This window comes from Echeneis naucrates, chromosome 22, assembly GCF_900963305.1.
Source record: "Echeneis naucrates chromosome 22, fEcheNa1.1, whole genome shotgun sequence".
Taxonomy (NCBI): Eukaryota; Metazoa; Chordata; class Actinopteri; order Carangiformes; family Echeneidae; genus Echeneis; species Echeneis naucrates.
In genome coordinates, this window is record NC_042532.1 from 15,068,726 (window position 1) to 15,212,904 (window position 144,179).

Genomic DNA, 144,179 nt, shown 5'->3' on the forward strand with positions numbered 1-144,179 from the left:
CTAAGTGATCTAATGTGGGGACACTTTCATTTTGAAATCGTTCCGAAACAGTCTCTTCTTGTATCACCATGTGAAAGTAATTATATAAACAAAACAGCTGGTATGAATGATTTGTGTGCTTGTGAATTTTATCAGATCGACCAAACTTAGAGCAGGCGAAATGACCGTGAAACACAAAGTAAGCTGTACTGAGTTATTAACTTGGTCCAGGCCTGTAATTATCCCTGGCTCAGGTATAATGGAGGCCAGCTGAGTTTTAGCAACCAAAACTACAAAATATAAAAACCCTGCAGTGTTTCGGTGACTGGAAACCTCGCCGTGTGGAGACGACAACAGAGCAGAATTAATAACTTTTATTTGGCAGTAACTGGTCAGACGGTGTGTGTATTTTCGACGCAAACGCAGCAGTTTTCCAGATACCTCCGCTCCGACTCCCGACAGCCACATTCCTGCTCTCGTCCCTCTCGACAGCAAACAGGAAACACGCAGCCTACGAAAAAAAATGATCGACAGTCAAGCCGGCCAATGACGCCGAGCCGAGCCGGGAGCTCGGCCAATCGCCGCAGAGAAGAAGGGCGGGACTTCCTGTAATGTGATGCAAACTGGACGGTGGAGCGTGTTGGTCCCGCCTTTTTGTGTTTCCCGCACCGTCAATCAAAATAGAAAAAAAAATCGACCCGAATTCACCGATCAACACTAGCCCGCCTTTGATAAAACAATCATGTTCGGAGTTTAGTTGATCAGATAATCTTCCCGCTTACTACCATTCACGCTATGACTGGTACGTAAACACTTAGCGCATCGAAGCGTGCAACTAATCGGTGAGTTTGTGCAGAAAACAGCGGAACAAGCTGCGTCTTTTTTTATCTTTTGCTCTGTTGCTAACTGGCTAGATATGGTTAGCTAACCGAGCTAGCGGGCTAGCCACGGAGTTGACAAAGTAAACAGTCAATCTGGGCCGAAACCCCCCCAGACTCTCCGCTGTAAAGTTGAATTTCGCAGTCAGCTCCTTTTGGACTGGAGAGGGGGGATGCTTTGCGGGCTTTTCTGTCAGGAAGGAGTTGAAGATTACAGAGTTTTGCTGAGTTTCCCCCTCTCTCCCTGCTAGCGCCAGAGCAGCCTCTGAAACAAGGAGAAATGGCGTCCGCGGACGTGGACAGCAGTCAAAGCGAGTTTCTGCAACCCGGCGGCGCAGCGGAAACACAGGTATCCGACATTTTCTAGCCCGTCTTTCTCGCATCGCTTTCGATTGCTGGTTGTGTTTTTGAGAGCATGAAGTTCACACGTTTTAAAATTTTGATGGCATGGGGTGAAAGCCGTACACTTCCTGTGTTCCCCTCAATAACGGCCACCCACTTTACCCCTGTAAAACCCGCCCATAGTGGGTAGGACACTGAAGTCAGTCACTTGGGTCGGCTCGCTGGAAGATAGCCGGTGTACCTTTCTGGTGTGAGGATGCAGTTGTGTGCTAAATGTGCCGGGGAGAGCGTCTCACATCAAAACAGTAGCGTTCAGTTGTGTTGTAATAGCCACCCATCCCCCACACCTTGCTGTCTCTCGACCATTTCTGAGCCTGTTATCTTCAGCCTGCGTGCTGCTGCTTCGTCCAGCTCTCCTGTTTTATCGCCCTCAGCTCGGTCTCTGCACCCACAGCTGATTTTATTTATTTATTTATTTTTTGCAGGGCTGCATCCTCTGCCCTGTGATCTAATCTGCAGCCCAGATGAATCATTGTGTTCCTGTAGTGTAATCTGTCTTCGTTAATCAGTGTTAATTTTACACCCAGACAACAGACATGTCAGCCATTCAGCTGACGGGTTCAGACCGATGGGAGGTGTTGACTCCGGTCTCAACTGGGAAAGAGGACCAGGGAGTTGTTCACATTCCAAACTCTGGCATCGTCACGCCCAACGGGCAGTATGTGCTTCCTATTGGGAGTCTTCCCAGCCAGCCCATTTACGTTACGGCATCTGGGAATGAGGCTACAGCCAATGGAGTGTCAGGCATTCAGTATCAGGTAAAAGCGGGAAGGAACACCATTAAAATATGGTTCCGTTCATTGCAGAGCTTGCTAAAACTGTCGCTTCCTTGTCCAGGTCATCCCCCAAATCCAAAACGCAGATGGGACGCTTGCCGGATTCCCAACACAGGGATTGGATGATGGCACAGGGCAGATCCAGCTTCTCCAAGATGGCAGTCAGGGCAGCATTGGGCTCAGTTGTGCCACAACTGCAAGCACAGACCTCCTGACGCAGGCGGGGCAAGTACAGTCAATTCAAGGCGTCCCGTATACCAGCACAGTGCCCGTGGGGCTCCCCGGCAACATAACGTTCGTCCCAATAAACAGTGTAGATCTGGAGTCACTAGGGCTCACTGGGGCACAGACGGTCCCCATCGCCACCGGGGTAACACCTGAGGGCCAGCTTATTATGAGCAGCCAAGCGCTGGAGAGTCAGACTCAGGATGCCGGCGGCAAGCAATCGCTGGTGACGGTCAGCGACGCCAACCAAGAACTCTACGTGCCAACCACCACCACCACTTCCTCCTCCAACTCTTCCCAACTCCCCGAGACGATCGATGGCACTGGAGTTCTGACTCAGGCGACTGCTGTGTCTGCAGGCGTGTCCGACCCCTCTTCAGAGAACTTCAACTCCCACAACCACCTGCAGCAGATCCAGGTGAGTGCTGGCATCTAATGCTTTAAAATGTGTTATTAGTGTCAAGCCTGCATGCTCAAAGGGCAGAAGCAGGTAGACCTCATAAAATGATAAACATGTTCTTCTGTGTCTGGTCTGTCATGGAGAATTGTTTGTGTTTTCCTTTCATTTCTTCTCCTGGATACTTTGGCAATTTCAGGCTCATTAAATCCATCAAACTAACTTGCAGGACAAATCTGTCTTTGGTCCACATTAAGGTCATAACTAGTAACGATAAGGCTGCATGGTTCACCTCAATTTCACCTTTTTATTGCTGTCAGAAATGTGTCGGCAGCACCAAGTGTTGAAAACTTGAAGTGGTAGGAGCTGGTATAAAATATTTGGGTAGATTGGTAGTCTTGTTCTTTTGACAATTAGTTCCCACTTAAAAGTGTTTTTTTGAGGCAGCTTGAATTCAGAAAGATTCTAAGTCAGATAAAGGAAATGGAAAGTGTGAAGTACCTTCAGTAATGGAAGCCATCTTTTAATGTCGCAATAGAGTGCATCATTTCCACCTTATGCCTTTTTACTGTCTTCTTTACGCTTTGGGAATTACGTAAGTGGCCTGTTGATGCTTTCACTGTTTCTCGCAATCTTGAATTTTTAAAAAATTTTACCAACCCTTCCCGGCTCATTTCCTCAGAATAGGGACATTCCATTTTCTGAGAAATTGTTATATGCTACAATAGTAAGTGCAAACTGCAATAATTGTGCATATGCATGCACAGATCAAGATAAAATGCTTCTTTGGCTGAATAACTGCTGTGTTTGTGCAACCAACTCTCAAGGTTGTGGATCTTCAAAGTTTTAACAAGAGATAAGTTCTGATGCTGCGGTAGCTGAATTCACTGTGCTGTGAAATAAGAACCTCTTCAATATAAAAATGACATGAAAGCTACTTTGTCAGCTTTTGTGTGTAATCTATTTTTGCTGTCTCCCTTAACATGCAGGTGTCATCCTCTAATGCCACTACTATCTCCCAGCCAATCCTACAACTGTCCGGGGACAGTCAGGCCCAGGTGGCTCAGGTGGCTCCGGGCCAGGACCTAACCGCAACAGGTCAGACTCTACAAAGTGTGCAGCTGGTCAATCCTGGGACTTTCCTCATCCAGGCCCAAACTGTCACAGCTACGGGACAGATCCAGTGGCAGACCTTCCAGGTAAGCTATAAGACGTGTGTAGGGTGTCCGTTCATATGAAATGTTCCTCTTATGTTGTGTTCTCATGCTGGTAATTATGGGATGTGTATTGTTAGGTACAGGGTGTCCAGTCACTCCAGGGGCTCCAGTTGCCCCAGGGCCAGGGTCAGGCACAGCAGCTGACCTTAGCGCCAGTCCAGACCCTCCCTCTGGGCCAGGCAGGGCAGGTCAGCCTGCCCAACCTCCAGACTGTCACAGTCAACTCTGTAACACAAAGTGGAGTTCAGTACACACAAGGAGAGGATGCAAACAGTCCAGCTGGTAGGGGATGATCCAACGCACTCAACTTCCACACAGCATCATTTATTGCTATCTTAAAATGCCTGTCATGAATCACTGAAACACATCGTAGATCTGCACGGCCTCCCTTTTTCAGGCATCCAGATAAAAGAGGAGCCGGACTCTGAGGAGTGGCAACTAAGCGGAGACTCCACGCTGAACCCCAGCGACCTGAACAACCTGCGCGTTCAGATGGGAGACGAGGACATGGAGACACCGAGCGGGGAGGGAAAGAGGCTCCGCAGGGTAGCCTGCACCTGCCCCAACTGCAAAGAGTCTGGAGGAAGGTGAGAAACAGATATATGGGAGGCGTGGGTGTGATACAAATGAACTCTGATATTATACAATAGTTAAAATTAAATTACATTCAATAAGAAATGATTTTACCTCCACGTTATACGAGCCTTTTCTGCTATAGCTAGTTTTTATGTAAATATTAAATCTGTTTTTATGATGGTAACACCCAGATATTGTCACTGCAATGACTAAACACTTAATTTCTCCAAAACCTTAAATGAGCTTTTCTTTAATCCTTCCCTTCTCATTTCAGGGCTTGAGCTAAATTTGTGTATTTTTAGTTGTTAAACTAGTTGTTCTGGAGGCAAAAAAAAAATCACATTTCCATGCAAATACAGATTTGCATGGAAACAAAATATGCAAATACCGATGTAAATGTTCCGGTTCACTGTTTGCATTCCTTTGTCTCCTTGAATAGCATTTTCTGGCTTTGCATTCACTTTTCAGTTTTATTTTTCCACATGTGCCAACTTAACCCGTCATCCAGAATATTTGTATCTCCCCTTCACTCCATGTCCTTCCGTTATGTCACAGAGGTTCGGGCATGGGGAAGAAGAAGCAGCACATCTGCCACATCGCCGGCTGCGGGAAAGTTTATGGGAAGACGTCCCATCTCCGAGCTCACCTGCGCTGGCACAGCGGGGAGAGACCCTTCGTCTGCAACTGGATGTTCTGCGGGAAGAGATTCACCAGGAGCGACGAGCTGCAGAGACACAGGAGGACACACACAGGCGAGTTCCTCTTTCAAAAAGACTTTTTATTTTTAGTGCTGGTGGCTTTTATTTCCATCCTTCAACTCAGATGAGTGATGCAACGTTTGTTCATATTATATAATAATAATAGCATTAATATTGATGACTTGTTTTTTGCTTTCGGTCATTGTTCCTCTCGTTTGTTAAAACAGAACAGACAAAAATATTTTCTTGTTCCTGCTAAATGTGTCTGAACCAGTTGAGTTGTTTTTGATGACAGCATTCTGTAAAAAAAACAACAGAGAAGATCTTAAAAGTGGAAAAATAAAAACATGAAGCTGAGGCATTTTGAATTATGCACAGCCAAGTCTGTCAGTTTCACAGAGACAGTAACCTCTCTAACCTCCAGGATTTAAACAGGCGAGGGAGAAAATGAGATGAGTCGAATACATTGAATAGTTTTAATAATATTATGTCTTCAATTCTGACTTCAATCAAAGAATTTATTTTTGGTTAACAGCTCTGATAGAGATTTTTATTCACTGATTGTTTTAATAATCAAACCAGTGTTCTTACTACAACACGTCATGTTAGTGAATTATTGTAGACATTAGCTGTGGATGAGTAACCAGGGAAAACATGGAAGACTCTGTTCTTGTTGTAACATTTCTATCAGTCACTGTCTTCAAGCTCTCAGTTCAGAGTTCAATTTAGAGAAGAAGAAAAATGTTGGCCTGGTTGAGTCTTTTGTCATATTTTGTACATACATTAGCTCCAATGGAAACTTCTCACTGTGTGTCAGTGGATTATCCCGAGTGATCAGTTTCTACAAAAAAGGCCACTTTGAAATGTTTTGGAGTGAATGGACACTAAAACTACTGGCATGATTGGACTCCAGTGTAAACATAAAAAACCTGTTTTGGGTATAACAGACAACAATTTTGCTCTTTTTTTTCCCCACGAGACGCCCGACACGCTTCAGATCCATTCACTTTACTTAGTTAGTTCTGACTAACACATATGTCATATTTTAGACTTACAGGGCATTTTTTAAAAAAGCACTCAAGTCGGGTTCATCTAAAAAGCTTTAAGAGCGTTAATAATTTTTTCCTGCCTGCTGCAGACAGTTACAGTAGCGACATTGTTTTGCAGGTCGGTAAGAATATTTTGGGGATATTACGCACCCTGGTTTTCGGCAACTGTTGTTTTTGTGGTGAATGAATCACTGCGATGTGAAATGCCAGCAATTTCATTTCGTTAAAAATAATATGGGCAGTTTTTTGTTCTGCCGTTGTAGCCTGTGTCGGTGTTCCGCAGCGTCTGATGTTTGTATGTTTTGCTGCTCGTGCAGGAGAGAAGAAGTTTGTGTGCACAGAGTGTTCGAAGAGGTTTATGCGAAGCGACCACCTGGCCAAGCACATAAAGACTCACCAGAATAAAAAAGGCGGCGTTCCTTCGTCCACATCTCCGCCCACCACGGATGCCGTTATCGCTACCGATGGAACCACACTCATCCTCCAGACCACCACTACCCACGACCTCGTAGCCAATCAGGAGATCCCTTTGCAGCTGGTCACTGTGGCGCCTGGTGAGGTCATGGAATGAGGGAGTAAACGGGGGAGGTGGCTTTTGGAGAACTGGCCTATCACAGGGACCTCTGGGGCTCTTCTCTTCCCCTCTTACCTTTTTTTGTTTATTTTATTTAGTTTTTGTTTTTTTGTTTTGTTTTTGTTTTGGTTTTTTTTTTTTTTTTTTTTTTTTTTTTTACATATGAATATATACGTAAATGTATATGACAAATATATATATTTTAAGTAAGAGTTATCATGACTTTATGTTTGTTTTTTGCAGTCTTTTTGTAGGCGGGCAAAAAAAAACATTTAAATGTGGTTGCTATGTACACAAACATTCACACAAATACACACACTTAAAAAAAAAAACATCCCTTAACACGCAAAGAAAACACAACATGAATACTCAAAACAATGAAATGCCTTATTTTGTATCATACTCTTGTATAAAATGCTGGAGGTGCATGTGTTTTTTAAGCTTTGCAGATAATGTCAACTGTAACAAATGTTTGTAAAATGGCGACGATAATGACGAGGTGAGGAAGACGGAGTAGTGAACCTCTCTGGGATTGTTGAGTTTTATTCTCCGGAGAGTTCGGAGCAGCTCTGTGCTTGAAGCAGCACAGCGTCCACGCTGACTCGCTGCACTGCCGTCACCAACTCATGGTCGGATTTTAAAGGACATTTTGGCAAAATGTGGGAACGAGAGTCAGATGAGAAGACCAGTAACAGTCACAGCAGTTGGTTAGCTTATTTTAGCATAAAGATTTGAAATTGGCTGAATGAGGAAACATGATCTGGCTCTTGATGGATGAAAATTTCATCAGTTCTTGTTTGTTTTGATCTGTACACAAACCACATCAAGCTAATTTTAAGTGATATTTCCCAGTTGGGCAGGATGTTACTGCTTCAGTTGTGAAATACAGGTGCATAAACGTCTGGCACTAAATGGTTTTTGTACAAATGAAGCAAATGAAATGTGGATATTTGCTTCCTTTGGACGAAGCTGTTTTACCTGATTTCTCATCTCACTCTCAGCTAGGTGGCAAATAAGATGTTTTCCTGAAATGTCACGCTCGGCCTTTGCAGCAGCTGTCACCCAATCACTGACAGTCAGGAGGGCGGTGACGGTTTCAAACAGAGCAGGAGGTTCAGCTGGCAGGTCGACGAGGATGTCAGTGCCACTGTTTACTGATCTGAAGTTGTTTTCCTGCCTTGAGAAGGGGGAAATAGATGCAAGCCGCTCTGAAAAAAGGCAACTTCTTCCAGCATCCGGTCAGTCTGAACAGAATGTGTCATCTGTCCTCACGAGCACACCGTCCGTTGTGCTTGTTCATGTCTTTTTTTTCTTTTCATATTTTTGTTGTAAATTTGCATTATATTTCAGCTTGTTTTTTTTTTTTTTTTTTTTTTTTACCCCATCTGGGTGTTGTGTAACTGAAAACCACATGATGGTGATAATAGATTTTAAAATGTAGAGTGGTTACCTCTGAATTCCTGCAGGGCATTTTGCTGTTATTGTGAGCTGCACACGGCTGCAGGAGGAAAGCATGCACCAGTGTTGCCATGTGAAGAAAACCGACACACGGATGCAACCAATTGTCGAGCCCCTGGGGGCGTTTTAGTCATCGCACATTCCAGTTGGACACCAGATGATGTGGGATTAGTTTTGCAATAACTTCTATGTTGGTAATTCAGGCCAGATGTCACTCAAGTCAAAAGGAAAACAATCATGCCATTGTTGTTTTTTGTTTGTTTTTAACTTTAATTAATGTAATCCCTTCCTTTGTTTGTCTGTTATGTTCCTAGCATTCATTTACATGTATATTATCTTATTTTCACACTGTTTATAGGAGCCATTAGTTAACTGAATTTGTTGTATCAAAACCTTATTTTAAGTGATTTTTTAAAAGTTGGTGTACAAACTGAATGTTACCTTTTTGTAAAACATTTTTTCAAATGGATCACAATAAAAGTTTGAGCCGTAAAGTGGCCGGTTTTGTGTGTTGAAGATGTTGTACAGGGATTTTACACAGAAGAATATTAATCCACCGCCTTCGGAGATTAGCCATTATGTGAGCCTGTCCGTCATATCTCTGTCTCTGCTGTGACCATGTCTGTTTTTTTTTTTTTTTTCCTTCTTCAGCAATTCCCCATCAGCCATCGTGTTATTCCCCGCCCTCGCCCAAAGCACCGGCTGGGATTGGCTCCAGCTCTCCCCATGACCTCGACACAGATTAGCGGTCAGAGAGGAGTGAGTATTAAATGTTACACGTTAATATGCTAACGTCTATCCATGATGTGTTTACTGAACCTTCACTGTTTCTGGTTAATGTCAGTAAATCTCAGGTTGTTCAATCACACGTTCAGAACGTTATTTAACATAATCACTTACTTTTGGCCAACATGTTCACCCATTATCATTCTTCGCTAAATGTTTCATCATTTTTAGCTATTTCAACCTTAAATGTATTAAAGTATTCATCTATCCATCATACTTTCCTTTAACCAGCTTAATATTGTCTCCTGGACTTAATAAGAGTGAATGGTTTCTGTTGTTTTATTACATCTGATGCAGCCACATACTGGCTTCTGGCTTTTTATTTTTATGATATTTAATCTATAATTGTTTCTTTTACTTCACCCTCCACTACAAGTTCAAACAGACCTGAAAATACACTGGACCACTTCTTAATTGGGGATTTTTATTTAACAAAAATATCTGACAGCCAACAGGATGATAGTGACAAATCCATGAATGTTTCCAGAAAACAGAGTCAAAACTTTAATGTCATGGCTGCGCTCCTTCACAGAACCATAAATGGACCAGATAACAACCGCCCTCGTATTCCTGATTCGTACTTTGTGCTTCCAGCTGCCACACAAGCTCCAGACATCTTTCCCTGAGAGTCACAGAGACTCAAGAAACTGCAGTCAATGAAGCCTGCTGACTTTCTTCTTGATTTTCATGCCAAATCCCAGATGATTACTGCAAACATTGTTACCTCTCATTTTAGAAATCCCCAGTTTAGACTGGCTCCAAACATCCTTTATAGCCTGAGGTGATTTGTAAAAGAAATATGACAAGTGGATCCACCATTGTCCAAAATAATGAATGTGTTGCTGCAAAATGAATTTTCCACACTTGGGTTTGTTTGTTCCACATTTGTGGCTGGGCACAAATATAATGTTTAACAAAATTCGGCTGCTCAAACTCAAATTCCCAAGTAATTTGTACCAAAAACAAAGAAGTCATTAATGTTTTAGGGTTTTTTTTATGTATTGAATAACAGCAAGCCATATTGATTATCTTGTTTTGCATTAATTTGTCACATTGTGTAAAAAACAAAACAAAAAAAAAACTCTTATGAACTGACAAACATCTGGCCCACATCGTGTCTAATTTTACAATTACCTATTTTCCAGACATTCATATGAGCACTGTGAAGTAGAAGTACAAACCTTTCTAGCTGTACTATTTATTAAAAAAAGTTTAATCTGGTGAGTGAGCAGAAATCCTTCCCACTGCCAGATGTTTCAGATGTTTAGTTTTTAGAAACCAGCAGTGAGATTTTCCTGTTCAGACTCTCTTTGTGCTTCAACCACAGCCAGAACCGAAAACCCATTCAGTGCAAACATATAGACCGACAAAGGAGAATTTATAAAAAAAAAATGAAATAAAAAAATCAATTTTGAGTCACTTCACAAAATACATTCTCACAGTCACCGCTTGCACACACATAGAGAAAAGCCTTTTAAACCTGACCACTAAAATTCCCCCTCTGATATAAAAAGAACAAAACAGGACGTTATTTTAACTGTCTAAGCTCCATCTATGGTCAGTCAGCAGTCCCGAGGCTTCTCTTCATGAAGCAGACTCTTTAAACAGAGTCCGGTTCACTGCAGGATCCTCACAACTCTGTGTGAACATCTGACAGAAGGATGAAGAAGATAAAAATTTAAAGACTGGATTTCTTTGCTCGGCACACAAACCTGTATGTTGTGTCTGCGGGTGTTCATACCTGTGCCCTGCTGCTTCGCTCTGTGGTTCGCTCCCTCCTGGACTCTGGTCTGCAGACGTTTGATCTCTTGGTCGTAGTCGCTCCACTCAGCCACAATCCTCACCGCCGCCTGCAGCTTGGGCTCCTTGGTCATCGGGTTGTTACACTGAAATGAGTCAGAATGATGGAACGGTGTCAGGAACAGAAGAACCGACAGACAATAATAAAAAAAAAAAACCCGGGAGTTGTCTCCTTGTGTGAATGCAGCATTCATACCAACATTTAACAGTATTTGGTCTTTTGTCAGACAAACGCTCCATAAAATCATTTCCTGATCTGGCCTCTAGTGGGAGTTAAGAGGCATCACACTTACTCCTCTCTGCACGTGGATGTCTTTTTTTTTTTTTATCCTGATGCTGTCTCACGCACGCACACACGCACACACACACACACACGCACACACGTGTTACCAGGTCTATTGTCTTGGCGCTCTTCTTGGAGCTGTCGTCGCACCAGGTCTCACACCACAGCCACTCCTGAGGCAGAGACTTGATGGGCACCTGGTGGATCATGTTGTTGGGCAGATCCTGAAACACCAACAGAGAGAGACCCGTTAGAGATGACAAACATTGTTCCAGACGCAGAAGAATTCTGAATAACAGCGGGGCACGTTATGCTAAAGGTCTGGATTTGTTTATGTAACTTTTGGTTAAGTAGGTTAAACATTAATGTAACGTGAGCAGCAGAAGTATCTGCTTAACTAACACTTCCTGCTCTGCACGAAAGACATCTGCTGCCTTTGTGTTCATTGTTAGTCGTGTGGTTATCCACTTAGTTGATGCCACAATATTTGTGGTTGTAACAACCATGAGAGAAAACAATAATAATGAATGCAGAAGGACAAATGTGGACGGTGAGTGAACAGACAGTCACAGACCTGGTCCAAGTTGGACAGGCTGTTTGGGTCTTGGCTGAGCCCCTGGTACTGTCCTCTGAGACGATCTCCTGCTGCTATTTTCCTGAATTTCTTCAGGTCAACCACATACAGGGCGCTGCAGAGGATAAATGAACACATGAAAAATGGCTGTGTGTCTGAAGATGAGAGCTTTAAAGAGCTGTGGATACGGCCTGAGGTTACAACCTCTAACACTAACCTGATGTGATATTTGCGCCCAGCGAGGTGACTCGCCCAGTAGCCAGACTTCCAGAAGCGGTAGCCGTCCATTTCCCTCCGGCTCTCACAAAAAGGGGTGTAACCGTACGGAGCGCCCTCCAGGTCAAAGTCACGCAACTCCTTCAAGTCTGTCCGCACAATCTGAGCAGAGGAGGTTTAAATATCAGCAAAACCATCAAACTGCATGAAGAGAAAGAGTAAAAATTCACATTTTGGACTAAAATTCTGGCTCTTCTGCTCAAAAAAAACATACATACACACAATTTCTAAACCTTTCAAGGAATAACATTTAACACTTATTCATCAGAAGCTTTAACGCCAATATGTATCAATTTGCTCATGTAGTTTCTTTTAAACCATCACGTTAGGATATGAACAGTCATAGGTGGTGTAAGTTAACCTGGTCAGCGTCCACAAACAGGATCTTGTCGACAGCGAGAGGAAACAGCACGTCCAGGAAGAGGATCTTGTAGCCCCAGATGATCCTCTGCTTCTCCGTCTGTTGGTGTAACCAGCGAGGCCACTTATACTGAACCAGCTCATACTGGAACCTGTATTCTTTGGCCATGTGGGGGATGAACTCCTGCAAGACAGCCACACACAAAAACGACACAGCTGTTAGCGAATGCACGACTGATGCTCCAATACAGTTTCATACAATTAGCCTGTAGACATTTTCAAGATTACATCAACACTCAGACGACAGGAGGCGGCGGCCAAACCAAACTCTTTCCATTTTAATGGCTGCCTGCCCAACGACTGAGTGAAACTGCAACAACACTAACACCCGAGTTCTAGCAAATAACATGAGCCAAGAGGTCAAACTATAAAAGGCAAACTGTTCAGCTCAGATATATTTAAACAGTCCCACCGCTTTAAAGCAGCGTCTTATTTATTTAGCACTGATACTTCTGTAATGTTCAACTCTATCTTGGTTTATTTCTGGAGTTTAAGTTGTAGAACAGGTTTCACGTATTATTTTAGCTGCTTAGTTTTGCACTCTGTCACGACTCTGAGCTGCATTAACGTTTTATTGAGGTTATTATTGTCACCGGTATGCGGTACTTTATCCGTGTGTTATTGCTGAATGTTTCTCTGCACGGCTGATGGGCACAAGCAGTGGTTATTAACAGAATTGCTCATTTGTGGCTCATATTTCTTTGTATGGCGACGTGTAATGAATAGTTGATGTTATCATTGTGTTTTCGCTCCACTGTTTTGCTTCCTGCTTCTTTGTGATTTGTGTTTTATCTGCACAATGTGGAATTTGTTGCCATTGTAGTCATTTTTGGCATGTTGTAGTCCTCTGTTTGCAGGCTGGCTGACACTGGCTCATGTACAGAAATGCTGATTGATGTCTGCTCAAAAGGCATGAATTTCTGTAGCCTGTAATCTAAATATTCAAAGCAGCCCTTCAAACAGAAAAACCTGCGGCCTGGAGCCTGGAGGTAACAGGCTGAGAGGAAATCTGTGTTTTAATGTCGAATCACTCATCAATGTGTATATATGAATACCTAAAGGCTAATGTGACTTAGCAGCTAAAACAAGAGGAGAAAGTAAAGAAAAACATCAGCGATGACGACGAATGGCGCTCTGAGCCAAGAAAAAGCCCTGAAAGTCTGTTCATTTATCAGGAGATTTTCTTCTCGCAGAACAAATCTCATCCCCTCTGCATCTTACACCTTGATTTTCACAACTGCAGTTTGAAGAGAGAAAGCTTAATCCATTAGTCAAAAAGTGAGCTGGCATCGTACTGTCGATGCAGAGATTTTCTCGAACACCTGTGGAGAAAAAAATTGAAAAATCCTACCTTGAACGTGGGAGACAGGTAGTTCTTGAGGAACCAGAACTTGACGGGAGTTTTGGTATTCTTCAGAACTGACAGCATCATAATTCTGAGAAGAAGAAGAAAGAGCAGTGAAAGGACTGATGGTAACAGGGATGTGACACACACAACTACTAAAAAATCTATGACACATACATACATACAAAATAAGGACGCCAGTTTGTGAACATTTTGGCTGATATTACAAATAACGGTCCCCTTTTCTTTGTCTGGTCACGTCTCTGGCACTAACCTGAGGAACCTTTCATACAGATGCCCCGAGGCCACAGAGAAAATGTTGATCACGTTGTCTTTGTCCTGCTTTGCCTCCTCCACCTTTCCTCCACCAGTGAACCCTCTGAAAGGCAAAAGACCAAAAACAACATCTTCATTGGACATTATATTCATTCAATAGTGATGCAAACTGTGATTATTTTTCAATTTAATAATTATAATTTACAATTCTGTTCATTACTGATTAGTCAATCACTGCGTTGATTAATTGTCCGTCTGAAGATAGTGTAAATACTTTTGTCTAAGCAAGGCTTTAAAAATTAATAATACTCAATGTACACTGTAAATTTAAATATTTCACGTAGATTCAATATTTTATGATACCAGAGAATTTCTTCCTGAAATTTTTATGAAAATAGACCAAAATTACTGACGATTAAATTTCTGTCAATTAACTAAATTCATTCCAGTGCTGCTAGTTTGGACCAAAGTTGTACCTGGTTAGAGATTTCCAGAAGCCGGTGTCATTTTCCTCGGTCCCATCACTTAGCAGTTCCTCGTTGAACTTGTCTGGTTTTTTCTGGACCTGATCATGACAATCATGAGGGAAATTATTATTTAGCCAAAGATTTCTATTTCAAGATTCTTTCAAAACTTTATATGAAAAAAGCTAATTTGGCTGTGATTTTACAAAGCATAATATATACGTAAATAAAATAAACACACAGACGGAAGCCATCTAAGGCAGACTGTAAGCCTTACTGTTTCTGTAGAAGGATGATGCATTAAAACCCATATGTGCTGGATTTAAAAACTTTGGCAACTTGATTTGAAAATAACAGTAGGGTAGTCAGCAATGTTTGATGATATAATCATAAAAATATTCCCCATATACCCAAAAAATATAAAGCCACACGACCTGAAACATTCTACTCCAGGAAAATAAACTCTGCTGAAGAAAGTCTGTATCCTGAATATATGACATTGGAGCTACACATCTATATTTGGACTTTTTCATTTATTTTTCCCGCTTTATATATATATATGTGTGTGTGTGTATAAAGGACACACCACCAATTGGAATTTCTTCTACTTATTAAAATGTATGAGCTGAGAAATTGATACTTCAAATGTTGCCACTCATTGACTGTCCTGGATTTGGTTTTATTCAGTTGGGGACAAAAAAATAAATCAGCTAAACGTGTTGAAGGACACATTCCTATCACTGTTCCAGGCTGTTGTGGCAGACAGTCATCACTTTACCATAGTTGAACTGACCTTGACTTTAATGATCCTGCTCTTAAAGTTGTTCAGCACAACTACGACATCGTCTGAGTCTGCGGGAGAGTCTGTGCCATCGTGGCTGCAGGAGTGAGATTTAAAGGATAAGAAAAATACGAAAAGAAAGTTTACAACTAATGTTCAAATCAATGAGCAGGAGCACAGGCTAGCCTTAAAAACAAATACAATATTTTTAAGTCTCTGTGACACAATATTACTAATTCTCCAAGTTTTCACCTGTAAATCTTGTAAATTTCATCTGAACGTCCTTTCCTCAGCTTCAGGATCCAGGCACCTGGGTTGGCCTTGAGCTGAAAGTAACCCTACAGCATAAAGCAGAACACAGGACATTTACAGGGATTAGGGCTTTATGAATAAAGTACACATCCAAACAAAAAGTGAAAAACACACCATCTGCCACACAAGAAAGCACTAAAGAGGATTAACAAACTTCATCAGTTGGCTACATTGTTTGTGGTCCAGTAACTTTCTCCTCCGAGAAGAGAGGCTCAAAGTTTGAACCTATATCTTACCAGGTTTGCCATGACGATGGTGTCCACGATCACCGGCTCAGATGCAGTTCCCAAAGTGAATTGGAGTCCACGAGGTGGTTGACCTGAGCTGACGTCAAAACAGTGGCCCTCTAACAACAGATGCTCCAGTTCATACTCTGCTGCTACAATATTATCCACCTGCAATCACCAAGAGTTAAGACTTAAGGAGTGAAGAATGAAGTTTATAGTGGAATTTGTCCACCCAATTTCAATCCCAAGAGGCTTTACAGGCACTCATTAGCACAGGCTCCTGCATAAACCCAAAGCTGTCAAGGCCAAGGGGAAAAAAGACTCCAAAATCCACATTAAAAAGAAGAAAACGATGCATCCCGTCTCTGGGGACAACTGTGGGTACAACAGGATGCAAGTAAAGGACAATTAGTCAGAAAGAGGAAATCTAACTAAGGGGAAGTTGTGCATTGAAGCGGTGTTTCGACTAGGGCTAAGTTCATTGCTGAAAATGGCTAAAAGCAAAGGAAAAAAATAAAAATGAGAAAAAACTTTAAATATTCTACCACTGCAGATTCTCATTAAATGCAGACATTCAAGAGTTTCGATACCTCCTCCAGGTAGATGTTGTCCAGGTCGTAACGAGTGTGCACAGATTCAACCATCCAGCTCTCAGGAGTGTTGAGGTTCAAGGTGAAAAGTGGGGTTTGAGGCATGTCCAGAAACTTGGCCATGGGACCAGGAGAGAAGCTGCTGTCAGTCTGAAACGTCACCTCTGGCTCCAACACATAACGGTAAAAACTGGAAGGAAACATGGGGAGATCTTCAAACCTTTTACTATATTAGCTGTGTGATAGAAGTGAAAACTTTGGAAAGGGACTAGAGTCAAAGTTCACCAAGATTATTTGTGAATTTCAAAGGATATTTACACTTGTTCTTAGAAGTTATGGCAAATTATATTTTCTGGGTTTGTTTTATTTTATTTATTTATTTATTTTTTTAAAGAACAACCCAAACTAATGAGACTTAAGGTCCAAATGGACTAAACTCTTATTCAAGTTCTAATAAGACACTGAAAAAGATCAAAGCAATGTGACAACAAAGTTATACAGAATATTTTAAAGACGTGGTCCTCATTTAAAATAAAAAAAAAAAAAAAAAAAAGCAGAATTTGCTTAATGACAAACTTTAAATGAGCATGGAAACCGAAGTACTGGACATAATGGTGAGTGGGCATGCTAGTGTAACAAGGCTGTAAGGTTTGAGTATTCACTCAGAAACAGTTGGAGTTCTCACCTCTTCAGAGGCATTTCCGACAGTTTGGATTGGCAGTTCATGAAAACCCGCAAGTTGACGTTTACCAGCTGCTTCAGAACCTGCAGGTGTTGAGAGGAAGGAAGGAAAATAAGATGGATTAAGGAAATATTATGTGGACAAAGCAAGAGGGATGTCAAATAAATCAGCTGGCCTAAGAACACAGAAAGAAATGGTACGATCCAAACCACATTGTCCCTACCAGTAGGAGAGGAGCGAGTTTTTGTGCATCCCTCGTGACTGGATCCACCACAGCAACAACATCAAAATACACGTCTCCCTCTTTTGGACGGATCTTCACAGCACTGCCGAAAGTTAGCAAATCAAGGATTAAGTCCAATAAGCACTGTTCTTGTGTTGTTATTGCAGTCTGCAGAGGACACACTTAAAACCAATTTATTTTGCTATTCTCAGAATTTTTCTAACAAACGTCCTTTATACATCTCTGAGGTTTTTCAAAATATTGTTCAAAGTATTTGTATTTAAGAATGCTGCAAAACCACCCTGGAGGAAAACAAACCCTTTTTCAGCATTCATTGCTGAGACTTTCTCAGGAAATTAAGCGGCTGTGTGTCAAAAAGGTGTGCCAACTTTCCAACGTACCTGAAGCGGTCATCAGCAAAGTCATATTCTACGCGGGTTTCTCCTTTGTGCTGAGAGGAAAGCAGAGCATCCACCTTCATCACAAGGTCGCTGGCCCTGATAGAAACCCTTTGTTACCTCACAACTCCAACACACAGTCGAAAAACATAACTTTGTCAAAAGTATGATAGAATTTAAACTTTAAAGAAAATACCTGTCCTCCTCTATTCCAAACTGCTGGATTTTGCTTTTGATTCGCTCTCCAGATGTTTTTAGGATGATGCTCTCCAAAAGGAGGAAGTCATCCTGGTTAAACACTTCATCCTCTTCCAGTGGACCTATGATCTGTAAATAAACAGAAAGTACTGATTGAAAAGCTACTGTAATTTTTTACCCATGAATACAAACTATATTTGTTCAGCATATTTCTCAGTGCAGGTTTATGTTCTGTCAACAAACAATAACAAAAAAGATCGTGACTCACTCTTCCGTTGCTGATAACTGCTCTCTGTCCTTTTTTCAGTTTGAGCACGTCTCGGCAGTAGGAAGTGTGGGAGAGCAGGAAATCAAATTTGAGACCATCATATGCATCCTTGAACAATGATACATCCATTCCCTGAGGGAAAAACAGATTTAGGCAGTTGGTAGAAGCGAAAATTAAGAGTTAAAATAAAGAGCCACAGGGCTTAGCATGTGTAGAGTTTGAGCAAAAGCAACAGAAGGAAGCGTGATAATTTTAAGTCATGCTCTTGCACAGAAAAGCAAAGTCCATCTCCCCTCACCCCAACAGCGAACTCCCCAATGTCAACTCCTTTCTGCAGGGCTGTGGCAGTCTCCTCTTTAGCCATTTTAGTGATGAAGTTCTTGGCATTGTTGGCAGATTGCGTCTGCATGGCAGCCCAGATTGCTCGCGCCACGCGGCTGGTCCCAGCAGACGGATTCGTCGATGGGTTGCTGATCATTCCGAGTCGCACATTGTTGCTAGTTTTCTATTGTGAATAAATTGGCAAATTCTTAATCTAATGACATATTAGCCTTTTAATTTTAGATATCAGTAATTACTTCTGAACACCTAAACTCTGACAGTCTTATATCACAAAGTTTGAGAGATGGCAGGGCTTTGGTATATTAATACTAATAAGATATTAAACCTGTGATCTTAAATTAGCACAAAGACCGACAAAAAGGAAAACAGTTTATGTCCACTAAAACCTTTAAAGCTGTTATGTGTTTGGCCATTTATTTAGTGAGCTTTATGGGTAACTTTAAGCAGATAAACCATGCAGTCTGTTCCATGCTGCTTTCATTATTTATGCTAAATTAATCTAGCAGGCTGCTGTCTGATGCTTAATATTGAGTAGTATCAATCATTTTATCCAACTCTTGGTGAGACTGCGAATGTTGGACTGCTTGCCTGCCTTTAATGAGTTCTTAGTATTTAAACAAACTTTGATCAGAATCGTACCATGTGTCTGATAGCATCATAAAGCAGCTGTCGTCCTGATGGCTTGTCAAAGTCTCCAACTACCCAGAAGGTCACGGGGCGTATGTAGCCATCATCTGACAAACATAGAAGAAGAAAGGTGGGCAGGAAAAGTTACTGATATGATAACACACAAGTAAAGTTATGAGGGCGAAGATGAACCTGACTTGCTTTATTAATGCAGACAGAAATCTGTAGGAGTGCTGGTCTATAAGAGAACTATAAGCACACCAATAAAAAAGTAACAATGTTCTTGTTATTCTCTTCTCCAAATATTACTTCATTATAAAAACTTTTGTCATTAAGCATTAAATCAAATTTTCAGCATCTCGTTCTGCATGCAGCTGAAGAGGATGAATTATCATGCTCCATCAAAAAGATGGAAGAAATAATGGAAATTGAAAAGGAGTTATGGGAACAATTCTTCTGCTGCTTGTACTTAAATGGCCTAATACACAATCATCACAAGTAATTTAGTCACTTATGCCCTCTGAGAAATGCAACACAAATGGAGTGGTGGCAGTGGCAGCATATTCACAAGTACGTCTGAACACTGCCAGCATTTTTGTTCAGAGAAGACAGAGAAAAGAGCAATGGAGAAGGAGAGGGAAATAACGTGCATGAGTAAGAGTGATTACCATGCCTGTTGGTGGTGGTCATTCCTGATACAGGGAAATGTTTAAAAAACATGAATAAGAGGAGGAAGAGGAGAGGACAATGAAGAATAAATGAAGAGAGTTTAGACTTGAAGATTAAACAGCAAACATCCTCTTCCATTCAGTGTTTGTGTGACCAGCTATACCTTTCTTGGTCATGTAGCTCATACTGTTGGCCACTGCAGTGTTTTTCTCTTTGGTGTCCAGAGTGGAGAAGCGAGCATAATCATCTACAAAGAAGTTATCTGTAAAGAGAGAAAAAGGTCACATGAATGTTGACCAGGTGTGTAGCTGATGTCATGGCTGATGTTGGTTTATGACACTAAAATAAATTTTTTGTCTTTATTTCCAGAACTTGCAATTAGGGTGTTGGGGGGAAATTAAAGTTGCAGGTAAAAACAAAAGATAATGAAAAATAGCAGACTTTGAAACGGTTTTTCTGTTCACTTTTGAAATTATCTTAAACTTCAGGGTTGTCAGCTTCTGGTCTACTTTCAAATATTTAGGAATCCAGGCAACTTCAATAAAACTTTATCCTGCATTGCACCACCATTTGAAAAACTTTTTTTTCTTTTTAGTTTTTCAGGACAAACCTCAGTGCTAAATGTCTAAAGATTTTTTTTCTTTCTCACTGGTATTAGACAGGTCCAGGTATTTCCTGCTGGTGGAGAGTACTCTCGGGTTGATGCGAGGTACAACGTTGGGCTGGTTCATGATGAAGTCCACAACGTCATGATCGGTAGCCAGTTCACCCTGCAAACGATTTGGGGCACAGTTTTAGGTTTAAATTATTCTTCGCCATTACTGTAGACCTCACAAAGATACAGAAGCTGCTTGTCTGCCATCCTTTAATCCACACAGTTAAGAAAGCACTCTCCAGGTTTAATAGATTTTCTGCTGCAGTCACTGATGCTTGGGTATTGACTGAAAAGTTTTCCTCTGATAAGTTTGGATTAAACATTAAAAAAGAAAAACAAGACTGATGACTGAAAGCATGTTCGGCACTAACACTGGTATAGCACCAAAATTAAACACTGCCCACTGTGCTTAAACGCCTATGAAAACCTTTGAAAGAACCAATCCAAAAGAGCTGGCTTCTCTGAGAGATGGAACAACATTAAAACAAGAGAGAATGACAGATGGCACACTCACATAGATCCTGTTTAAAAGAAACTTTATTTTATTTATCACAACAGTCCTTGACAACCCTAGAGTGCTTTTTCTCTTCTCGTTGCAATTTTTTGTTTTCTTTAAATTAGGCTTCATTTTGTAGTAGACTGAACAAATTGCAAAACAAAACGAGGCAAATTAATAATCTGACTGGTATTCTCTGGATCTCCAGAATTTATCCAGAATAAAATTAGATTCAAATCAGTGAATACATTAGCTGGTCTCCTAATTCTTTTTTGCTCAAAATAGTTTGATGGAAGTGGGAAGATTTTTAGTAGAGAACCAAATGCATCATTATGTTTATGCAAAGTACATTTTCTTTAAATAGGCAATTGTGTCTGTACAGACACTGATGCAGTGATGATTTTGACTCATCTTCCCCCTCACATAAAATCTTGCTGAAGCTCACTGCATCTCAATGATTATATATCCAAGTGTGTGTGTGTGCGTGCGTGTGTGTGTGCGTGTTTACTGACCAGGTAGACGGCTCTCTGGTAAAAGGTGGTGGTCTCCAGGATTTTTTGCATGGTGACTGTCTCCAGTTCATCTGGGTCCAGCTGCTCACGCTGGTAAGGTATACCATTGTACATGACCACAGGCAATGGGCCCACTCCAGTCTGCTCGTAATAGGCCCTGCCGTCCTAGGAGAATAGACAATAAGATGTATTAGTTCCGTCTGCATGCTTCTCATCAATATCACTGAGTACCTGTGTCTAAGCAGGAACTAAAACACCAAATCCATTGCGGGTTTGACTTTTCTAGGTCAGCCAGGTCAACCCAAAATACTTGAGGCATCTGAATCTTGTCTAAAATGCATCTGCCAATTCTCATACTTAACACCAGCTGTCAGAGAAATGATTTTAAAATCTGATTTCATGTCTATCACCCTCTGATATGTTTTACCATGTGAACCTTGAAAGACTTGGTTCACCTGAAGTGAGTCGACTGAAAGTTCAAAGGTTCAGTATAAAAAAAAGCTACAGAAGCAACAACTGCCCAGAAACACACCCCAGGAGTTAACATGAATAACACCTAACCATTTTTACATCAAAAACTTTATCTATAATTTAATTTCTGTGTCTGAACTTAATTGCACTATTCATTGCTCTCATTCTACAAGGATCAGTTTCATTAAATCCATTCATTTCCTTTTTTGGGTTAGCTGTCTGTGTGAATGCCAACTAACATTTAAAATCTTAATTCTATTGCAGTGTAAAAAAAAAAAAAAAGAAAAATCATCCTTGACTTGCTTTGACTGTTAATACTCAGAATAATGATCCAGCACAGGGATGCGACACTCATTCCTACTCACCTTCCTGTTGCTGTCATAGCTAGAGTCAGCTCCTAGGATGCTGCTGACCTCCACATAGGGGAACCTCTTCTCCAGTACCTTCACCACATCCTCAACACTTAGTTGTCCACCAATGGACACCCGGTTAAACATCTGAAAATGAGGAGGAAAGGGGAGGGTGAAATAAATTAATTAATTCAACCTCTCTGCCTGTCTACATTTTATTAGACAGCAATCAAGTCCGTCTAATCTTGAAATTTTCTGTGATGGTAAAAGGTTGACTCACTGATATGACTGAGTCGAAAGCGCTCTGACTGTCGACTTCATCACTGATGTAGTTGTACGCCCGGACCAGTGCTACACCTGCATCCTGCATGCCATCTATATCATCATCATCAGACACCACAAACACCAGTCCAATCCTAAAACAGAACAGCATATATGTTTCCAAACCAAACTCTGATTTTCATACTGAACTGATAGCATACAGGGAATGTGGTGTCTGCTTCATCAGTATTCAAACAAACTAACCATAGCAACATAAGACATGCTGGGAGATATCAAATGTCTCCCAACCTTGCCTGACAAAACTGACACTGAAACTCTGAAATTTGGCCTTTTTTTTTTTTTTTTTTAATGGATTTTAACAACATGTCCCAGTAGACTGCTACTCCAGTTTCTATTTGGTTTCTCTTGTTTTGGCAGTAGCTGTGAAGCAATCAAAAGTATTATGTTGTTTTTTTTACTGACATGTTCATTAGAAAACAAAAAATGTTTACACCCCAAAAATTCCCTTATGACACAATCACCAACCTGAGAGGGATATTGTTGGCATAAAACATCTCTGCAACACTTAGCAGCTCAGCAGCATTCTCCTGAGTTGGGTCCAGAATGATCACCTGAAAACCGTACAAACACGATACCACACTCACACTGGTATTTTTTTTTTTCCTCACAAGGATTATTATTAGTCATTTTGATTCACAAGGTGTCAATTACTCAGGCACGGACGTACCAGATTGTGAAAGTTCTTGCGGATCTGTCTGATGACTCCGGGGAAGGTTGGTCTGAGCAACTCCTGCACGTTGTAGGGCCATGAGCTGTACCTATGATCTGTCTCCAAGTTGTTGATCCACTTAAAAAAAAAAAAAAAAAAAGAGGGAAATTGTAGAGGAAACAGCACGCTCAACCCTTATATAAAACTCTTATGAACTGTAAACTAAGGCCAGAGCTTACAATTATTTTGACTGTTTTCTGATCATCCTACATCTTCAGAAAATTAGCTTGCTCTGTAAAATTGACAGTCTAATTTATAACAATGCCCAAATCATAATCCAGGGAATAACATTGGTTATACTTGTACTTTGTGTACTTACAACTATGTACTATGTACTATGTACTTATAAGTGTACTTGGTTGGCTCAATAAGCACACATCGCCAAGATGTGATGGGATGGTGTCCTTAAAAAAAAAAAATTCTCTTGAGATTTTAAAATGATCAAAGTTTTTTTTTTCCATTTTCTCTTCCCAGCCAGCAGAACGCTGGGACGAGTATGATCGTCCGTTGGGGTAAGGTTGATTTCTTACACTAATGGCAGGATTACGGATGTCAACAGCGTAATCGGAGTCAGAAGGCTGGACGTTGACCTTCAGGATGTCATGGATGTATGGCGTCTCGATGAGTAGTGAGCGCAGACCCTCCATCACCCTGGCTTCACTGCGCAGCACCTCAAAAACACTGTGGACAAGTAGAGATGTGAGTCAGAGTCAAGTCATCTACAGCTGGTGGATGTGTGTATTTCTTTATGTAGGTGTGAATAAGAGCATTTAACTCCAAACATAACTGCTAAAATATGATTATGTGTGAGACAGATGCATGCTTCTTTTCGTTTAGTTTACCTTTTGAATATTAAGGATATAGGTTAAAGTTTTGCAGCAAATACTACTTTTAGAGATAACAGAGACTTGAAAGCTGAAACAACCAAATAGGAAATTAGGGATTCAGTCTGTAAAATGTGTTTTGCTGCTTTTCATTCTCGCATGTGACAGCAAATTGAATGCCTTCAAATATTGCTATAGCTTTTCAAGCAAAAGAAGAAAACTGAAGACATCACTACAGGTTGCATTGATTTCTGAAAGTGAAATGAAATAAAAATTTAAAATGGCATCAATTCACAATCAATTAACATTTCAAAAACTAATAAAGAAAATAATTTGAAGATTGATCAAAGAGGAAAATAACTGTTTGTACAGCCATACATTTCTTCACCAACAAAAAAAAATGATATTTACCAGTTATGACTTAGATTTTCTGCTTGTGTGTCTTTGTATCATTTCAAACTGAATGTCCTGTTGGCCAAAAGAAGGCAATGGAAAATGTCTACACAAGCACCAAATGTTTCTGGGTAAGGAATTTTGCAAGACAGTCTTATTTTTTGTAAGATACTATGTCTGTGTCTTCTTGCAACTATAAAACCCTGAGTTTTGCACAATACAGTCTCGTGACAGTTGCTCGACCCTAACTGCATTCCTCTTATGTTCTGGAAAAATCAATAAAACTCCAAAAGGATGAACCCTCTTTATGCCTAATATTTTAGTGGAGAGGCAGCATGTAGAATTGTGCTTAATGTTAGACCTTGAGTTAAACTGGGTAAAATATTTGCTTATTATGGAAAAAATGTGAAAAATAGGAATTACAATTTCCAAGACATCAATGTCTCGTTTTATATGACCAAAAATCTAACCACCAGAGTTTCAATTCAAATTATGTTAAGCAGAAATTTTGCTGGACCATCACAGCAGCTTTAAAGGGTATTATTTAAGTTGCAGAATATTAATCCAACACAAATACATGTCTTTGCCAGAATGGCATGCCAGAACATGTCACTGAATGATGAACATGATTGCATATGTACCTGAAGATGTCCTGTGTGTCCAGATCTATATGGAGGCCGTTAATGAACAGAGCTGATTCACCAGGCTGCAGGCCCAGAGTCCCCTTGAAAAACTACAGAGGGAAAAAACATCAACATGACTAAATATCCTGTTCACCTCAAACCCTAAAACTCACAGTTCAATTGAGCAGAGCAAATCACCACCCGGGGCTGCATACAACACCAAAGTTGGCCATTGAGCCGTCTATTATACTGTAAAACTAGAGGCAACAGTCAGCAAAAAGCCATAACGAGGCACGTCGACAGCTCCAAACCAGCACCGACAGCTCTGTTTAAAATCAGCCTGCTTAGAGCAATCAAACCCCACACTAAACAAATCTAATTATTAGAGAAAACGTGTGTGAATATGAGTGCGAGTGTGGGTGTGTGTAGCTATGAAAGTCTGTGTGTTTGTGCCTCTGCACCGGCAAGAGGAAAGCTCAAAGTCGTGCTGGCGCAGTCAAATCTCATTACAGAAAGACAAAGACATCAGATTAATCATACTCCAGACACTGCAATTACAACAAGACATGATTAACACAAATATTGTTCATCCCACTTAAACTGTGTCTGCATGTGTGTGTATATGTGTGTGAGAGAGACAAATGTCTGCGTGCAAGTGCATGTGTCCAAACTACTTCAATCAATAATGCTTTCTCGCTGCAGGACTCAGTGCGCCTGCTGAATGAATTACTGATTCAGTAATTAGGACGTTTGCTGCTCACCCCCACCACCCACCCAAACTCCTGTCTGCACACCAAGATAATGTGAGCACAGCTTGAGGAGAGAAAGGGGAGGCGGGGGGAGTGAAAAAACATTTGACAAGAAAAAGGGATGATTACCTATTCCATTAGCCGGGCAAAGCCATTGTCAGGAACTGAATGCTTTTTAAGTCAGATGTTGTTTACAATTTATCACATAATAAAAGGTGAGAGGAAGAAAATAAAAACAGGAAGGGGCAGTTCTCATTTTGAGATATTTCCCCATAGACAAAGGCTAGTGGCTGTATGTAATAATGCTATCTGTTTTTCTTTATTTTTCTCTTTATTGAATTAGATTGGTAAACAGCTAAACCTAAATTATCCCTGACCACTCAACAACACAGTCAGCAGAATGAATACTAGCTTGCCAGATAACAAAGACACAGGGGTATTACGGAGAATGAAGACATCAAGCAGCTGTTATTAGTAGGAAATCTTGCTTTTTTGTGACCAAAATGGATAAAATAATATGAAATAAAAACATTTGTTTAATAAATGATCCCTAACATGAGGAAAAAACTGTAACAGGGAATCCTGGTGAGTTCAACAATTTAAGAGGCTATTGTCCCCCGTTAGAGTCCAGCTGGCATCACGATTAACTCTCTCTATTTTCATTTGCTGTCAGCTCTCTTTGTCATTATCTAATAAAGGCTTTAAAGCATAAAAACTTCACTTAAAAATATGCATTAAGAGAAAATATCATGTTAGAGCCCAATAGTAAAACTAGATGTAGGAAAAAGAGAATATGAAGATGTGAACCCCAAAGAAATGATTGATCATGGATGGCAGACCAGCACAAACTCCCCTTTCTCTCTGCCTATGTCTCTGCCTGTGTCTATTACTTTATTACTATATCAGGTGTTTGTTTTTCATGCTGATGTTTTTGTCAGTGGTGTGGAGAAATGAAATTTCATTCAATCTTCTACATTGGATGTAATTGTTGGATGACAATAAAGACTACTAATAAGACAGAGAAAACACAATGACTAAACCTTAAAAGGATAAGCCTGGCAAATCCTATTAAAAAGACTAAACCCAATAATCTAATGATCCAACCCAACTAGTAAATATAGTTTATGCAGGAACCATATTCCTCTGTGTATTTGGGCTTTATTATGGCACAAGAAGAGACGAATAAATAATAATGATTAATAATGATAAATAAAACATAAATGAGCTACACCAATCCTTTGTTTTACATGTTTTACATTCATCACACGTGCACTGCTGTTTATTTGAAATCACATTCACGTATTCCAAATAAGCCCATAAATAAAGACTGTAGACCCTACATCCCACCTTCCTTCAGATTTAACATTGCTTGTTAAAAACCACATAGCCCAGCTGCTTAAGGAAATGACTTTGCACTTTTAATGAAACAATATGTATCTGTATCTGTGGACTGTCATTAAAGATTTACATCTTCAGTATAAATAATTGGGCTTGGGGCTGAGTGTCACTGACAGAATAGAGAAGCTGGAAAGTACTAAGAGATGGACTAGCCCAATGTTCATTTGAGCTTTTTCACTGAATTTGGTCCAGTCAGCCTTGTGTTGTGGAAAAAAAAGAGTGAAAGAAGGGATGAGGAATATTAACAGATTAAACTTTAAATGAGAAGTCAAACATGTACCTTTTGATTCTCGCCAATCTCTTTACGAATTTCAGAGTTGACCACTGTTTTGGTGATGGACCTGCAGGGAGAAAGTGCAGACTAAACTATAAAACTGCAGACTTGTGAGTGAACCCAAAACTTCTTACAATAACTTCTCTTTGTTTGTGCGTTTGCTTCTTACCTGGCTTTGGTGGGGAAGTTCTGACTGAGGTCTTTCATAACATTGAGGGCATCAACAGCAGGAGCAGCAAGAATGCGAGCCGCTGTCTGGAAACTCAGATCTATAAAAGAATATGTGGGAGGATAGGGAGGTAGGCAAGCAGGGCAAAAAAATGCGAGAGATGAGTGGACAAAAGCAGAAAGTCACAATTAAACCATCTCTCAGGCTCAGGCTTCTGAATCATCAAGTGTACAAAAAGGAAGAAACATCAGGTGCTTGAGCAGTAAAATGTTAAGAAAAATTAGAATCATGAACAGCAATCAAAAACAGCAAATTAAATTTACCTAAACTGAGTCTGTAGCCATTCTATCTGTTATGTTTGGCTTCACTTACATATAGTGGGGCTTTGAGCTAAACATATCTGCATGTTATCATTCTTCACATTGACAACATTACCATGCTAATGTTATGCTGACGTTGAACATCATTAGTTTTTGGCCATAAACCTAAAGGGTGCATATGTAAGTTTTCTCTGCCAGTAAATGCGGTTCCCTGCTGGGACTGGTTTGTGGTGGTCATAGTTACTTGTCCAGAACTTCTGCCATTATTTCATTCATGAAACAAGAAACTAGCTGGTCAGCATGCTGACTTCAGCAGAGCAACAGAATTGAACAGAAAGAATTAAGACTCCTGGAGATAGCTCTTGGCAAATTAAGGAATGAATGAAGTTTGACTCTTGAATCATCTCTTTTCAGCTGGTAAGTAATCCGCTGTTAATTTTAATGTTGATTATGAAGAGTCTGCAATTGGCAAGTAGTTGAGAAAATTTTATTGATATTCAAAAATATGACTCTGCTGGTAACACCAGAGGAAAAGTCAGGGGGTTCATAGGATTTGCCTTCTGGGCAATTTCTTGGCAATCTGTTGCTGTGGACTGTTGAGAAATTTCTTTCTGAATCAGACTGCTGGATGTGCACACAGCCAGACAGACACTGCCACCACTGGTGCCATTTTGCTAGCATGGCTGAAAAAAGGTCATCAGTAATACCAATTAATGTATTAATTAGGAAACACAGTTGTGTTAACATGCTTGTCTTCACATATGAGGCATTACTTAAAACTATCATAAAGCGTTTAAAGAAGGATTAAGAATACAGAGCAGAATATTATTCAATACAAACGTTGTATACAATAACATGAGCGCATGCAGAGCTTTTCTGTGCACTGAAGGGGAATGTGTACTGAGGATTAATTCAATGCAGTGAGCATCTCCGTAATGGTGTTGTAGACTGTGTGATTACTAGACCCTGGAGGTCTCCCTCACTTTATAAACAGGCTGAGCTAATGAGCCCCGGCGGGGCAGAAGATAAAGACAGACACCCACATGACAGTCTAACAGTCGAGCTCAGCCACATCTCTCATCCCCTCACATCCTTTATCCAGAAAAATCAAAGCAGCCTCATGCCAGCTTCCTGACCACATCCAGTGGAAGAAATTGTGTTACATATTTAACAAAAATTTATACACAGCAAGAAAGGTGGCAAAACTAGCTTGATATGCGTGAGGTGAGAAAAATAGTCAGAGTGCAAAAGTGCATACAAAATAGGTCTGTGATTTATCAGATGATGTAATCCTGGTCAATAACCTGTTTGTGTTGCAGCAGAGAATGCTCCCATATCTTCAAGATATTATTATTCAGATGCATCAGGAGGACACTGATAAAATACAGTCACTGATATGTGTATAAATTCTCTGCTGCAAGTTTGAGTCACCAATGGAATGTATTCACTGTTGAAGCAACAGAAACTAATTATCATTTTATTCAAGATATATAGGGAAAATACATTAAGCTAATCAAACAAGAGAAACAGCATCAGTGGGAATACAAAGTCTCCCACTGGAATTCATAAACCTCCAAAGCATTCAGTGTATGGGCCCATTACAAGGAAATGTTTTGATCCCAGTTTCACAATATGTGAATTTTTACATGACTTTTTTGTTATCTGAGGATAAAAATTCAGGGAAACAAGGACAGTTTATTATCCTCATTACGTGGTTTGCTGCATTTTCACACTGTCTTCTGACAAATAAAGTGCTGTAGACATGAAGTTATATCGACAACAATCACAGATTCAACAGTTTTGGTTGAGTGCCATCCTTGAATCATACGTGGGACATATGTATATACGTATATCGACCCCCATGGGAAAATCTCATTCTGGTGATTGAGAGAACATCAGCAGCATTTTTACTGCAGTTTATTTTCTCTCAGGGATAAAAGTTCTCAGAGATATTATTAATTGAAATCCATACTTGAGACTTAAATTTCTTCAACTTCACGACTGACAAAAAGAATCAGGACAAGAGCCATGTACTTTTTAACAGTATGTGGTATGTGGTGATCAATACACTGATCAAAATATGCTAAAATCCCATATCAACTTAAACATATAAGTAAAGTAAGTATAAGTAATATATAATAAATTGTAGGTCTGGATTAGGTCCAAAGCTTTCCAACAGTCTTGGTTCTGTTGTTGTCTAGTTAGATGCAAAAGCAGGCTGTGAGATTAAAATTAACAGTTTAAATTCACTTTTGCCGAAGTGAAGAGATTACGTTTTGCTCCTTTTCATTAAATAGTTTGCTGAGTTTAGCAAGGTTTCACCTAAACTTGCTCAAAGTCCACATTCTATAAAACTGCAAGAACAGAAAGGTCTTTGGGTCAAGAAACAATTGATTACATTTTGATGGGAATGAGTAGCTGGGAATTTTGCCATTGGATAATTATCTTCTGGTAGTCGCTGCTATGAAACTAATGGACAGAGAACTCAGTCTGAGTCCTGAGGGAATATTCACAGGATCATAAAAATTGATCCCCTTAAAATCTTAGTGATAGAAATAATGCCTGCAGGTGTTAAAAGTAAGCTGATGAAGTGTTTAGCGGTGGTTGAGTTTATTGAGCTTGAATTTATTTTTGTGACTCTAATGACCTTGGCTGTCAGAATTACATGAATATATGCAATTACATTTCTAGGTGATGAAATACTAACTTGCATAAACAGAGACTTGTATGACCTGCTTGTATGAAATCAGCAGAACAGAAAATGAGGATGCAAGAAGGAAACTGAAACCTCACCTTGCATTTGCCAAACTTTCAGAGGTGCCATTTCATTGGTGCTTTCGACTAAATGTTTCCTCAACTCTTTCAGCTGTTCTTTTAGTTCTGGGTAGATCATCCTGTCAAGAAAAAGACAGAAAAAGAGAGTTTTAATGCAACTGCTAAATGCTTAAATAGCAAATCCCTAATGTAGAAAGAGTGGGTGGATTCAAGACAGATTACTTTATTTTCAGGTTAGTTTGTTAGCAATAAAAGGTTATAGTAAATGCTTTGAAATAATCAACTGTAGAGGAAAAAAAAAAAAACTCTTGGCTAGTGTGAACATGGTGCAGTTCTTGGAGCTAATCCAAGCTTTGAATTTTTATCATGGCCTGACACGGAGCCACCCACTTGAGTTTGCCAAAAAGAAATCCCTGGACCTCGTCCACTGGATCGTTCTCTCCTATCACTGTCGCGTTCACCTCTGCCCCTGAAACCACAATCAATTAACTCGTTATTCACATCAGGACTCCTCTGAGGTTACACAATCCTGGGTGTGTGTATTGAGAGTTTGTGTTCTTTTGTGCGTACCTTGGACTTGTGTGTCATCCTTTGCCTTGTACTCCTGGCTTTTAATGGCCAACTCGACTCCATACCCAGAGAGATAAACTTTTTTTACACTTGGATTCTGGAGGCAGAGGGGGAAACATTATAAAAAGATGACAAGCAGTCTCATCCCTGAAATGAGAGCTTTGGAGTCCTGACTGCACTATTTGAAGAAGACAAAAAAAGCAGAAAAAAAATGTTTGACCAAGTGACTGCTATTGTTTTTAACTTTTTATATTCATCTTCATCTCTGTTGTAAATGGAAAAAAGAGTTGAAGTTACAATAATAAAAAGCTATAAGCCCATGTGATATATGATTTGCACAGCTCAAAGGTGCAGACAACCAGGTGCTGCTAGCTACATGATGAAGACAGCAAACTGGCCCCTAAGCCCCCTATGATGTAAAACCAAAAATCATTGAACGTTACAACCACTTCAATTTGCAGGACTTCATGCCTAATGGATAGATGGTGGGAATAAGTTCTATTATCGCAGGGAAAAAAATGATAAATTGGAGAAGTACTTTTTCATCCCAGGTGTAAATCGGGAGCCCAATTAAACTGCAGCTTTTGAAGATAGGCATATTTATATCAGTCTTCCCTGATGTTCACAGAGTTAAATACAATATATTCATTTCCATGGGCTCCCTAATGCTAACACATTCTTTTATTGAGGACAACTGTGCATCTCTAATGGGGCAATAAAGAGTTGAGTGCCTTACTTGAGGCCATTATGACAGCAGTTTTCAAGGGAGACGATGATATCTGTTAATTTTTTGTGACGTCCTCAAAAAAAAGTTTGGAAATCCAACTGATTCCCCTTATTACAAAGATAACATCTTTTCTAATTATTTTATTGATTTATTTTCTGAATATGCAGCCAAAAGTGGCTTAGTCTCACATGATAATCCACCATAACTAAGAAACATTTTAAGGATGCTTTTATACTGAAGTTTATGCCCTGGTCTCATTTGGAGTACCAACAACTATAACTTACATTAATATGTATCATTTAGTTCAACACATTGTCCAGAAGGAAATATAAATAAGCAAATAAATCACATGCAAATAAAAAGTGTTTTACACTAATGCAATGCTGTTAGGTAGATCGCATAAGTCTTTGAAATTTTGTTTTACATATCATGCTCGATCAGGGCTGAAACAAATGCTTATTTTCATATTGACTCATATACAGATTAATTTTTTCACTGATCAATAAATTGTTTGGCCTATAAAATACAAGAAAATTATATATGTATGTCAATGTTTCCCAAATACTCACTGAAAGAGAAGAGTATGGAAATAAAGCCTAGTGAATGTATGTTTTTTCAAAAATATTTAAATTCTTAATCAGTTAAAATTGGTACAGTTTACTTCTCAATCAGCTAATCAAATAACGTACTTAATGTTTCAAATCTAATCTGCTTGATACCTGACCCAAGGGAGTCTCTGTGTACTGCGATCTGTCTTATTATTCATAACTCAGACATTAAATTCATCTTCTTGAGAGTGTGTGTGACACCTACAGCAAGGTAATGACGCAGGATGTAAGTCACCAGCCCCTCGCTGACTTTGGACAATATAACTTCATGAAGCTTCTGGAAGTCTGGTTTTCCAAACTCAGCGTAGAGGATGACAACAGGACCATCTGGGTTGGATCCTGGGTATTTATGATCACCTTTGAACAGGTATGGCTTTGGCCTGAAAGAGAGAAGGAAAGAAAGAAAGGTAGAGCCCGCAGTCATAAGATCTGCCATTATTTTATTGATTTTTACCCATATGGCACTTGGAAGAGAAATTTGTTTTCAATTACCTCTGAGGTGCAGTTTTCAGCAATGCTTCCAAGCTTTCAGCATCACAAGTCTTCTCTCCATGGACACTAAAAAAAGCTGAGCAACCAGACGGAGGAGGCTCGTTGGACGCTATCTAAAAACATGAATAACAGCGGGCTCATTGAACGCATTCAAACATGTCTAGAGGAATATGATCTCCTTCTCATAAAGATACAAGCTTTCAAAAACAAATTCAAGCCCCCATCTCTCTGGTACCTGTTGGAAGGAGTGTACTGTTGAAGAGTAGGCTCTCAGGGACAGGGCGAACTTCAGCATGTTCAGCTGGACGGAGCTAAGCAAGGCACTGGCTTTCTTCACTATCAGGTCATAGTAGGCCTGATCAGTGTCTGTGAGAGGAGGCACGCAACAAATCATGTGTCTATGAAGCCTTTTTTTATATAAAATCAAAAGTTTGACTGTTTCCAAAAGTTTCATATTCAAATCTGCTGTAGGTTTTAAGTTTCAACTGTTTTAACATAGGCAGACACAAGCAAAGTTAATTTCTATCATGGTATTGCTTGCCTCAGTGTTTGGCCAAAATATTGACACTGCAATTGCTGCCAAGAGGCTTGCATACACATTATAAATTCAGCTGCTCACAGCACAGAGACTAAAAGTGAAAACTATTCTTCAGGGGCTGAAGCAGGTTGACTTACCATCATGCTCTCCTTTTATGTTTTGATTGGCCTCAACAAAGTCCCAGAACTTCTCCTGGCTCTCCTCTGCCAGGAACTCACTAAGTGAGAAGAAGATCGAGTCTCAGTAATGACTCTACCAGCCCTCAGGACACTGATTTATCTATTCTCTGTTTCTGAAACTTAATGTCAGATGTAATATGGCTAAATGGCTGCTACTATACTGCTGAGTGGTGCAGTGTTGTACCTGGCCTCCAGCAGCAGAGGAGTATCAGCCCATTTGGTTGTGAGGGTGGTGGTGACAGCTTTGGAGTCTGCACCCCCAGACACTGCAGAGAGGAACGATAGCAGCAGGACTGATAGCAGCCATGTCCTCAAGCCTAAGCCTAGGAAAAGAGCAGTAGGAGACACCAAATGTGATGGAGAATCTGCTCAGCGGAAATTTGAATATGCCATCAAAACATCTTTTCTGGCACATGGACATCTAAAATGCTATTTAAAACACAGACGTGATTATACCCAAAGCAAACCGAGGGAACTGAGCCCCATGTGAGAGTTGCCATTAATTAAGTGTTATGTGTTCCTGACAACTACAAACTCAATCTTTAACTTTTATGACATCAACCAAGAGAGATGTAATTAAATAGTTTTCAACAAAAGTCACATAATACAGCAAAGTGGGACATATTTAAATGTTTCCAACATCACTCAGATTATTTTCTGCTGTGACCATGATTACATTTGTTCATTCACCCTGGACAGATCAGCAGTCTATCACAGGACTAAGATACAGAGAGACAGAGAACAAAAACCCACTCACTCTCACACTCAGACCTACTCAAACATGATGTCTTTGGATGGTGGAGGAAACCTGTTGATTATCAGACGCCTCTGACTTGCAATATGATGCACGGCACACAGTACAAGCAAGTTGTTTTTTGACTAGATGACTCAGACTGTATGTTTGATGAATGAATGAATTTGGGACCAAACAGCTGACCAGCTGTTTGTCTACTATTTCCCTACAATTAGTACCAATTTACTCAATTACATTGGAGCATTTCTGCATATATATTTATCTAATAAGTCAGAAGTCTTTTAAAATAAACTACTAATATACATTTAATATGTATCAACATTGGCCTGCCTTTTTTCCATGATGTTGTCCTGCTACCTTGTTGAGTTGTCTTTTCAAATCACAACTGTATATATCCCAACCCAATACGGTCAAACATCCAATCTGTGTTCCAACTGACATCCCAAACCCATAGTTAAAGCTAAATAGTTATAAACTTGTCATAATATGATTAGTGATTGGTCTAACCAGTGATTTTGGCTAAAATTCTGATTATTTATTTATTATTACGTTATTTATATTCAGTTTGAGGTTGTGCTCATAAAATTACCAATCAAACTGAATGACAACAAATACAACATCCTTGAAAACAATCTTCCTTCATTGTGTTAAGTAAGTGCCAACTCCATGCAACTGCATTATCATTTGATAAGAAGAGTTGTGTCTGCTGTTGAGCATGCCCTCATTGTTTTGAATGGGGTGGTCAAAATAATGGGAACACCTGTCAACATAAAGCAGTATAATTCACCAGCACCACAGACCTCACCCTCCAAGATCATCCTGGAGTAAACAAACAAGCAGATTTAATGCAGGACTGTAAACACGCTTAGTTTAATGTAGTCCACCTGAAATGGAGCAGATTTGTTTAAGTTTCTCTAACAGATGATCACAAATCCAGACCAAATCGTCATCTTTGTCGTAACATATACAGTGTGAGGGAGAGCAGGTGGGCAATAAGGATGAAGTTGGATGAATAGGCATGACTTTGGCATATTCTCCGGATGAACGTAAACAAACAGCCCGGTGATCTCTGACCAATAGGAAGCTTCAGCGTGTCTCAGTCTGGGCATCCGGACTCTCAGCTCCAACCAAGAGATGAACCCTCACCTCACCTCCCTCCATGCTAAGGTTTCCCGTGATCTGAACTGCTCTGACGTCCGAGACATCCGCACCAAGAGCCCGTCGGCACTTTGCGTCTCGAAGGCCGGTAAATAAAAAAATTAACTGCCGTTAGCCGGAAAAGGCTAACTAGCTAGCTACCTCTGACTGCACAAAAGGAAAACCGCCCGGTTTTATTTCTCTCCGTCTACTGACAGACAGCTGACGTCGAAGACTCTGACGGAAAAAAGCTATGACAACGTCTATTAATTACAGGTATTTGAGGCTTCATTAAGGAAAATGAATGATTTATTCTCACCGAAGCCGGCTCCGTAGTTTCCTGCCTCCATGTTCCGCCGGGGAGTGGGTGGGACCTGTCAGCCGGACGAGGTGGCCACCGAGACCGCCTGATCGAAATGAGTGAGCCTGAACTGTCTGAGCATGAAATGAACTATTTCATAAAAAACAAAACAAAAAAAAAAAAAAAACAGAAAACAGCATATTTCACTCAGAAAGAAATAAAAATGTCCTCTTACTCAATGAAAATATTCCCTAGATTAATTATTTAAATCCCTTTATTAGTGTATAGATACTGATATTGGGGAAAAGACCAGATATCCTGCCAATATTTATGTTTGTATTTAACTGTTTCTGATAGAACTTATTTTTGCACAAGAGGATGCTACTAAAGATTTACATTTTCTCATTTGGTCGACACTCTCATCTAACAGCTTGAATAAGGTAGATGTCGGACAACAATACACCTATTCAATATACATTGAACATAGAATTAAGATTTAGTAGTGATTTTGGATAGTTAAAAATAAAAACTTGTCTGTATTTAAAATTATTTTCTATGCTATCAAACCCCAACCCTTTCTGCAAAGGGAATAATAAGAAGAGAAAACCAATGATGAAGTGGAGAGTAGACTTTCTAAAGGTGGGAATGGGATAAAGACATGTCACAGAGCAGTGAAATCAAAGTGAACATACTCTAGTATCATCCATTTTACAGATTTTTTTATTTTAAGGTAGCACTCACAGCTGTGCAACAGAAACTGCCTCCTAGTTTTTCTATCATACAGCATCGCATAGTCATCTACCTGTCCGTGGTCTAAACAGGAGACGAGTTAAAACTCAAATATTATATTGTCATTACATTAAAACGAGATTAATCTGAAACATAATAAAAGATCAAGTCAGTTTATTTTTGTTGCATCTTTTAAATATATAAATTTAAAGTGCTGCACCAATGTATGTGTATATACTGTATGAATGTGTATACACACGTGGTGGTTTATACCTGTGTATGATAGGAAGGTCAATAAAATATAAATCATTACAAATTAGATCTCAGTTGTTAAATCTAAGATGATTCATTTATATATCAGAGTTCTGATTTAATGAGGAAAAGAATGAATGAGTGGTCTTAGACTTTTGGACCCTGTTGGCACATTTGAATTGATGGGAGAAAACTGCTTTTATTAATTTGAAAGGCAGTTCATGGAAATGAGATTTGGTGTAGGCACGGTGAGACAGCCAGGGGAAATAAAGCCTGTGTTTAGAATAAGCCAAAGCTGTCCCTTTGGTTAACATTATTTGTTTTGTGGTAATGAAAAAGTAGAGAAACTCTCTTATTTTGTAAGTCACCTAAGACTCCTTGAGCCTATTTAGTAAATTTCTACCTTGAGTTTGCGTGATTGTCTGTATCTGTTGGGCAGACTGTCCCTTTGGGGCATATTGGTACAACATGCCAGGTTCCCCTTCTGTTTGTGTGGACTTGACAAAAAGAAGATGAAAGGTGCGGAGACTCTGTCCCTGGGTGTGGAGGCATGGGTCCTGCATTTTCATTTACTCACTCTACATCTTAAATTAAATTGGACAGCTGATCCTCCAGAGGGAGCAGTTCCAGGATTTGATTTAAGATTGTATAAAAAGCAGAGACATTAATTATCCTGTTGGATTTGACCTTCACTTTGAGTGCATGCCTCTCACATGAAGATGCACACACATGCGTGCAGACACACACTTATACACACATAAAAAAAAAAAAAAAAAAAGACTAACTGTTGCATCCTTATGTGGCAAGGCCAAAATGTCCTCACGAGTATGGCTAACTGGCTCGCACACACTGCCCACAGAGCCTGTTCATCTGTCAGGAAGGTGACATCTTTAGATGAATTATGGGAGATGGTTGTCATCTTCTCTGGGGTCACATAAGAAATGATGAACCCAGGCAATGGGCTCCCCCTCCTCACACTATCACACGTCAGCCATTTTAGAGGTTGAAAGCCTCGACGGGGGACCAAAACGACCTCAATTAAACCTCCATTAATATTAATACATTTTGTCGTTTCACGTGAGTTGTCGCTAATTAAATGTGTCCCTGACTGTATAATGGGGGTCAGCCGGGGTCTTCCACATGAAGCTAATTCACCACATTACAGCCACCAAACACTGGGCCTGCCTGTACTCAAATCTCAAATCTTAAATACAGATGGAGAGTAGGCAGACTTGGCCACCTTGGTGTTTGTAAAAGTTACAGACATACATATTCAGCAAAATGAGAACTTTTTAATTAGAAACAGTCACTTTTTGTGCACCGCAACACTCATGATTTTAATTTATATGTTCTCTTGGGTTTGCATGTGTCACTCTTGTGTGCATAAAGAGAAAATATTACCCCTCTAACAGCTTTAGGTTTTATTTTTGGCCCTGGCCCAGGGTTTGTATCTGGCCTCATTTCTCCCACATCAACCTTTATGAGACTTTTATGTAGAGGCTAATAAGTTTACAGCAGATCAGTTGTTTGTGAGCTCCTGGGCCACAGCTCCATACACCCACACAAACACGATAAAAACACATTTTAGACCATAATGGGATTGTTGTGGGATTCCTCAGATTGGACTCCCAGTTGTTAAGAGCTTCATAGCATTAGAGCCCTGTCAGCCTGGGAGGTTAGACTCTTCTTTTCAATCCTTTAATATCATGAGGGATGATTTGGTGTTGACCTGGAAGATTAGCCAAACCCAGAGTGGAAGGTCAGATAACGTTCCCAAATGTCCGATCTAATCATATTTATTTTATTGCTGAAAGAGAACTGTGCACTCCCACACTGGATTAGGATCTCTTGTTGCCCTCTGAATTAACTTTTTGACAAAACAGGGTATTGAAACTCTGCAAATTGTTTGTGCATAGAGATTCATCCATATTATGTATTTGACGATGAAGGTCTAAGCCATGCCACTGCTGGAAATAATTCAGACAGAGACAAAAGCCGAAACTCCATAGTGAACAGTGCCAATGCCAACAGGGCAGTCCTCCAGCACTACAATAGCCTGGCTCTGATGCATGTAAGAGAGGCACTCAATATGAACTTATCTGCAGAATTCCATGCTGAAAATAAGCAATAATAATGCCAGAGCTTCATTGTTTGCATGAAAGAAGCATGGGACCTGCAATGAGGAGCTGCAGCCAGTTTGACCTCCTAATAATGGCCGGCAGCCAAAGCCCATACAATCACTCAGAACCGGATTCCCACTGCAGGAGTACGCAAGAGAGCGAGTGGGCACTTTCTCTAAAACACTCAAATGCACATGTTCAGCCAAACAAAAGCTGCTCAGCCCTCTGCAATAGCTCAGCCATTATTGTTTTTTAAGTCCAGCTGCACTTGAAATGACAGCGACCCAGAACTATGGGCAGGATTAAAGACTGCGTTCAGTCCAATGCACCAAGTACATGCTGCCAGAGAGGCTGCACAGCCGTCCCTTTCTCTCCTGCCACCCCTCATTTCCCTCCCGCTCTCTGTTCGTATGTCAGCCACAGAAACACCCTCTCTCTTCTCACGTCTTACTTACTTACTGTCGTCGAGCTCTGATCTCCCTCCAGCCAATTGCCTCTGCTTTTTGCTGGCCAGGCAAATTATTTTCCTGCTCTGCCTTAAGGGGTCAAAGTTGAAGCTCACCAGACTTTTGATGAGATGGGGTTAAGACCGACGCTCTGCTCCATCTCTTTGCGTACTCAGCCAAGGACGGGGAATATTTACACCCCTCCTGCCTCTTGCCAAACATCTACCTGCCACAGCAAAGGAAGACACATATTTTTGTGCATATACGTGCGTTAGACAGGCCTAGAGTGTTTGCAGATTAAATTAGGCTGTAGATCACTGTAGACAGGGCTGAGGCTGTCATTAGGAGCAGGGACAGGCTGCTTTATGGGGTCACGGTCCTGTGGTTAGTGTAGGCGAGTTGTAGAAAATGTCCTCTAGTTATGGATTGGCCTGTGGATGGAGGTGTAGAAACCTGCAAGGCAAAGCTCCCACACAAGTTGTCAAAAAAAAAAGACGAAAATCACAAAATAAGAGAGTCTTAAATGAGTATGTGGCTGCAGTTGAGGTGCAGTGCCTTGCTTGCTTTTCATGAGCATGTGCTTGTTAATAAAGTGACAGAGTGGTGCGACACCATAAATGCTTAACAACAACCAGACAACCACAGTGAGGTCTGTAAAAATGAAATATTTTAATTGGTGGCTTGATGATTCATTTTTGCAATCATAAGAAACAAACCCAGAATTATGTATACAGAAAGAGCCAGAGACAGACTGCACACCAATCCAAAAAAAAAAAAAAAAAAAAAAGTCTCTATCACACTCTTTAACACGTTTAAAAAAAACAAAAAAACAAAACGAACAAAACAATTAGGATGTGAGTGACACCTGGGTTGTTTCACTGTCACAAAAGAAATGCTGTTAAGACATCAGATTTACATATTGATGCAACATAAAATATTTGAGTATAGCTTTATTAGCATCAATCTCTGGAATCATTTCAGCGAACGGGTATTTGTTTCACACACTGTTCAGGTATTTTTTGAGGTTTGCTTAAAATCTGAAGAAAAAAACAAAACAAAACAACAACAACAACAACAACAACAAAAAAAAAACAAAAAAAACAAAAACAACCCACAATTAAGATAAAAAATGTATTAATCTATTTTGTTTTCTGTGTTTAGCCACTAATGCTGAACCTTGTATTGGTTTGGAGCCCAAATGTGGTCTAATAGTCTAATATAAGCTTGACTGAAAAAGAATTCTTGTGGGGGAAAATTCCTGGAGCTGCTGTGTCTTCCTGTCTCCAGTTTCAAGGATACAAAGGCGGGGAAGTTAATAATAATAAAAAAAGAAGTCTTTCTTTCCGTATCCTTTTACCCAGTGCCTATTGCATTACTTGAAGGCTACACAAAAAGCAGCATATTGGCTCTGGATGTATCCAAATACTTTTCATCATCCCCACCTCCTCCTTTCTCCATGAATCATCCCTGATTTAAAACGACTTGATTAAAAACAAGAGGAAGGGAAGGATCCAGTGTGATTATGCAAAACCTGACAAGGGTGATGGTGGGTGGGCTAATTGTTAGTTTCGCCTCCCTTTTTACTTCAACCCCCCCCCCCCCCAAAACAAACTATTGTTAAAAACAGGATGCAACATGTTATCTTATATTACTACCAGGGAAGCATTTTGGCTGGATTCATCCTCCAGTTTCCCCATGACCCATTCTGGAGTACATTCACTTTGATTTCACTGCTCTGTGACATGTCTTTATCCCTTTCCCATATTTAGAAAGTCTACTCTCCACCTTCTCATTGGTTTTCTCCTCTTATTGTTCCCTTTGCAGAAAGGATTGGGGTTGTGAGTTTGTTCGCTAGGTGATATATGTCCAGGTGAAGGAATTGACCATCCACTGGCAGTTGGTGTTACAGAGACATGTTCCTGGTACCTTACAAACCATCGTATAAATCGCTTTAAAGATATAACAGGTATAGAATAAATAATAATTTGAGTTTTTTCTGATGCGACCAAATCACAAAATAGTGTGTTTTTCTTGTCCTTCCTTTACTGCTTTTCACCGATTCAAAAGGAGAAGAGAGATGAAATGTTTAATGACACGTTCATTAGCAGGTATGACAAATGTGAATATTTTACCATGTAAGAACTGCAGTTACAACTAATTCTATGACCTAATATATAGAAAGCATGAATCACAAGCACATAACAAATTAAAAATAATGAAGTTGAAATTCCTGATTTGGTCACACAATTTGTTGCAACATCAGCTCACGGGCTGAGCTGGCTATCACAACCGAACCCCACTTGTATATTTTGCCATCTAGAGTAAAGACATGTCACATGGGCAGATTTTTTACTACATGAAAAAAAAATCTTCATATGTAACCAAGTTATGGGAAGGAGACATCAAAAGGGGGAAAGGAAGGGCAGAGGGGAGTATTATTGGCTTGCATCGCTGCGATAGTCACACTGCTGTGTCATTTTGTTGGAGGGACTTCACTGCCCTGCCCTCCACCATCAAAAAATAAAAAACAAAAAATAAAAATGGCAAAATAATTGGTCATGAAACCAGTCATTCACAAAACTCATTGGACATTCTCTCACATTCAGGCACACTATTTACAAAGGCAGACACATATGCCAATCAAAGGCATACTTTACATACTATTTACACACCAACTCTCACACACATAGGAACGCACTCACATCCACACGGACACACGAGTAGTCAGAGAAATTACTGTAGTATAATGCAGACATAATATCTGGCAATAATTATGTTGTCTATGATCTCAGTACATAGAGGCACAGCTACCTCGTCTATGTCTGTTCTTCAGGGTAACAACAACGAAAATATGGTTAATGCTAATGAACTACTGGTCCCCAGTGCCGTGTGTCCCCTTTCAGCAGGTGGGACGGAGGCTTGTTTGAGACCGCTGCTTTTACATCGCAGCAATTGGTCACTGGAAAAAAATAAAATAAAATAAAATAAAATGAAATAAAAGAAGAAGAAGAAAAAAGAGAGGAACGGAAAATGCCACCCACTACATTAAGGGCTCACATTGCCATGGTGACCAGTAGTTCCACAACTCCCATCTCGAGCATTTGTCTGGGTTAAGGCTTCCAAAGCGCTTACCGCTCGCACAGCACCGTTCCTGGCAGCAACCTGCGGCATACTCTCTCCTCTCCCTGCCTTTGATTTCTTCACACCTATGTGAGACTGGGGTCTGTAATTGGCTGTCACACTCTGCAGGATTCAGATACACAAAAAAAAGGAGTGAAGAGGAGAAATAATGAACTCATTAAGCGACAGGAGCTTTGGGAACCTTGAACAGAGAAACAGGCCACTTTTTTTGCCCCCAAGATGCAAGGCATCAGTAATGGCTATGGTCCATTGGTACGTCAATCCAATCCATTAGCTTTGACTTATAAAACAAACATAACGAAATAAGGGAATCACTTCTCTTTAGGCAGCAATATTGGTCTCAGTGTTATTACAATTCTGCTTTTAAAAAAGCATAAACACAAAAGGAAAATACAAATGAATTCATCCTAAAATGAGAATGAGACAGTCACTATTTCATGACCAAAGCTTGTTCATGGGTAAAATGGCCGATTTTTTTTTTTTTTCTTTAAGCAGAAAGCTTTATTATACAACTCAGTCCAACTTCTTTCTTTTCCATACAGTCTCTTGTGCATTCCCACCATTTTCTTTGTTCAGCTCAGCCGTTGGCATACTTTCATAACTTTCCCAGTTCCTCTGAAATTGGAGCATCCAGGAAGTAGACTGGTTCATAGCAAGGATTAGCGGGAATTCACAGACTTAATTTTATTTTCTCATGCTCCATATCAGGCCACAGAGGACGAGAGGAATACAAGAAGAGGAGGACGAGGAGAAAGGGGAGTCGGGGCGGGAGAGATGGGTGAAATACTCAGTTGTCAGCAACTCTTAAAAATATCTCTTCTCTGCTCAGTCAGTAATGATGATGAGAGAGACAGAGTAACTCAGAGGGGGGGAAAGGGCAAGCGGGTGCTAATAACAACTGGGCAAACCTCAATAACATGAGCTGATGCAATCAACCAAGCCTTGGTCTCTGGTCTCCATAGCAACCACTTGGACTCCTATTCCAGCAGCCCAACTCTGCGGTAAAGTCTGTTTGTCAGTCTTTTGGGTCTTTGATGCAGGCGCCACTTGTGTATAGGAGTGAGTGTATGTGTGTGTGTGTGTGTGTGTGTGTGTGTGTGTGTATGTGTGCATGTATGTGTATGCATTTCACATTACATTTGCATGTCTGTGTGTCTGTTCTCATTCTGCTGCTACCAGCGGTTGATGATCTGGTTCATGTAGTCCTCAGTGGGGAGCCTGCTTCCCGCCTCCTCCGTTCTGCCTCCCTCTTCACCCTCCTCCCGTTCCTCCCTCTCCACTTCTCCCTCCTCCAGCGTCGACACTAAGCTCTGCCGGCTGCGGGAGGGCCACAGGCTGACGCCCAGACCCAGGCCCTGGTGGTTCTGCTGCAAGTGGTTCTTAATGCGCTGCTGCCGCCTCTCCTGCTGCCTAGTGTACTGGTAACGCTGCTGGAACAGGTCCTTGGCGTAGTCGTACAGCTCCATGTCTAGCTCATTTAACTCCTCTATGCGTTGGACCTAATGAGGTTAGAGCAGATGAAATATTTTGAGTTATCAGAGTAATATTTAGAGAGAGGAAGAACAACAAGAACAAGAATTAGTAGAAGAGAACAAAGAAAAAGGCACTGAAGACAAGTGACAAAAAGACAAAGCATATGTTTTGTTTGCGTTTTCAGCTAATTTTTAAAAAGCAGTTTGGCCGTCAACAATAAAGCTTTACAGTCGTTTGTAGCATTATTAAGTATGCTCCCGTTGTCTCAGCATTGATAGTAGTGGCATCCATCCAAATTCTGCCCACACGGTTTGACCTTGAAGCGCACATAACAAGTAACTAATATCAAAACAGACCAAAAAGTTTCAGCATCTACAGAATCAAAGGAACTGAATTAAGAATTTAAAAAGAAAAAAGGGGGGGGAAAATCCCCAACCTGCATTCCTGTTTGCATTTTCATCACATCTGAGGGACAATGAAGATAAAAAGAATTAACAACACAGAGTTTTCCTCTGTGGTTATTCATTTTTTCTTTAGCACATAATCATGATGAAAAAACTACTGACTAGGGTACTACAGCTTCATTGTTTTTTGAATAAATTGCAGCTGCCGGGAAGTCTGTTTGATCAATAACTGACATTCAGCAGTTTAATTTCCACCACAGTTGTTCCTCAGACACTGGAAAATATAATCTCCAGTGCAGGAGCTATTGTATAGTAGCTAAACTAAGTCCCTGATTGCTCTTCCTATAATGTAGGAAAAGTTCCTTGGTCCCCCAGAAATGGCATTAGACAGTTTCAAGGAGCTTCTATAGAGAGAGGGAAGTGAGAGATAGATTGTGTCAATATTAACACAACAGGAATGTGTTTGATGTTAGCTTTGGGCACTGCAGCTGGTGTCATTGGCATGTATCTTCAGCTGTCTGGGAATACAAAAAAGAGGGGGAAAATGTATTTAATTAAGAGAGCGCCTTTGAAATCAGTGTCGGAGTACTGAATACCATTTGTGAACAATGTGTGTGACAGCGACGCACCACACAATGTTGGAAAATTGGAGATGTTTGATCGGCAGCACGGGGGATGCCGGCGCTGAGCCAGAGCGGCTACATTAGACTTATAGGTAGATATCTTTCCTGTAACTATCTACTCATCACCTGCTGATGTAATTATTTTGTATTTGTAACCATTGGTCTACTTTCTCACAGCTTCTGCCAGCCCGGCACATTTTCTTTTCGGCCCATTCTTTTGGTTTTGATGTATGGATGTCACTGGTATGCTGTGTGCTGGAGGACTATTTATTTATTTATTTATTTATTTATTTTTGCTGGGAATTGAGCCTAAGAACACCCACGCTGGACCAATTGGACCAAAGTGTGAAGAACATCTTTGAAGCTGCTGTTTTTTAACAGCGGCAGCCATCCCAACTCATTTCACAGTGATATGAAACCACCTTAGTTTCTCTTTGAGGCCCTCTTCTCCTATCTCTCTTCTCAGGTCTTTCCCTTCTTTTGAAATATTCATTTTAAATTTTACTTCACTTTTCTACCATGACTTTCTTCAAAGAAACGTGTTAATCATAAAAGGATTTATCAAATGCTTCTTAAATCTTTATCAATGAACACAAAGAATAATCCACCATACACTACCATTTATTCAAGAATTATATGTGCTGTATTTCTTCTATTGTTTACACAAAGGGCTACTGTAAGTGCATTCATTTATCAAGAACTTTACTCTCTGCCAGAGAGCTCATGCCTCCAAAGGTGAGAGCGATGTTGTACGAACCGTAGCATTGTCCAGGTCCACCCCTGCAGCTCGAGTGCTGTTGTACTGCATGAAGGGCCTGATGAAGCGCAGCCTGAAAGTTCGCTCAAACAGGAACTGGGTTTTTCTCTGGTACTCTGTCAGGCCAAAGAAGGCCATGTCTCGCAGGTTCTTCTTGGCTGACTCCAGCAGAAGCTGGGCCCTCTTCTTCTCTGGCACCGTGGACATGTTGTAGCAGCCGACGAGGCTCAGGTCTGCCAGCATCCGAACCTAAACAAAAGGAAATAAGGAAAATACAGACATCAGGGGTGCATCATGTTCATGACAACGTTAAAGCATTCATGCTTTGGGTCAAAGACACTGGCTCTGAAAATGGTTTGTAACAGAGAGACTTCAGTTTGTTACAGCTAAGGAGCTAACTAAGTTATTACTTTTAGATTCTGTTCTGTTTTGGCATCTTCAGTGTGGTTTACATTTTCTTTGTTCCACAGACTGCAATTATTCAACAACAACTTTGTAACAACAACAAATTTGTAGTTATTATGGAATTCCCCCCACCCCTTTTTTTTGTGTGTGTTTTTAAACTTAAGTAGTTGATGTTTGCATGCAGAATTGAGAGCTCTCTGCAGACAATTACACTCTGGAGCTGTTGTTTTACAGGCAAAGAGAGTGAATTCTGACTTTACAGGAGTGCACAGTGTGCATCTCCATCTGCTACGCCACCATGATGCCTCAAGTGTGTATATGGGTGCATGCGGCACATTTATAAATCATGGAACCCTGAGTAATAACAACCTCGGGCTCAGATGAGATAAGCTGGCCAACACGTTTAGGTGTGAGACTGAGATAACATGAGGAAGGAAGGTGTGAATTAGAGGTGTTTATGACCAATAGGCAAAATCCTGACTGTGTGTGTGTGTGTGAGTGACTGACTGAGTGAGAGAGGGGGAGAGAGTATGTTCCACACGTGTGAAACACATCTTATACTTTTACCATCTTTCCGATTTGCAATTTAATTTACAATTAAGGAAATCATATTGAAAAATAAACTGAGATGCATTTTCTGACTCGTCATGCACTGCCAATGAGCTCTCAATGTGTTGCACTGCTGTTCTTTTTTGAAGAAGTCAATCTCTAACTGTTATGTGTTTAGCTTTTCATGTTAAATTTACCATTTAATTTGATCTATTTTTCAGTAGAAAGCAATTCTCAGTATTTATTTAGGTTTTTAAGTGGACTTGGACTAATGGTACTGTCTGCCAATATTGGGTATATGATCTTATTAGCAGGCAAAACGAAGCAGCTCGGCAGGCAGGCGAGAGGTCAGGTGCTGAGATGCGGGTTCGCTTTGTAGCAGTGACAAATGGTTAAATCAGGACTGAAATCAGCTAATCTTTTAAGTATTTGCAGTAAAGGCGACTGTTTGTACAAATTGCCTGTGAGCAAGATTCAATGGATGAAGATTTGTGGGCTCCTTCTCTGCGTTCATTCAAACGACCGCAGTGGCTTCAGGTCAGGGGATTGTAACCACAGCAATCAATGTGACAATGCTGCACCTCGTCACAAAAACGTCTTCTGCCCCACCTGTCTGTTGTTGGCCAGGTTGTAGGGACAGTCCATGAACTGCTGCAGGGTGCACCCCGACCAATCCGAGCCCTCATAGCAGGAGGGCAGCTCCTCAGGCGTTGGGGTTCGTCCGTCACACATGTGCAGGGAGGTTTTCCACGTGGCTCCCCGTTGTACATGGCGCCACTCACTGAGATATCGGGACAGAGGGTCTCTCAGAAGAGTGATGTAGTAGAACTTCCTGTTTGGGAGTAAGAAAGGGGCAGAGAATGGATGGAGAAGAGAAGGAAAAGAGAAAGAGAAGAGAAGGAAATGAGAGGTGCAGCAGAGAGAGAGGGAAAAAATTACATTTAGAATTTATGGTCTTACTTATACAGTCAATCAATATGGTAAAAACACTGCGGTGAGAAGACAGAAATAAAATCAGCAGCAGCTCATGCATTTTCATGTTTCACCTGCGAACTAACATTATTGACTTTTCACTTTACTTTTGGGGGAATTACATGATTATTCAGATTAAATAAAACAATGTAGGTGTGAGAAGCAAAGTGAGATAATTATTTAAAAAACCCCAAAGCACTGCTTTCTGGGTAGTTCCTCTGTCATCCATGTGGTGGCACTGTTTACAACACTTTCATTCAGCGCAGTTCATTTTACATTCTTAACTCAGTAGGAGGAGGGCTGCAGACTGAGCCTGTCATACCTAATACCATATTATTTGCATTTACTAGAAGCAGCTGTGTGATACACAAGAGAAAACTGGACAGTGGATGAGAAGTGAAATTATAAACAAGCAGGAAAAAGAGGAAGGAAGGTGACGCTGATTTCTCAGGCAGCGTATCAGGTCAGTGTTCAGGCCACACTGTGCAGGAAATGAAACTGCTGGCACAAGCACATCTCACACTGCAACACACATCTTCATACAGAAAAATGTCTCTCACACACACACACACACACCACGAACATCTTTCCTCTTGCTTCACACTTATATTACGTTTGTCTCCGAGAGATGACTCATCCAACATCTGAGATTTGGATGAGGCTGTTTCTTTGTGTGTGTGTGTGTGTGCGTGTTGTAATGATGCATAGCACTGTTCAATGTCTCTCTAGAGGGGACATTCCCACCAGAGTACAGACCTTTCAAGGCCTTCACACTCTGGCTAATTACTGCAGTCTAATCAATCAACACATCCTCATTAAACACATACACACACACACACACACACACAGGCTGCATGTGTGTACAGCTATGTGCCCTCACTATATCTGGGAGTGATGGTATGGATTTGTCTGGTCAACAGACACACGCTGCCGGTCAAAAGCACACACAGAGGCAAACGCTGCCCTCCTCTCCTGGGCTTGCATCACTTCCGAGGAATGTTTGCGGAAAGAAATTTTGTGTGCTGACAGGACTCCACGAAATTGCCCAGTCCACAAAAGTCGTGCCACATATAGAATACACACATATGCACATACACACGCACACACACAGCCTCCACCACAAAATCTTTGGCTTCACACTACAGAGCTCACCCGGGGAGAGAGGAGGGGTTTCTGCGTGGACACAAAGCCCCAAGTGTCACACAAACAGTAGCAGTGTGTAGATATTAAAAAGAAGTAGCTAAGCCTGCTGAAATCCAGTTGCTGCAGAGAGATCCTGGACCAGAAAACAACTCAGCCCTAAATCTAGCAACAGCTGAGTGATGGTGCATAATAAAACAGCCAAACTCTAAATCCAGCAGTGGTGAGGAGATCCTGAGTCATAAAACAATTCACAAAACTAAAAGCAACAACAACAACAAACAAACTGCCAAACAGAAAAACTAATTTCATCTGGGAGATCCTGTGCAACTGAACAACCACACCCTGACTTTATCTGTAGCACAGAGCGATCCCTGTAAATGCAAAAAATCTAGTAGCAGCAGGGAGATCATGGACAATGCAACAACAAAGCCTAAATCCAGCGGCAGCTGGGGGATCCCAGGCAATGAACCAAACAGACCTTCAATCCGAGGACAGTGGGGGATCGTGGCCATAGAAACACGAATCTAAACTTAAAATCCCATCAACCTAAACCTAAATCCACCCCTCCCACCGCCAATCTAATCAAAAGCAGAAGAGGGGAGAAGCACCATCAAACTGGAGCCTGCAGGAGAGCGGGGTACATTATGGAGATTCCTATGATGACATTATCAGGATTCCTAACACTCCCCAGAGTGAGGTGTGTGTGTGTGTGTGTGTGTGTGTCTGTCTGAGTAAGACTACGCCTATTAAATCAGTGATGACATTTTCCCCCTCTTGGCTTCTATTCCACTGAAAAAACACAGTACTGTTTGGCCCTAGCTACAGAGACGAGAGGAGAGAGTGAAAAACAGAGAGAGAAAAAGAAAGAGGGAGAGAGGTAGAGGAGGGGGTTGAAGAGAATTTCAATTAGTTTTCTAATTCTGTGAAAGCAGTGAGGGCCCCGAGCCCAAGTGATTTATCAAAGTTATGGCTCCCGCAATAATAAAGGCTCAGGCATATTACCAGGCAAAATAAATAAATAACATGCAAGCAAACACACACAGGATGCAACACACACAATGATCCACGCATACAAACCCAAATAAATGATTTTAAGTGGCATGCCATGGCTGATGTGTCTGCTGGATCAGGCAAACTGCATAACTTGGTGCCATCCTGAAGTCCAGTGATGTCTGGCCTCAAGACCCGTTGGTACGCACGTTACAACGCACACCGCTGGCCCATCCGCTCCCTTTAAAACACAGATTCCCATGCATGTGTGCGCACTCTTGTGCTTCACAGCAGAGACAACGCCTCCATATACACACATATGTGATATTGCTTATAGCTCAACCAATCAAGCGCTTGTCAAATTAACTTCAAAGCTCGCACGTAGTGCTCAATCTCTCTCCGCCAAGATTTCAGCATATCATCTTCCAGCTCAGCGCAGGAATTCATGGACAGGGAGCAGAAGCCTGAACGAACGCATTTACAGACTGTCTACATGTGATAATTTTTTCCACAAGTTTTCTCCTTTTTTCCCTTTTTTGTTATCTGCAGCAATTGGAGGAACATCCCTAACGTCACACCCATCTGGTATCAAACCTGTCGACTAATCGACAAGTGCTTAATGGTGTTGTTGATATCTCCCATCAGACTGCTGGAGTGTAGAGTAGGCTGATAAAAGAAGTGAGTGCTTGGCAGAAAGAGGTGTGATGAAGTTTTTGTCTGGACCACTGTGGAATCTGGACTATGCAAGGACAGTTTTATCTTTCATCCTTCACTTTCTCTCTTTTTTTTTCTCATCCTGATCACTATAACTGACTAGAAAACTGAGTCTGTAAAGACAGGATTCAGGTGTGTGATCTGTCCGACTGAAAGGAAAGAAAAACACGTTTTCTCACATTTCTAGAAGGCTTCTGAGGTTTTTTTTTTTTTACCCTCCATTTCTCACCATTTCTACCAACCCCTGTGCGCAGCTGTGTTTACATGTGCTGTAAATAAGTGAGAAAGAGGCACTTAGATGCCTTTCCCACCTTGCCCAGAGTATACTGATCGGAGCAAACACTGAATACTTGTAATATTTAATTATCTTTGGGTACGGCTATGGTGAAACTTAAAAGAAAGAACACACGTGCAGCTTCAACACAGGGACTGCACTGGTCCACATCTTGAGTGTTGAGAATGAGTCAATGTGAGTTCATGCAAGCGTTATCAAAAGGAAGCACACAGAGCCTGCGCTTGTTATGGTCTCCGAGAGCTTGGGGAAAATGAGGCCTTTGGCGTTTCCTGTTGGGTCACAAATCACCACTTCTATAACCTCCACCTTCTGCATTTAACCTCTTCTCCCTTTCTGTTTAAATCTTTTCTGTCGCCCCATAGTCCATGCCTCCGGTTCTCCTCTCCCCCTTGCAGCTGTATTTCACTGTGATGTGCTCCTGCTCTCATCTTATGTTTGGTCAGTTAAAATAACTCCCTTGAGTAATGGTCTTGAAAGATGCACTGAATTTGAAAAAATAGGCAAAGTTGTAGCTTGTAAAAGGTTACATAAAATGGACAAATAGACAATTATATATTTCACATGTGCTGGTTGTCACTTTTAGTTGATGTTATTAATTAAGTACAAATGTTTTTGTGGACTTTCTTGAAGCAGCAAAATAAGCAGAGAAAAATACTGGAGATGGTTTGTGGTTGAAACACACCAGAGATTCTCCTCAAGAGAATGTGACAAAGTTTTAAAAGCCTTGTTTAAATATAAGGTTATACACTGATTTTGGCACATACACGCACACACCTGCAGCATGCAGACACACAAACATGGAGACACCAACAGCAACCCACTGCGCAAAGCAACCATGATTTATTAATAGTTCACAGATGTTTGTTGAAACCTGATCTACCAAACAACACGGCTCTTTCCCACCTCTAAAAATGGACCTGAACTCAAACAACTTAAGTGTTTATGGTAATAAAATAAATAAATAAATAAAAATCATGCCACAGAAGAAGTAAAGAGACATGTTGCTCAGCTGGAGAAGTGTCGTGTTTGTGGCTGCTGATCAGAATTCAAACGCACAGAAAGTACGCTGGAGTGAAACCACTTTTGGCAAAAAATAACTGATTCACATTCAAATGAAGACAGAGAAAATAAGATTTAAGGTTAGTCGCAAAGGGTGTGTGTGTCTTCAAAAAGCAAAAAAACAAAACAACTGCATGTTGCTATACATGTAATGAGCTGTGAAAATAAAGTATGTGAGTTCAGTGTCCATGTGAACCTCTGCTCCAGTGAAAAGATAAAAAATGGCAGTAACTGTCCCTAAATACATACCATTTCACTAAATAACACATTCTCTTCACCATTTGTATTTGACTTGTGGTTTTCTGACTATGTACCTTGCTCTGCATGTGGCACCAAACTGGAATCAGCACCACCAGCTGTTTATCTCACTGAGTTCTTCCACTAATCACATTTTATTTAGCTTAATTTCTGAAATTCTGTAAAAACTTGCACAATTAATTTAGACAGAAATCAAACTATAAAAAAAAGTAAAAAGTAATGCTTAAACCCCCTTTTCTTTTTTTGTTTAAATACAACGACCTGGCAAAAAAAAAAAAAAAAAAAAAATACATTCACTTTAAAGCTCTACACTTGACTGATACTCACTCAGGTACAGTAGCTTTTTCCCTAATGTAATGTAAAACCAGATACAAGAGCCAGTTTGTTTGTTCATATTTAGTTCTCTTTCCTTAAATATTGTGACATGATTTTAAGATTTGAGACAAACCAGGGTCTGCATGGAGAAACATGAACCTGGGTGTGCAGCATCTTGTGCGTTTTAACTAGCAGGGAAAGCCTGGAAACCGCCGCCTGTGTGCCTCCACTGCTCTTTGCTTTCAGTGGAATAACACCAAGGAATGTGTAAATGAAGATGATATCAGTGGTGTGTGTGTGTGTGTGTGTGTGTGTGTGTGTGTGTGTGTGTGTGTGTGCCTGCGTGTGTTTGTAGAAGGGAAAGTGAGTAACAACATGTAAGGACTTGAATCCTCACAGGCTCCCACTGACGCCATACTGTTCCTCTTGCTGTGGAACACGCCATTGTTTGGATATTTGATTGTTTGTACCTGGGCACATTCGTTCCTTAAACATTTGGCGTCAGGTCAGATATTATCAGCCCCATCCGTTCTGATAACAAACAATCAGACTGGTCGGCCTGCCAAGGTTCAGGCTAAAGACGACCTTGCCTTTGTATCAGTTCCTCTGTCTACAGCACCAAATCGCCAGCCTCTCGACTAAACTTTACCCTTCGCCCCTCTCTCCTGCTCCCACGCTCCTTTCCCTTGCTCACGATCTGTCATCTCATCCTGTGAATCCATCCAGGACGTCTCCTGACCGATAATGACGCACAGAGACAGCCAGAAATAGACCCTCTGGTCCAGACAAGCTCTTGAGGCATCTTTTCTGCCAGCCCTGGCTCACTTTTCCTCCTGGTACCACTTATTGTCTCTTTCTGTCTGTCTCTCGTCTTGCAATCAATAACAGCCTGGGGACCCAGACAGTCTGCCCTGGTAGTTTGGATTTTAAACACAGGAGCTGTAATCCAGACTGAGTGACAAAACAGAGTAGGAGAACACATTGACCACAACGTCAGAGAGGGGGAGGCCACATGGGGGGGCAGGCATGCTGCAGACATCAAGATATTGTGGTTAAATATGAAGACACATGCGGAAATTCTTTATTTCCCTAAACAAAGAATGCCAAGAAGCTGTGGTTTCTTAATATTTTCCATTGAAACGGTCCATATTTAATATATCCGATACAGCATCATGAGTAAGAGATCCAGACTTTTGGCAGAAATCTGATCTGTTGTGTGCTGATGTGGCTGACCAGTGTGACTGGGACAAGTAGGTCAAATTGGGTCTTCATGATCTTGTAAGAAACATACATGTTGTCACAACATCGAACAGTAATTTTCATTTGCAATTTTGTTGCTGATTTTTATGTAATACCAATTTTACGCGTAAAAAAAAAAAGTCCACAAATGTCTTTTCTTGGACAGATGTCAAAATATTCATCAATAATGAAGTCATTCAGTCAACAGACACATAAACTCGTGCAGCTGCAGCTAATGTCTATTTCCACGATCAACATAAATGCCAAATACTGAAATTAATAAATTAAACATTTAGTTATTCAGTTTACAATGAGAAAAGCCTGAGAAAAAAGCTAAATTTGACAAGTTTAATCCATCAGGGCTATTTTCACAGAAAAATTACTTTCATGATGATGATCACAACTACACTGAATCCTGGTCAACGGAATCGAACAGGATTGTGGTTTGATTATTATTTAAATAGGACCTCAGCTATGTATTATTCATCCATTTATTTGCAGATTTCATAGATTTTATTGTTTGTTCTATATAATGCCAGAATTTAGTTGGACTTTCTTTGACTCTTTCCATTAACTCTTACAGAGGCATAAAGGCCATAACCAAGAGAGGATTGTGAAAAAGCTGCTTCTGCCACAAGTGCAAAATAACGTACAACTCACTGCATTTCAGCAGGTAAAAAAAACATCCTCTTTGTGATTACCAGACAAAGAGAAACAGCAGAAGAGGAAGAGTGCCGCTGACCGAGGTGTAGCCCAAGGCTTGCATCAGATGGTCCGGTACAAGAATGGACAAAACATGGGGGGGGCGGCAGAGGGAGAGACGGAGAAGGGAGGGAATCCCCCGAGTGCAAAGCTATGTTCAGCAGAAATGTACTGCCGCCTGTTCTCTCATGTAACTTGACTGGCAACAGCCCAGAAAGCTGTCTGACAGAGACACACGGAGGAAAAGAGGGAAGGAAGGAGAGTAGGGGTCAGATGGATTTCGTGAGAGTGAGATGGGTGAAAGACAAGAAGGACTGCACAACTAGTACAGATAAATTCATGGAAAGTTATGCATCCCTGATAGGATTGGGTGATATGACAACATCAGATACGCCAAAGTTTATCCTATCAATTGATCTGCATTTTATTTTGTCTAGGAATATAGCCTGAGAAATCTAGAACAAAAAAATCTACAACCTTCCATTTCAACTTTGAAAAACCCATTGTGATGCCTTCAAATGTCTGTTTTTGTGTCACCAGACGTTCAAGTACCCAAATATATTTTATTTTATGGATCTGGGTAAAATGAGATTGATTCACTGACATATTTACGATGTAATGAGATCCATCCAACTCCTACTTTCTCAAATATGGAATGCCCATTTCATAATGTTTAAGTAATAGTCAAGGTATTAGAAACAGTAGATTGACTCAACTTTAGAGGGAAAAAAAATTAGTTAATTCCCGCCAAAATCTCCAAGCTTAGCTTTGACTTTAGGCCAGATCATGGGAAATAATAATATTAATATTTCTTACCAAGCCTGACTTTAGGGTGTAACTGTGTCCAAAAGTAATAAAAAGGTGATTATTATCTGAATTTGGCACATAGAAACTGCAGTAACAGTATAAAGACTGTGTGTTAAAAAAAAAAAGGGCTCTCAGCAGCTTTTAGAAATACTGCACTGAACCAACCAAAGGGCAAATTTATGCTTAGCTGTGAAAGCATTCGATAAAACAATCTGCTGTAGTTTCCTGTAGATGTGACAAATAATCATGATTAAGAAAAACACAGTCAGAAGGGATGTGAGCCACAACGTGAGAGAGATGGAGGCAGAGCTTTATTTTGCTCGAGGTAACTCAAATTAACCTGATAACCCTGTGTATGGAAATGTGTCTGCGTGTCCCTGAATTCCCCTCTGACTGGCGTCATCTTCATATGCCTCCTGATACCGAGGTCAAAGCAATCACTTCGCACTTTGCACTGACATATGGGCATGTTGCACTCACTCACCCCCACCCAATCCCACCACAGACACTCACACACTTACACACACCTGCAAGTTATGACATATTCCTCCGCGTATGCGATGATGTAAGATTATTGATGTGTCCCAATAGTTCACTTAACAGGATGAGAAAAAAAAAATCACCAGGAGAGAGTGAGTGAGAGAGGAGGACAAAAAGGAGAAGGAGGCGGAAAAGCAGGAGAAGGAGGAGGATGAGGAGGAGACATGATGCAGAGTTTGGGGGCAATTAAAAGGCTGGGTAACGAGGCTAATGAGTAGACAGGTGGCCCCATTACAGAAGCAGGCACACACACTCATTAACACACACAAAACCTCCCCTTTGGCGAGGATTTGTGTGTGTGTGTGTGTGTGAGACCCCTGTTTCCCTGTTAATCAGTCATCACATACAAGACCGGAGGCAACAGGGTGTTTCTGTTAGTGTGTGTGTGTGTGTGCGTGTGTGTGTGTAACTGGAGGCGAGAGTGTGAAATTGGAGTGATAAGGCAGTTAACATTCAAATCTCCCCACCTGCCCTGTGTAACCCCACACTGACACACACACATGCACACACGCACACACACATACACACACAAACACTCTCGAGCGCTTGCTTCTTTGCCTCTCTTCTCCAGCAGAACATCTTTATTTGTGTGTGAGTGAAAAGCAGGCATTTGTTTGTATGAATAAACAGGATAATGAGATATCGCTAAGCCAGTAGTGGTGGTGGATAGCAGGACAGCGTTTGCATGTCTATATGTGTATGTAAAGGGGGGAAAAAGGCAGTTTCTTTCTATTCAAGACACACTCTTTCAAATTAATGAATTTGCCCTGGGAAGAAAAAAATCCCCCCCCCCAAAAAAAAAACAACAAAAAAAAAAAAAACCAGAGGCTGATGTGGCTGTAATTACATAGACAGGTGTGCCAATAGCTTCCCACTTACCCAGCGAGCTCAGCAGATGCAGATGCACAAACAAAACAAACAGCACAGTCACATGAGGATAACTCTCAGTCTCTGGGTATCTTTGAAAAGTTAAAGCAAGAAATCTGTGTCTGTGTGTGTGTGTGTGTGTGTGTGTGTGTGTGTGTGTGTGTGTGTGTGTGTGTGTGTGTGTGTGTGTGTGTGTGTGTGTGAGTGTGTGTACGTTGAGGGTGAAAAAGAAATCCTCTCTGTAGGCAAAAAAAAATCTCCAGCAACCAAATACACAAATAAACACAAAGAGTGTAGTTGGGAACCAGGCAGAGACAGAGAAGAAAAAAAAAGACAGAACGATAAAAGAGATGGTGGAGCGGTAAAGGCGAGACGGAGAGCCAGAGACAACAAATACAAGCAAGGAGACACGAAAAGTCAGGAGCAAGAGCAGCCCAGTGACATTTGGGGGATATGTCTGCATATCAATGCAGTTTGTTGGGTAGGGCTTGTAATTATCTTTTGATGGAGATGGGAAAGTGAAAGGGGGTGGGGGTGGTGGTGGGGGGGGGCAGGAGGCCAGTCAGTCAGTCTGTCAGTCAGTCAGACATTCAGACCAGGAGCTAGATTTACACTCTACACCGAGGAACAGCAACCACACCGGAGGGAATAGGAAAGGGCACAATTGGCTCTTTAAGAATAGAGGGACAAGTGTGAAGGGAGGGCTGTATATGAGTAATGTGTGTGTGTGTGTGTGTGTGTGTGTGTGTGCGCTAGTCGGGGGGGGTGAAGGGGGTCCTCCAAGCCCAATTAAGCCTGACTGCATGTCGGAGGGCTGTGCCAAACATGCCCCACCTGTTTAGAGAGGGCCAAGGGGCTAATGAGCACTGCCTAAAGGGAGGGAAAAGGATGAGAAGGACAGAGAGAGGGAAATGGGAAAATTCCCGGGATTTAAAGAATAAGGATGGCATTCCCCAGTTTTTGTTCCCCTGCCTTTTCTCTCATTATGCAGCTGCAACTGAGAGACTGAGAGACACTGTGTCAGAGGGATTTCACAGCTAACATTAGCCTTTGCTATCATGCGCAATCAAATGGTAGAGACTGTGTACATGTGGAACGCACATGCACAGAAGTGCCAATCACTCAGAAAATAAAAACATGAGTCAAGAAAATTAAAACCAGAGCCAAGTGTTGAGGGGCAGGAGAGTGGAAGGTAAGGAGCATAATGTAATAATATGAGCCAAATATTGTGCAACAGGAACAACAACAGTTTGAGACAGAACACCTCTGTGTTATGTGTGTGTCTGTGTCTGCGCAAGTGTGGGTGAGTTTGAGTGAAAGGGGCCCATTGTCTGGCTGTGAAACTCAAGCTCATAGCCCTGACTTAGCCTTGAACAAGCAGTGGGGTTGTGGCATCCTTCCTTCCTTCCTTCCCTCCCTCCTTCTGTCCTCATTGACACCTTCCTCACTTTGTTCAAGCGTTAGTTTAGTTTAGAAAAAAGACTTTTGATGAGGAAAATTAATCTGGCTCTTTCCAAGGGTCCTCCAGAGTTCCTGAACACGTCACATCTGTGCCTGAATGTGCTTATAACTATGTGAATAAACTATTCTGTGTCTTTTTACCTTTGTTTCTGTACAACTTATAAAGCCGAGGTGACAAAGTGCTGTAGATTAACTTGGAAAAAAAATATTAAAACTAGGGTTGTGGCAGGAGCTCAAAAGTTGTAAGTGTTGGCCCTAATTTGTAAGTCACTTTGGATAAAAGCAATGAATAAACTTAACTGTAAAAATGAAACATTGTGCTATTGACAACCAAGCTGCAGTGGATGGCAAGCAACCTCCACGGCCAAGCAAGATGACACGGATGAGTCTCTGACCATCAAACACTGGAGCAGAAGGTAATGAACTGAGATAATTCTGCTGTGACACTCACAAATGCGAGCACATTTAATTTTCATGATTCAGCACTCACTCATATATATATATATAAGAAAACAATGACTGAAACAAGGTTCCTAAAGCCTCCAGATCTCCACAGCAAGCGGCAGAGCACAGTGTCCTGAGAGATATTGCATACACTGAATACCGCTGTGTTGAGCCAGCCTAAATAACTGCATGGAAAATTCCTTTGCCGCATAACCCAGAGTAAAAACTACTTGCTTCCAGAGAAATACTTGAGCATATAATTCTGAATAAAAAAAAGGAACTTGTTGCTTTGGGAGATAAAACCAAAAAGAAACACTGTGTGCGCTTTACATATGCTGATCTGTGGAGTGTGTTTCCTTCAGACAGGGCCAGGCAAACAGTTTCCCCTTATTTTTTTATGCAAAGCTAAGGTGAACTGGGCTAAAATGGCTGCTAGTTGTAGACTTATTTTATTAGAATAGTTCATATAATATAGTTTAACCAAGTAACCAAGATGGCTAAATAAAATGCAGTTCCAAAAATGTCAAACAATTATCAATAATTGACTCTGAACAAACATTAACAGATTCAGGAAGTGAGGTGGATTTAATTGTTTACTTGATATTTCACAGAATATCACACAAAAACATATACGCCAGGCCTCCAAGACCACAACCACACACACACACACACACACACACACACACACAGAGAGACAATCAACTGGCAGCTGCTAACCCTGAGATTAAGGCCAGTGTGACAGACGTGATTTCAGGCTACATCTGTGACAGAGAATGAAAGAGAGCAGAACAAACACAGGCAGAGTAACATGCAGCAACATACACATAGCAACAAATTGTTACTGGCTAGTGGAGAGGAAGAGGAAAAAAAAAAAAAAGGTGAAAAAAGAGCGGAAGAAGAAAAGCGGTGAAGCCACGCACCATCTGTTAGGTGCATATTGACTGCACATTCAGAGATTCAAAAGGCCGTTGATTCGGCAGAATTAGAACCAGATAGAGGGCGGTAGAAAAGGGTTAGAGACCTGGAGATGCTTTTATCGAACAACCTTTTAATACGAGGGAGAAAAAAAAGGACACAAGGAAGGATGTTTGACTGTGGACAGATGCAAAATCTCTGCCCTTTTGATGTTCCTCCCTTTGGTTGAAAAGAATAAAGGGATTAAAAAACAGATGTTGTGTTTGCATTTGATGCAGGCAGGCTTTTAGTAAAAGGAACCTGGCCTTTGGTCATAGCTAAAATTGAATTAGAACTCCATTTAGCCTGCCACAAACAGCTCTGCTCTGCCACCACTCATGTTCTCTTCTGCTCTCACTGCCACTTTCTCTCATCTCTCTCTTCTTCTCTCCCTCTTAAACCATTACGAATGACACCGAAAATAATTGAAAAGCCTGCTCAGTCCGTCACAAAAATTCAAACTTGCTTTTCAAGAGAGGCATGGGAAAAGGGAGAGAGAGAGGGAGATGGAGAGAGAGACACAGGAGAAGCTGAAAGAGAAAGTGAGGAAAAGAGTGGAGATTTTTTTTCTTGGGTGAGCTGCTCATTGATATGACAGTTTGATTTTCTGGGCTATGGGTTGAAACAGCTTAAGAGGGCATCCTTCTATTATAAGGCCTGTGACATCTAGCCTCTCCAGCTCTTCAGCCCCCACCCTATCTATGTGACTGTAAGCTGGTGTGGGTGTGTGTGTCAAAGTACATGCGTTTTTCACTCTGTGTGCGCGTCTCTCTCAGGCAGAGTTTCCAACCCGGGATCACATGCGGGGGAATGTGGAGTTGGAGCAGCTGTCAGCTTGGCAACGCTCGTTGCCAACCAAGCGGGATAGAAACTTACCAAGCATCAACACCCCAACATTCACCACAGCAGAGGGCAGGGGACACACAGTCTATGTGTGTGAGTGTCAATTTCAATAACCGTTCATGATGTAAGTAAATATAAGGCCTTCAGCTGAAGACCCCACCCAGAATTACTTAGCCAGAATTTAACAGCAGAATGAATGTCAATGTTGGTATCTGGAACATTTAACGTCAATAAATCTGAGCTAAAGTAATTTTGAGCCTGGCAGCTTTTATCAGCATCTACAGCGCCTTTCACAATTTATGCCACCTGTCTGGATTTGGCCGGAAATCTGCTTGTTTGCCTTATTGAGCTAAAACAGTATGAAGCTGTTGTTCTTCCAGCAAAAACTCAGTACAAGCGTTTGGATCTTCTCATAATGGAAAGCGAATGAAATGGAAGAATCTGCAAAAGGCTGGCGGAAAAAGAAATATACATCACAAATGGCATGTTTATCCCAACCACTAAAACGAGAATAAACAGAGGCCAAGGGTCAAGCCCAGAGGCAAGAAATATTAAGATTGAGTATGTATGAGAATAAATATTCCCTTTAATGGTCATGTAGAATAGACCTCAATACAAAAAAGAAGAATGTTTTTGAACATGTGATCAGGTGAATGTTCAGGACTGAACAAAAGGGCATAGGATGTGAGATAATGGAAGTCATTATCTTCACAATTCATGCATGCTTAGAAAAAAAACATGAGACCACAACGATTTGTGGGAATGTTTTGCCTCATTGTTTGGAACTCATTCCTGGTGTAGTCAACTTCTGAGACCAGAGACATCAGACAATGCTGCAAAGAGGTCAGAAGGGGCAAGAAACACAAACAGTCATACAAACGAATACCGCAGTGTTTTATAAAGGCGGCGCCTTGCCTTGCCTGAAACAGAGTGCCTTCTCAACGGAATTATAAATGACAGAAAAGCTTTGTAAAGAGTAGGCAGTTTTTAATGGGTTAAAAACTATTGCAATGTTGTAGATAGGGTTGGGCATTTAGACAGACAAATAAGGCGCTCTGGAGCGGATATTAGTCAATGGAATTTCTTTTCACAATAGTAATAGTATGTGTGTGTGCGTGTGTGTGTGTGTGTGTGTGTCTGTGAATGTGTTACAGCGTATCCTTCCCTCTACAAGGCTAACAATACAAGATTTTGTCTCATTGGAAGATATCAAAGGCTGTGTGGGTGGAGGCTGATATGTAATTAAATTCATGTGCCCAGCCAGGAGAAACACAGACGAGCACATGTGCCCGGCAGTCACTCAAACACACTGATAAAGGGGAGAATCAGGGTGAATCCCAGAGAATCCCAAACAAATCCATGGATCAGATGCTGCGCTAGGGGGTGCCGGAGGTGAAAATAAGGGGAAAGAGAAAAGCTTTGGTGTAGCGGTAGTTGATTGTGTGTGTGTCTAAGGGTCAGAGTCAACGTGTGCATGTGTGTGTGATGGTCACTAGAGAGAGTCTTGAGTATATTAGGGCTAAAACTCACAGGAGACCATGTGCCAGGGGAACAATACACTATGCAAATGAAGTTGCTCCATATGGTGAGACTCAACTGAATGTTCAACACGCACACACACAGCCAGAGAAACAAATCCACATTGAAGAGCCGAGTACTTTCCCTCATTTTTATGTTAAATTTGCAAAGCCTTGTAACAGCTATCTCTGCTCAGTCTGTAAAGAGGAAAAAAAAAGGGAAAGAGACAGGAGGAAAACAGAGTGAGACGAGTGAACAAGAGATGGAAAGAAAGGGAAGAGGCAGACGCTCAATAGAAGAAATAAGAGAAACCAGCCAGTACTGTCTTATGCTCATCCTGATTAGCATTCAGTTAGAACTGGAGGAAACAGTTAGCAGCCTGGCCCTTATCAGAGCCTGCCTGCATACCTCCCACAGTGGGTCACCATGCTGAAAGCTCACTGTGTCTTTTTCCCATGTCTTCGAACTGCCTATTATCTGTTAATCCACCCACACTGGTTCGTCTCAGTGTAACAGGAAGCATTATTAACTGCCGAAAAAAGATCGACCCTGGGACATGTAGGGAAAGCTAATCGCCCAACAGCCTGCAGGACAAGTCTGCTCATCTAGCCTGAGACGTCGTGTCTTGTCTTAGAGTCAGACCAGTCTACCGACAAAGCTTTAGACAGTGACCCCGCAAGTTCACAGGCTGGCGCCTGGAGAGTGGTGTTGTGACAGACAAACGAACAAGAAATAGTTGGGATTGGTGTTGTAAAATATAGACTTGTGTCGAGGTCAGACATGGTTCAATGCTGAGAACATGCACCAAAAATGCTGTTGTAACAAAGGGATTTTAACAATCCTGTATTTATGCTGTAGTGTTTAACCTCCAGGGTACCAACAGCAGCGTGCAGGAGCTCCAAACTGATGAACATCAACCGTTGTACAAAGTAAATAAAACCATCTGTAAAGGTTGGAGGTAACTGCAGTTTCCCAACTTGAGGTTTGAAGCCCCTGTCCCCCGTGTTTGTTACACAGCGCCGAATGTTCCAGTGCAATGTGTGTGTGTGGATCTGTGTGTTATTGTGTGTGTGCGCTGGAGGGAAAAAGGTAAGCAGTGGTGGAATGATGATCCTGTGATTTCCCCTGGGGCCACATCTGCTCTCGTTGAACAGACCGCCTCTAAAAACGCCCGTCCGACATTCCAGGAGCATTCCGCCAGCATTCATCACCCGCTCCAAGATCCCTCCTCAACCCCCCCACATGCCCCCGCTGTGTGTAGCTCTCCCCCTCCACCTTCACTAAAAAAATCTCTGAAGCTGGATCCAGAAATGTCCAGAATGTCTGCTATGAGACTTGCCAGAGCTGGAGCACGATCCCTCCCTCCTTCCCTTCCTCCCTGCAGCACTGGGGTCATTGTTCATCCCTCTCTATTCATTCCTCATCCATCGCTTGCTCCATCTCTCTTGTCTTTCTCTACCTCTGCAGGGATTTGCAGCTCTCTAATAGAGGCATCTACTATGTCCCACTAACTGCTGGAACAGCTGGAGCTGGGATGCATGTGGAGTGCTGCTCATTATGCGAGAGAGCGAGTGTGTGTGTATGTGTGTGTGGCGGGGTGTGTGATCAGGCGTGCACGGGTGAACATCTGTGCAAAGAGATGCGATGGGAAATGATGTTGCAAGTGCCAAGCCCGGGATATCTGTCACACTCTGACATATCAACGCGTCCCGACTGCATGCACGCACAAGCCCACATGGTCAAGAAGGGTGGTGCTCAGACACGCAGACACCCCCACAACACCGGAATGGCTCTCTTTCAGATCACAGGTGATAAATCATGCATGTTCTAACTGTCCCGACTTCCCCGGTCACTGACAATCTGCTCCTTGACAACCAGCCCATATAACTGACAAACGGTGCCCTCGACAACCGTCGTCCTGGGTAACCAGGGTGTTTATCAGGGACCTCCATCCTTTTTGGAGTGGTTTCTGCTTGGCTAACCCGTGAAAGTTTGATAAGGTGATGGTGGGCATGAAGCTCCATATTTAGCCACCGCTGTCAGGCTCTGATTTAGCACCGCAGGTAATTGCACAGTCACCACGAAGCAGGCAGGGAGTGAGCTAGGGGTGTGGGATGGGAAGAAAGGCGGGGGTGGAGGGGGTGTGTGGTAGTCTAAATTATGCTGAATAGCACTGCAGTGATATCCCCCTTCGCTGTTGAAACAATGCATTGCCGCCAACCACTTTTCATTGAGACAGCAGCATCAAAGCAAGAATAATGGATCCTTGCAGAAACCTCAGCTCAATAGTTGGAGAAACAAAGCACTCATTGTAATCTCAGGCTCTTTCCCTCCTCTTGTGCATTCATCCCAGCGTTAATCCTTTTCACATTACTCTGACTCTACTGTAGGCCATTAGGAGAGAAGAATTTGAATTCTACTGTAGATTTCTAATCAGTTCCATTTCATTCTGCTCCCATGTCCAGTCAACGCCTGGCAGCATAATAAAAAAACACAAGGAATCTATATCAAAGTTAGACCGACACATTACAATCACGAACTGTGATGAGAACAAACGAATATCAGACTACACATCAATGTAACGCTGTATAATTTTGCCTGGTGCTGTGACCCTGACAGGAATTAGACATTTTATTTCTCCTGTTAATACTTTAGTTTCATGGAAATGTCATCCTTGGAAATCAAACAGCAGTTGACAAAGTGATGCCACCTCAGGGTCCTTTGAATCGTGTCATGATGTTCTTTTTCTTTATGCCAACTGCGGTATACAAAGTCACAAGTGAACTCTGAACCTCAGCTATTAAGCCAACACAGAGGTCTTTAAAGTCATCAGAAGAGATTTATGATATAAACTTATGATATAAAAAGGTTCACGATTATTTACCTACTGTTAATGCCCAATACAATTAATAATTGTATACAGTATACGTCAAATAGATCTCATCAACTTAATTTTATATAAATAACTTCATGTAATTCAATTGCAAAGGTTGCTTAATTATAAGATTTTAGTACATTTCAGATTTAGTAGTGACTGCATACCTTCCCATTCCCAAAGCTTGAATTGGTCAGAAATTTGAGAGATGGTGATTCATGGATTTCCCATCAACTGCAAAACAAACTGTACAACAGGCTTTGAAATCCTTCTCCAATTACTGCTCAAATATACATGTGGCTGTGACATACAGTCTGTGGCTTTTGCTTCTCAGCAGAATCACAAAAGGAAATCTAACAATGGCGAGATTGATTTAATTTCTAACGCTCAGATGTGATGGCCTGAGGTTTATATGGTGGACAATCTGACCACAGGGTGAAAAAAACAAGTGACCACAGATACAAAACAGTTGGACGCTATTGACTACAGCTCCAGAAATCCATAACCACCAGACTGGAACAGGCCTGTAGGGGGAAAAAAGCCAGCTGGAAAAATAGGGGACTGTGATGTACAGCATTTTCTAGGCACAAGGGGGCTTTGGTGATGATGATGATCATAATGGATTTTACAGGGTTTCCTGCATTGATTCTGGCAGCATAGAGCAGACATACCAAATTTTGCTTTGTGGCAGGATTCATCGGTTTGTTTGCACAGTGAGGGGTAGGGAGGCCAAGTGTCCAAAGAGGACACCAAGAATAAACCAAGAATAAAAATCAAATGACAGATCTGATAAACACTTAGGCTGACACAAATAAAGCTGTCCTGGTTTTTGTCGGACCAACCAAATTCCAAACATTCCCATACGCCTACAATTAAGGACACAGTAAGATGAAAAAAAGAAAAAAAAATCCCCCTGAATTGGTTAAGACTAAATAAATTGAATCCTTATTTTGTCCTGAATAAATTAATAAACAGTATTCAAGTAGACAGACAGACAAGGTGAAACTCAGTAATGGCCTATTGAAGATTCATTTAGTCAAAAATATATTTGCTTTATTAGAGCATAGCAGAGAGGGTCAGCAAGGAAAGAGGTATGAAGACAGGAGAGGCAACATGATTCAATTTGAATCCACCACTGTGCTACAAGGACACCTCGTCTCAGCCTGAGCAGCAGACGTTTAATCCTAGGATTCAGACTCACTTGTCTACACTGGATGACCACATTACTAATCACGCCTGCAGGAGACATTTAAAAAAAGCTCAAAACTATCATGCAGCCTGAAGCTTTTGAGCCGCTGGCATCCATTATGTGATTATGAGGGTATTCACAGTTCTCCAGGGGCCGTGTTAGGACTGTCTCCGAGGCTGCCAGGTATGGCCTGAGGAACTGAGCTAAGAATTTGTGTTGTCTGAAGCCTGTGTAAGGGTCGGATGGTGCATTGCGCAAGGCCACCTCCAGGAGGATTCCTGCTGTCCCTGGGGAATTCGCTCATAGACCATGCAGGTAAAGGACAGTCTTCCTATGTCTTATAACAGAGCATTTATGCTTTATTGAGTAGCCTTTGTATTTGACAAACCTGGATTTATGGTTGGAATTCAGCTACAATAAGGGTAATTCTTTGTATACAAATGCAGTTGGTACTAGTCTTCACTAGAAACCCTACAAGCTAGACCTCAAATATTCTAGATGTGTGCATTTGTGGAGTTCAATAAATACTTTTTATCTGTAAGACCAGCACAGACACCTTTTTTTTATTACCTATAATGTGCAAAATAAAATGTAGGAAAAAAAAAGCAAGGAGAGAAGAGTGAGTTATTTACAACAATTGTCTGTTGTGTCCATTTCTCTCTGTCTGAGACTCAACTTGTAACTGTGAGTTAACAGTCGAGCGGACTCAGAGGACAGACAAGATTAAAGGGTGGTGGTTTCAGTTTGATTGGGTTGACAGATAAGTGTATGATTGATCTGTGTTGTTTAATATGTTTGGCTATGTCCCACCCTGAAGCCACATGCCACAGTTTTAATGTTTCCTTTCTCTGATCACTCCTGTGAGCAGGGAAACAAGGCAGTTGAAAAGTTATATGTATCATAAAATTGTCAATTTTTGTTAATATCTCATAACATTTCTATGTAGAATATTCCTCTATTCTCATTTTCTTCTCTGCTCTTTAGCACCATTATGAGCCACATAATATGATTATATCTTATGGCTACCTACATAAAACCTTAGAAAAATGGATTTATCTGTTCGGACCTGCGGCGTGCTCAGATGAAAGATAATACTGGTGATTTGTAAGTTTGAGCCAATTATTTAAGCTCCCCTAGTCCTTTTTTATTGTTCTTGCTGGTATCTGAACACAGTCAGAACAAATGAAAATATCTGGCCAGATTTCCTTAACTTAAGCGTAAAGCATTAGCTGCCACTCACATCCAGATACCAAAAAAGGAACTGATTTTGCACTTAGGAAGATGGCCTCCAAGAGAAAAAATTCATTCATCTTAAACTGCTTATTCATTTCCGGGTCACGAGGGTGCTGGAGTCAATCACAGCTCACAGTGGGTGAGGGTGGGGTACACCCTGGACAGGTCACCAGTCCATCACAGGGCCAACATACAGAGACAGACAGAGACTCACTCACACTCAGACCTACAGACCTATGGACAACTTTAGAATCACCACTTAACCCAAACATGCATGTCTTTGGATGGTGGGAGGAAAGCCAGGCAGGCACAGGGAGACCATGCAAACTCTGGACAGAACCAATGACCTCCTTATTGTAGGGCAGCAGTGCTAGCCACTATGCCGAGTAAAAATTCAAGTGTTAAGCTGATTTTGCTGTGTTATTCTTATTTCACTGTTTCACTGAGCTGAGTGTTGTCAGCAACTGCTGCACTGTGTTACGCCGCTTACTGTCAATCAGCTGACACTCGCAGGAAGACACGAGTCGCTGGCAAGGAGTCCTGCAAAAAACATGACAGCACCTCACAGACCGTCAAATCCATGTTGTCTTATTCCAGGTGTAAGTTAGCAATGACAGCAGTGAATTTAAAAACGGATTTGACACCACCAAAAAGTCTATATGGAAAACACAGAGGTAAGACTTGATGCAAAATATAAATTTAAATATACAGTGCACTGCAAACAATCACTTTAATTCAAATTAGCAATTGAATTAGCTCCCACATAAGGCTAAAACTCCTCCTAGGTATTTCCAGCAGTGCTCTCCGGTGATTTATGCCTAAATCAATTGCAAATGTTTGGATTTAAATAAATTGTGGTGACATTCACTACACTTGCTGTTGGAGAAAATAACTCCCTGTTCTATTAAAGCATCACTGGTACCTGCAGTTCTTTCTGGCTCCCGACACACACGGAGTAAGTTTGATCCAGTCTGATCCAGTCCCTGCGTCCAGCAGAGGTCAAGGACGCCCCAGTGTAACCTCCACCTGTCTGTGCAGGTCAGCGGGGGAGGGATTATGGAGCAATGTGGGGGGACAGATTAAGGGGGCGACACAAACAGAGATCTGGAGCACCAATCTGCCAAGCAGTGGGGGATCTCCCACTTATAGAGCACTGGTGGATGAGAAGTGATCAATGTCACATGTAGCTCTCTTTCATACACCCACACAAATTGATCCCAACAGTCATGTATACACAAACAGGGACATACTCTAACAAATGACTTAATATTGCATGTTAGATGTGTAATCTAATATAAACTCTTCCTTTCAGTAATGTCCAAGTCTATTACTTTTCCAAACAGCCCTGAGTCATGACGAACAGAATGCTGATACAAACTCTGCTATCTTGGTTTTAATGTGCTGGAGTTTGAAGGCACTGCAGCAAGTAATAAGCCTTGGAGCCTGGATGTGGTGTCTGGGCTCTGAGGCTTTTAAACACACTGCCTGAGGAGCTTAGGCTGGGAAAAAAATGAGTTCCTCCTTTGGATTCACTTGTTATAACGTACTTTCACAGGCAGGCTTTCACATTATTTAGTTTTGGCTTGATTCAGGCTGTGTTCTCAAATATTATTCTCCTGCAGTCATGCTTTTAATTCATGTCTAGCAGTTTCATCTCATTATACTATTTATTGTGATGGCTTTCCTTTTTCGATCTTTTGTAAAGCTTTTAACTGTGTTTAACTGTTTTGAAAACTGCTATAAATGGTAAGTATACTGTAATTCAAGTCTCGCTGCTCAAGTAATTGTCGAAATTGGAATTCATGAATACAAGACGAAACATTTTATTGCGCCTCTGCAGCTATCTGACAGCTCAGAGCGGCAAAGAGCACAATCAGTGCTGCTGCTGTAGCATTAATGCTGGTTGTTACTGGGGAAAAGCAGTTTATTGTAACAACGTTCCCTATAAGGTGACTCTGCGTCTAAATGCTGACATGCGTGGAAAAATGTGCAGCACACACACTTACAATTTGCCACTTGGGGAACGTGAGGTTATGGGTGTTGGAAAGTGTTTAAGTTAAACACACAGTAAGGAGAATGAAATACAGACGAGTTAATAATGCTCTATGAAAAATACACACTTTGCACACAAATGCTCAGAGCCACACACTCATGACCTCGATTCAACAAGCAGACACACACACACACACACACACACACACATTTTTTATGTCCTCCATCCTTATCGATGTTTAAGGATGTTCAGCTCTCAACAGCCCACCCCCTGCTGCCTCTCTCTCCTGCCTCGTTCCTTGTGCTTTCTCTCCATTTCTGTCCCACAGTTTGCCAACATTAAGAAAAGCAAAATGTGAAAAACATGCTCGCCTCCAAACACTGATTTAATTAGCTGATTTAATTAACTGATTACAAAACTTCTATCTCAATGCTTACAAATGGCAGCCAGCATTATTAATCTTTAAGGCAATAATGCTACACTTCCCACCCACTGCTGGAGCTGTTGCACTGAAGGAAAGAGGACAGCTGCCCTACTTACACAACACATGTATATATATTTACAATCAAACCACTGTGAAATTCAAATGCAATTGCTATGATATGACCAAAGTGAACAATCGCACGCCCACACATACATGCGAGGTACATTAGTGTGCCTCAATTCTGAAGGGACAGATGCTGTAAAAAAAAAACAAAAAAACAAAAAAAACCCCTCTTTGGTTCAGAAACCGCTTCAGTGGTGCCCATAAGCTGTCACTTCTGCCCTCCTGCTATGACTAATTCTGCGAAGGTGTGTGCTAGAAGTCAGTCTGGTTGTGCACACTGTTGGCGTGTGTGAATGAATCCAAGTCTTGAGTCATTGTCTTTCATCTTTTCTAACAAAGGAATGAGATGGTCCCAGTTAAATTAGCAAGTTTCATTCCATCAATGTTCATCATTATTTCATAGACTCCTGAATATTTTATCTACTGTGAGAGAGACTGTGTGTGTGCGTGTGTGTGTGTGTGTGTGTGTAGGTATGGTTTTCTAGCTTTGTGTGTGGCTGTGCACGTATGTGTTTATGAGTGTGCACATGTTCATGCTGCGACTGTCTGTGTGTGATAATGTGCATGCACATGCTGGGACATTAAGTATTAACTGAGCTGGGGGGCTCAGAGATGAACGTCCGGGTCCTCTACTATCCCAGCATGCTCCGCTGCTCTCCTGTCTCGCCTTTCCAGGATAGGAGCTTGGGGAGCTGTCAAGACGCACTGCACCGCTTTCTCTCAGTGTGTGTGCGTTTTTTTTTTTTTAAGCGTTTGTGCGCACATTGTCTGGGAATGGGAGGCAACTCGTGCAAAACCCAGATGAGTTAATAATGCTGTTTCAGAAATCCTTTCTTCAGACAAACATTCTGTTAGAAAGACAGTGCATGCTGACACACACACACTTTTAGACACACAAACAAGCACCCATGGGATGCTGCCTTGCTCCCTAACTGCATAAAATGTTATTTTCTGTCCCGTCCTATTCCCTTGTCCTTTTGTTTCACGAGTGCTCGAAAAAAAGAAAGAAGACGAAAAGACAGATTGAGTAGAAAGAGACAAGGAAAAGTGTCTGTTTCAATGGATGGCTGATGTGTAGCAGGCGTCGTCAGTAAATTTCTCGACTGCCGACCCCCCCCCCCCTCGATCCCACTTTTTTGGCATGTTCTACCTTAGCGCCCCCTCCATTCCTCTTCATTCGTTCTCCACCTTATCTGGGTCATCCTTTCTTCTGCTTACCAGCAGGCGTACAGTAGGTACAGAACAAGGAGAAGAAAAAGAATTGAAAAAAGAGAGAGGGAGGAAGAAAATAAAAAACTGCCTCTGACAAAAATCCATGGAAGAAAGTCCAGCACCCTGAAGTCGTCTCAGTTGCCCATCACCGACAGTTCTTTTACCAACTCCACACGCCGAGACAATTATATATCTGTGTCTGTGTTGTGGTTGCCAGCCTGGGGAGCAGAGCATCAGACTTCAGCTGGCACAGTGGAGATGGAAGTTAGATTGTTTTTGGCTGATGCTACTGTTGTTGTGTTGGCCCTCTGGTTAGTTAAAGGGGAAAAAGAGACAAAAAAAAAAGAAAAAAATTACAGAAAAAGGAGAAGAGAGCGCTGTGCTTTCATGTCAACATCAGTGGATTGAACAAGAGTGTACCGCAGCGGGGCCCAATGCACCTGAGACCAGCGAGAGACACGCATACAGTACTCATCCAGATGAAAATACACAGACACTGAGCCATGCAGCAGGACGCAGGGTGCTGGGCTGGAAACAGATTTTCAACAGATTGTAAAACTGAAGACCACTCAAGGGAAAGAGGGACATAGAGAGAAAAAAGGGGAGAGAAAGAGAGAGAGACAAGGACAAGAAAAAAGTAAATGAAGGATAAAAATAAGAATTGAAAAAACAGACGGATGGGTGGTACACCGTGGAGAAACACCTTTCCGAGCTACACCAGTGAGTGCCGCAGAGTAACACACACACATGTCTTCACAGGTGCTGTTTCTGGGCTTGGTTCCGCTGCAAACAAGAGATAAGGGACTGGAGGGAGAGGATGGCAGAAGAAGGAGGAATGGCGAGAATACAGAATGATGGGAAATTAGAGAAGAGGCGCTTCAGAGGCAAGAGAGATCACAGGAGACGGTTCAGGGAAAACAACATCCTGCAGGTGATGACACTGGCACACACACGCACACACATACTGACTGTTCACACTAATAAAGAAATTGCACAAATACAAACTTGTCCCACAGGCCGCATGAATGGAAAGAAGAGGCCAATCCCTTCTGGGATGGCTGAAATGTCCCAACAGAGGGATAGCAAATACACACACACAGAGACACCCAACTACACAAACACACTGCAAAAGAGAACAAACACAGATACAAAGACCTTCAGACATTCAAAGTCAAGTTAACATTTAACTAATTTAGTAAATCAGTACACACAGAGCTTGTGAGTGACCTGAGAATGTGCGATATGAGTGTGTCTGTGTGTCTGTGTATGTGTCTCTGGGACAAGAGATTGGGCCTGTGTAAAGGGGCCCCTAAGAGGAGGATGATGGGATGAACAGTAAAGGTAAATAGTGAGTTGCACTGACGTGAGGTAACCATAGTGTGGTCTAGCAAGAGAGGGACACAGTACAAACATCACACAACCATAAAAATCCCAAAACAATCACACTGCTTGTGATCAATAGCTTAAAAAAAACAAAACAAAACAAAAAAAAACCTCCATGGCTCATTTCAGGGGATGCAGAAGAATCCATTTAGAAGAGAGGAAATGAACACAAAGAAGTGCAGACTGGTGCAAACAGGCAGACAGGTAGGAAGGCCAGTCGGAAGGACAAACTCATAGGTGGATGACCTATTTATTTCATAAAAGCAGTGACAGGCAGACCAGCAAACAGACAGGTAGATGGATGTGTACACTGGGAAAAGAGATGGACTAGCAGACATATGGGCATGTTGGGTATGACAGAGATAGCATGCCAAAAGCTGGGAATATGTGCAACCAGGGGGACAGCAAGCCCTGACACCTGATTATAAATGAATGAGAGATGTGTGCTAAAAGAGGCTGGCACTCAGAGGAGAAACACACACACACACAACTCTCCCAGAGAAATGCCATCCCTGCAGGCGACCAGATGGACAGGTAGAAAAGTAAGAAGTAGCAGAGGAGTGATTCCCAATTTCGCTTTTGTCCTCCTCCAGATCTTCTGCTAGTGAGGGCTAAAGCATCAGAAACCAATCCAAGTTGCAGCCACACACACACATGAATGCAAGCAGGTAGACAGAAAGGAGAAATTATGAGATGAAGTGACAAACACTGAAAAAAAGTGTGAAAAGCGAAGAGGGAGGAAGAGAGTGTGTGTGTGTGTGTGTGTGTGTGTGTGTGTGTGTGTGTGTGTGTGTGTGTGTGTGTGTGTGTGTGTGTGTCAGTGCCTGAAATAAGCCTGATGGCAGCTGTCGGCTTCTATCTGACTGAAGGGAGAAGAAAAGAAGAGGAGGAGGAGGAGGGGAGAGAGACAGAGAGAGAGAGAGAGATGCAGATAGGGACGAAGATAAAGAGATGACAGAGTGAGCACAGGTAAGAAAGGAGAGCCGGGAAGAGAGAGAAAAGGAAAAACTGAGGGAGGGACAGACAGAGAGATGCGAAAGGAAGCAGATAACATCTCTTATTCCACAGGGACCACATCCTATCGCAAATATCCACAGCAGTCAACACTGTCAGAAACCATATGCGAGCTATTGAGCTTGCGTCTGTGTGCATAAGTGTGTGTGCTTCTGTGGCGGTAGGTGAACATGCGTTGAAGTCACTTTACTTTCACCTCAAAGTTAAATTAATCAAAAGGATATGTGGCAAAGATGACAGCTAACGTGTGTATGGTCATACATATGTATTAACGCATTAAAATGCAACGTTACTATCCAGCCAACACACACAATTTCGAGCACAGAGATCAGCGGAGACAAGAGTGGGGAACGAACAACACGTTCTAACCTCAATTCAGGAAAGTCGGCAAGAACAGAGACAAGACCGCCAGTTTGAGGCTCCTCATTTTCCCCCATTAATTGCGGTTTATTACTGTATTTATCTTATAAATGTCGTTTAATATTACTTTGAAGGTCGGCCTTTAAGCTGTGGTAAATTACAGCAGTTACTGGAAAGTAAATCTTACGATCAGTGAGTCTGTCTCTGAAAAGTCAATTATATTGACTATTCAAAACAAATCAAATCAAATTCTTTTTTCTTAAATGTTTTGTTAATATTTTCACATACTTGATACTTTTAAAGGGAAATTTTCTAAACACTTTATACTAACACATGTCTGTCAGTACTTCTTTAACCATTTGTCTACATTTTGCCAGTTTTAAAACTGGCAAAATGATAATTTGGCTGCTTGTGTCTATTTCCATGGCAGGTGTGTACATTTAATACTGTCATAACATGTGAATTGAAACTGCTGCCAATGCAATGAAACAACTATCATAAGACAATTATCATCAACAGTGCATCCTAACCTGTTAAGATTCTAAAATTGCAAAGTCTGACATGTATTCACTGTTTGTCAACAGTGCAACTAAATATAGCTTACTTCTTTATTTATTTATTTATTTATTTTCACAGGATGCATAAATTCCAACAATAACTTAAATGCAATGACAAAAATGCAGGAATTTGAATAGCACAGCAGTGCACAATATGTAAGAGCAAGATATTCTGACAATTTATCCGTGAAAGATTTTTTAACTCTAAAGGGATGAAGGTGGTTTGTTAAATTTGTAAAAAAATAAAAATAAATAAATAAATAAAATTGCTGACTAAGAGGAACAGATTTGACCCTTTTATCCCTGTTGCTGTGTGAGCCAGAGCTCTTATTTGCTAGCGAGGACTTTCTTACCAACTAAAAAAACATGACATCAGCATCTGCTGCGGACGTGGATCATTGCACTGATTGCCATACTCCCCTTAGAAATACTGTGTTGTCATCCTAAATCCCACTATTTATAAAATGAGATTCTGAATAATTAACTTACACCCTTTTTTATTCAATTTCTCGGCTTAACAATACGGTTAATTGAAAGGGAAATTAAACCCCTGGGACTATTCGGAAAACGACTCATCGTGTCATCCACACTGTTCATTGTTTGGGCAGTTGAGATGGTCAGAACTCATCCTCACTCCAAGCAATTCTCATTCCAGAGGTGTAGTGAGACGCACTGAGCCCCTCAACAGGGTCCTGGTCCGAGTGCTTTGGTCCCAAGTTAAATTACATGACCCAGTTTCTGATACGACCCAATAAACTGAAATAAAGGAAAAATTACTTTTAGTTTGAAAGTCACTCTGACTGATTTTGCTGTAAAAATGACCCTAGCTAAGGAGACCAAGACAAATTGACACTATTCACATTAGACTATGACCCATGAAATAAAGCAATCAGTGTAAAATGTTTAAATTAACCTAATGAGAAGATAAGGACTGGCCAAGAAAATAGTGCATTTACTCTTAGGTAAACAGTATAGAGCAGTAACAATGTTGCTTCATGTATTTACATCTATTACAAGTAACCTATATTAATGGATATAATTTAGCAAAACAAACAATCTAACCTAATGTCAGCATCAGAAAATATCTGTCTTTATCGCAACTAGAATGAGGCACTTCACTGAAAAAGAGAAACACCACTAATGAAAGCCTGAAGAGTGAAACAAAAGTGGGGATTTGTAGGTGGAAAAAAACCCTAAAAACAATTAGCAGCAAACACTCCAAATGAAAAGTGCAATCCGATGGTAATCTCCATGTGTTTGTCTGTAGAAGTGAACTTATTCACATATAATTAGTCATTCGAGCCATTGTTCACATAACAGTGTTTCTTAAAACAGCTTCATAACATAACTTCCTTTTGGGGTTTTGAGTGTGAAACTGCAGCCGCCTTTCTACAGCAGATTACCGCTCTGTTTGAAAAGAGAACTGGATAAAGAAGTTTTACATTTTTTTTTTTCCACTTTCATTTTCAGTGCAGCCTCCTCTGCATTGGGACTACACAATGAATCATATCAAGAAAAGGTAATTAAATACTGACTGTCACTACTTCCAAATTGCCAGAGGCTGTCATTTTATTATTCTTATCATTATAAAATGCAAAATAAACAAAAAACAAAAAACAACTTCATTTGGTATTGAGAAGAATCTCCTGGAAAATCAACAAAAGAGACATGCTGCAGAAAATCCTTGAGCTCATTTAGACCAAGCAGCTCCTAAAACACCTCCATTTCATTTCTGCTCTTTCATTTATGCATTATGTATTATTTTTGAGCACTGAAATTTTAATTCAAAATGTGGAAATAGAAAGTCAGCTCATGCCAAAGCGCAAAATTCAGAAAAGAAGACCCTATGATGTTTTTGTCAATACTGCATAAGACGTTTCTCTCACCCTTGAGCTAATGCTGTCTTCAAATAACCTTACAGACCTCTAATAAAAATATAAAAACGCACAACACATTTTAAATCACTGCCATGCATGAAACATTTTGATCCTTTGACTGCTTTGTGACCGACAGCCCTTTGAGCCTGTCTGCCACAGCTAACCCAATGGCAACATAATTCCCTGTCTGAGATGTATGAGAGAGAAAGCAGGTGTGGATGTTGAGAGCTCGGGCATAACATTGTAAATCTACTCTTTGAAAAAGTTGACTGCTGCTTATAAAATACTGACGGCAGAAAAGAAAGACAGCCTGAAAATAAAAGGCTGTGAGTTCCTAGTATTTTATAGACGAGTAGACATATATTTTTTTTAATCTCTAAACTGGATACTGTGCTTCACGATCATTATAATGTTGTCAAAACTGATTAATCAAAGAACTGTTTATGTGAATGTTGTGACTGGGGGAGCGCTGTAAAGAAAGTTGTAAAGGGCATTGTAATGGACCCCTGCGAGCAGTTGTTCATATGAAGCACTTTAGACAAGGCTCCAAAAGGCCAGAACACCAAGTCCGACCTTTTCACCCCTTCACACACACACACACACACACACACACACACACACACACACTCTCTGAAATGCCAAAAGGGCTGACCTCTTAACGCTGATTAACATTCCACTGGAGGAGGAGGGGGAAACGAACAGATACTTTTCCTCACCTTCTTGCCCTCCTTTTTTTCCTGACTCTTTCCCTGCTTTCTTTTTGCTCTCTTTACCTACAACTGCTCCCTCAGTCTCCTTTTTTTACTACAGCCTTTCTATCGCTCCATTTCAATGCCCTTCTTTATGCTGGCACTTTCATTAAGCTTTTACTTACATATCTACCTTCTCAGTTTTTAAGGTTAATGCGTGTAGGTGTGCACGCGTGCATGTGTGTTGTTCAGGCATGTCAGGGCAGGCATGTTATTGAGCCTACAAGAACTTCAGTGACTCACCACATAGGACTGTCTGTGTGTGTGTGTGCGTATGTGTATATATACACATACATATATACATATTTATACACACACACACGCACAAACTCCTTTTGGTGACCAGAATACCAAAAACAAAATAAGTATTCCCCACCTCTTGTAGCTCATGATTGCCTCCACAGCTGCTTTCTCTGAGCATTTTCGGCCATTGCAGCCTGTGCTTCAGCGATGAAGATCTTTGCCCAGTGAAGATCGTGTGTGACAGTAGGCCTGGTATATCTTTAAATCAAAACACTGCAATGTGAACACGTCAGTTCTTGTGCAATTTTTTTAAGGATTCTCAGTCAGCCAAATCGTTCTTCTGTGCTTTTATCCATTTGCTTTTTAAAATGCAGCAATGAAATAATTAAATAGAGAGCAAAGCATTCGGGTGTTAGTTGAATGAATTTAACAATGAGATTTTGTTACAAAATCTGTTCTCTTTTCTGCCACTTACACACAGATGGAGACAATAGCTGAAACACCTTCAAATACAATACAGTCCAACACAACGCTACAATTAAATATATCTCCCACATTACCGGAGTTTAATTAACACTTATACTCCTCTTGTCAGCACAAACTGAGCATCATAAGATGAATAAAGAGAGAATTTATCACACAGTTTATGTGAAGAGGTTAGGAAGGTTGTATCTAACTGTATCCCTGCCTTATTGTCGGCTGCATTTTTCTCTCAACTTATTCGTATCCTCCATATTGGAAGGTAACTTTCAGGTCAAATCCATTCCAAACTATATTAAGTGCCATTTCATATTAAATTATATCTACACCTACAAGGAAATGACTGAGAGTTGAGCTCAAACAGTGAGGGTGATTAAAGGTGCCCTGTGGAGTTCTTTTTTTCTTCCCACTACTTGCAGTGATATGTGGGTACCTTTTATGTTTATTCCCTTCTTTCAGTGATCTACAGGTGACACATGGTGAGTTAAAGTGAATGCAAACAACATTTAACAAAGCTTTTGGTGAGAAATTGTCTGATCATAACCAGATTTATGGTCATCATCGAATCACAAAAACTTTAGAATGATATGAAACATTTCTGGCCTGGTTATTTGTTGCTTTTCTTTGAATTACATAATTATAAACTGCTGCTTTTTGACAAAGAACATGTTCTGTTCCAAATATTTCATTGAGAAAAACTACTCATAAAGAAAAAACCTGTAAAGTTGAGTGTATTCACATGAAGTTTCCCTTTTCTAAAATGTTAAAAAGGTGAAGTAAAACCTTATTTGCCAACAAGCGACACAAAAAACATCTTAGTTTCCGTGAACTTCTGAGGAACAAGAATAATTTGATGAATATGACTCAACCAGATGTAACTCAACTGAAGTGCTCTTATGTAAAAACCAGAATTTATTCATGCGACTCACATCAAAACCTGCCTGCTGATCAGCAAAGGCTAATCTGGGTAAAAGCTTACATACATACCCACACACAAACAAGGGCAATCACAAAAGAATCCTTCACACAGAGAGCAAAAATCACACACACACACACAAAAACAGACCGAGATCAGCGGCACACAGAGCGTGACAGACTTTCAGTTATGACTTATTACTTGGGGGAGAAAAACAAATAAGCGATGGGATGATGAAGAGACAAAAGATGGATGAACAGAGGCCTGACACACCTACGTGAAAATGCATCTTTGCAAGTTAGGCAATGGAGCATACAAGACCACACAACCACATGTCTGGATAGACTGCTCGCACAAAGAGAGTAATCAACAAAAAAAAAGCATGCATATCTGCCTGTGTATGTACATTTGTGTGCAGTTGAGTGTGAGCCAGACTCCAGCTGAAAGGGGAAGCAATAGCAATTCCCACTGACCTGAAAACTAGCTTGTCAGCTACCTCAAAATATAAAGGAATAAAAAAGAAAAGAAAAAAAAAAAAAGAGGAGAATGTCACTGAGCACGAAGGCGATGAAAATACAGAAGGCGAGATTTGGAAATACTGGAGAAAAAAAGATTTGAGGGAACAGACTCAGACTCCCTCACTGCACCTGAGAACAGTCCCACTCAGGTGCAGTGAGGGATTAAGAGAAGGAACAGGCCTCGACACCCCTTTGTATTGCCTGATCTAGAGAAAAGAATGAGGGAAAGATGAGCTAGAAAGAAGACGGGCAGACAGAATAAGGATGAAGGGATCATGTGTGCTGCATCTGCACACACCCAACAGGACAAAAACAAAGAGGTTGTGTGTGAGAGTGTTTAAATGTTGAGAGTGACTCTGTATGGGTGTGTAGATGTGAGGGAGTGTGTCCCTTTTTTGCTTTTGTGACTCCCGAGGTTCCCCACGGTCAAGAGCGGATCCTCTTTCTCTCTCGTGCCCTCCTTTCATACACTCATTCCCCCTCTTTTTTATACACTCACTCCTCGTTCCCTCCCTCTCTTTTAACGCAGCGCTGAATGGCTCTCTCTCTCTGATGAGTGACTGATGAATGAAGTAGCTCTTTGAAGTCAAGAGTCACAGCAAGGCTGGTCAAGCGTGAAGAGATGCTGAACAAAAACTGGGGGGGAGAGAGGGGAGAAAGGAAGGAAGGGAGGAAGAGAAAAGCGGGCAGGAGGGGGGTATATTCAACAAGGGAAAACGTCAAACAGTGAACATCCATAAAGTCAGTGACGGACGGAGGCAGAATGTGTGTGGCAGCGGAGGGAGCGTGTGTGAGAGAGAGCGAGGTTTGCATGGATGCCTTGGAGTATTTGCATTGTGGCGCCCAACATGCAAAGGGATGGCGTCACGCAAATGGGAAACAACCCAAGACTGGGAGTCATCTTTTTTGGACTGCATGGATTGCCTGCAAGTCTTTGGGTTTTCATGGGCCTCAAATGCCTCAACACTCCTTTTATTGCTGTGGATGCTCAGAAGCAAACAGCTTGCCCACTTTAATTACTTTGAGTGGTTTTCTTATTGTTCTTTTAGCATAACAGTGTTGCAATCATTGTTTTGATTTTACTATTGCCTCCTGCAAGTGATTAGACTTTTCATCTAAGGTCTTTGGTCTTTTTTCTTTGTTTAAATATACTAACTACCCAATTTGGACCATTTCTTAAGTTCAATCCTGCTCCCTTGCTGCCCATTTACTGAGGAAAAAGTCATTTGCCTCCAATAGTATGTCAGTGTATTCAAGGATTAGTCTTGCACAGACTTCCCTAGTTAAAGAAAGCTTAAATTAAACAAAAAGATATTTTAATTTACAATAGAGATAACTTGCTTCACAATGATTCATTCACCTCTGAAAGGTTCTCAGTATATAGTGCTTACAGCCTCCTTGATGTCGGATTTAAAAAAAAAAACAAAAAAACTTTTGAGCCACCAACAACAATAATGGACTTTTCAGAAGGAAACCAGCATCAATGACTGTTTGCTGTAGGGAATGTGAAATTTATAGGGCAGCAATGTGATGGGTTGTGATTTAGAAAGCTGTCTGACAGTCATTGCTTTGCCTGGATTTGTCCAGAGCATTTAATTTAAGGGACCGAGTAACAACTAAAATACAGTAAATGATTAAAACATCCTGTTTTACTTGGAGCCGGATGATTTATCCTCCAAAGATGCATACACACACTGGCACTTGGGAGATATCGACACTATGGTCAAGACTAAAATATCTCAACAACTACAGAAGAGACTGCCTTGAATTTTTTGAAAAGATATTTAAGGCCCCCAGAGGATGATTCCTTCTGACTTCCCCCCCGAATCCCATGAGCCAGGCTTTTCCTTTAGTTTGACATTTGTGAATCAGAGAGAAATGCCTGAAGAACTGCTGAATGGATTAAAATGTAATTTCCTTTGTCAGCTCCAGCGATCCCTTGACTTTCATGGAGGCCATCAGTGAGTCAAAATGTTCAAGAAAAAGGAAGCATGTCGACTCCTCACTGGTAAGTAACCAAATGCAGAAAAAAAGACGTCCTAATACATCTGGTTGAGGGATTATCTAGAAATATTTGCCTTGGTTTAAAATGTATGAGTAGCACATGATCTTGCTTCTCTGTGTGTGTCTACAATAACATACACAAACTTTTAAGATTTCAGTCACATTAACTTCTGAAAATAGTCTGTCGTCAGTGGGACTGGGTTTTCCATTCCTATTAAACTTTTAACACCTAGTCTATGTGATTGTTAGGACCACCCAAGGCAAGATCTGAAATATTAACATATTTTGCATCTTTTTAATGCACTTATCTCTTTAAGGCCACAATAATATGCATTGCGACAGCAGCTGAAAAAGAGTGGGTTGGGGTTATTTTATCTAGTATTTTTTCTGAACTTAAGTGAGTGTTTAATATTAAGTAACTGAGCAGAAGGAGCAGGTGAAGGTTTAGTCTCTATCTCAAAGACACTTTGACAGTCAACTCAAGACAGATGTGGTACATGTTGTAAGGGATCAAACTGGACATTTCACAGTTACAGGACAGATACTACTAAACTCTTATTAGGTTTCACAGCAGATCTTTAAAAGAGATGAGTTGAACAGGTACAAAAGACCCACACTCTATTACCCCCTTTGTAATTTTGGCAATCATCCCAAGACCATCAGAATGTTCTATTTGTGCACACAGGGAAAATAGAAATGGGAAAAAAAAAAACAAAAAAAAAAAACACAGTACAGTTCCCTGAGGTGAGTCAGAGAGAAAACTACACTCCTCCCCTGTTTATCTCAATCTCACATCAGATCAGATCACTGCCAGATAAAAGCCTTCCTGACACATCACTTCCTCTCTCTCTAGAGGAAGCCGACACGTGCTAGGAACCCAAAATGATAGCATGGTGGCAGGGACGATGAAAAAGTGCAACTTTGTGACAGATCGAATGAGAGAAGCCAGAGGAAGGGAGGGGTATGTAGGGGAGAACAGCAATGGCAGGTTGGGTAGGGGATGAAAGAAAGAAAAAGGTGAACCCTACATACTCCTGGCCCGGATCCACAATGTCATGCAGGGTGAAGAGGAAGAAGAGGATGAGGAGGAGGCAGAGCAGAGAGAGGGAAAGAGGTGAAGAGGCACCAAGAATAGTACAACTGGATTAGCTTTAACACTGACCTTTATTCAGCAGGGTGACACTCCCTTGCTCACTCAATTGCTCTTTACAGCAGTTACAGAAGAGGCCTGTCCTACTTTTCCACTGTTAAGCTCCACAATGGCCTGTGTTGAGATTTCTCAATGAGGTGAACTATCTCTTTAACCTTCGTCACACCAAACATATTGATTATCAAGGAGTTTCTCACATCACAGTAGCGATGCTGTTAAGGACAACAGCCCTCAATCTAGCCCAATTTGGATTATTGTAGTTAATCATTGATTCAGTTCAATAAAATGGTGAAACTACAAAAATATAAACCCACAGCAGCTGCCTGATTAACATTCTCACTGCTCATGTCTGTACCATTTATGCTCAGTTAAAGATGGGTTCCCCTTAATAATAATAATAAAAAAAAAAGACATCTCAGATAGCAAGCTGAAGTGAAGCAGAGCCTAGAGGAGTAGCTGAACCTCATTCAAAAAATCACACTGACATTTATAATAGCATAAATAACTAAAAGTCCACCCAAGGGACAGAGGCTTTCTTAGTCTCTCATTTCTTTTTAAACCGTCCAATATTTTCATCTAACGTTTCGTTTTTTTAGCAGCTTTTGGCAAACACCATTTGCCCAAAGTTAGTTTATGTCTGTAATATAAGACAGGTAGCACTGTGTTTTCAGACTGCAGTCACTAAGAATTTAAAAATTTGATCAGAAGAGAGCACCGGTAAAAAGGCATACATATTGATGAACTCATGATAGGATGAGTGCAATAATCAATATTTAAATTTGTTTAAATAAGGTTTCATCTTGTGAAAACAAAAAAGCAGTGGATTGCCTTAAAATTTGAAAATCAAACCTCAGGAGCACTTATTTTGTTTTCACAAAGACACGTAGAAGAAATACTGAAGAACTTCCCTTTTAAAATTACAACAACTTTTGTAACAAAGAATTTTTCTGAAGGTTTTCTTGGAAGTTGAATTTTCTTCAGCTGAATGGTGGAAAAACCTGGGAGGACCTCAAAAACAAGAAACTGCACGAGAACAATAACTGTTAAGGCCCATTTTCGACAAGTTCCAACATCATCTGAAGCTTGTTGTAGGTAATTCGAACAGAAAACTAATAAGTGGATCTCGAGTAAACATTTCTGCTGTTTTCGAGGAAAAAAAACAAAAAAAAAAACTTGAAGTCTTAAGTAGTCTTTTATTTTATCTCAAGCAATTTTTGAAGAACTGGTTTTGTGTATGCCACATTTATTAGAAAAACAGAAAGCACAATATACTATCAACAAGAGAAATAGATTATTACTGAAACTGAGTGAAGTGAGTTAATTAATGTCAGCAGCAGTGACACGTTCACAATATCATTTACTGTCACATGCACACACACATCAAATAACCACACAGACTTGTGTATACTGCATGCACAAACCACACATTCACACGGCATACACAGCACATGCAACCCCTGCTCGAATGCACAAATGAAGGCACAGAACACACGCGCCCACACACGGAAAAACGTGTGTTGCTTCAAAAAGGAGCAGCTCTGGTGATGTACAGCTCTGCCCTAGAGTGAAGCAGACAAACCAAGTGTAGCAGAACGAGGAATCTCATCTGTTCTTTCCTTCTGCTCTGCCTTTCCGTGAATGGCGTTGGCATTTTAGCTGTTCTGGTGGGATACTACCATGCGCAGATGTGCAACACACTCACAGACAAAAGACATTTACATCCAGGGATGGTATGATGGTCTAAAAAATGAAGACACCTGATGGGAAAAAGATATGGTGAGGCGAGGACAGCTGCATACACAACGCTATGTTTCATTCTCTTTTTGGGATTTGCAAAAAGTTTGCCTCCTGTGTGTATGTGTGCCTCTAAAGAGGAGACAGTCCCAATCAGTTGAAACTCCTCCCACTGATTCAAAGAGGTAGTGCAGGATTTGCATTTTTCCCACAATTCAATTAACACGCTTGTCTCCTCTCCATTCACATGCCTCTGTTGGCCTTCCCTTGCTCGCACATACAAACACTCTCCCGCAGACAAACATCACTCTCAGGAATAGATGCATTTATCCATAAGCACACACATGCAGAAAATAGATCCATCTATTTGTTTACGAATAAATGAGAGGCACTCGAGCTGATGGATGAGGGGAGGCTCCCGGGTCACATCCTGTCTGGACTTGTCACAACCAGGGACGTGAAAAGACAGTGCTGTGTCCCAGGGCAAGTCTCTCTCTCCTCTGTCCTTCTCCATCTCTGAAGGAATGAAGGAGGGAAAAGATGAAAACTGCCGTCAAAGAATAGGTCGCTGTGGGGTGGGGGTATTTAAAAGAGAGACAGACACTCAGGGTTGATATGTGGCAGGAGACCAGACAACACAAGGCCAAACCCGATTTAGAAACCAGGATCTAGGATCAGCCACAGACGCACTGACATTGCCGTGGGACCAGCTAATGACTTCAGCTCGCCTCTTGTCTGATTAATAGCCTGTAATCCCATTCTCATGGATGGCATACCATAGCATTCCCCAACACCACTCATTAACCACTATAGAAATGCCCACTAATCAGTCAGTCGCTTGTAGCTAGCAAGGCTAACGCTAGGCTAGGCTAATCAATAGGCAGTAATCCTGTTGGCGGAGCTGCTGCAGCGTAGCGTTCCTCATTACCAGCCATAGAAATGTCTGCTAATCATTCACTGCACGGTTATTTGTCCACAGGGCCGCAGAATCACTTTGGTGGTGGGGTGACATTTGACAGTCGGCGGCAGAGGGTGGAAGAGACAGAGTGACACACAGAGTCACAGAGGCTGTGTAATCATTAAGAAACACATCACTCTTGCTTTTCTTTGCTACTCTCTCTCTCTCCTTCCGTCTGCTTGCTTTGTTGCGCATAAAGCTGGATAGGTCTGGAAAGGCTCTCCCTCCGTGTCATCGTCATTTGAGTTTTATCAGTCAATGAAAAACCTTCACCGATCCATAAGGGCTAATCATTAATGAAGGCTCGCGGGCAGAGCAAAAATAAACCCCTCACAGACCACCAGTAAAGACTGTTGACTGCGGTCAAGCATGTCACTTGTCTTGTTCCGTGTCCACTCAAAGCTGAGGTGAAACAGCTGGTCCAAATCAATGGCAGCCTCAGTCTTAACTCAAATTGACTGCACTGGTTTGCATCGAGGACAGTTTAAGTTCAGCGCTGATTCTGTGATTCTCCTGTGGATTGAAGGATCCCCAGGCTTTACTCTGAGACTCTTCTACAGTTTGGTTTTAAAGCGGACCATCTCGATCAGCCAAACAGTTGTCTGTTAGCTAAATGGTTGCAGACAGCCAGTAATGGCAGGGCGTCAGACTAAACCCCTGTCTGTCTCTCTCCGTGTAATGTAGGGGCCCCAACTGAGGTATCCACATGTCCCATTGAGCTTAAGTCCCTCAACTCTGAATTGTGAGGTGAGGCTGGGTTTATACGATACGGTGACCTGAGGCTGAACCTCAGTTGAACTCTTGTAGTCAAGAGGTAGCAGCAGTGTAGCTGAGAGGCCTGTCAACACTTGCCTTGAGCAACTGAAGAAGAAAACACATAGGTGCCATATCTCAACCCTTTTTTGTGTGTGAGATTGCATGAGTACATCGGCCGTTCGCTATATTGCGAGAGGCAAAGCATAAAATATAAAGACTCACTTACTCAATGCCATTATCAGCTGCTGGTGGGATGTTCTGGTGCTGAATGTAGGCTATACTTAGCAGTAGGATATCATTGGAGTGAGTCACACACCATTGTACAAATAATAACCTTCATTTATGGAGGTCTTCTTGAAAACAGATGATAAATAATTCAAGTCTACCATACAACATGTATTGTTTACTGGTTTATAACCTATGGGGCTGAAAACCACCAAAGGGCTGTAACACACATGTAAAAGGCTGCAGGTTTATTGATCAGACTTTTTGAATAATTTTACCAATAACCGCCTCAAGAAAATGGACAGATAGGACATAACTGTATATTGGGTGAACTGTACTCATACACCCTGGGACACGGGGTCATAGGTATGTTTAGCTTTGCTCTGGAGATGGGGAACCATTTAAATGTTAAAATGTCAAAAAGGTAGTTTTAATCAGTTATCATAGCTCCAACATTAAAAATTGACATCAAATGTAACATCTGCTGTTAAGTGCATCTGCATGTTTACATTCTTTAGACAGTTCAGAATAATCAGGACGGTCCAGTCAACACTGGTAAACCCAACTGGTTTCCAGGGAATCAGGCAGGCTCATCCCATAAGAATAGACCACTTGAGTCCAGTAAACAGGAAGAGAAGAACTGGCTGGAGAGATGTGGGAATCTTCGTTGGGAATGCTGCAGCTGTAGTTGCAGGATGAGTGGACGTAACCAGCTTTGGAGCGCCTGGCCGCCAGCGTTTAAACCGGGCTAATCTGACTGGATTAACACCGACCTGCATGGCTACACATGAGCGCATGCACGCACTTATATAGACATAGACACATTCTCACACAGATACACACAAAAATTTGTACTATATGCCAATCAGCCGGGGCCACAGCCTCTGCGGCTTCCTGGAGTTCATCTGGATTCAGGGTTGAGCTGGCTCGTTGGCTGATGGCATCATGCTGTGCTACCACACGCACACGCATCTTCTCTCAAACCACACACACGCGCGTGCGTAGACACATAGTGACACGCAGAACCATCTTGGAGTGCAGTGATTTGTGCTGTGAATCTGAAACAGATCTATTGAAAGAAGAGTAATGCCCAGTGCCTGACAACCGTGCTAATTGACTAGCTCCCTCCCCCGCAATGAAACTAAACGTTTTCACCCCTCCATCTTTTATCTTTTCAATCATTCCCTGACAACTTGCCTCTTGTCCCACACTCATGCCATCATCTTCCTCTGCTGCTCTTCATCGCCTCCATCTACTCCTCTGTCCTTGTCCCTTTGTCGCTTTGCTTCCACCCTCCATCCCCTTGTCCCTCAGACTCATACATGTAATCATTCATTAGAACCAAGGCAGTTGTCCATTAGGCAAAGCAGCCATTTTGGAAATTGCAGCAAATCTTCCATGAAAAGACATTTCCTCTAATGCGGTAGTCACGCTCAGAGGGAAAGGGAGAGAAAGATGGCAAAGGAGGGAAAGAAGGACAAGGGGGCCGACGAGAAGGAAAAAGCAAAAAGGAAAGGGGGGGAAAGTGAAGGAGAAAGATAGAAAGAAAGCCCCTGGCCATAAAGACACCAAGCGGAAAGCAGTTGTTTGATTAGAGAGTGACACCATCACGGAAGGGAAGGAAGGAGGGAGGAAAGGATGGAAGGAGAGGGAGGGAAGGTGTTTTAGAGGAGACAGAAAAACAGGCAGTGATTTGAGAGAGGACTGAGATAGAGGCAGTAAAATTAGCCCCATCACTTCGCTTACCAAGACATTCTGTGACACACTAGGATTAAAACAGTCACACATAAACACAGGCTGGAGATGTGCACAAACACACACAAACACGCACATAAGACAGATGGTATACCCCATCTCAAAGTGTGGCTCTAATTTGAGTAAAGTGATAGGAACCTCCTTAACCAATTACAAACCCCATTTCTAAGGCCTTGTATTAGCATTGGTGTGAGTGTTTATTTTACACTCATTAGTGTGTTTGTGTGTATGTTTGTACTCTGTATATGTGTGCTTGTGTAACAGAATATCCCATGGGATCACTGAACAACATTAAAAAGAGGTGGAAAATGACATATCCACTTTGAATGGCTCTCTGCTGAGTATGTAAGTTTCATCCTCCCACAATGCGACTGTTGGTCTCGATCTCATCTCATCACATCACCGATCAAAGACAGACCTGTCTCTCCTATTACCAACCATTCATCTCACTGCCGCTCGCTCCTGCTTAATGTGCCTTCCTCTAAAGCTGACACATTTGTCATCGGACCAAACCGAGCCTAAACTGTCGTAGCATTTTTTTTTATTATTATTCTCCCACAATTTATGATATACTGAATTTGAAAAAACACCATATTCAATCCAATTTCCTCAATGTCTCTACAGACCCATCTGTAGAATTACAAATAATACAGCCATGGCAAGAGGCCTGGTAAATGTTACAGCATCAACACTGCACTGTTCAATAGCTGCTTTAACAAAACCGTCTCTGTCTTTTGCTAAAGGGCCAACTGTTGAGCTTATACAGTAATTACACTGTGCTTTACAAGACACACAGATGATCAAAATTTTCAAATTTGAATATTTTATTCAGTGAACTGAACAAATTTGAGTTGTAAACTAGTGAACCAGCAAAACAAGCAATGTGAGTGTGTCAGCTTCCAGAAACATGTTTTCTGAGACAGATAATTGAAACTGAAAATAATTGCTATTTACAATATATATATTTTAATCTGAAATTAAAACAACAAGTACTAAGTAAGTTGTAGTTGTTCAGTTCTGATCTATTCTCAGATATTGGACTATTCTTACTTTCCCTATGGAAGTGCCTCCCATGTGCGTCATGTGCGGTTCAGTTGATATACATGGTCTAATTTTCTCACTTATTTTTGAAGCAAATGACATGAAATTAAATGTACTTGACTACAGGAAGAGGACACAGCTGCAGATAGAAACACTGCTGCTGCTGCATGGTCAAAGATATCTAGATAAGGTATTTCTCATCCTCTTTTTAACAAAGTTTAGAAAACACAGCTCCAAATCTGTCTATGTGACCAGGTATGTGATGTGTCAGCTGCCAAAAAAATGGGCCAGGGCAACAGACTATTTCTCTCCACCACACTGACAATATGCACTTGAAAGCTATGCGTACAACACTGCGCCAAGAAATCCCCTCACCGCCGTTCTGTAAACACAGATGAGCTTTTTCACGCTTTCTCCAGCCTCTTCCCCACAGTGCTATTGCTCTCAAGACAAATGTCTCTAAACAGGCATTGTTACATTGATACCAAGGAGCGAAACAGAGGCATGCAAGGATCTTAACACACTCAGGCATGTGGCGAACAAGATGTAATGAGACAGACCGAGAAACAAGAACAGAGAGCAATAAAAATAATGCTTTAAGTTTCTCTTTAAAAGAAAGTGGAAGTCGACCTGTGTGAAATATAGAACAGCACTGCTTTTCTTCAGGGTGCTATTAAGCTTATAGTCCCTTGTTTCTTCTGTCTGGAATGATAGGATAGTCAATTATACAAGCGGTAAGATCCTCTCCCGCACACAAGCGTACACAGAGATATACCTACAGTGGACATGTCTCATCTGTTCTGCCTCTCTGTCGCTTTTTGTTCCCGTGGCCCCTTCAAGTGCACACAAATAAAGACAAACCCACACACACAGTCTGCTTTTGAAAAAGTGCTCACAAAGTGATGAAAGGCCGTTTATCCTGCATCCACTGTGATATCTCAGCGCGCCATGCAGAATGGCCGGACACGTTATCACCTCTGACCGGGAAAAACCACGGGAGTCAGGACCAACGCCAACAGCAAATACCACTGCTTGTATGTGTGTATGTGTGTGTGTCCCAGCGGTAATAATCACCCGGATTAGAGCGGAGCCAAACCCCTGCAGGGTCCCCCGTCTCTCCTCCCCCCTGCCGGCCCTGCCCAGCCCTGCCCGGCCTGCCGCTCTGAGCCCCAGTTTAAGCAGACATGGGAAGCAGAGCAGCCGGCCTGACATCTCCACCGCGCCTGGCTGCCAGACAGATAGACACAGAGGCGAGAAACACTTCTTTCTTGTTTTAAATTCCCACATCTTTCTGACACCCTTTTGTCCTGTTGATCATTCATGGCCTAAAAAAATGTAAAAGATTAGGCAATAGGACACATAACCCATTCAACAAGCAAAGCCTTTAACCACATGGGTGCAGTGAAATGGAAGTTGATACAGCCGTCAATATGTCTGGGTGAGGGATGCAATATATTGGCAACAACAATAGGGAGGCGCGGAGAAGAAATGGGTTATAACTTAATAAGAATGCGCGTCATGTCTGGATACCTCGCAGTCAATGTGAGGGATTATTACTGAATGGAAATGTTGCCTAGATGTATTACATTCCCCCCTGCCTGAGATAAATTCAGCCGAATCTCAGTGTGCAATTCAAGGGGAGGACACCCTGATACTGGCACCTATCAACAATTGTCAGAGGCACTGTTAAGCTACTGTGGTATTTGTGACAACACGGTGTTGAAATGTCAATCACCATTTGTCTTTCAATGCGCATTATCTACCCACTATTCTAGGAAAATGCACACACATCATTCCACCCGACTTTTGTCTCAGTTTTCATTTCATCATTTCATTTCGTCCAAGTGTACAGAAAAACCCTTGATTTGGGGATAAAAAAGGACCAATGTGGCATTACCCATTACACATTAAAATGTGATTGTAGTATTCGGCTAGGGGATTATAACATCATTAGGATTCCTTCTGTTAGGTTGTGTTGTCTCTGGTGTTACTACTACACTTCTGTGGGATAAACTGGACTAAAAATAATTACAGACTTCTGTAAAGTTAACATTTTTTGTAATAAGAAATGCTCTAAAATGTACCATCAAATTAGGCCTATTATAATTGTCTCTCCAGAGGAACAAGACTGCATTAAAGGCTGTTTTGTAGACCAAACAGACATGTACAAAGCAGGATTTTCAAAGTAGATACAGAGTGTTGGTAATTAAGTGATAATTCAATTTAGTTTAAAGGTCTGTTTTAGTTTAGTCTGATTAGATCCTACGGAAGCTCAATTTACATATTTGCCAGTTTAAAATGAGCCTGTAGACTCAGGTGAAATGCACCCACTGTGGCATCACTTCATTGCTCTCATTGCTCTAAAATGACATGTAAAGAGAAGAAGTTTAAAAGTTGCAGTGGTGTGATCTTAAAAACAGAATTGCTGTCAGCCCAATTTCTAAATACAGTTTAGAACCCAAACCTAACACCCGGGCTTTCCCCGTGATCTGGAGTCAATAAAGCAAACATTTCCCAACTGTACCTTTGATTTTTCTGCTTGTTCTCCTTCTTGTTGAGGACCCCCGGCACACAGTTGGTGAGCTCGGTCCAGTCGGCGTGCAAGCCGCAGCTCCAGCCGGTGGAGAACCGGGAGAAGAGCCAGGTCTCCTTGCGGTTCGGCCGGTAGCAGGTACACTTCTTCTGGCCCGGTCTACAGTCGCAGGGGACCTCCAGGCGGACATTCTGGACCAGGTGCCGGCCGAAGGTAGTCCCCCCGGTCTTCTGGATGTGCAAAAACACGATCACGTCCTCCCCTTTGATTTGGAAATCGATCGTCCTCTCCAGGTCCCTGACCGGGAAGTAGTATTTCTTAACGTAGTGAGGGTCCGGAGTGGGGAAGATGTCCCCCTCGTCCTCCTCCGTGAAATAACCGTGCGGGGAGCCGAAATTGATCACCCCGGGGGCCACGTACTGATACAGAATCAGCATGAAACACACGGATCCGACGACGATCAACAAGAATTTGCTGCTCCTCTCGACCATGTTCCTTCCCAGTGCGGTCCCCACAGTACGCTACCATTTCCCAGTCAAGCCGACAACAGGGAGCGGGGCGCTCGGCTTCTTCATGCTCGCTCTCCCACTCCCCCCCCCACCCCCGCCTCCGCCAACAAGGACTCGATTTCGGGGCTCAAGAGTGGCTCATTCCGCTCCGAGACGACCGGTGAAGTTGGCTCATCGTTCACCGAGACCGCTCAACGGCGTGAAAGACGCATCGTAACTCGGTGGAAGAGCCCCCCCCAGTCGCCGACCCTCCCCCGTTTACTTTACTTTGGTTTCTGGTCTTCACCGCTCCGACTCACTGCGTCTCCATGGAGCTGTGTTCCCCGGATGCAGCGCGCAGACTACCTTACAACTCAACCCCGCCCCTCTCTCTCTCTCTCTCTCTCTCTCCCCTCCTCTCTCTCTCTCGCCACTCTCTCTCTCTCTCTCTCTCTCTCCCCTCCTCTCTCTCTCTCGCCACTCTCTCTCTCCCTCTCTCTCCACTCTCGCCACTCTCTCTCTCTCTCTCTCTCTCTCTCTCTCTCTCTCTCTCTCTCTCTCTCTGTGTTTCTCTTTCTGTTTCTCTCTATATATCCCTCTATCTCACCTTCTTTGTGTGTCTGTGTGTGTCTCTACCTCACTCTGTGTGTGTCTACCGCACTTTCTGTGTGTGTGTGTGTCTCTACCTCGCTCTCTCTCTCTATGAGTGTTTCTACCTCTGTGTGTGTGTTTACCTCACTCACTCTCTCTCTCTCTCTCTGTCTCTCTCGCTCTCTCTCTATGAGTTTTTCTAACTTTGTGTGTGTGTGTGCGTGTGTTTACCTCACTCTCTCTCTGTGTGTCTCTCTCGCTCTCTCTATGAGTGTCTCTACCTCTGTGTGTGTGTGTGTGTGTGTTTACCTCACTCTCTCTCTCTCTATGAGTGTTTCTACCTTTGTGTGTGTGTGTGTCTACCTCACTCTCTCTCTCTCTGAAAACAGTGAAAGGGAGAGTCGCTTTAATTTATTGGTTCACACGTAACGACCACGTCATCCGACCTCAACCAATCAAGTGTGGATTGATAGCTGGTTAGACCCTGCGATTATTGTGGAAAATAAATATATAAATAAATAAATAAAGCACATTTACATCAGCTGCGTTTGAACAACAATACTAATAACAATTATACTAATAATAAATACTCTTTTTGGTTGATTTCATTTGTTATTTATTCTTTCTGAGAGTTACAATACATCTCTATTACGGTTGGATTCCTGGACTTTTGTACATGGAATAAATAAACCACAGTAACAAGCATACATTGATTTACTGAAGTTCTAAACTTATATAATTTTTTAAAGAAGATTTTTGCTTTGCTTTATTAAATCCCAACTAATAAAAACAGACTCACTCAGTTCAGTGACTTCAGGGGTTCTGTTTCTACAGCCTTTCTGGATCTAGTCTGACCAGTAGCTTCTGCTGGCTAATCTTTCTTTATTTATTTGCCTCCCTATCAGTTTGTCTTTTCTGCTTTGAGCATCTCTAAATGTTCCCTGTCCATGCTCCTGCTTTGTCTCAGTAGCACTGAGCACATGTTGTTTAAGTTCAGAAAAATAAATCCTGTATGTTTTCTTTGGTTTGAGGCCAGATTTGTCACAGATTCAATCACAGCAGTACTTCTGCTCATTTGATCTGAGTTGTGTTTCAGAGTAACCCCCGCCAGTCACAGTAACTCTACCCCTGCCCCCCCAATCACATTTTCTCCGTACCTATAACATTTGGCTAATGTTGAATAATATCCGCAAATTTAAAATTAAAGGATTATTAACACCGTGGAGGGCCCCATGGTTAGCACTGTGGCCTCACAACAAGAAGGTCACAGGTTTCAGTTCCCAGCCTTCTTATTTTATTTCTCTGCAGAGTTTGTATGTTCTCCCTGTGCCTGCATGGATTTCTTCTGGGTACTCTAAAGACATGCACGTCTTTGGTCTTGGTGATTCTAAATTGTCTGTATGTCTGAGTGTGACTGTGAATAGATGTTGGTCTCTGTCTGCCTCTGTGTGTTGGCCCTGTGATGGACTGGCGACCTGTCCAGGGTGTACCCCACCCGCGCCAAGAGTGAGCTGGGATTGGCTCCAGCACCCCCCGTGACCTGGAAATGGATAAGCAACAGAAAATAAATGAATAAATACCATTGACTGCTTTAGGTATTCATACCAATTAAATGTGATGAAATCTGAAACTGTGATTCCTGAAAAATTACCCAAATCTCAAACCTCATCTTGCAGATAGACCTTGGGTCAAAAATAATTCTGCAAAAAGAGCAAAACACTGACATTTGCTTCACTTTTTGGTTTTTATGACAACTTGGAGGACGGCTTTTGCCCTCCGTTAAAAAAAAAAAAACCTACCTCCACATCACTGCTAATAAGTCTCATGAAATGAAAAATCAATTTGTAGTTCACATTTAGGCCATAAAATGCATCACGAATGTTAAAATCCCACTCTTTTATATTCCTGTGATATTTTATTAAAATTCATTGGCTAATTCCCAGGGGTGATTACTTCCATGAAGTCAACCAATTTTGAGTTAACACAAGATGCCACTGTCATCATTTAGATAATGTTCAAGTCAACAGTAGCTACTTTACAATTTCACTTTACAAGTCCTTCTTATTGAACATCCCACTCCAAAAACATAGAGAACATAAAGCTTGCCCAGTCAGTAGAGGCACTGCTGGGAAAAGACATAAAGCATGCAAAGACAACAGTTCTCTTCCTAAATTATACGTGGAACAAAATCCTCCTGCTGCAACAGTCCATTAAGAACCATTCCCTGTCTCTAGTTTTCATTCTGAGCACAATCCCCCTCACAGATTCAGCTGGGTGACAAATATATCCGACAACCATCAGATCAACCAACAATGGTGGTTCACTCTGCTTCTCGTGTTACTACCGCTGGTGGTCAGTACTGAGCCCCTTGCAGCTCCTCTTCTTCATTGCAGCCCAAACAACTTGTCAGGCATATTTATGTGGCTCCCATGGGCGATCACTGTACAACATGTTTTAACTAATCACATCCACGAGTGGAAGAGGGAGTCCCATTTCAACTGCTGGATGTTCAGATAAGACTAAAAGCTGACAGTGCTGGGGTTTTTTTTTGTTTTTTGTTTTTTTTTAATCACAAAGGTTCCCAAAAACTTGACGCATTTATTATTGCAGATGTTTACTGAGGCAATAGGGCAAAACTGGCTGTGTGTAATTTTGGTAAGATACCAGGCCTGATTCCAACACATTTCCTAAACGAAGCTCAATCAGTAAGATCAGATCAATCAGCAGGACTGGGAGTGTAAAAACAGCAGTTGGATGTTGGTAATGGTAAATGAGGGTGAATTTTCGCTTTGAGTGGTTTGGGTTGATGATGTGATGTTTGTTTAGTCAGGCTGGAATTGGCTGTGTGCATCTCCACACTTTCAGCCTGCATGATTTCCCCAGGTGACGTGGATCTCTGAAGACCTGCGCTCATCCTCTTCCTGTAACCTGCCATAACTTCTACTTTATGTCAGGCTGACAGCAGTTGGTCCAGGTGTTCACATTTACAAATACACAACGCTTAAAGTACATTTTCTGGATTTACATAGTGGTACCAATGAATTTCATTTCCTTTCCTTTCTTCCTTTTGAATAGATTCTCATCATCATTTAGTCCATTTATATTATAGCTTTATCAGTATAATAAGCTGAATCCTCAATTAAACTAGTTTAGAAAAGTAGGTTAAGTGGGGTTAAAAGCAAAAGATTGTCCAAATTGTGGTGGAGTTTGTATCTAAAAATGTAAATACTCATTTATGTCTACCACATTACTGGAGTAAATTCATTAAGTTATTTTTCATGACTTACTAATGTTTTATAAATGAGTTATAAATAAATGAGAGTTTGTGCGCTGTACTTGGTAATAATACAGTTGTAAATATCATTAATCCACTAATGAAGGCGTGCGGGGTTCACAATTGCTAATAAGACATCAAGTCTGTACAATAGTACAATAGTAGGCAATAGTTAAACCGGTTTGATTGTTGTAGAATTATTAATTTGCAGTACATAGGCTCAGTGGAGGATCATCCTGCTAAAATAAATGGATAAAAAGTGAAATGCTGGAGTACGAACACCAGCCAGGGGAATTTCTGGCAACCAAAAGCTGTTATTGATAGCGAACAACCTCAGTAAGTGACTCATTAATCACTAGTACAACTATTAGTTGTACCGCTTTCATCTACATGCGATGTGTACATACTTGTCCTATCCCACCATCTTGAAGGTGATGACTCACAGGTGAACACGCACAGTAGGTAAGTCTGTCAGAATCAGGTGTGGCCGGTCAAAGGCTGGAGAGACGTACGAGGGCAGGAACTGAAATGACAGCAGTGTTGCTCATCCAAAAATAAACAGGATAGTATGAAATTGAAAAGCTTATCCCAGCCTTGTGGACACCAAATGTGAATACTCCCCAACCATCACCAAAAACCCTGAATTTACAATCATGTCATGTGAAAACTCTTCACTTGTCGAATAACAAAACTCCTGGCCGCCTCATTCTGGGTGTGGACTGTTTGGACCTTGATGGAAAAACATTTTTTTACTCAATTCCTTCCATTCCTGAGATTATCCCAGCATGGCTGGAGCTGAGCTTGTGAGGGTAAGCATCTGTGAGCCGGTCTCAGTCTTGAATTATTCAGCCTGCTTATTTACATGTTCTTTACTTACACTGAAGCAGCATCCGCCTGTCAAAATGTTGTTAAACACACTCATGATTATGACTTCTGCTTTGCCCCTGGCATCAGCCAGTTGTGTTAAATACTGGGAGATTTTAGTGCTAATGCACGTGTGAGTGCGTGCGTGTCTTTGTGTCTATGCTGTGTTTGTAAGATAGAGAGAAAAGAACTGAGAATATTAATACTGTGTAATTGTGAGTGTGGTATGTTGGCGTGTGTGTTTTGCTCTCGCCATGTGCAGTGTCATTACGAGCAGCGTTACTTAAAGAAGATGGATGTCACAGGGTGTGTTGCCCTCTGGCTTGGGTATAGAGATATGACAGTCTGTTTATCATCAGAACCAGTTTATTGTTGCCTTTGCATAATGATCCTGTTAAGATGGATATTTTCACACTGCTTCCCCGAAGCTCTGAGCCGCGTATTGTCTCCTGTCTCAGTATCACATCCACACATTATATCTCTATGTTTCTTTAATGCTTCTAATATATTTCAGGCACATTTTTGGTAACAAGGTTTGTCTTGTGATAAAGAAATAGCCGCCATGCTTAGAAACAATAAACAAACAATATCTCTATGGAGGAACACATGCAAATATTTAAGAATGTTTATGACCCATGAAATGCCCCCAATTACAACATTTTCTGTGTATTAATAAATAAACAGGTGGTCCTTGGATTATACCTCATGCCGATACTAGCTAAACAGGGTTCATTCACAAGGCTTACATCTGTGTCTTCATTTTAGGAATCTTTGCTGAGGCCCAAAAGTCCATCATACAAACACACAAAAACACACCCAGAGCGAGACACACACACACACACACAAACTTGCACTCATATCATGCTCAGACATGCATTGTCTGTTCCTGCTTTAGTTTTCATTCAGCCAGCAGCCAGGACTGAATGCCAGTGAGGGAAAAAACACAAAAACAAAAGCAATAGGGTATTAAAACATACACACACACACACAAACACGCACACACACATACACACAGATAAAACCAACTTTTACCATTTTACATATTTTGTAGTTATTATTGCGGTGAATTTGTTTGTTCTTAAATAAACAACCCAAAACTCAGTCAAAAGAATTAGCAAACTGTTTTCATCACGAGGGCCTGAAATGAATTATTCTCTGAACCAGACACAAATATTTTCTTTGGATATGCCTGCGGGGAAGTGCACACTGTAGAAAGAAAACAAAACTGGGCGCCATGTATTTCCTACATTCCAGTCTGTTAGCATTCATGTGTGTGTTAATGCATGATGTTACGCTGGAGGTTGTGTTTATGTGCATCTGTGTGTGTGTGCGTCATCTTGATGCAAGTGCTTATACAGCTACACAGTTCCTCTATGCATTATGTGTTAGTGTGCATTTGTGTGAATGGATATGAAAGTGTACACTGTAGGATACTGATGTGTTACTGTAGCCCTGTGTCCTTGAACTTATGCCTACATGTTACTCAGTTGTTTTGTTTGTTATGTTCATATGGAAACATAGCTGCTGCCTGGTTTTAAAATTCACAGCTAATGTTTCCATAAAGCTGATTGGGCTAAGTTGTTCTAGGACTTTGACACTGGAGAAAAAAATTGGCATCCAGAATCTCGCATGTAGGTTTAGGCAACAGAATTACTTTGGTTAAGGTTAGGAAAACATTGTGGTTTTGGTTAAATGCTAATAAAATAAACACGTCATGTCTGTTGCTTCAAGGCACTTTTTACTTTTTCTATATTTAACCCAGATGATGAGGTTCCTGCTTCATAATAATGCAAAAAAATATTTCTGACATATTATTATAATATTGCCTTAGTATATATCTACATTATCGTTAGTCCTGTTGTTATTGTTATCCTTCTATTTTCTTCGTGTTATCAATATTAATGTGTAAGATGAGGGTTAGGGTTAAATACTCCCATTCTTATGAAACATTTTTAAGTGGAACCTGCATTATGCTATGTTCTCTTCACTGCTGCTCCTCTTTTCTTTGTCTCATTCTAACTGGCTGAGGCAGAGAGTCGCCCACTATGGCCTGGCTCTGTTCAAGGCTTCTACCTGTTGAAAGGGAGTTTTTCCTTCGCTCCTGCTGCCAAGTGCTTGGCCATGGGGGGATCCTGGATCTCCGTAGTAATATGAATAAGACCATTTAGATCTGCTCGACAACTTCTGTTATTATTTAGCATTAAATACATCAAATTTAATTGAAATTGAAATTGAATCACGCTTCAGCTTCTCAGGGGGGTTGAAATCATGTTCAATATAATATACTGATTCATAAGACGTCCAGACTAACCGGTCTGTGTGGCTGTAGGTACACTGTTGGCTGCAGCTAAGTGACACAATGACAATGGTAGCATTCTGATGTTTAGCAGCTACAAGGTTTTCAGTGTGGACCAAATCACTTACGCATATTAGAAAGCTCATTCTGGCTATGTAGCATGAAACATAAAGTGCCGCTGAGGCAGATGGCCCTGTCATTAGTTGACATTTAAAACTGTTAGAAAACGTTACACAGAAAACCAGGAATTCAATCATAATTGCATCAAGGTCATTAGGATTCATCCTCTGGGGAATCATGACTGTCGATGCCAAATTTTGTTCCAACCCCTCTAGTTGTTGAAAATGTCCTGGTGCTGTCTGTTAGTCTGGAATAAAGAGATGGACCAGCCATCACTGCTAGAAATGTTTGGTCGATGAAAATCGAAAATACAACATTGCCAAAAACACAATTCAAACAGAATTACATTCTCTGTTATGCCTCATACAGTGCATTTGCTGTTGTATATTAGAAGTATAGAACTGAAATTGCTGGAAGAAGTTGTTTGAAGTTATGTTGTTTCAAGCTTTCAAGCTTTCACAAGGTTATTACAGACAGACAGAAACATCTTCCAGCTCACTAAAGTTGTCAGTACGCTTCAAACGCATTGCTTGTCAAACAGCACCTGAAACCACATCCTGTGGACAACTTTCCCACATTGGATTTTGGGGGCAGGGAGCGGGTGTTCAGCTTGTAACATTTCAAAACTGACAATCCTGTCCACCATATGACTTTTTTTTTTTTGCCAGCTTTGCAAAGGTGACAAAGAAAACAGGATTTAAAGTTCTTTTTTTTGGAGAGACTGAGACTGGTGCTCTGTCTTTGACTGTAGAGGATGCTTAGGTCACATCAGAGGTTTTCCTGCCAAACATTCCTCAGTCACGATGTCTTGTGTTAGGATTTTTCTTTAGCTGAGCCCACAGGTAGGTACAGTTTATCTGACAGCTAATACGCAACGGGCTGAACTGCAATAAAGGAAAAGATTGAATCCAGGAGTGGTGGTGGGGGATCCAGAGAGCCAGCTTTGGAGCTGCTTGCAATAAGACACTGGGTGAATCCAGAAACTGCAGACAGATGACAATACTGGAACTGAAGTGGAACTAAAACTGGAGAACGGAGCAACTGAGAGTGGGTGATTTCTTATAAGACTTGGTGGTAGAAAACAGAGATAGAGAGAGCAAGAATCTTTAGTCAGGAGACAGAGCTTTTACCTCGAAGACTGGATAATAAGACCAGGTACTTGTACTGCAGAGAGTGGCTTGTGGAGGTGAAATCATCAGTAGGTGTGTGTGCAGGTGGATCGGCAGGAGAGGGTGAATGCATTTAGCCACGCCCAGCCGGAGACCGAAAAGGACAGCTGGGGATAAAACAGAACAAAGACCAGCGGTGGTTTTTACCACTTCTCTCTGGGTTGATATTTTCTAGCCATGTATGTAGTATGAGCTGACTCTTTACACCAGGGGTCATATCATGTGTTTTCTGTGCATGTGTCGGGTTTGACACTGAACTCTCTCCTGCACACATGAGGGATTAGTCCTTCGGTGTGTCTGTAGAGTATTGGATTATCTCCCGTTTCAAGGCAGTTGTTAATGATTAGGGTGTTTATTTAAAACGCTGCACATAACTGCTGTCTACAGTTTACTGGCAACTGAGCGTGCATTGATTTGTGGAGATTAAATGAGCTCAGTAGCTGATGGGTCAAAAACAAGAGTAAATTTACATTTCTTACTTATCTATTAAATATCTATATAACTGGTGAAATTTTTTCACCGACATCTTGCAAATAGAGTTAACATTAATTCTATTCATTAATTCTGTCACTGGACAGAAATTCAGTTTAATGTGATCGCCACACAGAGATTTTAGATTCCAGGCTTTGGTGAAGGAAACACCCTGTGATCAGTGGAGAATAATGTCACATTCAATATCAGTTTTCGTTGTCAACATTTGCCTTGGGAAATTTAGCTGGTACGATGGCAGAGGACTCAAATAACCAAAGCTTTTTGTTTGAGTGGAGTGCAATTTGATCTTTCCGCTGCTCCAGTCCTTGGAACATAACGAATGGCTAATGGAAGCTGCGTAACCTCACACTGTCGCGCCCTCTTTCCTCCTAACTGGTCGCTCTTATTTCTCTCTTAGACCACTTTCTTTTTCAATGCTTTCACAATTTCTCTCTTTGTCTCTCTCTGCCATGCTGTTCCTTGCTTTCATTGTCAGCCACATGGCACAAGGTTCCCACACAGGAAAATCCACATGATCCTCATTTGTCTCCTTTGAAATAAATGGACAATAATTCGTGGGCTGTTGGTGGTATTTTAATGTTGGTGGGGTCTCACGTCTCCTCCCATCTATTTCAAACTGTTTCATCTGAGTCTCATCAACCGTCAGCCTGCTATCTTTGCTTCTGCCTCATGTCAATTGCACATTATTGGCATGGCTGATTGGCAAATACAATATTATCCCCAAAGATAGCTGCAGAGTCTGGCTCTAGTGTTATCTCTGCGCCATGAGCAGATAGCTGATTGTTACCAAAACTCTGGACCTGCCAAGGTATCTTCTTGGGACATGAGAACAAATGCCTGCCTCTCCTCCATATCAGTGTAGTTACAGGCTGTGATAACAGCCAAGATGGAGAATCTTAATTTGGAGATAATCCAGGGTTAAAAAGAAGTAGAGAAAGATCAAATTTTCCTCAATTATGCATGTAGTCCGTTTAATGCTTTAGTAAATATAAGGTATACTGATGGTGGCATCTCTTGCTTTTATATATATATACATATCAGTTTGCATACAAATAGAAATGAATGAGATTTAACTTGTGAAGTTTTGACCATTGGACAGGTGAGCTGTTTCCGCTCCGTTCTATATGATATTATAAGTGAACCCTCTTCTGCTACCAGTGAAACTGATCTCCATTTCAGCTCAGTCTAAAAAAAAAAAAAAAATCCCTTTCCACAAGAAAATGCATATTATGTGACCATTCACATACACTGGACATGCACACATAAACGGAAGCAGGTTGTCTGCTGTATAGTAGACTGCGTCGATGAGGACAAACAGGAAAATGTAACAGCGCAGCAGCAGCTGACAAACACTACAAGGTCAGAAACATTCGCAATTCATTGTCCATGTTGCGCTTACTATAGGTAGTCAAGCCTGAAGCCTCTCCCTAACCCTTTGTTTGTGGGCAGGAAGGAGTCACATGATAAGAGTGTGACCGATTACAGAAGGTTATGTAGTGAATGATAAGAGCCAATCAGGGAGTGTACGCAGGTGTCTGCATCATCATATCAGAAAGTATCCCCTTCCACCCACCCAGACAAAAAACACAACGCTGTGTTCAAAGTAAAATAGTGCCAGATGTACAGAATCATGTGGATGGATCCATAACTGAAATAAAATATTTTCCAAAGTGTTGAAATATACTTTTAATAAGACACTAGATTGGAGGTATAAAGAAATAGGAATAGACTAATTATACTGAAACATACTGAGACTGAACAATCATGTTATTGTTTCGGCCCATTTTACAATCTTTCCCAGAACATGACAGAGAATTTTAGATTAAAGAATGTGTTTTCCGAACGGAAGCCACTTCATTTCAGTTCCTGACAGCAGACATATGATCAACAGACTCCAAACTTTCTTGCCTTTTACCAGAGAACTCTGCAGCGTTCCTCATTGTAACATTATTATAGCCTGCAGTTCACTTAAGGAAATGGATTGTTTTTCTTATTAAGTCTTCTGAGGATGTTTTTTGGAGGCTGGAGTGAAGCTCTGACATTTGACAGAAGACAGCTGGCTCCAGAACAACCTCTGAATTTTGAGCAACTTTGATGGGGGAAAAAAAAAACAACCCCAAAACACAAACACACACACACACACACACACACACACACACACACAGAGTTAACTTTAAAACGACTACAAGGTCATTTATTCTTATTTTTTAAAATATACCAATTAGTCAAATATTCTCTGCAGTGTCTCAGCAAGTCTCAATAGGTCTCAGCAGGTCTCAGCAGGTCTCAGCAGATCTCAGCAGATCTCAGTTCCCTGAAAGAGGACAAACAATGCATACAGCTTTGTCAAAAAAAAGTCATGATGGAGTAAAACATAAAAAAATAAATAAATTGATATGATGGCGATACAGGTTCTAGTCAGGGCTGATGCCAGCTTAGTCTCTGGAAATACAGCAGCAAACGGATGTTAGAATAAAGACCAGCCGTCATAGGGTACATTATATTGCCTCCTCGTCCGTCATCTCTGTTTCTCTGTCTTTCTCTGCATTTTTTTCAAATGGACAGAGAAGGCAACAGATCCCATATGATGGATACAAAAAGATGGAAGCCAGGGCACTGCGCTCCCTCCTCCCTATCCCTCCGCCTCTCCTGCCTCCTAAGTATAAGCAGATTAAAGTTAATGATCTAAAGTGAATTAGATATTTAATCATCTTATCATCTTAGCGTAGTCAGGTCATAACTCTGTGCTGATCTGAAATCCCGTCTGTTTGACAGCACACAGCAGAGGCACAATGAGCTAAATTCAGAGGTCGGTTATAGCCTCCAGTAAGTTACACTAAATCAATTTGAAGATTGAGAAATTAAATTCACCCTCATGATTTATTTATTTATTTATTTTTTCAGCTGTGGTATGATGTAAAAACTGTGTGATTGTGGACTAACTGCAATGGAATAGAACTGACCCCCAAAAATGAAAAATAACCTGGGAGACGCCTCCAATAATTCATCTAATTTCCTTCCTCCTTTTTTAAACTGTTCTCTTCATCATCCCTTTCTCTGCACTCTCTGTCACCCTCCATCTGAACTCTCACTGATGCACACTTGTTTGCCCCTCACACACTCTCCTTCCGTTTCTCTCTCTTTCTCACACACACACACACACACACACACACACACACACACACACATACACAATTCCATTTTCTCACTTTTCTCCTCTTTAATTCTTCTGTCTTCTGGAGTTAAGGAGCCCTTTTTAGTTGCCTCTCAATCCTAATTTCATCTCTTCTTTCCTCACAGCATCTCAGCATCAACCCACTTCACATCTTCACATCTTCGCGGCCTTGAGATTTTAACACTCCCTTGTGGTTGTACTCCTATCATGTGAGCATGTGAGCCTCTGCTCTGCATCGCCTTGTGTCTTCTTGGGATGATAAAGGCTGTGTGCAGAGGTTCTTGAAAGGCCAGTGTGGAAGGAAAAAGAAAAACAGTAGCCTGCCATGGTTCCGGTCCTCGGCCGTGGCTCATATTACCAATTCACCATGACCGTCTGTCTCGGGCTGCTCAGTGTTCACAGCCAGACATATCTGATGATGGAGTTTTGCGGTGACATGGATAGAAGTGATTGGGAAGACTTGGAGATGCAGACACGTGGAAAAAGAAAAAGCCTTTTTTAGTAGTGATATTATTCCAAAGAGCTAATCACTGCTGGTCCAATACCACAGTTGGGTCCTGTCCATTCCTCAAAGAGAAATGGTGTGTTTCAACAACATCTGAGGTCTCCTGCATTGCCTTATGACTATGGACGCTCACTGAGAACACAAACATCAAAAGGCTGCTTGTCTGCCAAACGCCAAACCACCGTGTGTGTGTGCACCTAAAGCAGAGCCTGCACCTCTCGCAGGCAGATTGTCAACACAGTTTTAAGCACACACATATGCAAATGAAAAAGCATACACACACGGCCATATTTGCACACATTCACGCACAGCAGAGGCAGCATCCTGCCGGCATGCCTAGTGAATTTGTCTAAATGTCACATTACCGAGGCAGCCACATGTGCCTTTCCTCAACAACCAGCCAGATAAAAGCTCTGGGAAAGAAAACATGAGAAAAAAAAAAAGTTACGGCGAAAGGGTGGATAAATTCAGCACAAGTATTCATACAGAAAATTTGAGGAATTTCTGCTGTATGGTAATGTTTGGGTGTTTGCAATATCTGTCACTGCTGCACAGCTCCTTTTCCTCCCAACAGGAAATACGTGCATGCCACAGGAAATTAATGATTTTACTGTGCTCAGATTTATTTTCAACAGATTTATTTCTTTATTTTTGGTTTATTTGAGAATACTTCATCACGGGATGGAGCCCTTGTGCTAATGTAGTATTTTCTGTACCTGTTTTGAATGTGAAGCCTGTGCAATCATCATATTATTAAAAAATAATGTGTTCTCGTGCATAAAACAGCAAGTAGCTCCACTTTTTCCATTATGAAAGCAATAAGGGAATCATCAAAAGTGTGGTTCCCCTGTAGATAAAATAAATGAACCTCTTTATTGCCATGGGGTAATTGTCATTAGATTAGACTTGTTTAGACTCTGGTATAGAGTGAAAATCATGGGATAGTCAAAATCCACGCAATAGATTTGTTTCTCACATATTCATGCTGTAAAAAGTGGACCCTTCCTTCATATTGTGCTGCAGTGAATGACAGTGTTTTCTTTTACAACAGATTTCTATACATCTGGATAGAAAAAGAAATTGAAATCATCTCTGCATTGTCTGTGATTTTCGGGGTAATCTGCAGGGGCATGATGAGGAGTCTCTGTTTACCAGACTACTCCACAGAAATTATTTTAAATCCCTGCAACACTCCAGACCCGAGCCACTCATCCATTTCAGTTGTTTGGGGAATCGTCTGTCTACCCGCTGTGGACAGACTGCTACACCTGGCAGCCGACAGATGTGCTTTGGCCCCTGGTTTTAAATCAAACCTCATCCTTTATCTTCTTCACACATGTGTAATTTCTGTAACAATAGCTGCACCAGTTACATCCTGAGCCTAAAAGGATAACAATATCCTTCTCTCAAATCACGAGTCTTGTGAAAAGATTTTTCTCTGCTTTGTTGTTTTGTTATTCTTTGTTATGATTTATCTTTTTATTTAAGAATTGAAGCAATAAAACAACCATCATTGTAGACTTACTGCGCTTCAAAAGGGAGTCTTTCTAGCCTCATGTTGAGGTTCATCCGTCCATTAAGTTGAAGTCAGTGAGTTAATTAGCATTGATGGATGTCCCCTTGTCAATGTGAAGCATGGTAGCAATCAGGTTGACATTTAAACACTGACCGACCAAACAAATAACAAGCAATTCTGGTCAGTCATAAAGTCAGATGAATAAGTTGTACATTTGTTGAAGTATTTAGGTGTTTAAAGGATAGGTTTTTTTGTACCTTACAAATAAATAATTAAAATAATTAAAAGGGATTTTTTTCTTTTTGTTTGAACATTCAGCCTGATGGTGCAGTGAGTGGATGAGAGGACGGTCTCTGCAGGGGCAGAGTTTTGCATGACACATGTGTTTGAGTTTTATAAAGGCCACTGTTCAGCTGTGGAATTTACTGGTGCAACTATACAGTGAATCCAACACTGTTTTCAGTCTCAGCTGGCATTTAGATCGAATTATTTTGGATGGAACAGTGCACAGCTACAAGCGCTGCTTTGCTCTTTCATCCCACTAAGTTGTTACTGTGGCACACACTTCAAAAGCACAGTCTCAGTATCAGTGTTTTCCAGGAGAAATTTACATTGGTTAACCATGTTTTTCCTCTAACGCATTAACCTGTCAAAGGAAATCACAGGTCAATATACCCAGTCCATAACCTGTTGTGAGACCAGATTTCTCTCAAGAAAACAAATACAGTTTTCTTAATTGGGTAACCCAAAGCTTTATTTCTGCTGCAGAAAGCTGTTTTATCTTTCATGAGTATGCTTGGCCAGAATTTCTAACAGGCTTTTCACATGTGGAGAAAAAGACCTCATACCGGATTAAGTGCAACTATATGCAGCAGAGAGGCAGAGTACGGTGCAGAGGAATGAAATGGAAGAAAAAGGGTCCTCGACTAAAACTGAAGCAGAATAGGTGAAAATAAAACACATTTCCTTTCACAGTGCATCAGTCTGAATGCAACAAATGCTCAGATCATGTGAGGAGGTGGAAGATAAATCTGATTTCTGACCCGCTGCATGTAAACAAAAGTCTCATCAGTTCATTGCAGTGCAGGAAAACACGTTTTCAAATTTACTGCTTTTTTTTATTTAGCCAAAGAATTTAATGTTCACTTTTAATACCCACAAACAATCTGAATGACTGAATCGCTGATCATTACAATTTCTCATTCCACCAGTGTTTTCTGCTCCTATTTAACTACTTGTGCATCTTGGGAAGACACATTTTGTTCATTTTGTTATATTTTTCTAGCATGTTAGAGTCCTATAGTTCAACTGGCAAATACTGGTACATTTTCAGCAATGCTAATTAAGGCATCAAGAGAGCTGGCTCTGTGATTGGAACCAGATTAGACTCACCGGGGGCTGTGCTGGAGCCATGCACACAGAGTAAGGCAGAAACCATCTTAAAATTCTCGGACCATTCACAATTCCACAATTCAAAACATCCTAGTAGATCAGAGAAACCACAGCAGTGGATGACTAATCCGCATACGGTGCAGGGCGGAAAGATACAGAAAATCATTCATTCCCAAAGCCATCTGACTTCACAGCTCCTTAAATACAAGAAGATGAACTATCAAACAGCATAATTTAGCTCGAGGGATTAATAAAATATTTCTAATTATGATTTCTTTGTATGAATAAAGGGGGAATAAAGATTTTGACACAATTTTCCACTGAAAAAGTTGAGAGTTGTTCTTTAGAGGTCACCTCTGTGATTTTCAATCTATCTAATTATGTCGGATTATGATTGCCTCTTAATTTCCACTTGTTCTGTGTTCAGGTAATGATGACACACAACAGTGCTGGGACAACAGCTGTAGCATGTTAGCCGGTAAATAATGAACTGCTTTTCACAGGGGAGTTTGAAGTGAGCCTATGAGGTGCAGCATGGCTCTGGGAAAGAATCTCCCTCTGTGGCCCTCACTGAATTATCTCAACAAATATTGCGCTCTGCTGATTATCACATAGCAGCTAAACTAATGACACTCTCGTCACGGTCTCTGCTGGATTCTGCTCACCTTACCTCACAGCCCCTCCCACCTCATCAGGACTCCTCCCCTCACCTGCTGCAATCAGCTGTTCCTGATCACCAATCAAGTCAGTATATAAGCCTGTCCTGCTCAGCTGCCTCTTCTTGGCTCTCATGTGAGACATTCCAGCACTTTTCACAGGATTAATTCCCCGTTACTGCCTTTGACCCGTCTCCCACAATATCAGCCCTGGAATACGGACCGGCCTTCTGATCCTGAGCTTGCCTATTCTCTGCTCTCTGCCTGCTCACCGCCAGCCTGACTCCTCTCCCTGGAAGGCCCCGCCTGTTCATAGTCTTGCAGTCACCTGCTCCAGGTCAGTGGAATCCAGCTTTTGGGTCCAAACCCAGAATCTTCACACATCTGTAGTTTGTATTTGGTGCCACATGCCATTATGCTAACATGGTAAACTAAGAAGCTAAAATTATACAGGCTAAACAATGTGTTGGAATGGCTAATGTAAGCATGTTAGCATTTCTGTTTATTTTATTTAGACTGGCTGGCTAAGAAGTCCACCTGACTCTGTACAGTAGAACAGCTGTCACAGCATGCTGTTCCACTATAACACATCTGGATAGGGGCCACTAATAGTGTTTTTATTTCCCACTTGATGTGAACACAACACCATGCAAACAGCACAGCCTCACAGAGCTGCCAGCACAGCTGCAGACTCTTTGTTTATTTCTTATTAGCTGTTATGTGGAGGGGTCAGAGCACCAAAAGAACACTTAAAGTGTGGAAAAGAAGGCGCCAGTTTTTGGGGCAGCGCTGAAGTCTGGCATGCAACTCGCTGCCGCCATTTTGCATTGCAAATGGAGAAGAAAATGACAAGCACAGGAGTCATGACCTCGTGCAATGATTACGCAGACAGCAGCCGTGACAACACATTACTTAGATTTTATGTTTCCTATCTCAATAATCAAGAATCAGTAAGTCTGTGATTACAGTGAAATAATGACGAACCTCCGAGTGATCAATAGGGAAGATAAAATACTGTTAAACTCCACCGATTCAATATCGGTGCTGCAGCTGAATGACATGCCTGACTTCGATAACCATGTTAATTTGGTGATCGCTCTACTTCCTCCAAAGTGGAAAAAGAGTGGAAGTGGCAAATTTTCTAATTGTTCAGTGTTTTTCTTTTCTCCATCACTCTATTTACAGTGCCTGGTTTGTTTTGATTAGTTATCAAGTCCTGAGCTCTGTATCTGTGACGTTTGCTCGTATCTTATTCTTTTTTTCATCCATTCTTGTTTGCACCCCCCACATGTCTGTGTATGGATGAGTGCTTACATCATTAGTATGCCATTAGCTCTGATCATTGATTCCTCCTGCAGACCCCCCACCCCCCCCTCCCATTCGCTGACAAGGAATTCTGAGATCTGTGAACTTTATCACCTTCAGCGTTTCAGTTTCCTCCTCAGAATTCCCACTGGATCAGCACTTTCCTCCCCTCCAGACCTTTTCTAATTATCCCGTTCCTGCCTTTCGATAAATAATTACAATAAAGGCCATCAATCAAAATGGAAACATTGATAACTGAAGAGAAAGTCCAATATTCGCTTGGCATAACGCTCCTGCTGTCATAAATGCAATGACAAACTGCATGTGTCGGTACGTGCGCATCCTGGTGTGTGTGCGTGTTTATAGAGGCAAATCATTTTCACATAAATCATGTGCTATGAGATAGATGAGAAGAACCGGTGAAGGCCGTGCACACATGGGGTGCTGTGATTAAGCTTTGTCTAGTGTGTGTGTGTGTGTGTGTGTGTGTGTGTGTGTGTTCAGATCATAAGGGCACCAAAAGGGAACAAAATGTGATCAACACAAGTTTAATCGGAATCAAGCTCAGGCCACACACATTGCACGCTAAGTAGCCCCACTGCATATTGATAAGCGCACACAAACATGCATATGCTGATGTGAGTCTGCAGTGAGGGCTGCAGGGTATTCTTTGGTACCAGTGATTGGTTGCTATCTGTCTTGCCTGGAGGAACTATGAGACAGCCAGGCCTCCTGCCAGGCTCAGCCCAAAGAGGAGCTCTGATAACTGGGTAAAAATGTGAGCCATCTTCGGGGTCAGCCTGGAGGAACCGCTGCCTCGGGCCTCCTCTGAACTGAAGCTGCAGCCTAAATGAGTTTTTGTGCCTGGCAGCTCGGTAGAACCCGACACTGTTACAGGCCGTCGGTCCGCACTAACAAACGCATGAGAACACACTCGCACTCACTCAAACAAACACACATTCTGCACTTGCGCTGACCCGTGTGTTCACCTGGTCGGGCACTCTAGAGGGAAATTAGAAAATGAGAGGAACGCTGTCTGTTAGGAGTAAACAGCCTCTGCTAGTTGTGCTTGAATGTGGGAGCCCAAATGCATTCATTATCCTGTTGCTTATGGAGGCATTGTGCTCTGAATGTCAACACTCCGCCACCCCCGTACACTCATCATAATGCAAAGCCAATCACACACACGCAGGCACACACGCACCCACAGCCTCAATGACTCCAAAATGAGGAAATGACTTCCATTGGACTTTAAAATATTCTTATCCTTTTTCTTTGGCTCCCCTCACATCACTTTCCTCTCTCTATCCATCTCCCTCATACACATCTAATTGGTCCAAATACATGCCGGCGGTGCCACAAACAGCCATAAATTAGTTTTCATCAAAACACAATTCCACCTGAATTTGACCTGCGAATGTGCTGAACACACAAAGATAAAGTGGTCAGGCTTTTAGGGGTGTCAGAGCCGAGAGATGATGGTTAGGAAGACACAAATTTGCTGAAATTGAGATTTTTGGAGATTGTGTTCGGTACAGAAACAGGTTTCCATTAGGGGAAGGTAATGGGTAGAGCCAGGATGTGTCTCTATAGGAGACGGCGAGAGAGGCATCGTTGAAGAGACGGAGCGTGAAACTGTTTGCTAGGCATGTCTAAAGATAGAGGAGAGCTGAGAGGGACAGGGAGAGACGGTTGGCAGTGGGTGGTTAACCAGCCGATAACACTGAATTCTAAACAGGTGAAAAATGCGTCACAGAGCAGATCCTTGTCCAAACAGACGACGACTTCTCATATATCAGTCGCCGATTAAGATTAATCGTAAAGCATGATGCCTCACCTAGTGGCTTATGCTGACATTGATGATAATGTAATGATGGCTTAATGCTGTGGTGTTCTGTTTGTGTGTCTGTAGTCAGAAGTTATTTTTATTTTGTCTCATGCAGCATGGACCCGGAGCCAGGATGCTTACTCACTTATGTGTAGGCTACAAAGCCACAGTTCTGAAATTGCTAATAAAATTCTGTCTGAATGTTTTAGGCTTCACCTCCTTTTCCCAGGAGCAGATAGTTGTTGTTTTTTCTTGTTTTTTTTTTTTTTGTTTTTTTTGTCTTTAAATGACAAATGAATTATGTCTCATCAGATGATACTTCCTGATTTGACATCAAAAACCTTTTTCAGATTAATTTGAAGTACACAGACTTCTGTTAGCAGGACTGCATTTGTGCATTTTGGCTGAATCTACACACCTGGACCAGAGATGGCATTTGAATTTTCAAAGTAAATGAACATTGAGTTTTACTCCAGGAGGCGCCACTCCTACTGTATCTGGAGACACTTATTAAAGAAGTTAAACTTTTTTTTGGTCTTTAATTATCAAAGCATAGCTTTCAGAGTTAACGTCACTGCTCATAATGTTAGCATGTTATGAAGTATGGAGACAAGAATCAGATGCATCCATTGCTGCCTTTGTCAGGTTTATCATCAGGGGACGGTGGCCATGAGGGACCTGGGTCACATGTAGATGGTATTCAGCTCTGTAGCTTCCTATGTCACGCAGCACGTTTTACTTCAAATGAAACAGTCTTTCTTCAAAGATCGAAGTGCTGACGTGGAACCTCAAAGGATTTGATTGTTGAGAGCAGGAACAGCAGCGGACTGTTCTTGAAATTTAGAAAAGTCAGTGATAATATACACTGGACGGATCGCATGTAAACATTTGAATAAAGGTGACAGACAGTGCTTAAACACCGAATTTCTTACTGCATTTCAGATTTAATGTGCTAAATTATAGAGGCATCGCAAGAAGGAAAATGTCATCTCTGACAACAGAGAAAAATGTGATTCTCTGATTTCTTGCACAGCAGCTTTTATATGCCCCGTTCAAGCGTTTGATGGTGTAATGTCAGTTAGATATACTCGAGCCAAAGCCTTTTTTCAGGTCTGCCTGGTTGCACCACCACTCAACATGTCTTATTCAGCTGTTGGCCAGGCGATGTATACCAGATATACATACAGTAGGTACGTATGCTGGGGCGCTGCTAGGCCTGCACTCTTTGGAGTGATTTTGCTGGGGGTGGGCAGGGGGGCTGTCACAGGAGCTGTCAGCTACTCCCAGAAGTGTCAGTCATAGCGCAGGGGCACAGATATCATTCTGTGAAATTTCATTGAGAATTTTACAGGGGGGCACAGCGCATGTTTACCAGGACATGCGCCGAGGTAAAAAGTGTCTGGGGACGCGCATGTAAGCATGTATGGATATGTAACAAACACATTTTTCTGTACATGACTGCTTTCAATGACTTTCACTTTAGATCTGTCTTAAATGATCGTGGTCCACACTTATTCACCTGAGAACACATTCGCACACGACTATTCACATAAACTAGGCGTGCATGAGCAGATGTAAACAGGCAGCAAGCAGTCGGATATGCACTATAAGTATATTTTTGCGTATATACTATAGGCATTAGTTGAACAAATACAAAACTCAAAAGCAGCAATAGCGCAGTGCGCATTTTAAAACTAAAACATCAAAGTGCAGATGTAGCTTAGAGGCAGTGCGGCCATGAGTTTGACTGGCACCATGTAACATGAGTTCAGAGCAGTGAAACCATGGGAAACAGTTTGGACAGTTTTCTGACTGACTGTAGAGCAGAAATAGAGGTGGACCATAAGTAAGATGGATTCATGTTATCAATAAAACATTGAAAAACATCTCGTCTCCAGCCGTGCAACTGCGCTGTTATCAGGAAAATTTATGACCTGGGTAATCAGAACTGTCTACTTACTTTATATTATAGTTTGATTTATCCACACCTCATATACTGCAACATTGTTTGGGCCAGTACGTATGCTTCCAATCTCCATAAGATTTATCTAGTTCAGAAAAGATTTGTTAGAACTGCCACATTCTCAAAATGACCAAATACTTCTGCTCCCCTTTTCCAAAAACTCCAGATAATGACAGTTTTTCATATCAATATATACCAATAATGCATTTTCATCTTTAAGTCCATGTATATTCCAAATTCTATTCCTTAGTCTGTCAGTGAATCTTTCCAAGTCAACTCACAATTACAGAAGTACAGCACTAGACAAGTGACTTCACCCTGCTCAGTATCACACTGCCCTTGGTAAATTTTCCTTAAAATACGGGGCTACAATAATTTGGAATCATCCTTTCAATAGCTCCATACAGTTCTGCTCTCTTAATGCTGACTGCCGCGGTCGCCAAACAGTACTCGCACTTAAACACACGGCGCGCATGCACACTTTTTTTTTTTTTCCTCTCTCCATTTCATACTTGTTTTTTATCTTGTGGATTTTTGCATAATATAGGTAGAGGCCTTGTATAAGCCCTTTGGGTTTCTTGCTGCTACCTTGCACTTTTATTTCTTTACTCACTGTAACTGTGATGATTGAGGGAGCTGAAACTGCATTTGTCCAGTTCCTGCACAAATCCAGGGCTAAAATATAAAGCCTCCAAATGTCTGCTTTCACTTTTTTGAGGCACTTTGAGGAATTTTTGTTAAACAATCATGGGTTTGTTCTCATTTAATATCTCTAGGCAGAACACAGCATGTCTAATCCTGAAGCAAATGAACGCCTTGATGTAGCTCCGGCATTGTTTACATCATCTTGTGAGCGTTTTATCCACCTCTCCCGCTGACACATTACTGCCTTTTATGGCATAATTACCACCACTGTTGTTTATTGTGTCTTCCAGAAAACGCAAAAATGTGTGCCTGTGGTCTGCATGAGCATTATCAAGCATGTGTGGGCAGATCATGAGACACGACTTGACTTGTTAAAGAACTTTAGAATATCTTGAAACATGTAAAATCATTCACAAAATAATACCAACATTAGATATGAGATAATTTTCACATGCTCTTATTGTTGAACTGGTATATTGCTTTATGCACTTTAAAAGCTTGCATTAAATTAGATTAAATTGGATAAAATGATCCAAAATCCTTCTACTGCTCCAGTAGTGTTTCATGCATAATATAAAATAAACAGTTTCCATTAAAATATTACAACGTATTTTAAGAGGGGATAAACTGTTAAGCTATCTCTACATTACAATAAGGATTAAGTTATGTATGCATTATTTGTACAACCATTGTATCATATGCCTAAATTTTGACTATTAGGACAGTTGACAGTGTAAAATAAATCTTCTGACCAAAATGAGTTGTTAAAAATCAAGTGAATGGAACCTGAGAACAGATTTATTTTCCACTTTGATAGTTGCATGTCAATTGAATCAAACCACATCTTATTAAGTTTGACAAAATGCTGTGACGTCGGTTCACACTATGACCTGCAGCTGGGGTAACGTCTCATTTATTTACCACGTGGTCATAGCTCTCCACACACGAAACAACTGGATCATAGAAATTTCCTGGCTGAGAAAATCCTTAATTTTAAAAGGGCTTAATTAACATTTGATTATGCCCCAAATATATTTACATCTCACCTCTGATATCGTCAGGACGTTTTAGAGGCACAGTCTGCTCCTGACGCCCAAGCAGTGTTGACATCCTCTTAACTGGCTTTCCTCTGCAGTGAAAGGCAGAGAGGCAGATGGAAGAGAGGGTGGGGCTGCTGCTAACTGCCATCAGACAATATGAATGGATTCTTTCAGCGTTTCTGTGTGTGTCAGTCAGTCTCATTAAACAAGGTTCTAGGCACACTTGGTGTTTACAGACGATTATACTCAGACATCAACACTGATTGGAATAGAGAGATAATTGCTCCAAACAAGATAGGGGAAGTCTTTTGTCTGATAAACACACACACTTTTTTTCCCCCCTTTGTCTGATGTTTGGTCATGTTCATCTGCATCCCCGTCTCTCATGCTCCTCTGCCGTCCTGCCCTTGTCTCTCTCTTCCTTGTCTTCCTCCCACCTTTGTAATCCCAAGGAAATTACTAACACCTTTCATGATCTACCCGAGCTTTATAAGATAATTAATCAGGCATTGCAGCAAATGCCATCTACATGCGTGCGCACGTTAATGCGTACACACACATACACATCGAGCAGGTGTTCCTGTGCTTCGTGGAAATAAGTCAATAGCTCTGATGTGAAAACCATCCTTTAAATATGAGCCATTCTCAGCCTGGGACTGCATCGAGTGCGTAAATGCACTCTATTGTAAACTCGTGAATTACCTTCCCATAATGCACTCTGTCAGCCTGACCTTGGCAAAGAGACTCAGCCGGTTGTCCCATAAAGCAGGCAGTAATACCGGCCCTGTCACAAATGCAACTCCACACAGCTAAGACGCACACACAAACCAGAGTGGGGCACACAAAGCAGGTGAAATAAGAAAGGATGCAAGGAGCTGACTCAAGGAGTGCAAGTTAAAATCAAGAAAGTAGCAGCAGTTGTCCAAGCTTGGTGACATAGAGACCGCATGAGGGCCAGGTTAAAGTGTTGGAGGGATGGGAATGATGGGAAAGATTCCAGTATTTATAACTTCTAAGCTTTCACAGCATCAGACGACTCAACATGGCAGCTGACAGTCTTCTGCTACCGCTAGTCACTCTTCACCGTGGACCACAGTTGTCTTTTATGGACAAACACTAACAAAACAAAACAGAAAGGCATAATAAAAGACACGTTACAAGACTGTCGCTAACAAAACACTATAAACAAAAACTGTACTGGAATTTAATTTGATTCAAGTGTCATCACACCGAGTGCTGGCGGCAGATTTGGACAGAAAATGCTGCTCTTGTTCATTCACACAATAAACAATGTGTCTATTATATTTCAGTTTTTAATGACCAGTTATAAGAAAACTTGGAATTTGACTTGAATACTTTCGTGGTGGGAAACTGGTAATTACCGTAACTCCAACATAACATGAACGCAGCATAAGCCTCTGCAGCTGGAGAGCTAGGCTTCAACATCTGGGGATACGCCATCATTAGTCACTTCAACAGTTTTCCAAATGTTGCTCTGTTTTTTTGGCTCTGCTGAATCTTTAAGTCCAGTATTAAGCGCCACTGTCCTGTCTGCTGAACTTGGGTAATCCCCCCCCCCACCTCCCCAACAACACCATTGTTACAATCTACTCAATGCACCCCCCCCCAATTTGAATCACAAATTCCAGTTATTATTTTTTTTTGGAAACAGAGGAAACCATGTTTGAACAAAAGGGAGAAGCTGATTGGCTCTGTTCTCTGCCCTTTGGCTCAGTCTGTCAATCATACGGCAGCTGCGCCCTGAAGCTATTTTTCTCTAAATGTCTTGTATGGAAGAAGACTTGAACATAGTACATTAGGAAAACAGTTACTCAGCTAATAAATCTAATGGTACGTGCGCTCATTTTCCCATAGAAGTCGAGTTGCCGCTTGATGGTTGTGAGATCGAATGCAGGTTTTTGGCATTTCCAATTTGGCTTCATTTTCACACACACTCACACACACACACACAGTCTTTGAACACAGCTAACAGGCAATGATAGCCTCGTCTGTTTCAGAGTCTGAAAGCTCTCACCCATCAGTAATCGGTAATATTCAGAGAGGTTGCTATCGGTCAGCAAGCAAAATTTCACCTTTGCACTTCACCGTGCTGCTCCGACAAGACAAAACAAAGATCTGGAGCACCGAGACATTTTTGATGTTCTTCTGTTTTTTCTTCAACATTTCACTTTCCATTTCTCTTCTGACATTGTTTTTATCTATCCGTCTCACATCTCTCCCTCTCTTTCACTCCAACTTTGTCTTTCTTTCTCTATCTCACTACGTCTTTGCATTTTTTATGCATAGCTCCTTCACTTGTGTTTTTGATTAATATTGATTTAGCTGTAATAGTTGGGCTACGGGGACCCCACATTTCAATAACTTCTAATTACACGCGTGCACACACACTCACACAAACACACAAGCTCAGATAAATCTAATTGCAAGTTCTACTCATAACGCCCCTGAGTCCCGGCCAACAAATTACAACAGCAATCTGACATTGTCAATAAATACTGGTGCCATTCTGCCCGCCTGAATTCTTGTGAGATGAAAGATGCAAATAAATATCATCAGACATTTTCCTTTGATCCCACTTTTTTTTTTCCTCAGTGATTTCTCTTTTCTCTCCTTCCCTCTTTCCCCATTTCCTCTCTACACCCTCCTACCCTCCTCCCTCTCAGCCCACTCCCCTGTCTTGACTTTGTTTCAGCTGTTGATTCAGCATCAATCATTGTGAAATCTAATTTGTCAAACCTCAATCTAACAGGGCCCCTCAGCCCTGTAGTGCTGTCTGTTTGTCTGGAGCCACACAAATGAGATGTGTGATAAGGCAACAGAGGGAGTTCTGCCGGGAATAAAAACACTTTGCACTTTGAAGTAAGAGCAGATCAAAAACAACAGAGGACTCTTTGTGGTACAAAGGGAGTGTGTCTTTCCATCATCCATCTTCCCTCATTCCCGCACCTTTTTTTTTTTTTCACAACCAGTCTGTCACTCTGTGAACTGTCACATATCGCACACAGGACCCCAACCTCCCTCACTTACCAGCACAATCTATCTACCTACCTACCGCAGGGACAAGAGCTGATTCTCTGTGTGCACGTATATATATACCTTGAGGATTTGTGTTCAATTTGCTCACTGACTGTTAGTGTACAGAGCTGATAAAGACATGCTATTTGTCTATTTTTCTTTCTCATATCTGGGTCATGTGCTTTCAGTTACGTTTTGCAGGCAATCGTCTTCCCTATTATTTCAGCACACCCAGGCTCTTCCTTTTTGCAGCACACTTGTGTCGTCAAGTCCGGAAAGACATTGTCACTGGCAGTGCTGATGCTGGGGACATACTGTATGTCTTTTGTCCCATCAGCCCGCAGCTACCCTTCATCACAACCCCTCCTCTGCCAGCCTCCCTCCTCTCCACCAGTCCCATGTTCCCAACATGGGAGTCATTTGTCTTCTCTGTGTCCGCTGCGATGATGTGGGATAACGTCAGGGGCCAGTGGAGCAGACAGGGGAGTATTGGAATATCGATCCTCCTCCGCTCTCCCTGTCCTCCTGCTGGAGTTTTTTTTTTTTTTTCTCCCCTCCTTGCGTGATAAAATGACTGGTCCTGATGTTGTTTGGCTCCATAAGTTGTTTCTTACACTGTGTGTGTGTGTGTGTGTGTGTGTGTGTGTGTGTGTGGAGAGAATTTATTTGTAGCAAGTGAGTGAGTTGCGTGTAGGTTTGTTTATGTTCCAGTTCTGTCTGCCCTCTCTCACCGTTCATATCCAGCTCTTTGCAGTGTGTTTACACTGTGCAGGTCAGTCAAATGCAGATACAAAACTTTCACTCATTTCTGCAGATGATGAACAGACAGAATGGACAGAAATTACACAAAGAAAGTACACTAGTTGGAGTTAAAACAATTCAGAAAATCTCTTTTCTTAAAATTTGATTTTTTTTTTTACATTTTTTCTGTCATTTTTGTGATTCTCAGATCGAAGGAATAACAGTCTTGGGCTTTATAGTGTATTTTATGAAATACCTGGAATAGCTGTAGCCACCAAAATGAAATGTATAGCAGAAGTCACCAGGTCAGAAGACAAATGATCTCATACTGCAGGTCTACAGATGGCAGGGCCCTGTCAATTCAAAACTAAACTTGAGCTGAAAGATACAGTTTTCAGATTTCATGCAAACACCTTGACTTCTCCAGAATGGAAGTCAAGGAAGAAATGAATTTTAAAGAGCTGAGGGTGCTGTGGTGCCATTTCTGCTCTATCCTCCACTGAATGCACTGACCTTATGTTTTCTTGGCTGTTTTGGTCCGCTGTCTGCATCAGGCATCTCTCCTCAGAATCAAGGAAAAACACATTAACTAGTAAACAACCGGTATGAACTGTTAACGTTTAGGTTTTACCCCCTGTAAGGTGTGTTCTTCCCCTCCAGGAATATTAGTTCTCATGCCATATACAGCAAAGAACTTGAATTGATTGACAGCTCAGTTTTTTTGTTAGTTTTTTTTTTTTTTTGGGGGGGGGCAGCTGTACAGTGGTTATAACTGTCTCTATCTGTAATACTGTAAGAGAAATCTTCCTCTGGCAAAAAAAATGACTTTTTGTAGTTGCTGGCCTTCATAAAACATTTTGTGTCCCACTTCGCGTCACAAAGAGCTCGACTGCCTAAGTGAACAGAGCCAGCTGATTTGTATAGTCACAGATCCCATATTATTGCCTCTCACATGATGTTCCTGTCTGGTCAGCTCTGAGAAAAACCAGTTTGATGTAAGTGACTTCTGGGTGTTATAAAGCTGACCACGCCCGTATTGAAAGAGACAAGGCAAAGCAAAACAAAAACAAACCAGAGAGGAAAACAAAGGAGAAGGAAAACCAGAACACATACACACAGCTGTTTGGGAAAAGATCAACTCGTGATAAGGTGAGACGAGATGATTAGAATCTGTGTGAAATACAAAACAAACAGGCACACCTGAGTTCACACACACACACACACACACACACACACACTCATCACTTTTAGACAATACGGGGACTGATTATGATCGGTGATGGCGGTACGTGGCTCTTAACACACCAGCAGATTGAGAACAAACAGTAATTCAAAACTGCCTCCACCTTCCACCTTGCAGAGAGGAGATGCTGCATATCATTTTATAGGAACTGAGCCGCTTGACACTCGTACACACACACACACACACACACACACACAGGACCAACAAATCCAGTCCTCAACATCGCCAAAAGTAATTTGTCATGTTCATGATAAATTATACCTTCTCCAGTTCATAGCCAACAGACTTTGGAGAGTGAGTGAGTGAGAGAGAGAGAGAGAAAGAGGAGGTGGAGAGGGAGAGCCAGCTGTCATTTGTATTTGGTGCTAAGACCGCACAAATGAAACATGACAAAATATGGCAAGATGAGGAGGTGTTTGTGTGTTGCGTAGTCAGTTCTGAGTGGTTTTTGAAGCTGCGGTGGGTCGACTGTGGGTCATTTAAGGGGTGGGTACACTTGACAATTGAATTTGTCCTTGCAGATTTGATGTGAATCAAACTGTGAATAAAAACTGCAAACAGTCACAACCCAGTTAAAAGGGTCAGCTCACCTGAATTATAACACACTCCCGTCGTTCTTGTGGTATTGAGATTGAGTTTTATCTTCATTCAATAAAATCTTACCTGGTGTCCTGACCTGTAAATTATTTTCTAAGTTGTATTTTTCTGATTTCGAACAAGTTTTTGTGCTCACTGCTAAGTGTTTTGTAACTCTGTTCACGTCATAGATTAATGAGGGTACATAGGTTCAGATTCAGACAGGAGACAACCATATTTATTTCATTATCAAGAATTATCAAGTATCAGTGTAATTACAGTGGAATGGAATAGAAGACAGTCATTTACCATTAAAGTGTAAAATTATTTTATCAAACTAAGCACACAAGAAAAGCTGAGGACAATACAATTCTAATTATATTGGCAAATACAAGGTTATTTGAAATATGGGGCCAAGCCAGAATAATAATTTGCTTATTTCAAGTAGATGGCCATGATTTATTGTTAAAAACTAAAAGAAATGTTAGCCCATAGCTAATTTCTGTAATAATACTCGGATCAGTCAGAAGATTAAAACTACCGTAAAATAAATGCAAGCATGCTTGTACATTATCTGATATAAATGATGAGTTTAGTTCAACAACCGCTAACCCTTTATTCATTTTTTTGTGCTCCACTGCGCAAAAAATTGCAACAAGCAAACCGCATCTCAGAGGACGGTGGAAACCTGTCGTACATGATTTCAAACAGCAGAAAGGGTCAAATCCACAGTTGATGATCTGGATATGCTCCAAAACTGGGTTCTTCCATGGCTCGTGGCTCACCCCTCTGCACCAAGCTCAGCACAAATTGATTCAGTGTTTTTATTTATTTATTTTGCATAATCCTGATGATGCATAAACAGAATCAGATGAAAACATAATCTTCTCGGTGCAGCTAATACACACAAAACTATCTGCCTGGCTGCAACAAGCTGTATGAGAAAATCTTCATGGGACCGCTGGAGTTTCCATAGTCAGCCATCTAGACAATTAATTCAACTGAACCAAACAGGCACATGGCCCTCCTCTAGTTAAAAAAACCCCATACATGTACGACTAGCTAATATTAGTGTTGGAGGTGCAGGCTGGAGGAATAGGGCAAATCTTAGAATAGCCTTCTACTGTATGTGTGTTTATGGAGGCTGAATGCCCTCAGGACCAGCGTGAATCATGGATAGAGACCCAGCCAGGGGAGAACTCATCTGTTTCTTGGCTCTTAGCTGTTCCAACACTCATAATGCCTATGTCCCCTGGGTGGTATTGCTTCTATAATAGCCTGAAACTATGCAGCACTGAAAAACAACCTTGCTAATTCTCACACGCTCCATGAGGGAGAGACCCATGGAGAAAGTTGGGGGGAGAGGGAGAGAAAAAAGGGGGGAGGAATCCTGCGATTATATTCTCAAGTCCAACAGACCTCTTTTGTATTCAGGTAAGTTGGCTTTACTAGGAAAATGCTGATAACTCCTTGAGACAAGGTCACACAATATATGCCTGTATAACACAAATGTAGGTATATGTGGTCCACGCACAAACACATGCACAAATAGACAGGTGAACAGAATTATGTAAAATACTTCGATTCGTCTTCTTAATTACCAGAGGGCTTTGTGGAGTCAGGGTCACTGACACGATTATCCTATTATATTAGATAAAATAAAGGTGATGGAGAGAGAGGAGAGACCGGCGGGAGAAGGAAAGAGGCTCAGGCGTGCAGGAGCGTCTTCAGGTATAGTAAGAAAGCCGGGCAGGAAATACAATAGAGTCCTCTGTGGCTAGGCAAAAATACCACTTCAGGAATAGGTGTGTATATGTGTGTGTATGTCTGAGAACCTAAGGCAGAAGAGCGAAGGGATGAGTCATGTGGAGTGACAGCGAGAGCGAGGGATTTCAGAGTGAACTTTGAGTGTACATCTTATATATTTTCATCTGGCCTCAGGGAGAGACGTGACTGGCTCTTTACTTCACTGTCAGCCATGACAGGCTGCGCTGATTGGTTAGAGTCAAAGTTGTGCGTGTGCGTGTTTGTGCACCTTGATGCATATGCTGGTCTAATGTGTTTACATGTGGCACTCTTCTATATTACCTGTGTGTCTGAGACAGCACCACTTGTGAATGTTCATAAAAAACTAATTTGCATAAACAAACTGGATCTGTTGGGTTGAATTCCTGCCCAGATCATTTTTATTATCAGCAATGAAAAGGAAATAATTCTGTTGAATGTATCCAAAAACATTTTGCTGCCAATGCAAAAAAAAAAAAAAAAAAAAAAAAGAAGTAAAAAGTAATGGCTAATGTTAGCATTGCTAGCAGAAGCAGCCACCTTTGTGTAGTGGTTTGAATCTCAGGGTTGGATGGTTACGCATTACTCCAGGTGAATTATGATATTATGTTATCCTATTTTAATTTTCAACATCAAAATAATAGCAAGCTTTGCTGATTCATTGAAATGTGCGTGAACAAAACATTCACCAACAATTAGCTGTTTTGCTGACTAGCTAACTAAAATACTGTATTACAGTTGTACTCTGTAAAATACCATAAAATAACACGTTGGCTGCTTTAAGCTTATCGTGACACATCATCTTCATATTCAACAGTCATTTGAAAGGTAATCACTTCTCATCCAACCTTTGGCAGCAGCCCTAAAAAGTGGAATTTCCAACATGTTGAACTAGTCCAAAATAAATTGTGATCCAGGTAGGACCTGAGTCTCCCCCTCTGTCGTTTCTTTGGCAGAGCAAATGAATTGTACAGAAGTATATTTCGCAATAGACTGGGTTGCTCTGGAGAGTGTGAAATCCAGCAAGAATGTGCAAGAAATGTCTCACAGTTGTCTGTGGTGTATGAAATGAGCTCAAATCTTCAAGGAAGCGATCGGAGGTGAATTCAGGCAACAAAAGGATTAGAATAGGTGAGGAGGTCCGAGGATGGGGTCCATTTCCAGGTTTTTAAAATTTTGGGCCATTTATCTTATTTATAGGGGGGAGTTTTGTGCCAAGCTTTTACAGCTGACCTTAAAACACCTTTGTGTTTTCCCCCTGCCCCTGTTCATCCCACTGCAGGTTTTTTATTTATTTTTTTGTATCTAGTTTTAAGTGTTTTTAATGAAAGGAAAAGGTGAAAAGCTGGGGGGGAAATGGCAAAGTCAAAGCAATGAGACTCAGATGTCAGGGATAGCATTTGGTTGTCTGAGGAAATGCATTTACCTTTACAGCCTGAAAAGTGAATCTTTCTTGAAATGTGAAATTATGTGAAATCTGCAGAGATGTTACATTTAATTTCCTGCTTTTACACTTTAGATATTTTGCTAATGGAAACTGAAAAAATAGAAATAAATCAGCACTTATGAATTGTGCTTGGTACTGGACCAGTAGGGAACACAGGAGGAGTTCACATTCAAAACTTCAACATGGCAGCAGTATATTTACTGTGGAAACATCCCGAGTTGAAAGAAAAAGACTCACAAAAAACTCACACGAGTGTCCTTTTGTGACATTTCTTTCACAGTTTAATAACAACAGAACACATTTTGAAGCCATGATGCTCTGGCACAGAAAATGAGGAACAACAAAAGGGCCCAACCTGGGTTTATCACCAGCCTTGCTGTGCTCTGTAATGGAATGCTATTCAAATCCCCAGCTCCCCTGAATACTCTGCTGCATGGCTGCAATCCAGAACAAAAACCTCCTTCACTGTACCCTTGACGCTACAACCTTAATGGTCCTTTTCGATGACAAAGCAGGGAACAGAAAATGCCTTAACAGTCAATTTTCTTGACTGGATCTCTGATGATGACTTCTGATGTAGGTGATGCTGGAGGGCAGTAGGTGGAAAGGGTGGGTGGGTTGCCTGCAGCATCCTTGGTTTTGGAATGATGCCCACTGTGTCGCTGGCATGTTTGACACATGCTGCGGTGCATTGTAATCAGCCCAGCAATCACTGAGCTGGGCCCGGTGCTGTGAGCTTACAGCTCCAATTCAATCAAACAAGATTTCCTGATCACTGTGCCTCTGGAAGAAAAAGCCCTGAGCATGGGGAACATGTAAGTTTAATATCTGACACACATACACACACCGTCTTTGTCTATCTCACTGGCCAAACAGTTGCACAGCCTGAATGAGCAGGGGGCATCAACGTATGCGAGCGAACAGATGAGCTTTGCGAGACATTTGACTGGATCAAGAAAAAAAAAACCAAAACTCTGTATGAAAAACGTCAGCCACTGACTGATGATAATGAGTCTTGCACAAGATCACATGTTTGGGAAAGCATGAGAGGAAGTGAAAGTGTGAGGAGAGGAACTGAAAAATAGGTCTGGAAGAAGAACGACGGCCAGGAATGAAAAGGAGAGGTGAAGCTGCAGATGCAGTATATGAGGGAAATCAAGCTGGAGGTGGAAAAAAAGAAGTGAAGGATGGAGTGAAAAAGAGAAAGGAAAAACAAGAGGAGGAGCAATGAGGGAGATGATGAGAGGAGATGGGGGAAGAGTTAAAAAAAAAAGTGTTTTTGCAAAAAAAAATAAAAAAATAAATAAATAAATAAAAAAAACTCCTGGCCATCTGGTGAGATGGAATTACATTAGCAATGCACATACAGCCCTCATGCTCCTGTCTCAACAACACATAGTGCAGGTTCAGATGGTAAATGTGTGTGTGTGTGTGTGTGTGAACACTCACAGGAAGGTTTTGCCCTTGTAATTTTTTACCAAAAGTCCTTACGTACATTAAGCATTGATTTGAACAAGAACTCAAATCTGGTCAAGCATTCACAGCACAATGGAGCATGTGAGGTATCCGCGCCCATAAATGCCTGTTCAAAGATCCCAGAGAGGAAAAGAGAGACATTAAGAGGAGTTGGGGTACATAATGTTCACAACTATTACCTCACATAAGAGCTCTCCCACGTTCCCATTTACTCAATTTTTCATGCATGACTAATCCAATACAAGCAAAAGTGCTATATTTCCACCAGGGCCCCTGCTAGATTAGCAGAGGGGGTTTGGCATGGCCCCCCTAAGGACTCCCGGGCTTCTCCCAAGAACACAGAGTACAAGTAATCAGACACAAGACACATCTTTCTTATCTCAGACTGACTCCTAACAAGCACATAATTGCTAATATCTTAGCTGAGTTGGAGAACGAATACCCCGGAGACTAGCTATGTATATACACCCTGGTAGAGACGAGGACAGGTTGCCATAGGAACTGGGAAGCTTTAATGCGGTACAGCAGGGGGCAGGAGGCAAGGAGAGCATCATGAGGGACAGAGGGATGAGGTTCAAAGACCCCTGGAACTGGAAGCTGCAACACCAGATACCTTCAAAAAGGATTTTTATTATTCTGCAACAGTGAATTATAATAGAGGCAATTATACATCTATTGTATTGTATTGTTATTCAATGATATTAGCAACTTTTCAAGAGTTCATTGGAGCTCTTGGCAAAGATCTCTCTTTAATTCATTCTCTTTAAATCTGACCGAGAGACAATATTATTTTATGTCAAAGCAGCAAACAAGGAAAACAGGATATAAGTAGCTAAATAAGTATTTGCGGTCAACACTGTGGCAAACTTTATTCATTACTAGTCCAGCAGCCATTTGTTTTCAGGTGCTACATATTATAAATAAGCTAAATAGAAATCCACTCTGTTTAAAAAGACCGTTGGGTAGAAGTTGAGGTGTCTGTGCTGGGAGGATCCAACAGGTGATAAATACATTCCCTGCGGCAAGAAACACGAGGACAAAGAAACATCCCTAAAAAAAAAAAAAAAAAAAAAAAATTCAAGACACAGTAAATGAAACGCCCCTAAGGAGGAAGAATACAAGAAAATTTCAAAAGCACTGAATATTCATTTACTGTGCTGAGCTGTGAGGCCAACAGTAGAAAGCTTAGTTGTTGTCAGAGAAATATGCCAGAGATGCAGAGACTTACACAAAGAACACAACTGAGCTTCTTGGCCATTACAAAGTCACTACAGTCAGAGACACTTACGGAGAAGAATTGACCATTTGTGACAAATTGTATGGAGTGAAAATATGATGTGAAAAGCTTTGCTCTCAGAGCTTTCCATAAAAAAAAAACAACTAAAAACTAACTGACACACCAACGAGGAATCTGCTGGGAACTAAAGCCGCCTATAAACATGCATACATGACATTTTAGTCAGTATGTCAGTAGTGAGAAGTGTCATGCTGTCACAGCCACATGAATATGATCTCATTTAAATTCCTATTGGGTTTTCAACCATTGACGCGTAATTTGCATTCAGTGCAATTTAAGTACCAACATACCACCCACTCAGAACTGGCCAGAACACCACAAACTAACTTACTGCGGCACCACAATTGTATAATTGTCCTGAGCAGGAATGGCTACAGTACGGTTTGGAGGGTTTCTTGTTTTGTTTTTTTTTTTTTAAACCAAGCCCTCAGCAATTCTTCCAACATAAAATTAAACATCGCTTCATCCACCCAGCGGCCACCTGTAAGCTAAAACCAACAAAAATGCAAAAATGCTTCTGATACAGATACAGACGCAGAATCTGGAACTTCCCTAGAAGTACAACGGATTCAAATAGTTTCATTTGCCAACATTGTCAAATGAAAGAAGAAGGCTGGAGTCAAAGAATTGGTCAGCAAAGCACGAGATTCCCAAGAAAGACTGTCATAGTTTTTTAAAGCATGACCAAGAATGAAAATGCAAAAAGCATTAAGTCCAAACTAAACAGGAGGTAAAAACAGAAACGTTAACATCCTACAGCATCTTCACTTCGTTTCGCTAAATACCGACGTGAATACGTTTTGTGATTTGTAGCTGCATTTCTTTTAAAACAAACATTGCAATCCCGGAATATGTGTCTCTGTGACTATTTTTATTTGTTTGACTCTCTTTTTTTCCGTGTTGATCTGCATAAAAGAAAACTACCTATGTACCGTGCTGTAAAACGATGAAGCACAAAAAGGCCGCAGGGGGCGTCAATTGCAATTCAACAACCGAGCTAGAAAAGAGTGATGGGCAGTCGGTAATTTGGGGGCAGAAGTTGAAGCAAAGGGAGCAGGAGAAATCCAGTGACAAAGGAATGACAAAGTCAGACACCTAAACTACGAATAAAACAGGGAGCCTTAAAAACTACACAACGTATTCATAGGTGCATTAATATTTTAGTTTTCTTTTTTTTTTTTTTACTTCCACCAGGTCTGCCGCACAACAACAAACAACGAACAAACTTTTTATTATAATTGTCATTTGTTACAAGGCAACAAAATAGATCGGTGTGCCTTTTATTGAGTTGAAAGTGCATATCTTTCTCATGGTGCATTATTGGATTACCAGCTGGCTATCTGTAATGTCAGCTTTTGTACGGCAACATGAGAAAAAAAAAAAAACAAGGCCGTAACTTATGTGTGTGAGATCACATTATGTTGGCTGAGCTCTAATCATTCTTTGATGCCAGAGGCCTTCACTCAGACTCCCCCTCTGTCTTTATCTCTCTCCCTGGGTTTGTCTCTATCTTCTCCACTTTATCTCCCATTTTCCTTCTCTCCGTCTCTCTGTAATGGTATTTCAATAGGACAGATAGCCACAGGAATCCAATCCGCCGACCGTCTAATTGAGTCTTTAATAGGTTGTCTGATGTCTGCTTGCCGCTAGTTCACACTGAGAGAGACAGAGGGACAGAGTCACACTTCAAACAGCACACCACCGCCAGCTGGATGTTTCTGGAAAGGTCACTCCACATGGATGGATCAACAGCATTAACATGTTTGTTAATCATAACAAGGTTTCTTTCATCAACTGGAGAAAAACTTTCTACTTTGTCGTCAACAACAACAAAAAAGACTCAAATTCATTGAGAGTAGATCAGAGAACCTGTTCATTCGGGTTGTGTTCAACTTATAAGTTTTGTTGTGCTGATGTCAGTTTTACAAATTTTTTTCCACCACAAAGTTAGAAAACAAAGTTCTAAATAATTATAATCCTAAAGAATAATAAATAATCCTACTGTACTTTAACTATAGCATCAGATTCTCAAATAAGTTAATAAAAAAAACTGACATTGTGTTAAGTTATTCAACAACTTTTCAAGAATTCATTTGAGCTCGTGGATAAAAGCTAAAAATGTTGACAGCGTTAGAACTCATGCTCTTTCCCCCGTATAATGTGTACTCAACAGCTTACTCTATAGAGAGAACTAAATTGAGATTAAGGACATGCATGGCCAGAATAAGTGAACAGATGCTGGTTCATCTGAAAATCAAACTGCCGCCTGTCACTGAATCTACTAAATCATCTGTTTCAAACGTAAAGATGCCCCAGGGGAAAAATGTTGTTCCACCTTATTGAATCACCTCGAGGTGATTTCAATTTCCAAGGGTTAATTTTTGATAAATTGCTTAAGATCTTGACACATTTATTTAATTTTGCTATCATTTATTGAATCCCCTTGTGTCTGTCTTTTGGTGTTCTTTCTTTCGGGTTTCATTGCTGTAACTATATTAAAACAAACTCCATTAAAGCAAATACAGTTGGAGGGAAAAGGAAATGTTCTGGTTTTGTGTGTAACTTACTTTAGTGAAAGAATGAATCAATTGACAAAGAGATTTTGGCATCAATTTTGCAAACGAACAACATTTAACTCATTTGTCTTTGCAAACGTGGCCAAAAGCTAATTGTTCCAGCTTGTCTGATGTGAAAATATCCAAGTTTTTTTTTTTTTTGTCCAGTTGATATTAACCTTGGTACAATCGAGCTTTAGAGAGTTGTTGTCAAGTGACAGAAAAAAGCAATTTAAGGTTAAGCTCTAAAACACTGTGATGGGCATCCTTCAAATGTTTTTTCGCCTTTTGTCGAGCAGAGGGACTAATTGAGAAACATCCTGACAATGAAAATGTTGATGAACTCAAACGCTGAACACCATGGCTGGCTCTGAAGACGCCAGACGCAAGTGTAGCAGCTACACAAACAAAACAAGCACAAGCAGAAACAAAAGCTGAACATCACACACAAAGAATGAAGAAGATGTTCCTTTTTTCCAGGAAAGGATTATCATGCAACCTACAGCCTCCATATCACATTCAGAGCCTTAAATCAGGACAGATATATCTTATGGTTGTTATGTAACGGTGAGGATTGTGAGGGGATGATTCAGGTTTCAAGTTTTTTAGGAAAGTGTGTGTGTGTGTGTGTGTGTGTGTGTGTGCATGATGGCACTTTTCTTGCGTGTGTTTGGATCATTTGCCTGATAATGTTGAGCCCACTTCTTATGGGACAGCTAACGAGACAGTCGTGCAGACGTTCACAACAGATTCTCTCTCTGTTTGATTCAGCGTCAAACCTTACGTCAGTGTACTTGTGCATTTGATTTGTGCGGTTGAGTATATGTCAACCTCTGTATATACGTGCTAACTACTGCTGCAGCGCTGTGACTATGTCCTATCTGCATAACGGAGGGGTAATGAACATCTTCACCTGGCTCCTGGTTTGTTCGTTTAAAAAGCCTAATTAATCACAGCAACAACGTTGGGGCTGGAGTCAGCGCCGCCAAGCGTGAAATTACCTTTCTCAGAGACTGCGCTCAAATGTCCATAAACAGTGATCCTGCCAGCGTACCCCCTGTACCCTACTCCGCCATTCTTTATCTCACTCTATGCATGGCCTTGGAAGGTGTGTGTGTGTGTGTGTGTGTGAGAGGGGGCAAGCTCAAGAAAGGCCAGCTGAGGTGGGAGACAATAAAAACGAAGAGCGGGACTTTCTTCTGTCATATCCCCCTGCGCAGGCAGATTGATGGTCCTGCTCTGCTGCGTAAAAATAAAATGAGCTGGTGGGCCAGGTATCTGAAACACCTACTCTGACTGAGCCAAATCAATAAGTTTGAACTTTCCAACATGGGAACAGAAAGAAACTCTTTAAATCAATAGACATGCGCTCTCGTATCCCACCGGTGTTTCGTGCAGCAGCAGCTGCTCTGGGAGTTGCTTATATGAATCATTCAGGACACCCACTCTCCTAACCTCACCCTCTCTAACTACCTGCCCACCTGGCCCACCCCCCCCCCTCCACTTTTTTTTTCGCCCACCATGACGCCGTCAACAACCGCTGTCTTTGTACTTAACCTCTTAAGCACACACATCACAGCTAACTCGTATAGCAATACTGTGTTGAGAGAGCGGGGAAGGGATGCATGTGCTCGTGTTTGTGTGTGTGTGTGTGTGTAAGGCTGTGACACATAATGGTGGTGTATGTTTCATGAACACTGTAGGAGTGCTGTGTCAAATCTCTGACAGAAAATTGCAGTGCAGCACCAAACACAGACAAGATCAGATAAGATGAGATGTTTTGATCGTCACTATATGAAGACGATGTGGTGAAACTGCAGGTTCCCTCTGAGCAGCAACACATACTGTCATCCATACGCACAAGACAATGCATACATTATATACACACACACACACTTAAAATATAAAATAACAATAATATTGCACAGGTAATAAAAAAGATGAATGTCTCACTGATGACAATATTGCACGAAGGTAAAATTAAACATAATATTGCACAGATGTAAAGTTATTGCACTGTTGCTAAAAATGACCGCACACGTTGTGATATGAAGCTGTGATGTGTGTTACATAATCTCTGGGTGTTTATCGAAGGTCTGGGTGGCTTTGGGGAAATAAATGTTCAGGAGTCTCTTTGTTAGCGCACACGCATTGAGATGCGCACACAATAATAATATTTAACATGAAAAATCAATCATGTCAGGATGCTGCTCGGGCTGCTTGGGGTTAAAACCTCCCGACCGTGTGCTGAGGTTTTAAGGCTATTGCTGGCCTGAAACCTTCTCTACTTGCACATTTTATCTCCAGTATTGGTTAGACTTTGCTCATGCATTTGCTTATGGAGCATGAAATGAGGACAGAAAGAGGGTCTTGTCGGCATGCTTCCATGAAAGTGCTAATCGATGTTGGGATTTTTTTTTTCCCCCCCTTCCCACAACTTAATCCGTCACTTTCCATGAGTGTAAAACAGTCCGTCAGAGCAAAATTTGCACCTTTTTCCCCATTCATGCAATTTGTTGCATCTGGTCCATATGCATGACAACAGCCTTTCGACAACAACAACACCTGTGTGAGATCATTTCATTGAGGATTGCACAGTCGAGTAGAGCGTCAGCAGCAGAAACGTGACAGGAGACGTGAGGAGAGACAGATGGTGACTTATTGCGAACAGAGGTCACCTGGCAGGACTAGCAGCATGTCTCAATTTAAGCATTTTTGCATAGTAAAACATTTTTGTGTTACAACATGAACTGGCGGTGTTACTGTGAGACGACACGAAGCATCATGACAAAGTGCACATGTCTTCTCAGTAGTGTCAAAGCTCCGTGATGTCACGTATCGCCTTTATAAACTAAGATTTTCAAGCATCAAGTGTAATTGACCTTTGCCGTGCTGGCCTTTTGAAGGAGAAGGTGGCGGAGCTGCGACTCGGAAATGGAAAAACAGTAGAGTGAATGAATGAGTCAAAGGGTTTTCACTTCCCTTTGGAGCCTCAAGTGGCCATTGCACAAACAAAATGGAACCAAATTATAGCAGTCCTCAGCTGAGTGACTAAAAATTTCAACTGATGATGAGAACAAAGGTAGTCAGATGTTTTAGAGGGGTCTTCGGTGTGTCGAGAGGAAGTTGAGAAATGCTCACACAGCAGGAAAGGTAAACACAGAGGATGCTTCGTGCCACTGTGTGCGATGAGACCAAAAACGCGTTGGAATTATGCGCACACTTAAAAGACACCAGCAATGGCTCGATGCAACATACGTTTGTGGCAGGAAAGGAACCCAGACACACACACCGCTGAAGACACTGCTTCAGGTCAGAGGGGACTCGCGTTCCAATCTTCTCTACGTATTTGTGCTGAGCCTTGCCTTTCTTCTGTCTTTTGGGAACTGGCACACATAATTAATTTGGTCTCATAAACTTCTGGTGCCACATACTGGGGGACTGAGAGCTCAGTGTAAACAAATATTTAGATTATTAAATCCAGGCGCTGTCATCACCAGAAAATCCACACGGAATAATCACGTGTCTGCGTGTGGATGGATGATCGGATGCATACCTAGTCGTGTGTGAAGGTGTATTCATGTGTACGCAGCCTTTTGTCATTTTGAAGGGAGACGTCTGCTGCTGCTGTTGAGTTCCCAGGGAAATCAGAGCACATTGAGAAAGAGTAAGGGGTGGGGGGGTGGCTACAAATAAATAGATTTGTTGAGAAAAAGGGTGGGGAGCAGGACAAAGAAATTGGGAAAGAGGAGGGTGGGGCGGCGAGAGAGAAAAGGAAAAAGAGGGGCAGAGTTTTGGGGAGCTGATGTCAGGCTGCCGCTGGCTGCCAGCTGACAGACGGAGAATGTGGCCTGATTTCTGGGTTGCAATCACGTCCCTATAAACAGAGTGATCATTCACCCTGCCACAACTCTGCTGCGTTACTGACACGGGGACTCGCACACAAACACAAACACACATAAACTGTGGATGCATGAATGCGCGAGCACACACAGAGGAATACAGTGCAAGTGAGGCGGATTATGAGATACATAAGAAAGGTCAGGAAAATGTTGGAAATGAGAAAGATTGTGTATTATCCCGCAACTCTCTTGGGGGTCAGCAGCGCTCCACTGCGTTGGTCCTCACTGTGTAGAACAGCACGGAGTTTCAGGGGAGATGAAGGAATCATGACCCGGTCGTTGTTGACATCTGGTAAGCCGCTTAGTGCTGTGATATCCAGAAAAATATTGCAAAGTTTAGAATAACTGGATAAGTGGAGAACTTTTGCACCTCAAAGGTGGAATTTACCTTTTAATCTCAGTAAGAAGTGGCAAACACCTGAGCGTGTCTTCAAACAAACTCAGAAACGATCATGTTTGCTTCTCTGTTTGCACAAAAAAGGAAAGAAAAGAAAAATCATTGGGCTGCATGTCAGAGCTGATCAAGAATTTCTTCCATCTTAGTCTGGACCAATAAGCTGGATGCTTACCTGTGCACTTACTCCACTCAGAGAGAGATTCAGTGAGCATGGAAACACCAACTCAGGGTAAAGAAAAACTCACATTGACTTCACATGCTTCTTAATGTTGTTGCCTCAAGGTTCTGCTGTTTTCACCCAGCTGCTCACTTTGCCCTGGCCACCGTCTGAGGCTGATACAATAACTGTATTACCAAGCAAACAGCTGTCTTTTCTCTGCATGTGCTGCAGGTAGCAGCTCGTTCAGTGAATGCTAGTTGATCTGCAGCGCAATCTTTGGAGAAAATAGCGGAAAGCACACTCACATACTGATGAATGCATTGTTTGACTGATATCAGCAAATCAAGGTCCGCACCGTGAGTAGTTTACACTGATGACGGTGGCAGATTTACTGATTATACAATTCTTCTTAAACTTTAAAAAGTTGATTTCAGGCAGACAACTAGCTGGGAGCTATTGGTTTTCCCAGCAAAAATAGATACCTTAAAACAGAATTTACCTCAAAAATAGCTTGAATGTGCATCTTGAATATATACTTGTCGGAAATGTTGAATATCAGAGCTGCATGTCCAGAGTTATCTTCTCTTTTGTGTATCTTGGTTTTGCTTTATGCTCCTGGAAGGCAATTTTCTTTCAAGTGCAAGGACGCCACTTTGCTATGCAGCTCCACTTTCAGTACAATGGACAGTACGATTTCAACAGGGAAGTCCTTTTTTGATTCAAAAATGCTGTCTGTCAATAAAATGCCCCAGCTGTGAGTTTCAGATCTCCATACCTTGACATTTCTTTCTTCAGAGAAGGTATCTTGTACGCACTGATTGACTGAGACCTTGGCTCGTTCCGTGACTTCAGCACCCGCACCACGAGGTCAGCTCGGCATCTGCTTTTGTGCTGCGATATTATCGTTACAAAAACAACAGTGGCAGAAGAAATCGAATTCGAACTCCCGAGCTCCTACAAAGTCCCTTTTTGAGTTTGTCAGTTCAAAGATAAAGAATTCGGGTTGTGGATCCGGGTGGGTCCATCCGTCTGTCTTTGGGCACTGCAACAACATCTCCATTGTCACAGCTGAGAAATGGTTTCCCACTATTTGCATTTTTATTGATGCTCCAAATTGCAAATAGCTTTCTCGTCCTTCTGTCTTTGTCTTTGTGTTGAGGAGAAAAAAAACCCCTCATTTGTTGAAGCACTCCCTATATAAATCACTATAGCAGAGTGAAGTGAAGTGAATTCATCTCTGAATAAAACATCAGGTGGCAGACGGACCACACTGGGAGCTTTTTGGTTTCATACTTTTTTCCTTTTTTTTTTTTTGTCTTTTTTGAAATTTGCCACACCCTAATTCTTCTACAATGAAATCACACATATTAGGAACCGGCGCTCTCACTGATTATCCTTCGCTGCTCAGGTTTGGGAGCTCTTCAGTGAACTCAATGCCACGAACATGTAACACACAATATACAATGTGCAGTGAGGGGCCACACAGTAATTGGTCAGGCATATTGATTGCCTTGCTGTATGCTGCACAAGTACATTATAGATTGGGCCATTACCACCGTCACTACCCCGTCGTAATAAACAGCAGCCCCTGCACTCTATATGAGAGTGCAATTACCAATCAGTCTGTGAATTACTGTGAAATCCGAGTCACACACCTCTCCCTTTTCTTTCATGTCTTACTTGTCTCACTTTCTCTCAAAATGAGCGACTGCATGGGGATGAAATTTCATTGTTTATGCATTTATTCATTGTAAAACAGGGATTACTGACTTTACAAGGTCATTCAAACAGATGAGTGAATACTCTATTGACTGAAATGTAAATATGGGCTCATGCTGGGCTGCAGTCACACAGCTAGAGGTTCAGCCGCTTTCTTCGTTGTCCTTCACTGTCAGCCAGAGCAGCAAAAAAGAAGGCGCATTCCTTAAACTGCTGATTAAGTTGCTCCATCCCTCCTCATGGTTTGGGGATCTTGGCAAATGAGAAGAAAATGAGAAGTTGATATTGATTCAACAGTCTACAACAGTGGGCACCTTTCCGTTTGCATTAACTCAACTGACGGACAAACAATAACCCCTTACAGCTTTACACCTGCATCCTTTGCTGTTAATATGCAAATTCCTACATCAGAATCTGAGAAACTGTGCTGGAAACAGATCCGAGGGGACATTTTTTAAATTAATGTTTGAAAAAATAATCAAACTGATAAATCTAGTATTTTTAAAAAGGAACACCTTCTTTTCTGTCCACTGAGGTTTTGAAAAAGCTCAAAGCAAATCCTGTCATAAAGTTTATTATACAATATATAATATATACATCCAGTTGATTAATGAAAGTTCAATTGCCTGTTTATCAACCTCCTCTTTGCTCTCTCTTTTTGGTCTCCACCAGTTCTTAAAGTAACTATCCAGTTTTAGCAGTTGTATCTACACTACAAACAAACGTTTCACATGTCTTACAGTGAGAAACACCTAAATTAAGGTAGCTTTTTGGGCAACTAAAGGGTGCACGCAGAATATTTTAAGATGTATTTAAGAAAAAAAACGTCTCTTGTGTCGAGGTGATACCTTCACAAGAATTCGAGATATTTTCAGTTACACCTGTCCAGCTGTCTTCTCTGATCTCTCGGCGGCGCGAGTAGAACCAGTTAATCTGGCAAAGGTTGTTTTTCTTGGATGTGAAAGGGGCTATTGAGACCAATCCAGACTGACAAACAAACACTGCTATCCTTCCTGTCTGCTTTTTCGCCCGTCCATCCATCCTCTCGACTCCATTCCTCTCCAACAGTGTTCTGTCAAATCCTGCAAAGCTCCACATCTCTTCATCGCATCCCTCCTTTATCATCCTTTTGACACCTGCACAGAGGGGGTAAAATGGAGTCATCTGTCTGTTTGTCAGAGTGAAAGGTCATTAGCCAGCGAGGGGGGAGAGGGCAGGACGAGAAAAAGGACACCTCAAGGTAATAATGATGTGGCCAGGCACACATTAGAGTTTTAAATATCTTATAAAGCAGAAAGGGCTATGATTAGCATAATATTGCCACCATAACACCTTCATTATTATTTTATTGATTTGGTATCACAAAAAATTAAGTCACGGTTTAGAAATTCGAAGCTAAAGTTATCTGATTTTTAGATTCAATTTGAAAAGATTATACTTAAGAATAAGAATTTGTCGACTCTCTGGAAATGGAAAGTTTTTTCAAAATATCTCAAAATCAAACTTTACATCTTGCAGTTTAGTAGGAAAGTGTCCCAAAAGCATTTCTGCACAGAACTTTTTCACGTTGGGAACTATTTAAATGCTGTGTTAGACCCTTTCTAACTTTTCTGAGTTCGCCTAGTTCTCGTGCAATTGCAAATGCTCTATTTTTCAAAATTTTTCTGATCACCTCTTTTCTTTTATCATGTTCCACCGTGGCATATCACGTTACCTTGCAAGCACGAAATGTCATGTGGCTGAAAGCTGCGGATCAGCTGCTGCTTCTCATTGTTTCACAGCTGCTGTTTCTAAGGACTGGTATTGATTGTGAAACTCATTTAAAGTTTCATTTGCCACTTTCATTTCAAGGCAAATTGGAAAAGAAGTCTTTAAAATAAGCAGAAAATTTAATACATGTATATATTATTATAACTTTCCACACTGAGCAACATCCATGTGCCATTTCAGATAACGTGATATGATTGAAAGCTCCAAAGCACGTTGCACTTTGTACCTCAATCTTCTTGCTATTGAAATAAGCCTTTTTTTTTTTTTGGTAGTTTTTCAGAAATTTACAGGTCAGCAAGTGCTAACTCTGAGTCTGTAAATCAGGTTCACAATGGACACCATCATGAGAGGGAAAAAGCTTTTTCAAATGAACTTTGAGCAACTTTCTCAAAGAAGGCTTTCAATTCCTTGTTTATATATATATATAAAAAAAATGTGTGCAAATGTTTGTTTTGGTAATTTGTATTCGCCGTGCGACCTCTTCTCAGTATTCATGGACAGTTTGGTGTGGGTGATATTTGTTTTGTATCATCCCTGAAATAAAAAAAAAGCAAAAACCTCATCAAAAAGAAATGAAATGCCTGTGGCTTGCTGGACTGACAACAGCGGCAGATTCTGCTTGCACCTGATAAAAATTTTACATTGCCTCCTCTACAAAGAGGATCAGTGCGATTCCTTTGAGAGGGGAGAATGTTAAATTCAGCCCCAACATGTTCAGAGCACTTCTGACACATTCACGCTTACGCGGATAAATGGGTTGCATAACCAGTAAACCATCTGTTTGAGGAAAAGCCAAATAAATACTAACTAAACGGTGAATGTGATGATGTAAAACTGAATGAAGAAAGCCTGTGAGGTCGAAAAGGAGGGAAGAGAACGGAGCCGGGGAGCTGAGAAAATAAAGAGGGGGAACGGAGTGAGGAGAACGAACGGGGTGAAGGAAAGACATGGTTCAGAGACAGCTGGCTGATGAAGGCTGAGTGGGTAAAGGGCAGGAGGGGGTGATTCCTAATCTTGTTGTTTTTCTGTCTATGATGTCTCCTGTCCAACCCGTTTTGCCCCACGCTTGTCTGAGTCCACAAACACAGCACGCCACCCTCTTTCCCATGCAACTCAGCAACTTGTGCCGTCCCAGCCCTCACTCACACAAAGGACACTCAGTGAGCCTCCACACACACACACACACACACACACGCAGACGCTCAAAGGAGACTCTGTCAAACTTGCTACACTAGCAACTTTTTTTTTTGTTTATGCAGTAACACATCCTGATAGACCCAGAAGTTGTGATGACTTACTCTGCTTGTTTGTTATGTGGGAGTAATGAGGGAGAAGAACAAAGAAATTAAGATTTACAGGGCAGAGAACATAAGGGGATTTGAGTATGTGGGTTCCTGAGAAAGGCCTGATCAGCATTCATTACCCTCTGTTACATGTGCCAGGGGAAAAGGGCACTGAAATATCTCAGGTGCATTTCACTATTACCACAGCAACAGCCCCTCCTACTGGTGGGCATTAAAACAGCAGGTTAACTGCTCTTCTCAAAGCAGAGTGTTTAACACCTTCAGCAAACCCACATATGTGAAGGCTGTTATTGCGTGAAAACACAATACAAGGATATAACACTTAGCATTTTTATCTTAAAATGTCATTACCATAAGCATTAATAATGTTGTAATCACGGTATCTAACAGAAGTTTAAGGAACACTTAATGAATACAGTAAAGTAAAAGTGTGTGATATATGAATGTGTCTTTAATGGGCTTTATGTTTATTTTTAAAGAGTTGAAACAGCAACAGAAAAATATGAAACCCGTTCCTAATCCACCTTAATACAATGATTAAAACCCTTCTGAACCAAAATATAATAAATAGTGGGACGGTAACAATTTTTCTAACTTCATCAGATACATAATATTATCAGGATCGTTTCAAAGCATGTATAGAGCCCGTACTGTGGACATTGGAATTAGATTAATGCCTCCCGTGGTTAAACAATTTTAAGACAGAAGAATGACCTTAGAAACTTTTTTTTTTTTTTTTTGGGGAGAACAACAGCCTTAAACGAAATTAGACTGAACAGCTTTCATCCATCTTAGTTTAGTGTCAGATTCCATAAAAGAAAATCAGGAAATAACTCTTAAACGAGAAGGAAGGGCTTAAATAGCTTCACAAATTAGAATCACACACACGAGTGCACACACACACACACACACACGGCAGTCCGATGAGTGAGTATAAATAGAAATGCATGACAAATGAAACAAGTGTCTTGGTTGAATCAATAGTCTAACATGCCACACCACTCATCATACAGCTGCTTCTTTCCTTATCATCACTGAGTTCGTCAACCAGCAGGAACAAGAGGTTAACTACATGCTCCTGCAAGTTAAGACAGGAGGAACAAACACAAGTTGTCCTCCGATGCCTCTGATCTGCCCTTCAAGTGATGGAAATTTGATTAACCTGTTACATGTCTGTGCATGTAAAGACCACTTATAAGACCCCTAATGAGTCTTTGAAAGCATTTTACGGTCAGCAAACAGGCCCTTTTCACATTTTTGTCAGGGTTGCAGAAGCTGATGCGTTAATAACATGAACCAAGGCTCTGCTCTGCTTGAGAGACCCAGCGAGTCCTGACAGACAGCCGGCATCTGTGTTTCTTAAGGTGTCATGTAATATCTCTTGATTGGTTTATTAATTTGTTAAAGTTGATTAGTTATGTTTTTGTTCTCATGTTGTGTTTTTCAGGTAGCGTGTGAATTGTCTTTGATTAGTTATAACAATGTGAGAGACTCAGTTGCCGATGTTTCTATTTTCATGTATTTAAGTGCCAACCTCAACCTGCTGTGTGTTCTTGGAAAGTTAGCAAGCCACAAATGAAAACATCAGGCCGTTTCCTCTTCTTTTCCTCAGCTCTGCAGTCGTAAATGCTCGCAGAGCAAAAGTCAGCAGTTTCGTCATTTGGACGTAGCCCTAAAAAGCCATAATCACCTTTTAAAGAGGAACTCCAGCTCTCTTTTTACAGGTCTTGCCAGATGTAAAGTGACAATCCTAGCACTGTGCACTGTGATGCAAAGTCGGTGACTTACTGTTTGGTGTTATTATGGCAGCATTATGGGGAATATCTAATAATAATTAGCAATCCAATCCAGCATTGATGTTTCAGGGCGACTGCTAAATCAGAGTTTCAACCTCATTCTCTTACACCTCGATGTTTGGTCTCCACCATATCCTGAGATGGACATCTGGCTCCACTATTTTCACCAGCTAGCCACCAACTTTCAAACTGTCTTCTCCCGCTAAGCATGACACTACGAGAGCAATGAGACTGAGCCTAAACAGTCAAGTCCCGGTCCTGATTGATTTCACACTAATATTTGACAAATTATTTATACCTGTTAGAGCCAATATCATCAATGTAATATGCTCCACACATGATGAAGCAACATTAGGCTTGGTGACAATCTATCAGCCAAACAGGATTTCCATCTCAACAGTGTAGACTTGCCAATCACAAGCCTACAGATTACTAATCACCTATTTATTACCCATTAAAAAGCGCTTCAGGGGTTAATTGCATTTGCAATGTTGATATATTGTCCTTGAAGTAGACAGCAAATGTAAAAAAAAAAAAGAAAAAAGAAAAAAAGAAAGGAGTATGACAGTAATAAGAAACAAACTGGTTGATGCAAATTGATGCAAATTCAACCAGGACCAACAACATACTTTGGCCGTGTTATGTGATAGAATAGAACAATCAGACAACATGACAGGAGTGTCTGTGCGGTGCTCAAATAAGGATGCAACAGATCACTTGCTCCCTCTGAGCCCTTTGATGTTTCAGTGCCGAAGGCTGCAGCTCACTTAAAGGAATAATCAGTGACATTTAACTGCCTTGTTGTACAAAATGAACATAATACATCAGTGGGTGTTTGCAAGTGCTGAACAATGCCTGTTGTTGAACTGTGACTTCAGTGATTTCTAAACAAGCCATCTGGCTCATCCAAAAATGTATAATGCAAACATTTTACCCTCGGAAAAAAGGGGAGACTCCACATAAGCTTAGCCCTGCTGCAATGTCTTTCATTTAAGAGAGAGATGCCGTTAGAAACACTCTCCTCCCCGTCAGGCTGGAGTTATTTGCAGAAAAGGCGATGATTGCAATGCGCAGTATTCAGTAAGACAGCTCTCATGAGGAACACAGTGACTACACAAACTCACCTTCAAACAGTTAGTCTGCAGTCAGCGGCGCTGCCTGTTCCTATTCGACAGCCTCTGTATGCAACTAAAGACAGATTCTGAACTCTGACAGATGCAACCTTGGGAGGAAACATACTTTCCTGAAACATATATTAAGAAATGGCTGCACAGAGGTGAATATTTCTCTTATAGAGGATGGAAGCTAGTGCTTATGGGCTTCTTCTGCGAATCCAGAATAAGGAGAGAGTAGAGAGACAAAGGGTGAGCACTGAGCCGTGATGGATCCCAGAGCAACACAATGACAGGTCACTGGAGTATTTGGAAGTGCTGCACATCTGCAACGTAGTTGTCACTGTTGCAACAGATATCCGACAGATGTTTCACTACTCCCAGAGGAGAGCGACTACTGCCTACAGTTTGCATACCCAACAGTGTGTTCGCAACAAACTGTCCCATTACCCTCACTGCCAGCAGCAAAATAAAAGCTTTCAATCGCTGTTTATTTAGTGAAAACATTTATAGTTTGATATTCTGGGAAAAACGCTTAGGTCTTTTTGCTTTCATCTTTCAGAGTTATATTTGAAGATTGATATGACTCTAACACATTATAGGTCTATTAAATATGTAGTTCAAGCCAGCAGTGGTTTAGCTTAGTTATCTGAGAAATGGGAAGCAGGAATGAAATTGCTAGCCTGGCTATTTCCAAAAGAAACAAAATCTTTCCCAGAAGCTATAAACGTCAAAAAATAACTCTCCATAAACTTCATAGAAAACCCAAAGGCCAAAAATTACATATGTGCACTGGGTGGTTTCTTGGCCGGTAGCAGCAACCTTCTGAAGTGTCCACTGATTACCTGACAGCTTCACGATCCAGGACGTCGATTGTGCTGGCCATAAGAGAGGAGCGGTGTGTTTGTTTCCTGTGTTTAAGCCACGCCAACCAACAGAACAAAAGAGAAAAAATGCATTTTTCCATATACATTTTAGACCAGACATTTAGGATAAATTTTCCAAATTACTCAGTGCTTTATAACATTGTCCTTATTTCTGCTTAAACAATATTATATTGTGCTACGTAATTTCCTATGTATCATGAAATATCATTTCCAAGACACACGGTAACAGTCTGATGAATGTGTTCAATAATAGAAATATTGACGGTACCTGTGGGATCGCCACCTTTCTTCTCTGCCCATCCCCCTTCTGCCCTTTCACTCCTCACTCCTCTTTTCCCAATCACTTACAAATAGAGTGACCGATGTTACCTGTTGTTATTGGCCTGACTCCACACCCAGACTTCACCTCCCGTTCATGCTTGCCTGCTTTTCCCTGCTAAGCCTGGATAAAGCTGAACTGTTTTGAATTTAAGTTGCTGGCTCAAGCTCCTCTCGATTCCCAGCGGATGCATAAGGTGTCATTAATAGAAAACCGATGAGTTACATCAATCTACTGGGGTCATGCTTGTTAGAAGCACTGCAATGATTACGTGTTTAATGAATTAGCACATCAAGTGACAGTATATCAGCAAAATTTGGATAACTGATTAAAACTTTAATGGGATTTTCCAACAAAGAATCAAAATATGTTAATCTTCTTTCTAAAATGTGTCTTGTAGCAAATTTAGCAGCCAATTGAATGCTGGATAACTGACAAAAGAAGACACTTCTAGGAAATTGAGAAGGGCACTTTATTTCACATTTTTCAAAATGTATGTCCCTGATATTAAATTGATAACGCAAGAAGAAAGCAGAGAACACTTTTGTTCTTGGAAACAGCCTCATCGCATACATTGCAACTAAATTCAACTTCTCATCTGCTGATTTGTGTCAGATCCTAAAAGTACACACTCAGAAGATGATCTCGAACTCTTTTCCGCTCACTGAGCAGTGTTTTGAAGAAGGGTCTTTCTATGTGTCTGCTTCAGAACAGTAATTCCACACATAAATCCTTTCACAGAGGGAAAGTATGAACGAAGATAAAGACAGAGGGGCATGCGGTTAGAGGGCGTGGCTGTTTGAAGCTGCAAAGAGCCCTTGACCTTTCCCTCTTTTTTTCCCACCACACGCAGCTCCTTTGCACTTTAACGACACACACACACACACACACACACACACACACACACACACAAGCACACAGGCAGGCCCTTGGGGTGTGTTTAGCCCCGAGGTTGCCATCTGTACCTGCCTGCTTGGTATGCAGGGGGCTCTGCCTTCAATCTCGGCGACGCCTATTTCCTCTCAGTTGTTTGCGGCTTTAACTGCCTCTACTTAGCAAGTGACGCGTTTGCATCTACATATATTTGCACATACTGTATGTGTGAAAATCTTTGCTTTTCAGCGCATGCATTTTCACTTGTATACTTTTTTGTTTGCATATTGGTTGATGTTTGCATCCCCCGTGTGGGTGTGTGTTTTGCAGGTTTGTGTGTGTTGTAAGATGGATCTGATTTTCGTGCAGCATCAGAGACTAATCCTTCAATGCTGGGAGACCAGCTGTTATGGACGACAGTGAGCTTGTCTTAGAAAACTTCATAAGTCTCATGAATAAATGTCTAAATTTGCCTGGATCTACTTTATCAAGGAAATTGCATGTATGGTCGCAGGCATGTAAAGCTGAATAAATGATCAGGACTATTTTGTATGCACTCTGAATTAAATGTGGGGTGTTGTGTGTGTGTGTGTGTGCTTGAAACTGAGCAAATGGATCAGCAGAGTTTTTTAATTAGTGCAAAATTTTGAGCATTGAACGCTTGCATGGGAGAAGGTTGATGAGAATGTTCATATTTGCCTCCGATTCCACGTCTCGTCAATTATATTTAAAACTTAATTAACAGATGATCAATAGTGTTTACACTGTAAAGCGACTGGGGCAGATTCTAATTAGAATATCCATTCATTATTAATGACATTAGCAAACTCTGAAATTAAAAGGAGACAACTGCCGCGTTCAATTAAGCCGCCACTCACAGGGAGAAAGTGGTGGCAAAAGACTGAAAAATGAAAGAAAGGGAGTGAGGTGGAGATCAAGGAACAGATGGATGGGAAGTGATGATGATCAAAGCCCAGCAGACTCAAACAGAGCTGCTCAGGGTGGCT

At 41.3% G+C, this 144,179-nt stretch overlaps 3 protein-coding genes across 6 annotated transcripts; 1 reads left to right on the forward strand and 2 right to left on the reverse strand.

Annotated features, from left to right (window-relative positions):
- The first annotated feature begins 671 nt into the window (after window positions 1–671).
- On the forward strand, window positions 672–6,887 carry LOC115036389 (transcription factor Sp3-like). 3 transcript variants are annotated; one of them, XM_029494567.1, is made up of 9 exons: window positions 672–821; window positions 1,109–1,206; window positions 1,787–2,017; window positions 2,097–2,678; window positions 3,647–3,856; window positions 3,952–4,156; window positions 4,272–4,461; window positions 5,006–5,202; window positions 6,515–6,886. In XM_029494567.1, the coding sequence occupies exons 2-9, from the start codon at window positions 1,138–1,140 to the stop codon at window positions 6,766–6,768; spliced, it is 1,938 nt and encodes a 645-aa protein (XP_029350427.1). In that variant the 5' UTR covers window positions 672–821; window positions 1,109–1,137; the 3' UTR covers window positions 6,769–6,886. The 3 variants fall into 3 exon arrangements, with proteins under 3 accessions (XP_029350427.1, XP_029350426.1, XP_029350428.1); XM_029494566.1 differs by having other exon boundaries at window positions 677–781; window positions 6,515–6,887; XM_029494568.1 differs by lacking the exon at window positions 1,109–1,206 and having other exon boundaries at window positions 697–781.
- Window positions 6,888–9,414: 2,527 nt separating this feature from the next.
- Window positions 9,415–36,199, reverse strand: uggt1 (UDP-glucose glycoprotein glucosyltransferase 1). Of its 2 annotated transcripts, XM_029494556.1 has the most exons (41): window positions 36,155–36,199; window positions 34,129–34,267; window positions 33,903–33,982; window positions 33,463–33,593; window positions 33,228–33,340; window positions 32,941–33,115; window positions 31,401–31,497; window positions 31,221–31,299; window positions 30,849–30,949; window positions 27,736–27,835; window positions 27,573–27,633; window positions 25,164–25,255; window positions 23,836–23,986; window positions 23,264–23,383; window positions 23,062–23,147; window positions 22,535–22,670; window positions 22,270–22,401; window positions 21,434–21,598; window positions 20,420–20,540; window positions 19,934–20,032; window positions 19,770–19,793; window positions 19,114–19,208; window positions 18,431–18,637; window positions 18,133–18,264; window positions 17,863–17,993; window positions 17,670–17,765; window positions 17,269–17,371; window positions 17,049–17,128; window positions 16,364–16,553; window positions 15,783–15,941; window positions 15,487–15,572; window positions 15,247–15,331; window positions 14,466–14,554; window positions 13,988–14,092; window positions 13,720–13,804; window positions 12,310–12,492; window positions 11,890–12,050; window positions 11,673–11,787; window positions 11,206–11,322; window positions 10,757–10,901; window positions 9,415–10,665 (listed from the first exon to the last, which is right to left on the reverse strand). In XM_029494556.1, the coding sequence occupies exons 1-41, from the start codon at window positions 36,183–36,185 to the stop codon at window positions 10,646–10,648; spliced, it is 4,617 nt and encodes a 1,538-aa protein (XP_029350416.1). In that variant the 5' UTR covers window positions 36,186–36,199; the 3' UTR covers window positions 9,415–10,645. The 2 variants fall into 2 exon arrangements, with proteins under 2 accessions (XP_029350416.1, XP_029350415.1); XM_029494555.1 differs by lacking the exon at window positions 19,770–19,793.
- A 4,233-nt stretch (window positions 36,200–40,432) lies between these two features.
- Window positions 40,433–92,264, reverse strand: hs6st1a (heparan sulfate 6-O-sulfotransferase 1a). Its single transcript, XM_029494580.1, has 4 exons — window positions 91,450–92,264; window positions 47,645–47,867; window positions 46,082–46,330; window positions 40,433–44,323 (listed from the first exon to the last, which is right to left on the reverse strand). The coding sequence occupies exons 1-4, from the start codon at window positions 91,947–91,949 to the stop codon at window positions 43,997–43,999; spliced, it is 1,299 nt and encodes a 432-aa protein (XP_029350440.1). The 5' UTR covers window positions 91,950–92,264; the 3' UTR covers window positions 40,433–43,996.
- Window positions 92,265–144,179: the final 51,915 nt, after the last annotated feature.

What these genes read in the sequence shown, in the direction of transcription:
- LOC115036389 (XM_029494566.1), top strand. An exon ending in GCGGCGCAGCGGAAACACAG is followed by an intron (nt 1,207 to 1,786) that starts GTATCCGACATT and finishes TTTTACACCCAG; the next exon opens with ACAACAGACATGTCAGCCAT. An exon ending in ACACAGGAGGACACACACAG is followed by an intron (nt 5,203 to 6,514) that starts GCGAGTTCCTCT and finishes CTGCTCGTGCAG; the next exon opens with GAGAGAAGAAGTTTGTGTGC.
- uggt1 (XM_029494556.1), bottom strand. Translation starts at nt 36,185, where the DNA reads ATGGAGGCAGGAAACTACGGAGCCGGCTTCG. An exon ending in TCCGTAATCCTGCCATTAGT is followed by an intron (nt 23,384 to 23,835) that starts GTAAGAAATCAA and finishes TTTTTTTTTAAG; the next exon opens with TGGATCAACAACTTGGAGAC. An exon ending in CCTGGACCTGTCTAATACCA is followed by an intron (nt 20,033 to 20,419) that starts GTGAGAAAGAAA and finishes CTCTCTTTACAG; the next exon opens with ATAACTTCTTTGTAGATGAT.
- hs6st1a (XM_029494580.1), bottom strand. Translation starts at nt 91,949, where the DNA reads ATGGTCGAGAGGAGCAGCAAATTCTTGTTGATCGTCGTCGGATCCGTG. An exon ending in AACAAGCAGAAAAATCAAAG is followed by an intron (nt 47,868 to 91,449) that starts GTACAGTTGGGA and finishes ACTCCCAAACAG; the next exon opens with GAAGTTCTACTACATCACTC. An exon ending in ACCTGGCCAACAACAGACAG is followed by an intron (nt 46,331 to 47,644) that starts GTGGGGCAGAAG and finishes CCTTTTGTTTAG; the next exon opens with GTTCGGATGCTGGCAGACCT.